This window comes from Anolis sagrei, chromosome 2, assembly GCF_037176765.1.
Source record: "Anolis sagrei isolate rAnoSag1 chromosome 2, rAnoSag1.mat, whole genome shotgun sequence".
Taxonomy (NCBI): domain Eukaryota; kingdom Metazoa; phylum Chordata; class Lepidosauria; order Squamata; family Dactyloidae; genus Anolis; species Anolis sagrei.
This window is the reverse complement of record NC_090022.1, coordinates 141,687,141-141,831,319: the sequence shown is the minus strand read 5'-3', so window position 1 is coordinate 141,831,319 and position 144,179 is coordinate 141,687,141. Positions and strand designations below refer to the sequence as shown.

The window sequence follows — 144,179 nt, the reverse complement described above, 5'->3', positions numbered from 1 at the left end:
AGGTAGATCACATTTCAGCCATCCAATTCCTGCAGCACCGTTTCACTCTGGAAATTACTGACATGGCGTGAAACCCTTTGGGCAGAGCACTCTCATTAAGTTTGTTCGGAAGTGTACCTTCAAGCTCTCACTGCTCAGTTATCTACTGAGCACCATTTTCTGGCACTTTATTGGAAGGTTTTTATCTTTTAAACTGTTTTTTAGAATGTCTCTTAAGATAGATCACCTTTATTAACCCTCCTCCCCCGCTGGAGTTTCATCACCATTGATTAACACCTGGTGTCACTATAGTAAGTCAGGAGATGTCAACAAATTGAATTAACTGGAACAACCTCAAACAGGGCCAAGAATTTATTAATTTTTCTCTCTTTTTCGTGTGGAGGTGTGGAAATATATTTTTAAAAGAGTCTAAGAACAATAACAGTGGCCTCTTATGGGAGGAAAAAGCTCAATGTTTTTAGGCCCCTTCCACACTGCCGTATAAAATCCAGATTATCTGCTTTGAACTGGATTATATAGCAATGTAGACTCATATAGTCCAGCTCAAAGCAGATAATGTGGAATATTTGCTTTGATAATCTGGATTATATGGCAGTCTTAGTGACAGACCAAACAGACAGGTATTCGAATGAGAGTTTATACTGGGATGAGTTCAGCAACGAGTTTCTCCCTATGGTGCATATTATATTCAGACAAAACTAAATTTAATTGTGCATTTTCCAACCAGCTCTGATGCATTTCAATGAATTGTTTACAGATTTGTTTCTGTGATGATACTGAGAGATGGAGGAAAGATTGAGTGACTGACAAATCCTCATCTTAATCATAGGGTATGTTTTACCAAAGGCTGTTCACTATGCTATTGTAGGAGTACTGTGATTCTGATAAATATAGGGTTGTTGTTTTTTTTCATTTTCACATCTACATCTGCCAAACTATACTGCAATAGGCAAGTGTTTTTTGTGAGAGTGGGATAACTTAGGTTTCAGTCCTTGTTAGTACTTATATGTTGTAGGTTTTAAATTGTATTGTTTTTAATGCTGAGTCTCATTTAAGGCAGCAAAATGGGAAACTAACAATGAGGAAGAGGAGGAGAAGGAGAAGAACATTAAGTTCTCTTTCTTTCTGATTCTTGAATCATTTACTTTCTTTTTCACAAAAATAATTAATCCTTTTCAGATATAAAGATGTTGCAGCTAATGTGCTTATTTTGCTGTTTTTAAAAAGGAACTCAGGCTGAGATCCTGTATAAAGCTGGTGGAGTATGAAATTCTGCCAGCATACTTATGTGGAGCCTGATTTATATGGGAAGAGAATTGGGTGACAGTATGATAGCTGGGGCCCAGTGCTGCTAGCATTACGCTGATAGCGCAACAACAGTTGTGATTGAGGGAAGGGAACATGTGTCCGACCACGTGGTAGAGGGAGGGGGCGGAGTGAGAGCTGACAGACTGAGAGACACAGGAGGACAAAGTCGGGAAGATAGTTCATTGTTGTAAGTGTTACTGTCTGTAGGTGACAAAAAGAAAAACAATACACGCGAGTTCTTAGGATGCACAAAATCCTAATGTATGTAATGTATGTAAAGAAAAAAAGAAAAAAAGAAAAAAGGGATGCACAAAATCCAATAGGCAGTAGATTAATCTATTCGGTGAAGAAAAAAGAGGTTATGATTCATAGCTAATTAAAGGTGTAAATAGTTATAACAATAAAACTCTAAACTTAAGAGGTAGCAAATAGGGCAGCATGAATGAGAAGAAATATGTAGCATTAATTAATTAAACTATGCTTTATAAACGATAGGTATGATTATAAAATACCACATATATTAATGAAGATTATATTTATTAGTAAAAATAAATTATACAGTTTAGTAAAATTATATTAATAGCAAGTCCCAGAATCTAAAAATCTACACAGACAATAATGTTTCCTACTGAGAGAATTCTGATTGCCCCATTTACATTGTTGCTGTTTAAAGGGGAAGGCGAGAAGCAATTGACTAAAATTTCCTACAATTAGGATGAGACTGTAAGATTTGTTTAAAATCAGTATGATATAGTGAATAACAGACAGAGTATTATCCTGAACTGCGAAAACTCTTATGTTGATAACCTGTTGTGATAATAAAATGTCATAACTACCATGTGGAGGGAGGGAAGAAGAGATTCAAATATGATAAATCCAAAATATATGAAACAACATTCTTGAAATACGGGTTACAATAACATAATCAGTGGTGAAAATCCTGTGTAGGAGATATATAATTATGTTGTTGCACAATGATTCCTGTCCTAATACACCCCAATCCCCACTTTCTGTGAAACAGCCACTACAATTGACACTGGCCTTTTCTCCTAATGCTCATTTTCCAACCCATTCACATGAACCATCTCTAGTGCAGTCAGGCCCGTAGCCAGGATTTAGATTTGGGGGGAGGGGGTGAGTCTGAGTGAAAGAGGGTCTACCATAGCAAACCTTTTGTATCGTTACCCCAATACCCCCATGCATATGGGATATATTGAGTATGGTGATCAGATCATGATATGAATAAACATAACAGTTTAAATAATGCACCAGTAAGGCCTTCTCACGGACCACCATGAGAATTTTGGGGGGGCTGAAGCCCCCTAAGCCCCCCACCCCCGGCTACATGCCTGAGTGCAGTGCTAAAATTGACAGAGGCCTTTTCTCCTAATGCTCATTTTCCACCCCATTCACATGAACAATCCCTAGTGCAGTGGTTCTCAGCCTGTGGGCCCCCAGATGTCTTGGCTTTCAACTCCCAGGAATCCTAACAGCTAGTAAACTGGCTGGGATTTCTGAGAGTTTAGGCCAAAACATTTGGGAACCCACATGTTGAGAACCACTTCTCTAGTGTGACAAGCAGAAGCCTTGTTGAAGTTCCCCCTCATGTCAGAGACCACTTATACAAGGGAAAATGGGAATGCCAACAGACCCTTATTGATCACAATGGCTACAACCTGGTAAATGAGTCAGGGAACTTTCATATTCTCTACATAGCCCCTAAACTACAAACAACATAAGGATCATGAATATGTAATAGTCACTAGTGTGTAACTTTAGATGACACATTTATAACTGCTATATAGAATACGTGTACAGAGCCTGGGGCTCTTACTACAATGTTCCAAATATCTAGTTTGGAAGACTTGTACAATGTCTGATAATCACTGCAAGAACTGTATATGCTCAGAGATGGAAGGAACCAGTTATCCCAACACAAGAAGAATCTGATCTGGGATTTGCCAGAGATAGACAAATTGACTATCCTAATTAAGGATAATACTTTGGCTAACTTTAAGAAAGTTTTTTACAACATGTGTATATGGTTTTTTTGTCTTTCCGTTTTTTATTTCTAATAGTTTGGGAGAACTTCCATCAGAAATGAATTGGAGAAGCAGATGGGGTGAAGCCAATAGTCAATATCTACAATTAGAGAACCTGAAACTTTCATATTGGAGGAAATGCTTGGTAATTTGCATGGATGAATATCTTCAGTATGCTTTAGTGATTTAATGGCACTCGGTGTCTTTGTAGCAACAGGAGATGTTATTCTACCAGTTCCTACTTTCATCTCAGGCCTATCAGCCAAAATATCACATACTGAAGAAAAACGAAAGGGCTCTCAGGGCCCTGAAACAAATTATTAATGGCAAATGTAGAAATATAAAAAAGAGGTCAGGAATCCACCCAGCTACTCTTTCAATTAGTGATCTATTTCATTGGTAAATATTTGTAAAACTGGTAAAAATTGGTAAAGTTAGTTCCATCTTGTCTCCTGCGACATCAAAGCCCTTCCCCAGCACCAACGGCCACTCTGGGGCCAGAGTAAAGAAGGGAGCAGAGAAGACAGTTCCATCTTGTCTCCTGCAACATCAGAGCCCCTTCCCCAGCAACAATATTATATAATACTAATATTATGAATGATGTATTAGTACTATGCTAATAATATAGTGTGTTTTATGTACATATGACTTGTAAACATCTCTGAGTCCCCTTTGGGGTGAGAAGGGCGGCATATAAATGTCATAAATAAATAAAAACTTCATCAGATGGACCTTTGTACAGTGGGGGGACAGCAGGGAAAGTGTGGGTGTTGTAGTAGAGCCTGTGAGTAATGTTACAAACAATAGTGTGGGTGCCAGAAGGGGAAAAAGGGTTACTTGGGAGCAAGAATCTGATGATGAGCAGCAGAGAAAGAGGATCCAGGACATACTTACAGCGCCTACAGATGAGGAGTCGTTTGAGGGATTCTCTGGGGATGATGAGTCAATGAGTATGGGTGCCAGAAGGGGGGAAAGGGTTACTTGGAAGCAGTAATCTGATGATGAGCAGCAGAGAAAGAGGATCCAGGACATTTTTATAGCGCCTACAGCTGAGGAGTCGTTTGAAGGATTCTCTGGGGACGATGGGTCAATGAGTGAAGAAGGAAACACCATAGATTGGACTAAGATAAGAGAAGTGCAAGCTATTTGTGAGGAGTTAACAACTAGTGATACCTTTATGGGGTGCTCTGGCAATCAGGGGATCCAACTGAGTCTTGGGGGGATCTAAGTCTTAACAGGAGATGGAGGACTTGGAGGGGAAGACAAGGTGGCTCATGTGAAGAGCTGGAAGCAGCTGGGGGGATAATGATGGGGTGGTGGTCAGTTCATCTTCTGATGATGAGTTGTAAATAAAAGTGGGTTCAGGGGTGAGGGGTCCTTGCAGAAGGCAAGGTGTTGGTATGCATTCGTGCTTTGGGTGCTGTGTGACTTGCTGCTGCCAGTTTCGTGTTTGGCGTTTGTTTGGGATCTGCAGTTTGAATCTCTTGATCGTTTGCATGTTATTGACCCAGACTGGCTTCTCGTGAGTGTGGACTTCTCCCTTCCTGGACCTGGATCGGCTTGACTAAAGATGCTACTTCTGCGGACTCTGGAGCTGTGCTGTTTTGGATTTCTCTTGCTTCGACCCTGGACTTCAGCTGACGATGCTTCTCTTCCTGTGGCTCCTCCTTTTGTTAACCAGTTGTGTACTGTGCCTTTTTGTTTGACCTCAGAACGCTTTGTTTGATTTGTTTCTTTTATCCAAATAATCCGGATTATATTCCTGTAAACCTTTTTGAACCAGGACTGGTTGTTTCTTGAGTTTTGACCAGTGGCACTGCATTTAAGTGCCTCTGCATCCTTTTTCCTTCGTTTTAATAAACTCTGTATTGAAGTCACTTTTGAGTCTGGCCCTTTAAGGTGTCTGTGATTCTAACAGTGGACCATCAGAGGGAACTGCCACATCTGTGGTATCCCTTCCCATGATGTTTCCTCACTGTCCCCTACTTCCTCTTCAGCTCCTCTGATTTTTTCTATGAAAAGTCCACTACCACAAGGCTGCTGGCACAGAGCCCCGTGGAGTGCCACCGAAGGTAGCCCTGTGTCATCTCATGGGCTCTAGGGACTCCGTGCTGACAGCAGAGAGAAGCGAGATGAAGATGCTTTTCTCCCTGCATATGATGACATCATAACATTCTTATCAGAGTTATCATTCTGCTTCCTTCTGTACTACTTTTGCACCAGTTGTTTCTCAAAAAAAAAAATCAGAACTTTCCATGTATTCATTAAACAATTGAACCAATATTCACAAATTCAGAGCCCCTCATTAAAACTGTATTTCTTTGCTTTCCTTTCTGATGCAAATCCATTGAAGTACAGGGTGAGGCAGCATAACTTCTTTTTTTCAAAACTTAATAAAACCCATTGTATAAATCAGAATTATATATATATATAATGTAGGCACATACCTAAAGTTTTGTTTTACGTAGTTTTGAAGATCAAATTAGGTAGGTGATGTCCCCCATTCTCTATTTTCCATACACTGAGTAAACCGATTTCTGGCGTTTGACATGACTCTTGCCAGCATAGCAGGTGTTATGTTGGCAATTTCTTCCTGGATGTTGCTCTTCAAATCTTGTAGGGTCCTTGGATGGTTCACATAAACACAGGATTTCAAAAAAAATCCATAGAAAAAAATCACAAGGGGCCAAATCTGGAGAACGGGCTGGCCACTCCAAATCTGCTCGAAAAGTAGGCCTCAACAGCAAAAGCACGCCCCTCACTGTTCCAACATATGATGGTGACTGAACTGTGTCAGGACAAAACTTTATACTCCCTCCTCTCGAACGAGACCACTAACGCTCCGCTACGTCTTCAACTGACTGAATGGCGCGCATTTAAAAAAAGGAAGTTATGCTGCCTCACCCTGTATTTTAGCCTCTCATACTCGTTTTATTTGCTGTTTTCTGCTTTGGTTTTCTGTTGGTTGGAAGTGACCCAGTCATTACACCCAAACACACCCAAACCTAATTATTCCAATGAAATTGATCTGTTTGTGGAAAAAAATGTTATGATATCATGTATGATAGATCTTGGATATTATGGAATTTCTTTCATAAACCCACATTTTATTAAAATTGCATACTCCTCTGTATCAGAACAGGAGGGCATCCAAAAAGCTATATCCACCCTGAATCTTAAATAAATTGAATGTGTCTTCCATTGTTCAGACTTAAAACAAATTGTAGTTCCTTCCATTCACCAAGTTTCTCCCTTCTGGATGAGAAATAAAAAAACCAGGTAGTAGTTGCTAGGAAACCACAGGAAATGCACACCCTCTGTTAGTTTAATTTGTTTTTAGGATAAACAATAATTTCTTCATTTAAGATATATGGCTGAACATGCATGAAGTCTAAACAGGAAGAACAACACGGCTATATGTAAAAAAGATAGAAAAAACTTTCAGAAAAAAATAATAGAATCATAGAAGTGGAAGTAGACCAAAAGTCATCTTGTCATATCTCAGTCATGGAGACAAATGTAGTGAACAAAATTGCCATTTAGTATTAGTTTGTGTGGCTGAGCCTATAGGTTCCTGAGCTTTTACTACTTGTGCAGAAGTTGATTTATCCATTTAAACCAACAGCTATACAGCTAACAGACTGCAATCTCAAAGTCACCTTCTGTCAGTCAATCAATCAATCAGTCAATTAATTAATCAATGTAATTATAAATGGAAAGCTAAAGTTTCCATTGTACCAAATGAAATAATATGATTAATAGAGTGACAAGATGTAAGGGAGGATAAAGCTTCTTTTCATTTAGCATCTGTGTAGGAAAAAAAATCCTCAGTAGTTATTCCGTGCATGACAAGCGACATTTGCAGAAATCCCCTTTTTTACATGACAGCATGAGTTTTCTAACATGAGAGATGGAAATAATATTTGTTGTTATTCATTTCCTGCTGAGAAATGGATTTCCTGACACCCATGAAACCTGTCAGGGGAGAAAAACACAGTGGCAAGAATTAAAAAAAATGTTTTGCATAGCATTTAGTCATAGCAGTTAAAGTGGAGTCAAACTGCATTAGTATTCTATATGTAGGCACACTCAGACTGGGAATTTTATATAGCTGTGTAGTGTCTAGTGCTAAAACGCCCACTGGGAACAGCACCATATACAGCTTATATACAGTCAGTACTCTCAGCCCGACAACATATATTATAAATCACATCAATAGCTGACTCATAAAATGCATGAAAGGGGTGTGAGTTGTTTTCTTGAAAATATCCAGTTATTAAATACTTCCCCTTTAATGCAATCAAATATTATTGGGAATTCAAAAGCAACTATCATTAATATCTTAAATTATATTTGTATTGCTTTCTCGGTCCTTTAAATCCGATAATTTATAGCATAGCATGTGACATGAAAGTAGTTCCACAACAAAAAAAAATATATCTAGCCTTACTATCTACACCACACTGTAAAGAATATATTTGTGTGTGTCCCTTCAAGTCTCTTGCTGACTTATGGTAACCTCCATGAATTTTACAGAGTCTTCTTAGGATGCTTCCAGGCAGCTTTGTGCTGAAATGATTTGTTTTTCCCTGAGATGTTGTCTGGACAACCCAAGGGGAAAACACGGGAGGGTGCACATTTTAGGGGCTGTTGGGATACTCCCTGCGAATCACCCTATGTGAGCCTATCTCAGTTCTGAAATATTCAAGGATGGGATTTCACTCAGTCACATGAAAACATTTAAGATGATCTTTCCAGTAAATGCCCCCAGGCTAATTCTTTCCTTCAGGAGTATAAACTGGTCCCTCTCCTTAGTGGATACTTTTTTTTAATTTAGAAAGGCATTGAGTGATCAATGCCTTTCTGTGCAGCACCTTCCTATTGTTATGTCTTTAATTTTTTCACACTGTTTCCATAATATTTTGAAAGAATGTCTTCTCATCCTAATACTTTTTTAGATATATTGTCGAAGGCTTTCATGGCCGGAATCACGGGGTTGTTGTGGGTTTTTTTGGGCTATATGGCCATGGTCTAGAGGCATTCTTTCCTGATGTTTCACCTGCATCTATGGGAAGCATCCTCAGAGGCAGATTTTTAGATATACTTTGTTTTAATCTCTGTTGTGAGGGCAGCTACCAAAATGGAAGCTGTAGAGGGCTCCTATGCTTTTAATAGTTGTGCAAGAGAGGTACAACAATTACAGACAGGTACAATACCTCTATCCAGGTTTTAGCCTGATAGCACTAGTTGTGAGCCATCTTGGTTCTTATGTTAATAGAAAGAAAAGATATAAAATAAATTAATTGCTCATCTATGATAACCCTAAGGTAAACCTATCACAGGGTTTTCTGGAATGATGAAGGTATGACTCACCCAAGTAATAAGGTAGAGGGACCTCAAAAGCTGGCTGGACTACCCATTAGATCTCACTGTGATGGTGATAGAGTATGGTTCCTCTCTAAACTGGAGGGCTATAGGAAAGATAGGACAGCACAAGATGAGGATGGAAGGTGCCTGTTCCTTTTTTCAGCTCCCTGTTGTACTGATGCCACTCTTTGCCACCTGAGACAGTCACCTCACTCTGTCTAATGGCATAGTTGGTCTGAAAAAAGAGGGTCTCTTTTAAATAGTTTGAGTTATTGGAATATCACAACCCCATGCACATCCATTTAGGGTGCATCTACACAGTACAATTAATGCAAATTTGACACCATTTTAACTACCATGACTAAATGCTTTGGAATCATGGGAATTTTAGTTTTACAAAATCTTTAGCCTTTTCTTCCAAAGAATGCTGGTAACTAACCAAGCTACAATTCTTATGATTACATGGCTTTGAACCCATGGCCATACTGAACCTCCTAAGGTTAAACTGCATTAATTCTACACTGTGGGTGCATCCCCAGACATCTCCATGAGTTCAATTGTTCTTTTTCTGATATAAGTGTATATTGCTTTGCAAATTTAAACATTTGATTAAGGCAGAAATCATTCCTGTGTCCTCTTTCCTGGAAGTCATCTCATTTAGTCTAGTAACTTAAAATCAATTCCTAGCCCCAACTAGTATAGACTGATTGAATTCAGCCTCATCTATCATAAGCAGACTTACATCATAGTTGACTTAGCACTTAGCAATTGATTCAGTGGGTTTACTGTAACTGAGAGTAGCAACTGGATTTAGGTCAGTGTGTCTGAATTATTTACAATGTAGGCAAATACAATCTGATTGCATAGCATGGAATTTCTTTCTCCTTAAACTCAATTATATTGTACCTTTTGGAACACTAGGTCCATAAAGGAGCTAACAACCATAAGGTAATATGCACAGAAACCATATAAAATAATAAGATCACTATAAAACCAGTTCTAAAATAAAACAGTGGACAAAAAAATCAATTTCGTTCTGAGCTAATTTATAAATACACTGAAAATTGTAAATGTGCTATATGATAGTTTTGGAATATGGAGCCAGTCCAAGACATTTTGTTGTCTGAAGTGAAGGGCATGATGACAGCTGTCCTAAGTGTAGGTAGTGACCAGATTAGCAGTTATATTTTACTTTAAGGCCCATTATGTGTTAACACCTTCACCATGCCTGAGAGCAAGGGATTAATTTAGGGGACCTATGTGAGCTTGTGGAGAACACACAATTCTGACCTCAGAGAGTTGAATTCATGTCACTGGCAGACAGGGGAAAATGTTACAAGCACTATCACTCACACATACAACTCTTGCCCAAGGTGGTTGATTTACCTTCTCTAATGGCAGGGCTTCCCCCTGCCCATACAATGGCACACATTAAAGGGGGAGTGGAGGGCAGGGAGAGATGATCCTGTCAATATGCCCAATCGGCAGCAGATTACCATTACAAAGGAGGTAGGTTCTCTAGGGCTGAAAGCTCTGGACGATCTGAACTAAAAAATTTTTTTACAGTTCCTCCAATTTTACCTCTAAAGAAGCACACAGAGAAGTCTCTTCAAGTTCATCCCATGGTTGGATAGGATTGTATGGAAGAAGATTTGTCTTGATTATAGGCACAAAACCTGCAGCAAGTTCGATCAAGTGTGAAGGGCAGCACACATGACAATAAGGAGATTGTCTTAAATGTCATCCCAAGTTAAAACAATGAGACTAGCACCATCTCTGATGTTTTCCAGGCCTCCCTGCAGAGATTTGAGATCATACTGAACCTCCTGTAGGAAGGAAACCATCCTGAATCCTACAAACCTTGTGACACACTGGATAATTTCCATCAAATGTCCAAAAGTGCATTACAAAAAGATCTATTTGGAGAAAGAGAGGGTTTTTGTTTTTTTTTATTCAAGAGAGGGTTGTTTTTTCTTGGTAGGCCATGAAAATCATTGTGCAGATATTGCATTCTGTAGACTTTGTTTTTCAGCAAATTCAGCAGTTGTACCCCAGAAAGCAGATAAAGATATAAGCATTATATTCAAGGAGGAAGAAGGCAAAGGGAGCTGCTACTGCAAAAACTTGTTTTGGTGAGAACAAGCATCTCCTGGTATAATGTAGAGTTGACCCACAACTGCTTTCATTTTTGACTGCACAGTCACACTTACACTATTTGCATAAAATTGTCATTTTAAGGCAAGAAGTATTTTGGCATTATTGCATTTTTAATCACAAAAATCTTTATATGTATTATGTATTTATCTCTTTTAATATTGTGACTTCCTAATATTGGCTTGTCTCATCCTTTAATTAATGAGGCTTGTAAACAATTTTTTATCCTAATTTACAAGCAGATCAGATGTTTTGCAAATGTTTATGAGCACAACCCCTCCCCCTGATACAAACATACACAAATACACACATACATACAAATAATGCCCTTATATAAAAGTGCTTTAATTGAATAATAAAGAAGATATATCAAAGAATATAAAGCTGAGCAGGAGGGAGAAGGGCTATAAATCAGACTTCCATATCTGATTTGCTGAAGAGGTTTTTGTGGAAGTTTTAGATTGCAGGATCACAGCAGGCACTCGCTGTTGGAAAAAGAGAAAGGTTTCCTGTATCCATTTCATATGTATATTTTAAAGGCTTTTGATACAAATAATGCATTACAACTCAGCAGCAGCAACCTTGAGGTTTCATAGTTATATTTTATTAAAAATTGAGACATGGTACCTTCTGTTTATACCACGGTTATCCAAATCTTGTGTTTCTCCTGTAAAGTCAGATGGAACCCAACCACCATCTGGGACAGCAGAGTTACTTTTTTGGTTTATCACTTCCCAACTTCTTCAGCCAGCATGGTCACTTGTGAGTTTTTTCTTCTGAGACTTATGAGTCCAAAACCTTTCCCATGCTCAGATTGTGGAATACAAGGGCTTAACATCTTTGGTCCAACCTCTACACATATATACGATATATCTCTTAGCATATGTTTCTCTGAGAAGTAGCATGCTACAGTGGTTTGGATGTTGGGTTAGGACTCTGGAGACAACGTTCACATTCCAAATCAGCAATAGGAACCCAGTGGTGACCTTGGGCATATCTCACTCTCCCAGTCTCAGTAAAGGCAACTCCCCTCTGAAAAATTCTTGCCATGACAACCCCATGATTTGAAGACACACAAGAGCAACAACAGCACAAAATGGGCTTATTGATTATCATCTGAAACATGTCTGAATATTAGGGGTGTGCAATTTTTCGTTAGTCCCCATAAATTGGATTACATTCATTAAAGTCATACTTACAATGTGGTATCCAACACATGGACATGGTCCATGCCAAAAATGGAAGAATTGAAACTTACCCAATACTTTTGCATTTTGTAAATCTTGGAAGCCCCCCAAAGTTAGTTTTATTTTCAGTACAAGTAAACAAAGCAAAAAAGGAGCCTCTGAAGTTTCTCCAATTATAGTAATTATGCACAATTAGTATAACAAAAAATAACAAAATTTCATTACTCTTGTTATAGTACCAAAATTTTCAACAATACTTTAAAAACACTTTAGAAATGAAACGCCAGCACCCCCTAATTTTGTAATGACTTTTGAAACATTTTTTTCAGCACGTGCCTAATGAGCATCCATCAGTTTGTCATAGAAAGACGCCTATATTGTCCTCATCGTTATAAATTTTCTTGTGTTGTGACAAAAATACATTTTTAAAAAAATTGTGGAGAAACATTGAAGAGTTATAAGTGGAAGACAATGTCAACCAAACTCCCCATAAGGTCGCATGAATGAGGCAGGGTGACTACTTAATGAAATCCTGAAATCATCCATAATTGCCTCAGTGATCCTATCCTGTTATGAATCACAGAATGAATAGGATGACATCACAGTTCTAGATAGGCAGCTAAATGTATACAAATCACTACAACTAACACTATGGGGAATGAATGTGCATGCATCTATTCTCAAAAAAATTGTGAAAAAGTGGAGGCCATGTGCCTGCACTTTTTTAAATGATCAAAAAATCTTAATTCTGGTCTGAATAAATCACAGACTGAGATTTAGTATATATCCACCCTCAACATATACTTTCCTTTCTTGTATCAAAATGTTCTATACCTGAGGTGAAGGCAGTGGTGGTGGGGGGATTCCAGTGTGCAAGCTTTGACCCAACATATCAGTTACTTTTATTTATAGTTCCAGCAGGACACTGAAGACTAGCATGGTAACTCCTTATTCAAATTTGCCTTTGAGTTTTTTGCATTCATTAATTTTTGGGATAACAGAAAATCTCACAATGTTATTGTTTATTTGCAATCTATATAGAATATCTAGAACCCACAGAAAGGTTTCTTTTCCCCAATGTATCTGTGGAGTATTAAGGGAATTTTTTTTCTTGGAGGTTTCAAAGTCCCAGTGATTTATTTGATTTTTCTTTTCTATTGTTTGCAAAACCAAGCGATAGAACTTATGGTCCCAGAAAAGAAAACAATAGATCAGACCACATCCATTTTTGAGATTGATGGCCAATAACTGGAAAGTCAAAGTTGGAAATGGTGCTTGCATTAAATCAGACCTGATGAATACTATAGGACATAGGTACCCCCATAAATAATGACAGATGCTCTCTTCTTAGTTTTGTATATACATTGCAGCCAAGTTTTAAAAAGGAGCTGACCTTGCTTTCCAACCAGAAAATGAAATGTTTACCTCTATCTATAGTGCTTCTGTTTCAAAGTACTTATTGGACCATCACGACAAAAATAGGTCAGTTAGAAATGGAAGGAAAGGAAAGAGGAAAAGAAAGAAAGAATGAATGAAAATGGATAAACCCAGAATAACAGGGACAGAGGATTTGCAGAACTACTGGACAATAATGGGCACACTCTCCTTGACTTGATTTAAATTCAGATCAGCCTTTATAATGTCAGAGAACTCTTTGAGAAGAACACCACTTATTCAGTTCTTTTCTGAGAGCTGTTTTGTGGTCCGGAATATCAGTATGTGCCAAGTGTGTTACTACTACTGTAACAAATTCCTCAATAATTGTACCATTTAGAAGAAAGAGAGCTTTTAAACCTAGGAGGAAAATGGTAAGAAAAGACCAAAAGAAATTATCTAATTGGAGAAGACACTCAGAATCAATGAAGCACGACTTGTCATTTTACAGCAATTCAGAACAGTCCCAATGAGGGTTCATCAAAAGTAAGAAGTTAATATTAAAGGATGCACTTCTGCAATTGTGCTCACATTACTGCTGGCTTGGCAATTCCCAGTTTAACAGCATTTAATAGAGTTTTCATTTGCTGACCAACCCATGAAATAATGAGACCACACACATAAGTTGGATAGAAATATGAACCAATGTATTTAAACTATTACCTATTTAAGTTATTTTTTTGAGCAAATGAGTGGAGGAACCTAGCACAGGAACAGCTGAGGCCGTTTTTTTTTTTTTTTTTTTTTTTTTTTTTTTTGCAGATCCTCTCCAGTTTCCTCTGAGTTTCTCACTGGATGGCTATCTCTAGAAAGTTAACCAGAGAGTCAGACCCCAAGTTGCATGAAACCCTCAGGCCAGCCCCAAAGGCACTGTCCTTCCCAACTTCCGTGTCATATGGCATGTAGGGACAGCTCCAGAGATTTGCCCTTCACCAAATGTGTGTTCACCTTACTCCTTCTTTTCTTCCCCACTGCAAATGAAGTGACTGTATAGTTAGAACATCATCTCAAACCAATTGACATTTCCCCAAAGCATAGGGTAGGGTAGGCGAAAAACCTGTGGAAAAATTATGGCCTGGCCCCAAAGTGACCAGACAATTTATGCTGCTTAAGAGGTAACAATGCGCAGCTTAGAAATGGAGATGATCACTACTCCCCAGAGTCAGACTCCACTAGACTTAACATCGAAGGGAAACCATTACCTTTAAGAGATGGAAGGGTGGCTTAAAATGTCAAAAGCCAAAAAATCCTAGTGAGGGCAGTGAATTCTTTAAAAACCTTTTATTCCCACCCATCCCTATGCCCTATACACATCAAGCACTCAGTGCTGTGGAATGACTATATGTGGCTTCTTTTAATTGAAGGCCAGCAAAAATTACTCATGCCAGCTAGGCACTCTGGAGCAAGTAAGCAACAATAGTAGATGGACCTGGTTACTTTTGTGCTTACATAGCTGTTAGTATTTTTGCACATCAGCAGTGCATTTGCAAAATATAATTTTATAATCTGGCCCTGATAAGAATTGCTTGATTTTGTCATTTAAGGGACATGATTTTAGTACACCATTATATATAATGGAGTGTAAGCATCCAGAGTTTCTGTTATTCATGGGGGGGGGGGGGGGTCCTGGAACCAAATCTCAGTGGAGACTAAAGGCCCACTGTAGTAAGAAAGCCAGGCTTGGGGGGTCCTGGAACCAAACCTCAGTGGAGACTAAAGGCCCACTGTAGTAAGAAAGCCAGGCTTGGGTGTTTGAGAACCATGTATGATGAAATGTCAGCTAAACACATCCCAGGTAAAAGATCAAACCTGTGTAAACCAATCAGACCTTAGAGAAATAATTGTTTGGACTGCAGTTCTCAGAAATTCCTACCTAGCATGGGACATATGAATATGTACATATTTAGCCAGACTTGCAAAATGATAGGTGTTAAGATCATCTGGGAAGGCCCTGCTCTCAGTCCCGCCTGCATCACAAGTACATTTGGTGGAGATGAGAGACAGAGCCTTCGCAGTGGTGGCCCCTCGGCTGTGGAACGCCCTTCCTACAGATATTAGATCAGCCCCCTCCCTGTTGACATTTTGGAGGAAAGTGAAGACCTGGTTGTTCGAGCAGGCATTTGAATAGGCAGTGTAACAAACATAGGAATATGGAACAATTGGATGATGAGACTGGATCTTGATTTTAACTATGAGATGCTAATGAGATGTTTTATTGATTTATTATGCTACTATTTTAATTGTTTTTAACTGTTTTATGATGTTTTGAGCATTGAATTTTGCTATTGTTAACCGCTCTGAGTTGCCCAAGGGCTGAGAAGAGCAGTATAGAAATATAGTAAATAAATAAATAATAAATAGGTGCAATCAGGCCCATAGCCAGGATTTTGATTCGGGGGGAGCTGAGTTTGATGGGGGGGATCTACCCTAACAAACCATTTGTATCATTATCCCAATACCTCCATGCATATGGGATATATTGAGCATGGTGATCACATGAATAAACATAACAGTTTAAATAATGTACTAGTAAGGCCTTCTCATGGACCACTCTGAGAATTTCAGGGGGGGCTGAAGCCCCTCAAGCACCCCCCCCCCCCGGCTACATACCTGGGTGCAATACAATGTATCTGATGAAGCCCAAATATGCCTTCTTGAGCTAACATACTGCAATGGCTTAAAATGGACTATAACTCTGGAGAGCAGGGTTCAAATCTGCACTCAGCCAAGGAAACTACCTTTGGGAAAGTCACACTCTCAGAGAAAGATAAAGGTAAACCACCTCTGAACAAACCTTCACAAGAAAACCTCATGATAGGTTCATTTTAGGGTCACCCTAAGAAAAGAATGACTTGAAGGCAAACAACAGCAGCACTTTGCCATCTGTGTATAACAGCTCTACATACATCTCTGCCTAGGGACAGTTTCATTCACTTCTTTGCAGAGGACCAGCTCACATGAAATGTTGCTGCCTAAGGCAAATGACAAGATAATGCTCTTCCCAAATTAAATATAGAACCTGCCTGAATCCTATTTCCTTGCTGCCCACACGGCTGCACCTTAAGCCTTCAGCTACTAGTCCTACCCAAGCTATATTCACACCTTTGTTTTCAACCTAAACCCTTAATTTCACACCACAGCCCAATGATGAATAAACCTCATCAGTCTCTGTGTCTTTTCAGGATTTAGATCTTCATCTATTTTGTTCACTTTTTGTACATTCTCATATGGCTTGCATTTTGGGATTATTCCTGTTGATTACATGAATGACCTTTTTGATCTAATATTGGTGAGGGTTTTGCACAAAAATAATATTTTTCCAATGACGTCTCAAATTGAGGCAAAATATTGTGTGTCCACTGATGTCTTTTCAATGATAACATCTCAAAATAGCTTTACATCCATAATGCAAATAAAATTCAGCTTTAATATGTATTAGAGCAGGCTGTAACCTCGAGAACAGAGTTATGTGAGTATGAGATTTTAGTCTGAAATATAAATCTGATGTATATGGCAAATCAATCATTAACAACTCTTTTCTACCTCTGTGGGAAAAAAATGAGGTTTACTCTTTTCTAAATTCAAGATACTTTGAATATTTATGTTTTATATTTTTATGTTTCATGGTAAAAATATGTGGCTCCCCAATGCAATCAACCTTTGTAGTCACTGTGCTTATTCCTTCAGAACTAAATCATACTAAGTTCCAAAGACCATACTTCCAGGAAAATCTACAACCACAGTCTTAATTTGATTGTCAATTCTTTCATTCAACCATGTCACATCATTTGAAAAAGCTCCAAGATAAACATTGCTTGCATGTAACCAACTGACAGCAAAACCCTGAATCTCCCCACATTTTCCCTCTCCCCTCCCCAATACCTTTGGTTGTTGCTGTATTTCAAAGTCATTCAGGCATTATTATCTCTTTTTTGGCTGTCATTTTGAGACACCAAAAAAACTGAATGACAAATCTTAACAAATCTCTGGTCTACCAGCCTTTGACAGGACTTTCATAATATTTCTCTTGAATTATGGTGACTAGCAAAAGGTGAATGTGATCTGACACCCCCTGCTCTGCTTGATCTCATGGCACTAGGTGACTTTGAACTTCTATATCAGGTGTTCTCCAGCTTAAGATAACCTCTGGACAGGCAATAAGGCACTGAGTCATTTTTAAACTTTCCATCTGTAGGGAATCTTTTCCACACTGATTCACCATCTGTCTCTGAGATGATGCAATGTGTATCCCCTGAGAGATTGCAAAGGATTCTGTGGAGTTTTCTAAGGTCCCAGACAAGCCTCTTTAGACTCACTGTAGCTAGACTTTGTGGAAAACATGAAAAATAACAGCGAATACTTTCCCATGAGTAAAAATCACCAACAAATGGCATTATTTTATTCAAGGGAGGTTTTGCGGAAACTTGAAAATTCCCAATGAAATATGACTTGAGCACAGTGTGAAAATTACCACCTAGAGAAAACCTTATTGTGGTCATCACACAACCAAATTGTGCTCATCGTCCAGCTGCTGCTATTACTGCTGTTGTTACTGCTGCTGCTGCTTCTTTGTTAATTTCTGTTAAATCAGTTTAGATGTATGGTGATTTTATGAGACATCTCCATGACACAAATTACTAACAGCCCTGCTAAGGACTCCCCTCTTTGAGCCTATCAATTTCTACAGGGATCTCCTTTTCCTATTGGATTCAACTTTACCAAGCATTTTAATACGAGGGTGGGTCAAAAATCTTTGCCTCCTGTGCCATAAAAATGTTGTGAATGAACATATAACAGCAAAAGTTGTTACAAATTATAGCCGAACTGTCCTCTACACAAAACTACTGTTTTAACATAATCACCATAAATTTGTACACATTTGCGCCATCATTTAACCCAGGCATCAAAACCATTTTGGAAAAATTCAGGGGTTTGCTTCTTGACCTATGATTTTAAAGCTGTTTTAAATCCTGATTTTTTTCAAAACTGATGCCTAGGTTAAATGATGGTACCATTGTGCACAAATTGATTGAGATTATGTTGAATGGTACTTTTATGTAGAGGATAATTCGGGCTAAGATCTGTAATATTTTCTGCTGTTATATGTTCATTCACAACGTTTTCATGACACAGGAGGCAAAGCTTTTTGACCCACCCTTGTACAGTATGTATTATGCAGCTTAATTCCACTTCAAATTGTATTGCCTACTGGGATGTGTCCTCACAAAGAGGTTCTGGGGAATCATAGACACAGGGTAGCTTTAGTACTGTAGATGAAATCCCCCCCTCTGACAGCATTTAAAGTAAGAATTATGCGCATATGCACATATCTAGCTTATTCTTAAGAACTAGATGTTCAAAGGAGCAGCTTGGTTGCTTAGAGGAAGCTGAAATTGAAGACACCTGCATTACTGAGACTGTGTTTAGCTCCTCCTCCCTGCAGGTATCATTAAAGTAGGCATCTTGCCAGAGTCACAAGCCCATTAGAATGTGCTGAAGAACACATAGTTCATTTGTCAGCCAAATATGTGTTCAGAATATAAAGGGTGCTGCAATTTCAGTCAGCCAAATATGTGCTCAGAATATTCTAAACACAAATTTGACTGGCTAAAATTTCAGCATCTATATACAATGTGTTCTGCAATTTTGATCACAATGGGAAGGATGAGATATCATGATATAACAAGCCAACAGGGGAGAAAGGAGAGGAGACACCTCATGGTTGTTTCTCCTTCTGGTTCACCATCCAAACAACAGATTTCTAGTTACTCCGTCAGATCACAAAGTACTGCTATTTAATGCCACATCACTGACTGCAGAGATTGGCTTGATCCTGGACAAGAAAGCTGGCCCTGCATGTATAACTGAAACTTGGGAGGGGGCATTAATTTGACCCAATTTTGCCCACCATATTTCCAGGTGCAAATGACAGTAAGATTTGATGAGCAGGGAGGAGGAGGCCTCAATGGACTTTCTTGAGCCATTTGCCTATTTAGGTATCCTGTCTGACACTCTTCAAGGTTTGAGTATATAAACCTAGTCATAGGGCAACAAAATAGGGTGGGGATTCTGTTGGTGTACTTCCTTCCTGCTCAACTGTCTCCCTTCCTGAATTGCAGGAAGTGGTCTCAGAGTTCATGTTAAATTGTTCCAAATTGATTGTCTTGGGCGATGTTAACATACATGCTTGTTTTGTTGTTGTTCATTTGTTCTGTCGCTTCTGACTCTTCATGTCTAGCATATAGCTTGCTGATAGTGTTAAGGAGGCTGATTGGTCGATAGTTCGCAGGATCATCCTTTTTCCCTTTCTTTTTGTAGATGGGAACAATGATTGCAAGCCCCCAATCCTTGGGGATTTGGCCATGGTTGTCAATACATGTAAAAAATGAGGCTAGGATGGGGGTCCAGAAATCCAGGTTGTTCTTGATGGCCTCTGCTGGGATAAGATCTTCTCCTGGGGCCTTGCCTGATCGTAGTTGGGCAACCAGGTTCTTAATTTCTGTAGCTGATACAGGTGGCCATGGTGGAAGGTTCTCTGTATCAAAGTTGGGACAGTCCCTTCCAGTAGAGGTGTCCATATAGAGATCCTGGAAATATGCCTCCCAAATCCCCGGAGGGATGTGGGAATCCACAATAGGTTGATCAGATCTTTGGGCATTTGATGTAATATGCCAGAAAGTGGCTGAGTCTTTCTCTTTGACAGCTTTGATAAGCTGAGCCCAGTTGTTTTTCATAGCTTCCTTTTTCTTATATGCGAGCATCTGCTTGTAATGCCTCTTTTGTTGAAGAAGGTCTTGCGCTGCTGATGGTGAGGTATTGGATATGAAGGCCTGATAAGTGGCAACAAGAGCATTTTTAGCATTGACGCAATCTTTATCAAACCAGGGCTTGGAGTATTGCTGTTGCTGTTTCCTTGATGTAAAATTGTTAAACCTTAGGTGCTTCTGTATTTCTTGAGTTATGTTTATATAGTTGTCAAGTAGTATGTTGGGGGATGTTGATGATGTCAAGGCAGTCTGTAGCCCCATTAGTCGATCAGAGGCCAGGAGCTCAGATATTCTTTGGTTCAGACAGGGAGTCCATTTGGCCCTGACATGGGTTCCTCCTGGAGGTGATAGGGAGGGTTGGAAACATTCCACTGTGTGGGTATTTTGGGTGAAAGAATTTAGGTGCAGCATATTGTGTTTTTAGTAGTTGTATTTATATTTTTAATGTACCAAACATGGCAGGTTTGTATGGAAACGTGACACTATTTCCTGTGCTGGTCAATGACCGAAATAAATGTTTTGAATTGAATTTGACTCTTCATGACCTCATGGCCCAACCCACGGCAGAGCTCCCTGTTGGCCGTCACCACCCCCAGCTCCTTCAAGATCAAGTCAGTCACTTCAATGATACCATCCATCCATCTTGCCCTTGGTCGGCCCCTCTTCCCCTTTTCTTCCATTTTCCCAAGCATAATTGTCTTGTTTACCATTCTTCATATAGAAGATACATTTCCTTCTTGAAAGTAGGTCAACTGTTTCTCTGTAAGCTTTATCCAGCCTAAAATCTGGATCACACAGCATCAACACACACTGGAGAAGGAGGAGGAATTCTCAGTGATGCCAGTGGCATCCACATCTAGAAAGAAGGATGAAGATTCAAAATGAAGAGAAAGCAGCACCCCTGCTCAAGAAGGAAGAAGGCAGCAACCACAGTCCTTGTAGCCCTGCCACTGACACATGCTTTCTATACTGTATACAATCAATTATTTTAATGCATGAGATATTTTCAGGTCTCCCACAGGGTCTTGCTCTGAAGGTCCCTGAGAACATGGCATCAAGAAACTTTCCAGGTCTGCCACCTTTGTGGAGCAGTAGCAGCTGTCTAGAGGGACCAAAAAAGCTTTCCTGGGATGAACTGGGATGGGGCGAATTTGTCATCCCTTCCCCACATTCATCTCACTAAAGTTCATGTCCTACAGTTCATTCTATCAAAAAATTCAGAAAGCTATCTCTAAAAATCATTTGTATTCTAGATCCTCAAAAACTATTCTCCCAGTCCAGGAGGAATGGCTGCATTGAGAAAACAGAGGAAATAGTGACAAAGTGGGGCCTAACCTGTTCTACACATCTGCTCACCTGCACCTTTTATTGAAACTATATCACACACATATTTCATTGATACAAACTTCAGACTGACAGCTATATTTAATTATGCCCCACCCCTCACAACAACCACCACCACACCAGCACCTAGCAATCTCTCATTATCAGGTGCCAGAATACTAAAAAAAAAGTGACAATAAGGAGTTCCTAATTCTTAGAATGAAAATGTAACTGTATTTCATGTTCCATTTAATGCCTTGAGCTACCATAAGCTCTGGTATATTTTGATTCACTCTGTTTGTCATTGTCGCAGTTCCTGTCTGATACATTTAAGCCATCATAGCAAGAGCTGGATTTCACTTAAATATTTGCATTTTTGTACATTTGGTATCATCTGATCATCATAACAATCTGAATATGTTTGAAACCATTTCGTGGCAAGCATAATCAGAAGGAGGCCATTCCCCATGAGCCCTATTGTTGTTGCTAGGAAGTCAGTCATTTTTACTTAGAAAGCTGGGAATTATCTTATTTCTTTTTGTGAGAAGGCAGCACATCAATGCATTAATAGGTCTTCTTATAAAAAGCAAGCAGGCTAACTGTTTTGGACTATTACTGCTTGGATAATCCCATTCCAAGCTATTTTACAATATCAACACCCTTTCCAGGACATACTGAACTTCTCAGCTATGTCAAGTTTAAGAGGCCCTATAGCATTATCAAAAGCAATGCTTTATTCCAGTATTTCTCAAACTGTGCTCTTCCGGGTGAATTGGACTTCAGTTCCCAGAAATCCCAGCCAGCTTTACAACTGTTAGGAATTGTGGGAGCTGATGTCCCAAACATCTTGAGAAGCACAGTGAGAAATTTTGCTTTATTCTAATGTGCATATGTATGGAAGGGGATTGGAAGCCCTCATAACCAGGGTTCTTAGCTATAAAGTACCTACCTTATATAAAGTATCTACCTACCTTGAGTAGAAGCCATTTATAAACTGAAAAAGCCCCCCCTCAGCTTATACTCGAGTGAGGGTCCTTTTTATGATTTTATTAAAATATATGGCATTAGAACACTGTAGTAAGTAACCCTTGTGTGAACTAGATAATATGTATGTATTTTACAAAAGAATGAATTAAATCATATATATATATATATATATATATATATATATATATATATTCCAATTCAACTTTAACAACTGGATGAAACCCGAAGGATGCTAAAGAAGATTCAATCAATTGTTTACCAAGCCTAAATCTAAGAGGTGGTGGAGGAGAAATACTCCTGAGACAATGGGATAATCCCCAGCCTTTCACCCTGCGGGGTTTCAACATAATTTACACAACCCTCTGAGTATGGCCTTATGTCTAGATTCATGGATATGATTTATTGAAGATAGTTATACAAGGGGAACCCACATATATATGCCATGGGGATTGAGGTGCTCTGGTAGAGGGCAGCTACAGATATGTTTCAAGGCATCCAAAATACATCTGGGAATCTGTTGAGTGGAAGTCCCCTCAGGGAAGGAAAGCAAACAGGAAAAGAGCCTTCTTTAATATGCTATGGACTAGGCTCCATGGGAGCATCCAGGTGTTTCAGAAATATCAGATATGAATTGCACCACAATAGGATCTGTATTGTTCTATATGCTTACCATTCAGCTGTCTATATTTACATAAGCCTTCCCATTGTATCAAAGACTGGCTCCTTTTGTGGACTCACATAATTCCATCTTGGCCTGTTTGCATATTGCCTCAGACCATTTGCCAAGTCTTGCCCTTTTCCTCCTGGATGGACTTGCCAAATGGCTCCAGTTTCAAATTGACAAATGAGAGTTTTTCATTTTTCCTGCCACGAAAGAGACTCCATTCACATCTGACATCACAGGGACTCCCCTGCCAATGAAAGTCTGGTTCCTGGCTTGGCCATTCCTGAGCCAATCAGGGGAGGGAGTGGCCATTTTGAATGGCTGTCAAAAGGAATTAAGTATTTTGCACTGTATTGCTCGGTTATTATTTTTGAGTGGAGACTCTGTATCAAATATCCTTTCAGACCTGAAAGTAAGTTAAATCTCTATTATTGTCTTCAAACCAAAACATTTCTTTTGGGTGTCAAGGTAGCATGGCATGCTGGCCAATGGATCCACACTGCTCCTTAGTGGCTAGATAATTTTAGCATCTCTCTCTCTCTCTCTCTCTCTCTCTCTCTCTCTCTCTCTCTTTGTGAACCCTTTGGACACTCTAGAGTTTTTATAGTCTCTCTCTCTCTCTCTCTCTCTCTCTTTTCTTTGAAAATTCTCTCTTGCTATTTTTAACTGATTTCTAACTTTTGGGCTTTTATCTGGAATAAAAGAGACACCTCTGACTGGAGTAAAATATAACCTTAATGTTATTCCATGTGCTTAAAGTGATAGTTGCACTGGTAATGACTCTTAGATAGTTTATTCTAGGGAAATGAAAACAATGGAGTAGGACAAAGCCAGTCAAGCATTGCTCTTTCAAATACAAACAGGATTGCCCAGCCTTGAGAAATTGCACAATATTTTACAATGGGGAATGTACAAGTCTTAACCAGTTTAGCAGCATCTACATTTAGTAGATGTAAACAAAACAGTTAAGTACTGTTGCTCTGTTGGATGCAACAATGAGACCATGTCATTGTCCCCAGAAGCAAAGGGCTTTTGATAGAAAATTTGTAAAAGGGCTTTTGATAGAAAGTTTGTACTTGACTTCTTCCAAGACGGCCAGAAATTCAGGATCCTGTTAGGAATCAGTCTGTGTTTGTGTTTCATGATCCTGTTGTGGGAAATAATGAGGGAAACGATGAGGGACAAGATGGAGATGGTTTGGTCAATGATTTTCAGGCAGACAATGACAGAGAGGCCCCTGTGCAAAGGGCAGTTTCTCATAAGAATATTCCTGCTGGGTCTTGCAATGATAATTCACTCCCTTCCTTTGTGAGCTCTCAAGATTTGGGTTTAGAAACCAATCTGACACCTGGGGATTTTACTGAGCAGCCAGATAGGGAGCTGAAGAATAGGCGACTGGAAATTAGCCAGAATCGACAGCAAACCCAGTGTTTACATCGCTCCGAAAGGTTTTGTCTGTAAGGGGGAAATGTGGGGAGAAGTGAAACCAATGTCTGAGTTTCGGGATATAAAGTTTGCCTCAAGGGGAAACCTGTTACATCAGGCATCATTTGGAAACCAAGTATATGTGCCATGGAAATCCTGTTCAAGGAGTCTTGGTCCTGTGGAGTTTTTTAGCCTTTTGGATTGTCTTTGCATACTGTTTGACTCCTGTCTGGATTAATGCTGTCTTGGTTTCCTTTATTACTTGTGTGAACATTGCTTTGTGTTACTGCTTTTTATGGACTCGTTACTTTTTGGAACCTTCTTATTTTCTTACAAGAATTTATTTCTTCTGACTATTTACTAAGCTTCGATAAAAGAAGATTTGTTTCTTCACTTTTCGTATGGTGTGTTTTAAAGTCAGAGGGCCTCTTCCTGACCTGGAGTGCAACAGATCCTATGCCCTTCAGTGGACTCAGATTCTAGCAAGAGGCAGCTCAGTGCTTAATGGATTAAAGTCTGCTTGCAGTTTCTATTCATTGTTATGAGCATAATTCATAACAATAGCATCTTTTCCAAAGGCACTGGCCCAAAATCTTCTTAGCCAACCCCAGACTCTCCTGAAGCTGGCTGTTCTCCAGGGGCATTCGACTTTGAAGACCTCTTAATTATCTTCAGAGAATTGTTTTAAGGAATTATTAGGAAAGTGTTTAAAAATAAAGTGGTAAGTACAGCTAAGTGGTAATGGTGCATATTAGACAGAGTTATAAAATTATTAACTGGTTGGAGAAAAGAAAGAGACTTCTCCATTATAACATTATAGAACTGGAGATCACCCAAACAGTTAAATGAGTAGGTTTGTCACCTTTGTTTCATCTAGATAGGATTTATAGCAATTGTAGTTTAAAATATCTGGCTTCCAGAACAATTATTTACACAACACTATGCACTGAGGGTTATCAAGTTATATTTTTAAAAGAACAAGCAAATTCATGGGGACTGGATGGACAAAGATGTTTCAGCCTTGGTAAGTAATTAGAACCGCTCTCATCAAAGGTAGGATATCGTTCAGTGCCAGGACAAATAATGCAGTTTCTTCCATGACTAGCTTATGAACCTCCTGGAGCCATTTGGATGGTCAGCACAGTTTAGCCATGCTATATCTAAGAGTCTTGTGAAGTACAACCTAGAGACACTCACAAAAGAAAACATCCAGTATGATTTGATAATAATGGTGATATTAAACTTCCCCAAGGTTGAAATAGTGCCATTTTTCTCAATTACACGTTCTCTTCTATCAATACAGCCATGTGTCACTATGTATTACTATCATATTCACTCACTATAGGAAGAGCTTTGTATTGTTCAGTTTTTATGGGTAACGAAAATAAAAACCTGGAAGAAAAGGTGACTAAGAAGATGAAATTCTGCTCGAATGACCCGAAAATTCAGAGTGTTTTGTTTTTTACATTGAAATTTTATAGTAGCCTTGGAGAACTTTTGATGAAGGGTATTTCAAATTAAAAATTTGCAATTTTGATGAAATATTTTATTTCCAAGTATTTTCAAGTATAAAATTTGGTGTTGATAGAACATTAACTAATTCAATGTTTATCAACGATCCTTTTGTAAAAGTATATTTATTTACTTATTACTCCCATTTGAGCAACATCTTCCAAATGCCAAAGCCACAAATAAAGTCCCTTGCCTGTAAGCTGGGTTTAATTAAAAGAGAGCTGATCACCAAATAAGGAGGGGGGGGCATACTGGAGCCAACCAGTACAACTCCTCACACAAGACCCCAGCTTCAACACGTTCAAGCAACTCAGTGAGGAATCTGATAGAAGAAGAAAGAGGAGGAAGAGAAAATGAAGATTATCACTTTTTATTTATTTATTATTTATTTATTTAAAACACTTATATTCCACCCTTCGCACTCCAAAGGGGACTCAGTGTTGAGCACAGCATACAAATGGCAAACATTCATTGCCGGGACATAAATAAATTTCTGCTGCCCTCCGTAGGAAAGTGAAAAAGATAGCAACCCAGGTTAGCAAGAACCCAAGATTTAGAAAGTTCCCCATAGTACTCAGAAACATCATTGTAAGCTTAGCAACAAGGAACCTCTCTGGTAATTCTAGTAACAGTTAACATAGTTGTAGAAGTTGTCTAAGGGTTTTAAGTGATCCATTATGTCCTTCAATCTACCAAGGACAAAGCCCCATCTAAAACAGAGGTGAGGAACATGTGGCCTTCTAAATGTTTGTTGACTGTATTTTTCATTGGCCTTAGCGCAGAGATTTGGAAAGCTGTAATACAAGAATGCCTGTAATTCTACACATTCTTCTATTTTTCATCCTATTGATTAGCTTCCAAAGTAGCCACGAAAATATTATCTGAAGAAATAGAATCAAGGGATGACATCTCTGCAAACTTCGTGATGACCTCTTTTTGATATTCATGGTTGTCAGTAGTTCACCAAGTAACTATACAAGAGTCTATTGATGGGGCTTGCCTGCTAAAGAAAATAACAACACTTTAACATAGATGAGAATCAAGAGCAACTTGAATGGAAGATTTGTTGCAAATTTTAAGCTTTTATAGAATCAACAGATCAATATGCAATGAAACTTGTTCAGATTTCATATCAGTGCTTACAAATGAGACATGTTAACTCTTAATATGACAAAAATGCCAAGATATGGACTGAATTCTGGCACGGACTCTATTCTGAGCTGAACTGGCTCTTTTCAGACTCATTCTGGAATTTTCTGAAACCAGGTTAGTTTCTTTCCAAAGTCAAAGTGGATTTTGGTGGACTACCAATGCATGATTTGGTATTCCTAAAGGCAGTGAAGAGGTGACATGGTGTATGAAAATGCTGACAATTCTAGAGAAGGGAGTGGGGAAGTGAAGCAACCACAGCACCACTTTTCTAAATGTATGTGTTTTATATTCATTTTTTCTAATGTGCATATTTTGGTATGCATTGATGCATAGACTGAAACAAGTTTGCACACATTTTTCAATCTGTTTTGAAAGTATGGGTTTGTCTACATTTCCCCCTTCAAGCTGCATTGTCAAACACATTAATGCATGCATTTCTGTAGCAAAATGTCACTTTCTCCATTAGCACTATAACATGAAAATGCTCAAATGGAAATGTGAATCAAGCTACTTTCTCTTCCATCCCTAGTTTTAGACTGGCACAAAATGTTGCCATGAAATCTTTCAAGAAGGCAGATTTAAGATAAGACTGTCCAACTCTGATTAAACCATTATTCTAAGCTTCTTCGATGTAAATGTGCTTAAGTATCCTTCCAATTATTTATTTTATTTATTTACAGCATTTGTATTCCACCCATATCAGCCTGACTCATAATAATAATAATAATAATAATAATAATAATAATAATAATAATGAGAGGAAAATCATAAATGTTATAAAATAATAATAATAGAGCAAAATAAGGGAAACATAATAATAACAGTAATAATAGAGTAAAATAATAAATTTAATAATAACTATAATAAAATAAAATAATAAATGTAATAATAAGAGTAAAATGATAAATGTAATAATAATAATAATAATAAATAGAGTAAAATAATAAATGTAAAATAATAATAACAACAACAACAACAGAGTAAAATAATAAATAACCTTGACTCGAGTATAAGCTGAGGTGGACTTTTTCAGCCTACAAAAAGGGATGAAAAACTAGGCTTATACTCAAGTATATACAGTATTTCAAAATGGAAGTGAAATCTTTGTTTAGGACTTTTCAGGACATGCTTGAAATGAAGAACTATAGTGAGGCTCCTGAACACTTTGTCTCTCATTTTCCCTGTTTCTGTTTTAAGTGTGTGACTTTATTTACCTGAGCCAGAGGTTGAAAGTGCAACATTCAGACATCATTGTGTTCCAAAAGCCATTTAAGGAAAGAACAAAGGAGCTACCTCTTTTCGCAATTAATTTCCACTATGTTGTTGACTGTTAACACTTCTTTTATGAGATCACTAAGGACCGAGTGCAGACCAGAACTGTAAATATAAAGGACTGAACTACAGAAAATATTCTATTTCCCTCTCTGTGTGTGTGCCGTCAAGAAATTGTCAATTTATGGATACCTCTCGAATTTTATGGATTTTCTCCTAGGCAAGGAAAACTCAGAGGAGTTTTTGCTTGTTGCTTCCTCTGAAATATAGCCTACAGGATCTGGTATGCATTGAGGGCCTCCTAACCAGGATTGACCCTGTTTAGCTTCCAATCTCATTTGGGTCCTAGTATTAAAGGAACATTAATCAGAAGAACAGAATTCCATTGAGGTTTAGTCATGGAACAGTAGCTTTTATACATGGGGAAACTAGTAGCAAGTACTGAATGAAAAGCTAATAATCACTAGCAGGAATCATAATGGGGACCTATATCTTCATAAATTGATTTATATCTATAGGAACAAGAATTGGTCAGTTTCATAATATCTATATCCACTGCAGTAAAGAGCGTTGTTAATGTTACTACACAGCAGCACCAGCAAAAGTGCCCAATGAATAATCATACCAATGTGCTTTGTTCACTGATGCACAATGGTCCTGATGTGCACCATGCATTCTTGCTGGTGTCCAGATATCTATTTATTATTTATTTGTGGTATTTGTATACCACCCTTCTCAACCCTGAAGGGGGCTCAGGGCGCTTCACAGTGAATCTATCTTTGCAATTCAGTAACAGGATTATGTACTGTCACTGCTACTAAGCTATGAATACATAAAATTTTATTAAGTAAAAAGTGAGAGGATTGTTGTACTTAAATTGAAAGGAAGGCTAACCAGAGCAGAGATTAAATCTTCCAGATGTTGCTGGCTATTTTTTGAATAATGGGAGCTAAAATTCATTAATATCCTGAATGTCATGATAGTAAGACCTATTCAACAGAATATGTTACCTTGAAGTTTAGTGGAGTGTCCTTTTCTGTACGAATCTTATCATAGGCTGGATGGATGTCAAGCAGGAAAGCTTTGATTTCTGCATGGCAGAAGGTTGGACTAGATGGCCATATTGTCTCTTCCAACTCTGTAATTCTATTGTTCTGTGAACATCTGGCAATCTGTAGTCACCTCCGGGCTGAGAGGGGCGGTATACAAGTATAGTAAATAAATAAATAAATAAATAAATAAATAAAATATTTGTTTTCTGCTGTAAACTCTGGCTTATCTCTAATTCTACACATGTACAATTGCTAAGCCTTACCTATATATTGTCTTCTTACCAGCTGGGATATGCTTTCTTCAGAGCCACTCCCACTCTGTGAGCTGGCATTCTCTGCCAATAAGGGCTTTACCGTTTTGATGTGCAAACACTTGCTATCAGCCATGGCTGGTTGATATCAGGACCGGAGCAACATTTACTTTGCTCATATTTTAATATGAGTATTATAAGTTTTACATTATGCTTTTCCAGCCATATGACCTTAATTTTCACATATTTTTGAATTTTGAAACGCCAATCCTCACAATGTACATTAGTTTAGCAGTTTGAGAAAACTGCATACAAAAAGGCATCTACTGAGGGAAAATTCTGGGGAAAAAACTCATAAATTTGAAGCATTAAAATGGGTGAAAACTTTTTTGCACAGGAATATTCAAATATCTTTTTCTCTTGATAGTTTTTAACGTAAGAACATAACAAAACCCATTTTGAAAATATATGAATTTTGAAAAAGAAAAAAAATTGCTTCTCCATGCCTAACTGATTCTGGAGCCCAAAAGATGCAGTTTTTAAAGAATGAAATCTTATTTTTATTCCCAATTTGGAATTGTATTTTAATTACAAATAACTCAATGGAGTAATTTTATTGTATCTGGATTAAGGTTGTTGGCATTATAAAATGTAATAGATTGATGGGCTATTGTGATGTAATTGTGACTGGAACTGATGTACAGGAGCATCTTGTGTTTCAGCTTGGTGGTCAGATGGTCTTCTGAGATCTCTACGTGGATTGGAAAGCAGATCTACAGAAGCATTATACATAGTTAAGGGATGAAGACTTGATGGAATACATAACAAACTATTATGCTGCATCAAAATGTAACATAACAGAACAATACCTAAGTGGCAACAGGATTTGGATCTCACTTTTCTCCTCTTTGTCCCATCAGTCAAATCCATGAGGGACATAAAAAGAAGTAACATATAGGAAGATGCATTATGCATGCTCAGACTGGATCTACATTGCCCTGTAATCTAGTTTCTGATCCCAGATTATCTGCTTTGAACTGGATTATATGGCAGTGTAGGCTCATATACTCCAGTTCACTTAAGATAATCTGGGATCAGACACTGCATTATAGGGCAGTGTAGATCCAACCTCAGACAGCTTCTCTATTTAACCCAGTATTGACCTCACTTTGTGGCACTGACACTCCAGGGATTGCCAGTGATTGAACCTGGCAATCCCTTCTGCATGCAAGTTATATTCTACGTCCCACCTCGGAGTTTAAGATCATCTGGGGAGGCCCTGCTCTCGACCCCGCCTCTATCTCAAGTGAGGCTGGTGGGGACGAGGAGCAGGGCCTTCTCGGTGGTGGCCCCTCACCTATGGAACTCACTCCCCGGGGAGATCAGATCAGCGACCTCCCTTCTGTCGTTCAGAAAAAAACTGAAGACCTGGATTTGGGACCAAGCTTTTGGACATTCTGGCAGCTAAAATAAGGACCCATTGATGAGCAGGAATTGTTGGAATGAATGGACATTTCGGAACTACAAATTTCACTGTGCATGAAATTGTTTTTATTATATTATGTAGTGATGTGTTTTAATGCTGTTAAATGTTTATACTGTTTTATATATGCTGTATATTTTGAAAGGCATCGAATTTGTGCCTTGTTTGTAAGCCGCCCTGAGTCCCCCCTCGGGGGTGAGAAGGGCGGGGTATAAGTAACTGCAATAAATAAATAAATAAATATTCTCTACTATACTTTCACAATCCACAAATATGAGAGTTTTTCATGCTACACAATGGCCCCACTTTAATTGCTATGGGTCCATGCTATGATACTCTGCACTATGCACTTTTATAATTCCCAACCAAGGAGCTCTTCTGGTACCTCTGGCCAAATTCTCCCTATCCATAGAAGGCAGTCATGACAGTTAAAGGGGATTTGAAAAAACAGTGAAAGGGCTCCAGAAGAGCTGACATTCTAACCTAAATCACCCATTTCACTTAAGCCTTTTGACTTTAAATCTGCACATTTTATGTATAAAAATGAAAACACAAGTGCATTGCAATAAATGCATACAGAAAATGCATATAAATTTCCTTGATCAAAGAAAAAATGAAGTGTCAGGAACCAGTAAAGCAAGTAGCATTTCAGAGAAATAATTTCTGCCCACCAGTCACTGCTGATTTAGAACCACACACCCATAGCAGAAAACCAGAAAATGTCAGAAAACAGTTTAATTGACGAGTATATTTTCTCTATGTCTATATTCCTTTTGCAACATCAAAATTTACAAGTGCCTTTTCCATGTATCTGCAGACAATATTTTTAAAAATCCATGCTACAAATATTTATATGTTGTTAGCTTTTTTCTTAATTTGATCTTATTTCTGCTTTACTTTCTCAGCCTCTGCTACAAAACTGTCTCTCAGAAAAGAAATATTAGGTGCTCTCCATGAAAGCATGGATGTGTGCAATGCCATTTATTATTTTGCTTAGACTCTTCCACCTGGAATGGCAGACTGCACAGCAGATGCAGGGATGCAAGGAGATATCACAAGTACAAGCCCACGCGTCAGTTCTCTGACAGTGTCAACCCTTGCTTTTCTGCAAAGCGCTAGATTGAAATACGAGGAAGATGCAAAACATTGGCTGGGATTTGATTGTAAAAGAGAATTTGTGAACTCCTCTAACCTACCTTGTTTTGTCAGAGATGCTGAGATGGAGGATTTGCTTTCTTTGTGTTTGGCTTTGGAAAGGAGAGACAATGAATCACGGTGAAAAGAACCTCTCACCTAAAACTGCATTATGTTTCAACTGACAATGTTAGAATTTAGCAGTGAAGGGCTGGCTGGTCCATACAAGACAGAGGTACAAGACAGAAAGGAATTCAATAGAATAGGGTTAGTTACAGCTCTAAGGTTTCACTCATCATCCCAGCTCTTTGTATACACATAGATCCAGGAGTATAGCTATTTAGGATGGTGAGCATAGTTTCCCCAAGTCAGAATTTTTCTAAAATTTCCCTTCTGAATTTTCTTTCTTACTTACTTAAGCGATCCCTCATAGCTCGAGCATGATGGTCTTCCAGATGTGGTGTCTTGGCAGTGGTTCCATAGCTCGCTGTGGAACCATATTCTTGATCCGCATGTTCTCCCACAGTGAGGACATCGGTTTCCAGACAAAAGGCGGTCCTGGTCAAGCTTGGCTTGATGTGCCTTCCTCTTGGCACTTTTCTCCCTTTCGCCCCCCATTCGTCCTCTTCAAATTCTGCATCACTGTTGGTCACAGCTGACCTCCAGTTAGAGCACTCAAGGGCCAGGGCTTCCCAGTTCTCGGTGTCTATGCCACAGTTTTTGAGGTTGGCTTTTAGCCCATCTTTAAAATCTCTTTTCCTGTCCACCAACATTCTGCTTTCCATTCTTGAGTTCAGAGTAGAGTGACTGCTTTGGGAGATGGTGATCGGGCATCCGGACAAAGTGGCCAGTCCAGCAGAGTTGATGGCAGACGAGCATTGCTTCAATACTGGTGGTCTTTGCTTCTTCCAGCACGCTGACATTTGGCTGGCTACCTTCCCAAGAGATTTGCAGGATTTTTCACAGGCAGCATTGATGGAATCATTCCATGAGTTGCATGTAACATCTGTAGACAGTCCACATTTCGCAGGCGTACAGCAGGGTTGGGAGGACAACGGCTTTATAAACAAGCACCTTGGTATCCCTACGGACATCCTAGTCCTCAAACACTCTCTGCTTCATTTGGAAGATTGCTGCACTCACAGAGCTTCTCAATTTTCTAACATTGCAATGAATTTAGTTAAGAATTTACATCCAAGCAACCAAAAAGGCAGAGCACCATAACAAGGGAGTGTGAAGAGAGCAAACATAAGGTATTTAGAAGTGAAGTTTGGTGAGGCATCAGCACTCTTTGGCAGAGGTTAAAGACCTTGTAAAACTACAACTTCATTGATTCCATAGCATTGAGCAACAGCAGTTAAATGGTGTCAAACTGCAATAATTCTACAGTCTAGATGCACCCTAAGACTCACTTTGAATCCCTGTCCAATTTCAGAAAATCACTGTCTGAAACAGGCCATCTGTGGTGGATGTGAAAGAAGATGCTCACATGAGAATAGGGGGTGCAGATGAAAACATTTTTTTCTTCTGAAAGACAGATTTTAATATTTAACCTTCACTGGGTTTTTAAAAAAAAGGATTACAGCCCAAACATTAGAAGAAGTGCTTACCCAATCTTTCAAAGAACACAAAGCTTGGAGGATCATTCCTGTGTTGCCATTGTTTGTGGATTGCCTCAAAGAGTTTATTTGACATTCACACTGAAACTCAGTGCCCTCGCAACATAGGGGCGAGTAACTGAAGCTGCATAAAGGTTGCACTGTTTGCACTCACAATGCAATAATATTCTTGGACCTTCACAATGAATAAAATATATCCTTTAATAAAATCAATGCAGGAACAGTGATGCACTTCCAGAGTTTTCAATTCCCTTTACTCTCCTTTCAGATCACAAAGTACTTACCTCTAAGCAACCAGGCAATCCAGGTATTTCTGAACACCATCTCTGAAAGACAGTACCTGAAAATGAATTATATTGCCACAGTACCAGTGTCACTATCAGCTGACTAGACAGCTCAACTTTAATAGTGACTCATGAATGATTGGATCCTATACAAGGGCACTTTTTTTTGGAAGACTAATTCTTATAGAGCATAAAGGGATCCTTCAAAGTATTAAATTCTTGCAGTAATTACCTGAGGATGTTCATTTAAAACAATCTTTGACCTGTAATTCTAAACTACATGAGCAAAATGCCAAAAGATGGATTATTTTGTCATAGATGCAATCCTTCATTCCAATTGATATTTGCATACTTCATTTAGTCAATGCATTAAATTAAGGAGGACAAAAACAGACTGTTAATTGCCCCTCTCTGAGCTCTGTATGTTTTTGCCCTTCATTGTCTCAAAGTTCACATGCTCAGGAGCATCTAAATGGTATTTTGCGAGCAGCAACCTGGTGTGGGAAGATTTAGAACAAGTCTTTAGTAATAAATATATGAAGCCTTATACATTTTCAAGATTTGATTCATGCAGTCAGTCCCCTCACTGTGGTCTATTAATGTATGACATCAAAAAGATTGCTTTCTTAATTTGCATAATATAATATAATTTCTGATGAAACAGTACACATAATGTGAAGTTCAGAATAGATATCGTAGAATGAATTTCTGTTCAAAAGATCAAGAGTTACTGTTGATATATTTGAGATCAAGATATTGTTGTTGTTGCTGATTTCTTACCTGCTTTTGTGTTCAAGGTAGGAATAACAGATTAAAATACAGAATGCATAGGCACATAACATCAGTTAAAAGAACATGACACCAGTTAAAATATAATACATATTATAAACAATCAATTCATAATTTAAAAGTTCATAACTAAAAATCATCTTGATTGGTGTGCCAGAAAAGTTTTTGGTTTTTTAGTTCTGGTTTAAACTCAGACATTGAATTCAATCAATGAATCTTCTCTCGCAGATAATTCCACAATTTGGGACATCTGAAGAAAAGGTTTTCTGGTGAGCATTGCCAACCTAGTCCTGGATGGCTGAAATAAATGTCACCCACAGGAGTTGCGTATGCAGTGCAGATTATAAAAGAGAAGGCAATCCTATGCGTAACCTGGACTCACCACGTATGTTTTCAAAGGGAACAAAAAACTCTTGGTGTCATGCCCAGAAACGAATTGGCAGCCAGTGGCGCAATTCTAATACAGATGTAATAAGATCACTCCCAGATGTACCAATAACATGGCTATGACAGCCAGTTTTGTACTAACTGAAAACTCTGATAAAAAATATAGTAAAAGTTCAGTCTAGAAGTTACCAGTATGTGCACTATCATCTTTTAGGTCCACCAGCTCAAGAAAAGGCTGCAACTGGCACATCAGTCAAAGGTTTTTTTTAATGTCATAAAAAACAATTAACATGATATAATTGCACTATTATTGATTACTCACAGCTTTATGCTCCCCCACCCTGTTCCCATCATACATATAACTTTGTAGAAATACAACTCTGTCCATTCTCTTGCTTTTAGTTAGTTTAATTTTAGGTTTACTTTTCCTATTTAGCCAATTTTTTGTTGATACATTCTCTCATTTATTCCATGTTCTGACTATTTCAAGCCTTGCAGCACATAACAAGAGTAATATAAAAAATTTATTTACCAAGTCCTTATTCTCATTTTTGAATGTAGAGATCAGTAGTAAAGTTTTCTTAAGTGTATTGTTTCACCCACTATTTGTTTTATCTATGCTAGAACTTTGTCCCAAAATCTTTTTACGCACATAAGCTAAAACTGATAGTAAGCATGTCTGGCTATTATACCTATATGAGCTTTTGAGAAATAGATACAGAAGCACCCCAAAGCTATGAACACAGCCTTTCAAGGTGAGTATAACCCCATTCATGTCTGAGTGAAACACCCCCAATGCCAGGTTATGATCCTAGACAGTAAGCACCTCTGTCTTGTTTGGATACAGCTTTAGTTTGATTTTCCTCATGTAGCCCAATTCCTCCTCCAGGCATTCATTTAGAGGAGAGATATTATCCTTAGGTGAGGCTTTTATTTTTGAAGGCATGGAGAGATATATATTGCTAACTGCTAATATCTTACTCCATGCTTCCAAATGATCTCTCCCAGCAGTTTCATGTAGATGTTAAATAACACTGAGGATTGAATGGCATCTTGTATTATGCCATATAGCAGCTCCTTTTGTGAGAAGCAGCTATCCCCAAGCACCACCATACAAAACCTATCTGAGAGTTAAGACTAAATCAGTGAAGCATAGTGCTTATGATTTTGAAATCCCTCAAGTATTCCAGAAGGATATCATGGTCAATGGTATCAAGGGGTCCATAAGCACCAACTGAGGCACACTTCCACCATCATTGCTCAGATGAAGATCATCCACTATCTTTTCCATAGTGGTTCCAATTCCATATCCTTCTTTGAAGATGATTTGAAATTGGTCTATAAAATGTATATCATTCATCGAGCAGTAAGACAATGGTGGTCTCCGTCACTTTGTTCCACAGAAAAATATTTATTAGTAGTCTATAAATGACTATAGTTATTTAAATCCAGGTGGTGCAGGAATGACTTTTTTTTAAAAAAGGATCCATATCACTACATCTTTTAAACAAAATTGAAATCTTCGATTCTGGAGAGATGGACTGATAATACGTTGCAGTTGATATCTAACTGCATCTCCCTCCTGGATGACCACCCAAGCAGGGCAGATATCAAGAGGGTTTCTACAAAGGTTTTTCTTTCTATACTCTTCAAAAGAGGTAAAAGAGTGTGCATTACAATAATTTCTTTGCTCATGAAAGGAAGAACATGGACTACTCAAAAGGGAAAGAAGGAAGGGACTAGTTTCATCCATTCCTTGAAACTGCTGCCCCTCCTTTCCTGTCACTGGGTCTTCTTAGATGAAGGTAGTAAAGCTGCAGATGGTCTTCTTTCCTCAGCAAGAACCTAGGAAGGCAATAAGTAGCAAAGAAGGGAGGAGGGAGGACATTTTCCATTTCCTTTTATTCCTTGGGGACAATGGTAGCTAGCAGCTTCCCTGTATCCATCATTCTTCTAAAATGATCCATCCAGAGGGCTAGCACAGAGCTGCACAAAAGGGCCCTTCTTTTTGAATGTGGAAGAAGCCTTTGCTTGACAGAATTTCAGGGCAATGCGTGTCAGTCCATGGGACACAATGCAAATAGTGCATCTTTCTCCAGTCACAAACATTTACCTTGTCACTGCTGCCCTCATGACCTGCAAAGAGATGGGACTAGGCTTAACTCTCCATTAAAACAAATGACAAATGGAAGAGTTGCCTTCTGAGTAAGCAACAGTACATTGAAACACCTGGCATGACTCATAGCAATATGGAGGTAGTCAACCTGGATGCATCAGACGATTTCTCTGTAAATGTTCTCTCTGTAAATGCTGCATCAAGATCATAAAATCAAATGACCGCCATTATTACATACACATTGTTGTGATTTGTCAAGGCATTCAGTTTCTCAAGTTGCTCCTGACACACAAAAAAGTGGTAAGAGTCTATTTTCCCTATTTATGGGACCCATTGCTGAAAGGAAACCTAATTCATTATCATGATATTGGGAAAACAAATAAGGAAAAGGAAGGGAAAAAAGTATAATTAGCAGTTCTAGACTGAGATTTATAATTGGTTCTCCATAAGCAGAACCAACAAACAGTCCTGGAAATGTACAGAAGTGAAAATGAAAACCAAAAATACAATTGGTGGTCTTGCCCATCCAAAATAGCTAGGGTTCCTGTAAAGCTTATAATGCTGTAGCATTCATAAAGGGGGCACTGAAAAATGATATATTTTTCTATTTTTCTATTTTTCCTCTTGCTATTTGTAAGCTGTGATTCTGAATAATCACTGCCTTCTGCACTCTGGCTTGCTGGTGGAAAGGTGCTGGACATATTGTCCTTCAGTGCCCCATGCACCAGTGCTGCAGAACTCATTTGCCTTCTGCACTCTGTCTTGCTGGTGGGAAGGTGCTGGACGTGTCGTCCTTCAGTGCCCCATGCACCAGTGCTGCAGAACTCATTTGTCTGAGGTAGCTGCTTGGCTTTTAAGGTGGGTTTTGAGGGTGTTAGAATCATCATAGCTGCTTTTCCCATGAAGGACCTCAGCTGATGTTCTTGGATGAATTCTTCTCTTGATTGCAGTTGAATGCTACATCTGAAGGGAAAGAGCCTGCACTGACTTATATCTCTGCCAGGAGCTGGCCCCCTTCTTCTTCCTGTTCAAACCCAAGCTAAACAGAGAAGAGCCTAGTTAATTTTCGGGCCCGTGCTTGACCCCTTCCCTTTCCTGTTGGATGGGTAAGTCTGGTCCTTCATTCATAGAAATGTCTTCAATGGAGCCCATGACACATACAGTATAATGTAGACTAAGATCTTGACACCTTAGCTAGAATCTTCTTGGTTCTTCTAACTAGTGTAAACTCATCAAATCAATATAATTCACTTACAATTGTGGCACCCAGAGTTCCCAAAATCCTGTATACACACAGGTGGTTTTTCTAAATAAACTGTTTACTTCCCTATTTTCAGTACTCACAACAGACCATGAGTCAGCAACTTGAAACACGGCAAGAACCACCACTTTATCACTGTTATATTTCTCCATTGTTTAGGGTAGTGAAAGTAGTGAAATTTGATCGAATGTTATGACTTTACAGCAGTTACCAAACCTTAAGTGACTAGGATATGTTACAAGCTCTGACCAAAACCTGTAATTATGGCTGTCACTTTTAGCCTAGAGAGCAATGTGAAGTCATAAATATAAGGTGACTCCTCCAAAGGTCTAGAAATGCATTGCTCACCTCAAATTATTAAAAAAATGAAAGGAATTGCATTTGAAAGGAGAAATAACATGATGCTAATTAAATAAATTTTTCAAATTAAAAAAGAGTCAGGATGTGTCACTGATAATAGCTTTGGGCACAATCTTTTCTTGAATATATATATATTGTTCCTGTAGCAAATTAAAACATATGACAGTCATGTAGGAGGAGGTTCCTTTCATAATTTCTCTTTCAGTTATGTAGTTAGCTTCCTAATGTGCTTGTATGTATCTATGGTCTCAACACTTAATAAAATGTCTTGCCTTTTCAGTTTGTTCAGAATATAACATTTTGTTTTTTGAAAGCCTAATAGGCACATCCACAAAAATTAAACCATGTAAACACCAGTAAATGGCTTCTTAATGCTCATTCTAGTTTGCATCTTCTGTGGGTGGAGCAGCCTAGAAAAAGGAAGACTTTCTTCCCTTGATCCCATGGTCAAGTTGCTTTGCTTGGTGGTTGCTGGAGGAACTCTTAAGAACTTTGGCTTCCTTTCCTGGCCTGTCTGGCCACAATTCTGGGTCCCTAATGGACTGACTATCAAACTATTTACTAATTTCTATATAATGGACATCAAAAGCAATCAACAGATATTAATGCAGGTTGAGTATCCCTTATCGGAAATTCTAGAGACCCAGTGTTTTGGATTTTGGGGTGGGATTTTTTTCCAGTTTGGAATACCTATAGTTGCATATATACACATAACAATGAATCTTTCAAATGGCACCCAAGTTTGTGTACAAGGAATTATCAGAAGGCAAGGTGTTACTATTTGAGCCACCCATGTGGATAGTTTCAAATTGTGGAGAATTTTGAATAAGTGATGTTCAACCTGTACTACCATGGTACAAGTATGAGAGAAACAGGAGAAAGTATCCTCTTTAACAGTGGTTGCCCAATGCTGGTCCTCCAGGTATTTCAGACTTCAGCTCTCAACTTTCCTGACTGTTGAAAAAGCTGACTAGGACTTCTAGAAGTTGATGTACAAATCAACCGGAGAATCAAAATTTAGTGGGACCACTGCTTTATAATGTTGGTTTGTTCAAGGACTTTATTTTTGGAAGATTTATGTCTAACAGTAGTACTTGATGTTTGTATGGGAGACATGTCCCATCAATGGAGAAAAAGGTGTATGTAAGGAATTTGCTTCTTCTTGTTATTGTGAAGAGTTGACTTTCAGGCCCCTTCTACACTGCCATATAAAATCCAGATTATCTGCTTTGTACTGGATTATAAGGCAATGGAGACTCAGATAATCCAGTTCAAAACAGATGATCTGAATTATATGGCAGTGCAGAAGGAACCAACTCATTGGCCAAAAGCAGGTCCACTCTTCCTACTGAAATACTGGTAAATTTATGTTGGTTAAAATTGTTCTCCATTTTAAATTTTATACTGTTCTTTCATGTTTGTTTGTTTTTGCGCTCCAAATGAGATATGTGCAGTGTGCATAGAAGTTGTTTACGTTTTTTTAGTCTGAGGGACTGTCAAGCACTCCTTGTCTTAAAAAGTTTAAAGATCCCTGCTCTGATGGGATTGGATCTTATGGAAATAATCCAAGAAGGCAAAAGAAGCGACAACTGAGAAGGAATTGATTGAAGAAAATATGAACATTTGCAATACTAGCCATTTTTCAAAGAATCTTCCTCCATGATGAAATTAAATTTCACCCATAAAAATGTTTAATGCCTCACCCATAAAAACTCTGATTACAGGCCCTGATACTAACATGAAATAATGAAATGGCCAATAGATAATTCTGGCAGTTGTCTCAGCTGACCCACTTGTAACTGTTTGCCTCAACCTTTGGAGGTGAAACTCCAATATGAGTCTACACTAGGCTTCTGCATTTCGGCTGAATCTTGATCTATTTCTGCTGGTCAGATACGGGTAGACTCCATATCTGTTTTTGGAATGCACCTGAAAAATACAGCTAGATCTGGCCCATTGACGGGCTCCCCAGGCTCCCTTTCATGTCATTTTTAGGGCTATCAGGATGAAAATGACCACACTTGGAGGACACATTTATGAAGTTTCATAATGTTTGGGTCATCCCCTGATTTTTAAGAATTTTTCTTTTTAAAGCACAGAGAGAAATACAAACAGAGATTTTTTTTTGCAAAGGAAGGAATTTTTAGATAGGTAGGTAACTAGATAGTAGTTTTCTGAGAATGAGGGTTTTCTTTGTGTTTGCTGAAATATTTGTATTATTATTATTATTATTATTATTATTATTACCCTTAGCGCCACCCAAATATTTCTAAAGAAAAGCACACCACAAGCACCAAGAAAAGGAGATCCCCTTACTTTCTCCCTAGCCCCCAAATGTATGCGTGCATGCACCCCACCCACCAGGCCCGTAGTCAGGATTTCGATTCGGGGGGGGGGGCTGAGTTTTTTCAGGGGTTTTTTGGGGGGGCTGAGTTTCGGGGGAGGGACTGAGTCTGAGTGAAAGAGGGTCTACCCTAGCAAACCTTTTCTATCATTACCCCAATACCCCCATGCATATGGTATATATTGAGTATGGTGATCAGATCATGATATGTATAAACATAACAGTTTAAATAATGCACCAGTAAGGCCTTTTCACGAACCACCATGAGAATTTCGGGGGGGGGGGGCTGAAGCCCCTCAAGCCCCCCCCCAGCTACATGTCTGCCACCCACCCATCCTGCATGTTCCCAACTCCCAACCAGTTCCACTAAATAAAAAGAATCAAGAAAATAAAGGCAAATAAAAAAGATTCCAGAGAAAAGCCAAATCAAGCCAAAAGATCAAGCTGAGCAGTGGCAAGACAAGGCAATTGGACTGAAGCACAAGGTTGGAACTGAAAGCAATGGAGGAGATCGCCCCATTAAATAGACACAGCTTGCATAAGACACATCTTGATACCCTTCTACTCTAATTGTCCTAACAGGCAGGGCTCACAGGGAAACCCCATATGAGGAGGAGCACCCGATGGCAGCCTCTTTGCATGTGTGCTCCCAAAAAGGGGAGGAGGAACCGTGACCAGCTGCCACATGGTTTCGTTACAGACAGGAAACTGTGACGGCTAGGCCCTTGCTGTTACAGCCATCTGACCAAGTCAAATAAAATGTATTGGCCAAAAGAAAATGGATCCTCTACAAGTCTAGTCTACACTACACAGATAATTCCGTTCAAAGTAGATAATCTGGATTTTATATGGTAGTGTAGAAGGGGCCTCAGTCAGATTACTCCATTCACTTTGTGCAGTTAGAAATGTATAAGAGGTCATATATTTTATATCAACCCAGGGCTCATCTCATTGGTTTATAATGTTTGAGTACTTTCTTCTTCCAAAATTTGAAAATAAAGGGAGATTATGATCCCAGTGTCATATTTATCTAATAATTAAGGTAATATTCCCAAACACAAAGAACATAACAATGGCAGATATACCCATCACTTGAATGTGTCTCCTATGGGTTTGTTTTTTTCATTCCTGAATCTCAGCACATTATGAGCAAAAAGGAAAGAAATGTAATTGCCTTCTTTACAGAGACAGCGACTTGCTGTAGGCTATTCTCCTGGTAAGAGTTGGCTACATTGAAAAGAAAATATATTAATAATGCACAGAATTGTTGACATTGTTTGAATTTTAGATGGGGAAAATCAGAGGGCTTTTTATTACAAAATGTAAGAAGCACTTCATGTAAGTGTGTACATTTTCACAAGGAAGGCATGGAAATAATATATGCTGCATAAACATATGTCCCTCTCTTTGCAATAATAATACAGTAGACACTCAATTAACTGGCACTCATGGGGATTGGTAGATGTTGGAGAAATGTATTGACAGTATAAATATTGAAATACAGTAATTAAGAGCAAATTAAGACAAATAACTTAATGTAAAACAGTTATACTGCATTGTGAAATAAATTTTGTGTCATTTTTTAAAAACCAGTTGCTTGTGAGTTCCAGTTGTTTGGGTTCAAATTAACCAAGGCTCCTTCTACACTGCCATATAATCTAGGTTATCAATCAAATAATCCAGATTATTATCTGTTTTGAACTTGATTATCTGGGTCTCCATTGCCTTATAATCAAAAGCAGATAATCTGGATTTTATATGGCAGTGTAGAAGGAGGAGAAAAGTCAGCTCCTTATGTTTCCTCTTCATAATAGCAAAAAGAAGCAAATTCCTTACACACACCTTTTTCTACATTGATGGAACATGTCTCCCATACAAATACCAAGTACAGTAGGTTAGACATAAGTCTTCCAAAAAGAAAGCCCTTGAACAGACCAACATTATAAAGCAGTGGACCCACCAAATTTTGATTCTCCGGTTGATTTGGACATTAACTCCCAGAAGGCCTAGCCAGCTTTTTCAACAATCAGGAAAGCTGAGAGCTGAAGTCCAAAATAGCTGGAGGACCAGCATTTGGCAACCACCATTAGAGAGGATACTTTTCCCTATTTCTCCCATACTTCTCCCATCCTGATTTTAACCCCTTCATAGCTAAATCATGAAAGCATTCCCAGTTACAGAGCTGCCCAAATAGTACTCATGCACTCAGAATTCTTCATATCTCAGAAGTGAGAAATGTGTAGCCACCAGGGGACCACCCTATCTTACAATACAAAAACCATCCTATTAGAGAGTTGAAAACAAGAAATAAATTTTAGTGAGAAATTAATCAGGTCCTGGATCAACAACATTCAAAAAATTAAATGTATAGTGAGATAAGGTCTGAACTGCAAAGCCTATTAAATGATTGGATGGAAGAAGAAGAAGAAGAAGAAGAAGAAGAAGAAGAAGAAGAAGAAGAAGAAGAAGAAGAAGAAGAAGCTACACTAAAGATCATTGCTTGACCTGAAAATTTGTGTGCAATTATTTTCATGAAAGTGTTTGTGACCTGCCAAAAATCTGGTCAAATGCCAAATACAAAGAAGGCGACAATACCAGATGTGTGATGTACACTCACCTTGTTAAGGTTTTCAGGGGTACCAATAGTGCATTAAGAGCCAGCATAGTATAGTGGTTTGTGTCAGGATTGTGTGTCAGGTTAGGCTCTGGGTAAGCATGGTTTGAATTCTCCTTAAGCCATGGGAGTTGACTGGGTAAGCTTCAGCAAGTCACACTTTCTGAGCCCCAAAACATGACAATGGCCAACCTTCTCTGAATAACAATGTTTTTTTTTCTCAAGAAAACCCCATGTGGTTTGGAGGCATTTAACAATAACATGACTACATTCCATAGGGACAGAAGACTGAGAGTTTCCTGAACTGCTGCCCATTGGATATAAACAAGAAAATATATAATGTTTCGATGTTTTGCTGTTACAGTGCAATCCTCCTATTCATAGTCTCAATATCCACTGTTTTATTTATCCACACTCCATGTTTTATAGGCCGCTAAGGTCCTCCACTGCAATTTTGTGGTATGTTTTCAGTCAAAGTATAGTCAAAATACAATATTTGCAATTGTCTGTGGTTCCAGGTATTAATGGTTAATGGCAGCAGCAAGGGGGTGTGTTCTTAGTAGCCGTGGGAGTACTACTGTATTTTGTATTTTGTTTTCAAACAATTTTGACCAAGAGACTGCAGTATGTTACATTTTAATTTGCATAATAGAAGAGAGGAAAACACACACTGAAGGATGATATACATTTTTCACATCTCTCTGAAGTACTTTAGAGAATGAATTCCCAGGAAGCCAAATTGCTATTTACATAATTAAATTGACCACAGCTATCTACCTGTCCAGCATGGAACAATTCAACTTGTCTGAGACCCAGCATCTAAGCCCAGGGGAGTTTCCCAATTATATAAGTAAACAGCAAGAATAAGTCAAATTGCAATGCATAAAAACCAAGATTATGTATTAATTGGAAGTGTGTGAAACAAGCAGGCAGCTATGCCATAAGCTCTGTATATAGTTCTTTTAAAAGGCCAATTGTGGAACATTTGTCACTAAAAAGATATAGCTGTAAATGAACAGATTTTGAAAAACCTACTTTTGAATAAAGCTAGAAATAGCTAAACGTTTCTGGAGAACTGAACCTATTATTTGTTTGTTTCATACATCAAATAATGAACTTGAAGTGAAGTTTATTTTTCCTTCTTATTGAGCACTAACAACTTCAAACAGAGCTGTCTAAATAAACAAGAAACCAACAGTTAAATGATTAAAGATATAAATTGATACAACTTGTGAATTAATTGACATTGAAACATCATCGTCTGTTGGTTTTAGACCTGAAAAGGGGGTTTGATACAAAAAATAAATAAGAGGATAGCCATGGTCAAAGTGGTGAGTGTACCAAAACTCTTCCTCTTCCAAAATGTGTGCATAATATCTGTCACACACTGAGACAGAGGGCACATGTACAATGCAGTTTGGTATCACATGCCATGACTCAATACTATAGAATCATGAGAGTTTTAGTTTGGTGAAGCACCAATTTTGTTTGGCAGAGAAGGCTAAAGACCTGTGAAACTGCAATATCCAGGATTTCATAGTCAAGGCAGTTAAAGTGATATCAAGCTACATTAATTCTACAGTGTAGATGCACCTAGAGGGAGAGAAAGGGGAAAGAGAGAGAAACTTGGCAAGTCAGACCGAGAAGCTCACTTCATTTTTTATAACCACCAAAGAAGTAATTGTGACATTCTTTCAGCCCAGATTCCTCCATTTCAGATGATGTGAAGGTCTGTAATAGGTTGCAACTTGATAGAAGATGGTACTGAAGCATACATTTGCACTGTCCTTAAGTCTTCCCACTCCTCACTCATCCAGAACTTCTTGGCTGTTTTTGAAACTCAAGTACTTCCACGAGGGTGATTTCTCGTGCAATAAATCATATGATGGAAGGTATTAAGTTTAGGAGCTGCTAGTTTTTGTTTTGCTTTGTTTTTACCTTTTTGTCTCACTCTACCCAGATGAGTAGGAAAATGTACAAGTAGTTTGCATGTTTTTACATGGCTTAGGCAATAGTGACTCACTTTCATTGAGAAGCATATATCCCATTTTTGTGTAGAGAACATACAAAGGACCCCATAAGATGCAAGTTCTCTCTCGTTTCCACAAACACCTAAGACATTTCAGGTGCAAATTTTGACCAAGAGACTGCAGTATGTTACATTTTCATTTGCATAATAGAAGAGAGGAAAACACACACTGAAGGATGATATACATTTTTCACATCTCTCTGAAGTACTTTAGAGAATGAATTCCAGGTAGTAGGAAGAAACCAGAAGCTGGATGTCAATAGTTACCAAAGTTCCTGCCAGAGATGTGAATGTCACCTGTTGCCTTTTGTCCTTGAAATGTAGTAGAAATGTAGAGAAACAAGAGGGCAAAGGAGACAGGGAGAAATCATCTTCTGACCTCCTCAGCTTTATTCTAGCTTTATTCAAAACAGGAATATTTCTAGCTTTATTCAAAACAGGAGAAAGAAGGGGTAAACACATGGGGTGGGATCTGTCAGATTTTTCGGGTCATTTTGGTTCAGTGACATAGAGCAATGGGCAAGTGGTCTGCTAATGCTCTTTCAGATGGTATGAGTCCCACTGAAAGAAGTGTTTAAAAATGGGTGCTTTAGCTCTACTTCATTGGAAGGATCTTAAGGGAAAATGACCTCAAGGAAAGTGTCTCAAAAAGGATGACGGTTTTAAAAAATGAGCTGGTATCCTTGAAATGGGAAGAGACATTGCCTGTCCATATGATGGGAATTAAGCAAATGGTTTAGTTAGAAGCCAGAGGAGGTGATTTTGTGTAATTATGGTGGTGGTAAATTCTTCATCTTCTTTAAAGACAGAACTTTCCCCTGTTTCTCCCAGTTGCATCCAACAAAGTCCCAAAACTCCTTGGCTAGAAATGGCTTTGTATTTTCCATTATTCTGATGGGTTCTTACATGCAGGATAAGTTTCCCATTACATTCATTGCAACTCTGGACACAGGATCACCTGATGGAGCCTGAATTGAGTTTCTTGAACAAGGGGTGTCGGAAGAGTGTGAAAAATGCCTTGAGATATATCACTCTTTGAAACCTATGCTAGTTGCTGCATTTGGTGAAGCAAAGAGAAGGTGGTGAAAAATGAGGGGAAAAATTGAAACCACATTTCTCCTGGATTGCTATTACTACTGCATGGCACCCTGTCTATCATGGGAATGCAACAAGTTAAACCCTGGTTTTATTTTCATTGGTAGAAAAAAAAAGACAGAGGTTGAGATACAGCAATAACATAAGAGTTCATTTGGGACTGACACAAAAACGGTCAAAAAGAAATGAGAAGGCATAAGTCAGAGTGGCACAGGAAGCAAAAAGAAATTCTAATTGTGGCTGTCAGAGAGGAAAGCTGAAGGAAAGTGGTTCTGGAAATAATGAAATCATTTCAGAAAAATTGAGAAGTGCATTATTTTCTTGTTCAGCAAAGCCCACATTTAGCCTTAGTTCAACCTAGTGCTATAATGTACCACTCAATACTCCATGGTATCTATTTATGTACAGCACATTTCAGACAAACTTCAATGTTGACATCACACAGTTCAGTCAGTGTCTGTATTATACTCCCAAACTGCATGAGTTGTTTGCACTGTCATATTGATGTGGCATTGCTTGTGTTTTTCTCTGCAGTGGTATTTGCATGAGCTGATCTACTACCCTGAGTTGTCTGTTAACTTTCAAGCAGCTTCTGGTAGTAGGAAGAAACCAGAAGCTGGATGTCAATAGTTACCAAAGTTCCTGCCAGAGATGTGAATGCTCACTTCGATGGGAGATTGACATATGGGCTAAAATAGAAAGAGGTGTATGCTTTTCTTCCATGGGTAGGCAGAAGAGATTTCTGGGGCTAAGGAAGCATTTGAATGGACACTTGGGCACTGTCCATCCAAATGCTTCCTCGATCCAATAGACTTCAACCAAAAGGCATAGTTTGCAAGTCTGAATCTGAATGTACTCTTTGAAACACTACAGTCAGCCAGATTCTTGCTTGCAACTTAACACTGAAAATAACTGAGAGAAGTGTGCCTTGTTTTAGCATATCTCAGTGAACACAAGAAACCTGCTTCTGATCCAGTCGTGTAGGTTGAGAATGGGAACTTACAGCTCATAATTATGAATGCTTCCTTAGAACTGTGCTGTCCCTCAACAAGTTCCTGACACCCTGTCCTCCCTCCCCCATTACTCCCAATCCTTTTTTGTTCCCAGTTTCTTTCAGTTGATAAAAATACTTCCTTGAAAGAAAATGGTTCCTTAACTTGTCTTCCGCAGAACTATGTTCACTCACAGGTGAACTAAACATGCTTTTCAAAACCCCTCAGCCCTCCCTTCCAGAGGCTCCCAATATATAAGCACTCTGTATTGTTGAAGGCTTTCATGGCCAGAATCACTGGGTTGTTGTAGGTTTTTTTTGGGCTATATGGCCATGGTCTAGAGGCATTCTCTCCTGACATTTCGCCTGCATCTATGGCAAGCATCCTCAGAGGTAGGAGAGAATGCCTCTAGACCATGGTCATATAGCCCCAAAAAACCTACAACAACCCTATAAGCATTCTTATCCATTAGAGGCTCTCTAAAAATGTAGCACTTCTCCCCGGAGGCTATTTTTGATTCCCCCCTCACAGAGGTTTTTCCTTCTGACTTCTAAACTCTTTTTTTCTCCTCCCCAGAATTCTCCCCCAGTCCCCCAGACTACCATTCTCTCTGGTGCCCTCTACCTTCTGTAGCAAGACAACCCTCTCTAACTCCCCCACCAATCAGGCACCACCACTTTATAAGGAGCATATCTTCCTACTCTATGGTTCTATGCATTTATGAATATTTATATATTTATTTTCATCTACATTCAGGGTGTGAGATATTAGGAGGGAAAGTAAATGCAAAAAAAAATGAAAGTTGGCATCCGTGGTAGAAACCTCATTCATAACACACACACACACACACACCAAATTCCATCATGGGTGAAAGATGAACTGTCTCTCAGTCAGTCTATCTAATGAATGGTTATGCCCATGGAAAGACAATAACAGCTGCACCAGGGACATCCTATTTCACATCTCAGGCTCTTTTTTGGCCACTAGATTCCAATGGCTTTTATAAAATTTTCTCTCTCTTCCTCAGTGAGTGAGTCAATGACGAGGGAGGGAAAGTCTAAAAGCATAGCAAGAGAATAATAAGACATTAATTATCCTATTGTCTTAAGCAAATGCTTAGTTCAACTGTCAAGATCAAGTTTCACATCACTCCTTCTGAGATGCCAGGGGAAAAAATACTGCAACATAGTATTGATTTTCCTTATCTCATATGTACATGACCAGTCCTGGGTGCACATATATGTCCATGGTGCCACTTCCAGCCACCGCTGCCTCTGGCTTGCTTAGTGATGTGTCAGAAACCAGACAAAAGATATCCTATTTGACCATAATTAAAGGTGACCACATGTTGCCTGAATATCTGTTCAACACTATCCATTTATCAAAGACAATTTTCTCTGAATAATAAAGTGCAATGAACTACCTGAAGAAACACTGAGCCATCTGGCTGCCTCCTTCATCATTAACATTCACCTTCAATCTATGCCTGTCTTGTTTTGTAACTACTTGACTGACGGGAGAATTAGTTCATTCCCATGGCTCCCCCCACTCCCTGTATAAGGAATCATTCCTCCCTGCCTATCATGTATTCATGTTTTTGGTTAACAGAAGGTGATGAGGTTGGGGGGAGAATTATGAGTCTAAACTAATCTGAGACACTACAGTTCAGCTACTCTTTGCAGATGAAATGGTGTCTGTGCCATACATATTCATAAGAATAATAATACTATTTTTCCCTCCAGAGAAATAAACACACACTCGAAAGGCTGCATACAAGTCAGAGGAGTAGTTGTAAAATTCACAGAGTATTAGGGGAAAACCCTAACAGTCCCACAACTTCAGTTACATTAAATGTAGGAAATTTGCAGCACTAAATTCTTTATCAGACACCCTCCAGCACTACATTTATTTGCAATCACCTAACTCTGCAGTGTAGACTTCAGGATGGGAGGACAATGTCTTTTAAGAACTAGAAGAGATAACATTTAAAACACAATTAAGGACCTGTTTCTTCTGGCAGGTCTACCCAGTCAATTTTAAACTATGCATTTTAAATTTACATTCCATTAGTAGAGTGCTTTAATCTTGGTACTATGTATTTTAATGGTATTATGTTTTTATCTGAATGTTTTACCCCACCTAGATCCATGAAGAAAGATAGGTAACAAATTGTTGTTGTTATATTATTATTTTTTTCAAATTATAGATTTGTAGAAGGCATCAGCATCTGATGGATAGCGTTATAGGACACTTTTAGGGAGAATTCTAGATGCACCTCTTTTGGGTGCATCTACATAACACTGTTGTAGCAGTTAGATACCACTGTAACTATCATAGCTACATCCAGTGCAATTTTGGGATTTAGAGTATTAGAAAATATTATAAAACACAATTTCAGGGTGTGCCCATTTGTAATGATTCACACTATGAAAACACACATCCATCAAACTCCATAACTGAAAAATGCAAATACAATACTAAGGTTTATAGAGTTCAAATTTAACATGGTACAATAAATGAAATGTAGTTCCCTTTGAAATTCAGAATGAAGTTTTGAAATAGTTTTTCTTTCTTCTAGATTATTTCTACCTACACCTTCCTGCCATGGTGTGGACCATAATTCACTTAAGCAGTTATGAATGCGCAACATAAAGTTTCACATTTATTACTCATTCTTATTCACATGGAGATTGTGAAAGTTCCCTAATTCTCCTTTACAAGACAGCAACCACTGCAATAAACAGGGGCCTGCCCATGCATTAGTTAGCAGGCAGCTGAACAATGACCCCCGCCCCCCAACCCCATTTAAGAAATCTCCCTTGTGAGGGGGATTTGGAACAGGGCCCTGCTTCTTGCTATCATACTGAAGATCAGTCATGGGGGGAGTTGGAATGTCATTCAGCTGCTTCCTTAGTGACAGGGGAACAGATCTCTGTTGATTGTAGTAGTTGCTGGCTAGAAAATGAGAATTGGGAAGTGGAGTCTGGAAGGGAGACAATACTTATACAGAATCATGTCTATGAATTTCAGCCATTCACATGATTAAAAGATTCAGATAAAAACTCATATATTAAAACATTAGAACACACATTAAGTAGTTTGTAATATTATTCAAACTCAACTGAATCAACTATAGTTCAAAATCACATCAGTAAACGAGTACACTTTTTTTCATGTCAGGAGCAACTTGAGAAACTGGTGTGAGAGAATTGGCTGTCTGCAAGGATGTTGCCCAGAGGACACCCGGATGTTTGATGTCTCACCATCCTTGTGGGAGGGTTCTCTCATGCCCCCGCCTGAGGAGCTGGAGCCCCTACCACAGCACCCAGTCAATAACTAAAAAGTCGCATAAAAAACTTTTTTCTTTGCTTTCCAGCAGTGGGACAATAGGAAGCCAGTCATACCTAGTTCCACCTTGAACCAACCTTTGAAAATGTCTTACATAATGATACATTTGAGATTATACCCTAAAACAATTACTTCAAAATAATTTTAGGAATCCAGGATTGCATATGCCTTCCTAAAATTATGTTGCTATCTAACAAGGGACTGTTATTCTAGTCTGCATATAGAATCTGCATATATGGATGGCACTGTACTATCATCTTTTTCATGTCTGTAGCTTCTTCAACTTCTTGTGTTAAAATTGAGAGGCCATAGTCTTGTCAATGGAAATGAAAGAAAGGCTCTGCGAGATAAGAAGACAACATATATAAATTGAATATCAATCAATATAAGTTGAACTGGACCTAAATGTTGCAGCATTTTTCTGTCCTGAGAAACATGTTTTCATGGACAACTGAAGTCATCCTGACTCTTCCTGAAATAATTTAATGTATTGCAGAGACAGGTCAGGCAATTATGGAAAGAAAAGATTTTAAATACATGCATATATAATATGCAAATTCTTCAGTTAATCACTCAAGAGTTCTTTCCAACTCTACACAAAAATGCCAAGTTTATCTCCATTTTTTTAAAGAAAAAAAGAGAAAAGAAGAAAACGCGACAGTTTGGCAGCATTAGCACAATGGCCTGGTATAATGCCACACTGTCTCCAGGTCTCATTAAAATGTACACAAGCACATAACAGAGGGATTAATCTTTACTTAGCTTTACCCCAGTTAATTCATTGAGACTCTGGAAGGAGACTGGCTTTGTATAATATCTCTTCTAGTGCATTTGAACTGTAATTTTTTCTCTTCAACAATGAGGTGACTAAAGAGCAACATATAATTAGTTGTAAGAGTTACAGTTCAACTAATTTAATGCCACTGCTGGTGACTGCATTTTCCTCAAATTTGCACAGCAGGCTGGCATGTAGCATTTTACAAAATGAGGAATACACTTCCTAGAATGTAATTTTGGAACATTATTTTCCGATGTAATTATTCTTTACATTCTACCAGTAATTCCAGTACAGGAATGAAAAAGGATTTGCACGGTTCCCAAGGGATGATCCACTAGAGACTGGAATGGAAGATGGGTGAGTCTTGGACACATCTTATAGAAAATACATGCTTCAGATATATTTCATCCCTGTGACAATTCGTACTAAATAAAGGGATTTCTTCACATTGATCCATCAAAAAGATTTGTAAATTCATCAAAGAAGTTTGGTCAGATTGGGGAACAAACTGGAAGTATATTGGTTGAACTAAGGCAGAGATAGTCTTGACCATAATAAGCCAATTGTTCTGCCTCAAACTCCCACCCCCTTTGATAGTTTACAGGAGAACAGAAAGTGAAAATTAGTTGACACCACACACTGAGTACTTTTCCACTACTCCAGGACGCTCTAGTAGAGAGGAAATGTTCAGAAACTCCTATGGGCTCATGTATGTATACTAGGGCTGGGCGGTTTCGTTTCGTTAATTCGTAATTCGTTAATAATTCGTTATTTTTTTCAATTACAAAACGATAACGAACCATTCTAGAGCAATTATTAAAAAAATGAATTTTCAAAAACGTTTTGTAAATGCTTCGTATTTCGATATTGTATTCGTTTCGTTATTGTTTTGAGGTCGTTTCGTTATTATTTCCGCATGTCTGGGCCAGTTTTATGGTTTAATTAGTGAAAAAAATTATAATATCACACCAACAGTCAACAACAGAGGGAGAGGGAAGCTTCAGAAGGTTTTGGAGGTTTTTTAGCGTATTTCGCGGTCGCGTCCGCCATTAACGAATCGATTCGTTATTGTTTCGGAAATCGATTCGTTAATTTTTTACCATTTACGAAATTTCGTAAATATCGAACTTTTTAAAAGGAAAATTTTGTAATTATTTTAAATATCGAAACAAAAAAAAACCCCAAATACAAATCGATTTTAGAAACAAATTTTTCCGTTGTTACCCAGGCCTAATGTATACTATGTATTCATTCATTCATTCATGACATTTATATGCCATCCTTCTCACCCCGAAGGGGACTCAGAGTGGCTTGCAAGATATATATACATATACAATATATTATATTATTAGCAAGGTACAATATCAGTATTATATATTACTATATTATACTATACCATTATATTGTAATATTATTAGTAATATTACATGTAATATAAAATATAATTATAATATTGTATTATTAGTATCATATTTTATTACATTATAATACAGGAGACAAGGTGGAACTGTCCCCTGACCCCCCCCCCCTTCATTCTGGCCCAGAGCAGCAGTTGGTGCTGGGGGGAGGAGTCCCCAGCTGATGACATATGCAGGGGACAAGATGGCCCCCTCTCTCTTCATTTTAGAAGAGAACCAGTTCAATCCAGAAATTCTTCAGTCCAGTGTCGGAGCCTTCAGAAATGTTCAGATACTCAATCTCTGACCCACAGCAGCGGGTCTACACATCTAGTTGAGTTGAAACCAATTTGATTTGGCTGGACTGTTACCCTTACCTTTCCTGTCAATCCTGTCACCGGGATCTCAGCCATCGCGGGGTGCCTTTCCTGATATCTGCAAAGTTGCCCAGTCAACAAGGGAAAAGTTTCCCTGGCTCACTTAATTTCATTATAGCTGCTAGATTCTCATTGGAGATCTTGTTTTGATGAATTAAACATAGTTGTAACCTTCATGCATCCAATCATGTGTCTCACTCCCTTTTTCCAGGTGCAATGACAACATCTAAGAGTAGTTATGGAAATATCGTATTCAGACAAATTAAAAGTAATAACATTTTATTGCTCATTGGGGTTGTAGGCCTTAATTGGTTTAACTTGTAGATTAATCAACAAAATGTATCTATCATTAAATGAGTTTCAAACTATTTAATAAGGGATGGACAATTCTGAACTAATGAAACTGTCATTAAAGTACACAGTGGAATGTTATCCCTTGTTCATGCAGGTAAGCTTAATTAAATTGTCACATAGTTCACTTTATAGAAATGACAGTGCCTTTTGACACATCTACTCTTTTGACCAGTTCATCCCTAAAGCCAGACACCTCACACAACGTGACTCTTAAGGAACATTTGCTGAATGCCACATAGTCAACCTAAATTCACTGGGTTGTCATGAGTTTTCCAGTCTAAATTCAGCTACTTCTGAATTTCACATCCTAAGATCTGGACTTCTTTATGACATATTTGGACTGTGCCAGAATGTTATTACACACATGAACAAAGCATTCAGGCATGTACTTGAAGGCCAGCTTCATTAGGGAACAAGGAAAGAATGTCCTTTCAAATGTTGCTGGACTCCACTTCTTATACCCAATTATCAGAACCAATTGTGATGTCTAATGGTAGTTGCAGCCCAACAAGATAGTCAGAATACAAAGACTAAAGGTCAAATACATTGCTTTACTGTGGCAATATAAGAGAGATCCTGGATCCACAGAGAAGCATGTGGACTTCTACAGAAGCATGGCTTGGGTAAAACAAATGAAATATTTATCTGCAGAGACAATTCCTTGGGAATAGCAAGGTTCATTGGGAAAAGGGTTTTTCTTTGAAGAGATCTTATGTTAATGTCCCTAAATCCAAGCCCTAAGTGGCACTCAAGACACCTTAGGTACAGGCTGGAAGAACTGCTTGGATCTTGGCTGGATCTACATTAACACATAATTCAGGGCTGATCCAGCATCTCCACACCTAGGTATGGTCCACACAGGAACTTCTCCAGTCACTTTGGAGGCAAGAGGGAGTCCCCATCACCCGGTCACCCCTTGCTCTCCATTTCATGGCAATCTTTGGCTGTGATATTAGTTCTATTGATTCGCCATTGCAAACTGCCCCCTTCTGTTTTTCATGTTATGGCCAGAGACCACCACAACATTAAGAATGGGGGGAGAGGGACTACGATCCTGTGCCCAAACCTAAGACACATGGGATGGCAGTGGGATCAGTTGTATTTTGACCCAATTGTTGCCATAGGACCTAAATCTGGCAACCATCCAAATTCTGTGCCAGAATTCAGACTTTCCCTCAAGGTTGGCTAACAGGGGGTAATGTTGCATTAAGGTGGCCTTTCCCCAAATTATCCCAGATCAGTTCCATATGGCATTTGGTCACCATGGGCTTGATACATCTCTACACTGATCTAAGATGTCAGTGTAGATTGGGCCTTTGGCGGTTATTTTCTGCTTTTCTTGCTTCTTGTGAATAATTTGCAGGTGACTTTGACCTGGTCACCTTGTCACTTAAGCCAGAGCTTCTTAAACTTTTTCACTCATGACCTCTTTCCAGCCAATAAATGTCTACATGACCTTGTGTATATAGCTATTTAAAATAGGAATAAATCAAACATTTACTACAAATAAATCAGTATTTTCAAGCCTTGCTAAACAGGCGACTTTTCCTTTTTGTGGAGTACAGCTGCAGTGCTTTCTTCAGAGTCCACCGTAAACACTGCACATTGTTCCTAACAGAATCATTTAAAGGGATGGCATTCAGAAACCTTTTACTATTACCAAAGTTTTTTTTGATCTCCAACACTGAGCTAAGGTGTCTGGACCCACAGTTTAAGAAGCAGTGACTTAGGCTGCAGGTGTCAGGTTGTTGATTTTACCACCGTTTTGCTTGCTAACTCTACTTCTAGATACTTGTGTGAAACACTGATTATATTAACATTGCATGGTTGAAACCTCATGACTAGGACCTCTGAACACCAAAATGAGTCACAATCTCTTGCTTAAAGCATGCCCTACAAAATTTGTTTAGCTTTGTGGTGTGAGAAAATTTTGTAGTACATAAAGTAATATTTCATACCCTTTCCTTATTTTTAGGTGTAAACAAAATGATAGATTCATGTGAGTGTAGATATTGGGGAGATGAGGACATTGTGTTCTCAAATACAAATTTTGTCTCCAAATGAAATCTACTTTTAGTTCCCAAATTTCTAGCATTTTTGACTTTTAACATCTAAGCTGGGCATTTGGAATTTAGGCACTCAAAGAAAGAGTGCAGACAAAGTTATCATAGGGATTTAAATAAAGCAAATATGATTCTCTGCAATACAAGAAATTTGGGAACTGTATAAAAATTTCATCAGGAGACAGAATTCCTATTTCAGAGAACACTTCCCTTATTTTCCACCCTCCCCCAGATAATAGCTGCTACACTCTTGCATGTTCCATTCCTGGGTGGCAGATCCTGATCATGGGATCTTTTATATTCTCTAGTTAGCAATCAAAAGATACATATTTTTGTTCAAAATGGTTTCTACAAAATTTTAATTGAATAAAAATGTGCAAAACCTTTAGTTTCTTACCTAGAACATTGAAAACATATGAAATATGTCAAACATACACTATGTGTCTATTACATAATCAGAAGATAAAGTTTTTTCATTTTTGCATAACAGAATTATATTAATGATGTGTTGCATCCCTACCCAAGAAGACCGTGGATTTGAATTTCATGAACCTAACCTAGCCATGCTGCATAGCAACTGTATCTGAAACTCAGGATACTTTCAATCCTGATCTAAGAAATGTTCCTGTGGCTAGAGACTGTGTCTTTGTCAATATCTCAGTCAGAATTTAATGTCATTTGCATTTTCTAATGCCTGAGTATTGTTTGTCTTGGAGGTATATGATGGACATTGAGTGTACATTTTTGCATATTCCAGATCTACTTACAACATACTTTCTGCTATTTTATAATGAACAACCTTGACATTTACAGCATGTTTTATTAATCCTCTGCTCACAATCCTCCCCACAATCCAGCTCTCTTTCTCTTTCTTAGATGTAACCTCCTTGGCTGACACACTCCATATTGCTATACATCTGCATGCGCATGGCATGCATGAATATGTTTTCAGGGAAGCCCAATACCCTTGACGCTGATGTGCTTGATCTTCAACAACTCCCTGTAGAATTTAGAGTATATAAGAAGTCAAAAATAATTAATAAGGTCAGTAGCATTAGATGTCAGGATCATTGGAGCATTTCATGCTTGATGCAAAGAAATTGCAAAAACTAAACCAAACAACACTGACACATTGAGAAGGGAGACAACAACAACTGGAGGTAAATTGAACATTTCCCCCTGAAGAAACTAGACTTTTTCATAGCATCTTAATAACCAATTTGCAAGTCGACCCTTTACATATCCTTTCTCCCACAACCACATTCTACCAAGACTAAGAAAAATACATAACATTAAATGTGGTTGGCAATTCTGGAAACAATTTGAGGGAAAATTAGAAAAGCATGGTATTTGGTGCTGTTAAAAAAATATTTTCTATCATAATTATGTTGTCCCCTAAAGATTATCTTAGAGACCATCGGTATCTACATGTCTTTCTCTTGGCCCTGAAGGTGATCTGCACTCTAGAGATTCCATTTGAGGCTTTGAAAATCTTCACCATCCTTTTTCTCTCTGCAATCGCTCTGAGTCACCTGATGGCTGAGAAGAGCGGTATACAAGTAAAGTAAATAAATAACCCATGCTCCCACAATAGTAATTGTCAGAGTTCAGAAGTCATTCGTTGCAAATAGCTAGTTTCTTGGAATTCCTTAGTCCTTTCAATAATGAAGTCATAATTATTTTACAATTATTAATAATGAAAAGATAGCTTCATACATTTTTGTTGTAAAATAACTTGTAGTAGTTACTGTTCTAGCAAGCCTTTTTGTGCCACAGCTTCCAGCATCCCCTTCCACCCCTGAAAAATAACCCCAAATAACCCAAGAAATGAGAATGGAAAGTTACTTTTGTCAAAATGTGCAACAATAATAGTAAGCAACTGTTTCAGTTATTGGGAACAACTCTAAGTTACTTACTTTAAAGTAACTTTTTAAGCCCTTTGACAATGACTGAATCATGAGATTCTGACATTAAAAATGGTACAAATGCTCTATTCATACTTTATATAATTTATGTTGTTATCATCAACATGCCTTAACCATTGATTTAATAGTTCATCTTTTTGTAACAAAGAAACACAAGGTGACTCATAAAAATGTCAGTGCAGAAAACAAGAATAAAAAGTAACCATAAAACATTTAGTGAAATGTAGTACAGGCATTTAAACCCATCTATCTTATAACAACTCTTTTGGCTGAGTTTGATTCCCAAGAAAGAATGAATAGGGCTACATCCCATGAGCTAGAGATTCCCAGATCTGAACCTCACCTCTACAATTAACTTACTAGGTGATTTTGCAATAGCCATTCTTTTTCAATCTTAGGACATCATCACATGAGGCTTGTAACACACGCTGCAGTCTTTCCAACTATGTATAGAATCACTTACCATCACACAACATTGCCCTATATTCATTCCAAAACAGTCTGCAACTTATCTGTAACTTCAAAAAATGGGGAACGTTTGTTTTCAAACATCAGAAAGCACTTTGAATCAGAGTTCAAAGAGCTTTCAGCTATGTGGTAAATGGAAAAGCATTTCAGCTGGGAATCTGGGGTCTGTGGCGTCTTGTCATGGGCATGTTGGGGGCATTGCTTAATTGCTTCACTTCCCTATGGCCATAGTGATAGTCATTTTGCTTCCAGCCATCAAAACGGAAAGAAATCTGGCCGGAAAGCCATAACTGTCCTCTTTCACCCCATTTGACTCCTTTTTAAAAAAACAAAAAGTATCAAAATTCCAAAGCTTCTTCCAGGTACTTATAGGTGTTTCTCCTCTTGATTAGGCATTCTGTACTGTTTGAAACTTTCCTTTGGTATTTTGCAAATGTGAAATGTGTTGGAATGGAACACCCTTATGGTTTGTCATTGAGAAGTAGCCCTCCCCCTTGCAGAATACACAAACCAGGAAAAAGTTTCAAATTACAAAATGCATATTTCCTTTTATATTAATTAAACCCCTTTTTCAGTACAGCCAGGTTCTGCAAATCACCAATTTATGTAGGCTTTTCAATGAGAAGCAACTTGCTCCCTTGCACAATACACAAATTAGGGGAAAGGCACTAAATGCAAAATGTATATTTCCATTTGTATTATTACTTTGTTTAAAGTGACAGTGCTTACACATTTGCAAAAGCATGGATACATAGGCATTGCATGGATTGAAGGGACACAAGTCTTAGCAGATGCAGTAATCTTAAAGTAATTGCAGAAATTTAAACTTTTCTTAAAGTGATTGCAGAAATGATTAGTGCAATAAGGAGATTTGCTATCCTGGCATGCTCCAGCTGAAACCCAAGATGGCTTTGCAACACCAGGCACTTTTAAATATTCTCATGTGATAATGTCTTTAGTTATCCCATCTTCAAGCAGTAACTGTCTTGTTATCCTGCCTTCCATAGCTGTTGAAAGGTTGCTACTAGAGTGCTCTGAATAGCTCAGATGCATTCTATAAATGCCTAGTAGTAGTAATTAAATATAAACAAATTTAAAATCTCAAATGTTTAATATGACCAAGCTGAATATAATAAGGAACTTGTATGATCAGACTTTCCGTTTGAGTGTCTCTCTGTGAGATTAGAGAAATAAAAATGTGAAAATAAAAATAAAACAGATCTGGAAAGCCTGTTTTGATGTTGAAGCCAGGAAAGGTTCTAGAATGGATCTGTTGTCATGTGAGCACTTAGAAATCTGCTAATAAAGTGTATCTTGCTTTCAGCAGGGCTTTTAACAAGGACCCCTGGCATATTTTTGTGGACAAGCTGAGGAAATGTGGATGCAAGGATGCTACTATTAATTGGCTTTTTAGTTGGCTGATGGACTAAACTCAAAGAGCACTTGCCAATTATTCTTCATCATCCTGGAGAGAAGTGGGAGTGCTGCAGTGTTTTTGTCTATGGCCTAATATCATTCAACAGCTTTATATGTGAATTGGATGAAGGTATAAAGGGATGCTTTACAAATTTGCAGTGGGCATCAAACTAGAAGAGGGTAATTAATATCTCAAAAGACAAAATCATGAATAAAGATGACAACAACAGATCATGGAACTTAGCCAAAACAAACAGAATGAATTCAACATGGATAAACGTAATATTTTGCATTCAGTCAGGATGGGGAAAATCAAAAATGCAAATGGATGATACCTGCCTTGATGACAATATTAGATCTGGAGTTTCCTGGTATGTCTACACTGACCATTTAAAGCGGCTCCCGAGCACAGTGTTTATATGACCCTTGCTGTGGGCATGAAACTGGCTTTAAACACGCATAATCAAAGTCAGATAATACAGTAAAATAGAGCATTTAATGCACATCAGTGTGGTTAAGTGTCAACCACATTGCATGGTGAAATCGGTTAAGGAACCTGAGCTCTGCCAATCTGCACATGCTCATTGTAGTGAGGTGAGGTGGAAAGAAACCTGATTCCTCTATGACCATGAAGCTATGGATCCTGTGGATCTTGGAAAAAAATTCAAGACCAGCCTCTGCAGTGCACCATCTAGGCCTATACCAGTTACAGAGCTTGCCATCTAACCATCTGCACACCAAAACCATTTCCTCTACCACTTTCACACCAATCTAAGTGGTAAGTGTAGATGTGCCCTGAGTTAAACAGGGTTCAAGAGTGTGATGTGCTAAAAAAACAGAAACATGTAATTCTAGGATATCCCATCTAGGTCAAGTTAAAAAATCTGTTAAGATCAGGCCTTAACTGAACAATTTTGTGTCATCACACAACAAGTTGGAATGTGTCTAGAAGAGAGTAAGCAAGTTGTTAAAATATGCAAATCAAGCCCTATGAAGAATGATTGATGAAGAGGGCCTATGAAGAGGACCTTCTCAGTAGTGGCCCCTCAACTCTGGAACTCACTCCCCAGGGATATTAGACAAACCCCAACTCTGGCAGTCTTTAGGAGGAGCCTGAAAACGTGGCTGTTTCAGTGTGCCTTCCCAGAATAAGGAAACTCCCAGCAATATCATCATCATCATCATTTAATAACTTATTAATCACCCTCCATCTGAGAATGCTCTAGGCGATTTACAGCTAAATTATAAAAGATAAAATACATACATACATACAAAATTTAAAAATTAACAGAGATCAAATGCTCTAGTAAAAAGCCAGGTCTTAAGTGCAAGAGTAAAAGGCCCTAAGTCACGCATGGCTCTCATGTAGGGCGGCAAGGAATTCTGCAAGGCAGGGGCAGAAATAGAAAAAGCCCTGCGTCTGGTCCTTTCCAAGTGCACTTCTCTAGGACCCGGTATATGGAGTAAGTCAAGTTGGGCTGGTCGTTGCGACCTCCGATGATGGGTGAAGGAGAGGCGGTCCCTAAGGTACGATGGACCCTGGCCGTAAAGAGTTTTAAAGGTCAGAACTAGCATCTTATACAGGCCACGGTACTCAGTTGGAAGCCAATGTAAATGTTGCAGCACTGGTGTTATATGGCATTTCATGGGCGTTCTTGTGAGTAACCTGGATGCCGCATTCTGAACAATATGAAGCTTTCAGGTCGTAGACATCGGAAGGCCCACATACAGGGCGTTGCAATAGTCCAGCCTAGACGTGACCGTGGCATGGATGACAGTTGCCAGAGCCTCGTCAGATAGGTAGGGTGCCAGTTGCCTCACTTGTTGTAGATGGAAAAAGTCCTGTTTGCTGGCAGCAGCGACCTGAGCTTCCATTGTCAGCTATGAATCCAGGATGACACCTAAGCTCTTAACAGTGGTCGATGGAGATAGGGCGGCACCATCGAAGGTGGGTAATGGAGGAGTCGGACCTGCCGGGTGGCCTTGCCAGAGAATCTCAGTCTTCGCCGGGTTCACCTTCAGTCTGCTAGCATGTAGCTAGTTTGACAGAGCTTCCAGACATAGGGTGAAATTGTCTGGAATTTACGTTGCTCCAGGCGCAGAAGGAGTTGGGTATTGTCTGCATATTGGTAGCAGTCCAGGCCGAAACTCCGAGCCAAACTAGCAAGGGGTCTAACGTAGATGTTGAAGAGAAGAGGAGAGAGAATTGCACCTTGGGGGACCCCACATAGGAGGGGGCATCTATCGAAGACTTGATCCATGTACTCCACACGTTGACTCCGGTTCCGGAGAAATGAGTTGAACCAATTGAGGGCCTGACCACGAACTCCGGACATGGCAAGATGGTGAATCATTCGATCTTAGTCGACGGTGTCAAACGCTGCAGTAAGGTCAAGAAGTACCAGTAGCGCGGATCCACCATTGTCAGACTGGCAACAGAGCTCATCCGTAATGGCAACCAGGACTGTCTCCGTCCCATGACCCGGGTGAAAACCTCACTGGAAAGGGTCCAGGCCAGCTGTGTCATCCAGGAATTGCTGCAATTGTCCCAGTACAGCCCGCTCTACCATCTTGCCTAAGAATGGCAGATTAGAATATGTCCTCAAATGCACTTTAATAATGATTTTGGATTGTCTGCACATTTCTTCCCTCTCCAAAACCTTTATTCCAATTACATGTTACCTGTTCTTGCCCAGCATTATTTTTTTTTTAAAAAAATAATTATTACATTTGGCCCAGCCATTGGTTTTTTAAATGCGTCATGTTATTGTTATTGTTTTTGCTAATTTTGCTATGAGTTTGTATTCTTTTTGTATTATTGCTGTTACTGTTATTGTTGTATTGTCGGCTCGGCCTCAAGTAAGCCGCACCGAGTCCCTCGGGAGATGGTAGCGGGGTACAAATAAAGTATTATTATTATTATTATTATTATTATTATTATTATGTCTCATCTTTACTGTCATATAATCCAGTTTGAACTGCACTATAATGTTCGGTGTAGAGACTCATATAATGCAGACTGAATTGCATTGAAGTGGATTATATGAGTCTACACTGTCATACAATCCTGTTCAATGCAGTTAAATATGTGAGGTGAAGTCATAGGAAGACGGGAGCAGGCTTCTTTTCTGCTGCCTTGGAGACTAGGATGCAAAACAATGGCTTTAAACTACAAAAAAGGAGATTCCAACTGAATATTAGGAAGAACTTCCTAACTGTGAGAACTGTTCAGCAGTGGAACTCTCTGCCCGGAGTGTGGTGGAAGCTCCTTCTTTGGTGGCTTTTAAGCAGAGGCTGGATGGCCATCTGTCAGGGATGCTTTGCATGCAATTTTCCTATTTCTTGGCAGGGAGGTGTACTGAATGGCCCACAAGGTCTCTTCCAACTCTATGATTCTATGATTAATCTGCATTCGGAAACTGGATTATATGGCAGTGTAGGTGGGGCCTCAGAGGATTAAAATGGTCAGCCTGAAGAAAACTGACAGGTGATATGATAGTCATCTCCATATACTTGATGACCTATACACAGAAGAGACAATAAACCTTTTTTATTGTTAGTCCAGAGGAGAAGTGTATATACATAGTGGCATCCAGTGATTTTTCATCATGAACCAGTTTACTGGTAGCAGCTCATTGGATTTCATTAGTTGCTCTGCTCGCCAGCTGCTTAACAGTTTCCTACTGTTGGTATCCCTATTAGGCATGAAAAACAGGAGTGTTACAATTTCTAAAATCTCCATATGGATACGATCAATTGACATCTACGTTGTGGGTGTCCATGAGCTAGAGAGCCACAGTGGTGGGATCATCCAATTGAAGGATATTTCCAACCAGTGATTTGTCCTCCTTGGCAAGATCTGAAAAGTCTCACAAAAAACTTGAAGTTGACTGTAATGAAATGGGAAGGGGGGCTGTGAGACAAAATCCATCAGCTCAATCGACTGCATACTAGATTTCATGGACACCAGGTCAGCAATCTGTGTTTTCTATTTCCAACTATTGTGTAATAGCATTGCAATGTATGGCGTAAGAAGTAATATTTGATCCAGTGGTTATCATCAATACGTGGATATGTGTTCTTCCTTTATATTTATTATTGATATTCTGAGGATTACTTTTAAGAAGTTTTATGAGTTTTGAAAAACATTAAATTCTTTGGGAGATAAAGGGTTTTGTAACATAGAATTTTGAGGTTGGATTATTTATAGTTTTCACAAATTTTATTAGTAGAAATTGATTAAAAGGCAAAGACTCCTTTGTTTTTAAAACGCAAAATTGTTTTGGTTGTACATGATTTAATCTGGATGATTAACATGTGTAACATATAGAAAAGAAGTTGACAGTTTCCTTTCTCTATGACAGAGATACTGATCATGCCTCCAGTTTAATAACCACTGAAGAGAAGATTGAACATCACTTTTATGTTTCATGGATTCTTTCCCTCCCCTTCTTTCGATATGTATATTTGTTTCATTTTTGCATTTTTTTCCTGTTTTCTGTTTCTCTAGATAGCATCATTACTCTACTTTTATATATCTCTAAAGTTATATTTATAGCTGTAAAAGAGTGTTACTAAATCAATTAACATCTGTCAGATATGCCTTGCATGGTGAGCTGTTTGACTAGGTGGGACACAAATTTGGCAGGCCTTTTCTATACAAAATCTGACCCAGGATTCAAAATCTTTACCCATTTACCAAAACTGTTTTTTTTTTCTTTCTTTCAACAATTGTCAGTTCTAGTTCAGAGTCATCCTAGCAGGGAAAGCACAGACAGACTTCCCCATTCCTCCACCTCCTCTGCCCTGCTCTTCAGTGGTGCTTTCTTTGTAATGCGGTTTTGTGTCTTTAAAAGTTCTCTTCCTGGGTATCTTTGAATATTTGCACAACCCTGAAAATAAAACCATTTTTCCTTGGGCCCAAGGAGAAAATAATCTTATCAACAAAACAAAACAGCAACAGAAAGTCCTGGGGGTTGTTTCAGTGTTGCCAGTAGAAAAACAGTGATTTTAAGAAGCAAAGTGACGCCTTGGATGCCTTGCTGAAACCTGGACTCGGCAATACTGTGTTTCGGGCAGAGAGGAAGGATCTTACTTCCTAATTACCCCCTGGAGCCAGTGATGGAAAATAGAAATCATTAAGCGCTAGATTTCCCTGTATAGCTGGAGGCCTCTCCTGTGGCTATGTTAAGTGAGAATGTCTTACCAAGTCCGTAGCTTTGAGAACTATATGGAGGAATTAAGAAGGAAAGATCCAGAGTAAACCACTGAAAAAGATATGTATCCAGAAACCTACCAACCACCATCACTACCCAGCTAAACTAATGCACTGTAATCTAAAAGCTAACCATGTATGTTTAGGCTAATGGAATGAGCCGCAGTAATCTGTAAAATGAAAATTGAACCATTACAGAGAACACAGTTGCAGCATTTGAAATTCAATTAACTGTTATGTCTCCCAAATGATTCTGAATTTCTTTCTCTTTCATATTTTCGTTCCCTCCCCCTCCCTTGATTAAGTTTTACATTTGTGTGTGTGATGTGCACATTAAAACCAGCCTTCTAGTAATCAAAACTATGCATTTCGTATCTAATTCACTACATTAAATTTCTGTACAATTGCACTAGCTAAAAATATTGAGCACAATTCAACCAAAATTAAACACAGTTTGGTTCCATTTCAATTCAGCAGAGAAGTAGAATCACTAGAATCAATGCACCAGAACACAGATTATCTTTGGCTGGATCTTGTTCATGGTGGGATAATGCAAGGGCCAGGAGCCTCTGAATATGCTTCAAACTTGGTTGTTAAGAGTCAGAATCCCACCTGATAGACCCTCTTAGCTACCATATCTCTGAGCAGTCATTGTAGTCTGGAACATCAGTATGCAAAGGAAAAGGAAAGAGGATCACAAGGAGGTTCTGGATAAATTCTTCTGCAATAACCCCCAAAAGTATGTATGCTGACAAAATGGTAGTTTACATTAGCAGACGTCACAATAGCATTCTAGATATGTTGTAGGAGGCAGAGCTAGGAGTAATCACGCCTTTATGTGTAGTCTCAGCATGCGTGAGAATGAACTACTACAATGGGGATCACTGCTTAACTAAGTGGAAGTCAGATGTTTTAAGAATAGGTACTAACTTTCAGACATATTAAATATTTGCAGCATTCTACTGGGTTTTTACATGCATAGATTGTAGGACTGTAGATAGATCTATAAAAATAATTTCATCATAATGCTCTAAAGCAACTGAATTACTTGCTATATTTCAGATGAAGAAAATGACAGAGTACCTCTGAGTATTTCTTTCCTAAGAAAACACCATGAAATCCATAGCATCCCATAAGCCAACAGACAGCTAAAGGCACGCACATGCACAAGCCATTTCTTAAGGTTAGATATGTGGCAGTGCTTTTGGTTTAGATGAATCCCAAATAAAATTACACTAACTTGAACAGATTTGGGAGATGTCTAAATCTAAGCAGCACTCCTCCAAAGTTGACTGAATCTGAACTTGAATATTCCTATTTCTGAGGTGTCAGGCAAGTTAACAAGATTTATAGGAAAAGATTTATGCTACGTTTTATAGTAGCTAACATCCTATTAGAAAGAGACAATGGCATAAGTTCAACTTACACTATCATAATCTAGTTTTGATTGTTCTTTATTGACTGCACAAAAGCTTTCCCAAAACCACCTTGTGACCAATGGAGTCCCCCTCCCAAATTGTCTTTCCATGTCACTGAGAAGTGGAGGACTCTGCAGTGATGCATCCAGCTATTTTCCTGTAGCAAAACATGCTGCAAGAAATTTGTTTATAAGAACCTCTGAGGACTGTAGCAGCATGTACATCTACAAGTAAATGGCTGGATCCCATTCTCCAACACAACAGAAATTGCATTGCTAGGAACAGACCTACATCGCTTCAAAAATGGATTTTGAGGAGGCAGCAGTAGGAGGTATAGCTACAGAGATGTAGCTGTGTGCCAGTTGTATGATTCCTCATTTTGGTTGTGTCAGGAGTGACTTGAGAAACCGCAAGTTGCTTCTGGTGTGAGAGAATTGGCCGTCTCCAAGGACATTGTCCAGGGGACGCCCGGATGATTTTGATGTTTTTATCATCCTTGTGGGAGGCTTCTCTTATGTCCCCCGCATGAGGAGCTGGAGCTGATAGAGGGAGCTCATCCGCCTCTCCCCGGATTCGAACCTGTGACCTGTTGGTCTTCAGTCCTGCCGGCACAGGAGTTTAACCCACTGCGCCACTGGGGGCTCCATATGACTCCTCATGCAAGGATTCAGTCAAAACGTCTGCAAAAGTTAATGCATTTCTCACATAAGTGTCCAGATAAGGAGAGTTACACCTGCTAATCACAGTGAATGGATTTATGAGAGCTCTCCAGTCTCAGTGCTTTAGGCAGAACGATTAAAGTACTCGAAAGCAGTGTGATCCAGTGTGTTCAATGCTTCTTGCTAGTTCTGTCTCCAGAAGTGGGATTACTCAAAACTATTCTATGTCACCTGTGGGTCTTACAGTGTATCATGGGGTTTTTGCTTGACCTTTCTGGTCTTTCTGCCTCTTCTACTGTATACTCTGGATCCATTATCCTACCCTGTAATATTGCCCTGTGCCATCTTAGAAGAAATTCATTATTCCTGAAATGTTACAAATGGCTTTCTTATTCTAACACACTTATTGATTTCTATGTGCACCTATACACTGTAAATGCTTTACAAGAATGTTCACATAAAACAAACTGCCTTATTTTTGAGCAGCTACAAATTTACATTTGATGAAGATATAAACAGAAATGAGGTTGTTACCTTAACACTCATTTTCTGCTTTTAAGAGTTTTCTTCTTTTTACACATTTATGATTGTAATTGGCTTTCTATATGACCAATTTCATTTTAATTGTCTGAATTGCATTACATTTTATGTACAAATATTGGTTATCACATGCTTGTAAAAAAGCAAACCACTAAACAGACCTAGCAGCATATTGGAGTTTTAATTACAACAGTCTTGTGTTTAATCTGGCATCTTTTGTATGGCTAGACCAATAAAAATGAAAAAGAGTGGTTCCTCTTGAATGCATATATACTGCAATGATTCTGTTTGTAGCACCAGTCATTTCTATTGTGACAACAGCAAATAAGTTTTTGGTCAAATTAGCAACATTGTGGTGATCCTGACTTTGTAAGACCTGAGTAGTGTATGGCAGTGTAGATCCAGCCTTAGTGAAGGCATAGGAGAGAGGAGCCTTCAATGGTGACAGCTCCCACCCTGTGGAATGCCTTTCCATAGCCAGTGATGGTAGTGGGATTGAAAGAATGCATTTTCCTGCAGATCTTAAGGTTCTGGTAGATTCATATGAGGAGACAGCTTCTTTCAAATATTAGACTTGTTTCTGGATACATTTGACATGCTGATTCAAAAAATGGCACCTGTTTACCCCTATCATCGCTAGTTTTTGAGATATAGAAAATATGCCATATATCATTTTGACGTAAAGGCTTATGCCATGCCTTTATTTGCTTGCCCACAGAAAACCATAATGATCATTAGGGCTGTGTGATCAATAAAATGTTTTAAAACTCATAACAAAATTAAGAGGTGCCTGCGTGTCATTTCTGAAGTGTTTCTAAGGTATTGTTCATGAAATTTTCATTACTATAACAAGAGTAAGAAAATGTCATTACTTTTTTGATATAGTAATTGAGTAATTAGGGAAACTTCGGGGGCTCCTGTCTCCTTCATTTTTACAGCAATTAGGGTGAAACTTATTACAATGGTAGAACACATTGTTAGCCCATCAAGTTTCAGAACATTTCAGTTATCCATGGATTTTTGAGGAATTTTCAAAGTTTTTATAAACAAAATTTTTAAAAGAAAACCTACAAGAGCTATCACCTTGAATTTTCTATACAATGACACTAGACAACAGGGGATCATCCCCCCCCCCCCAACTTTCAGAAATATTCACACATCTACTAATTTTAGAATTTTTAAAGAAGTTTTGAAAAAATGTTTGTTTGTTTTTTTGGTTTTTTTAAAGCCACAATAGCTATCTCATTGAATGTCTCCCATATTAATCAATATAACTTCCATCTAGGGATTTCTTCCCGGCCCAGCACAGAGACTTACTTAATTAGAAGCAGTCAGTCTTTCTCTTTGCAGATTCAACAATTGATTGGAACTCTGGCTGGCTGCTGCTACAGAGGGACAAATCTCTCTCCTATCCTGACTGGGGCTTTCTGATGCTGAGCAGCATTCTGGGAAATGTAGTTTAGGGCAGGGCCTTTTGAATTCTCTGGCATAGGGCTCCTTGCCTTCCCAAACTACATTTCCCAGAATGCTGTGCTTTCTTTCCCAGCAAACTCTGCTTTCTCCCTGTTGCTATGCCTCTGTTCAGAAGATCTGACTTACGAGGACAAACAATAATTTTGCACAGTCCTAATAAACATATCTGAGAAACTAGAGCTGATGTGATCTATCCAATGCAATTTTCTGAATCAACACCTCAAATCCAGGAACAGGCCTATAAACCAAGATACCAAGGAATATTTTTGGTTGAGATGTGTTATTTATCCATAATCACTGCAGTTGTATTTGACCATTTCATACTATGTAACATCATAACAAGGGCCCCCTGGTGGCGCAACGAGTTAAACCACTGAGCAGCTGAACTTGCTGACCAAAAGGTTGGCGGTTTGAATCCGGGTAGTGGGGTTAGCTCCCACTGTTAGTCCTAGTTTCTGCCAACCTAGCAGTTTGAAAACATGCAAATGTGAGTAGATCAATAGGTAAAATTTCTGCAAGAAGGTAACAGTGCTCCATGCATTCATGCTGGCCACATGATCTAGGAGGAGTCTATGGACAAGTCTGGCTCTTCGGCTTAGAAATGGAGATGAACTAAACTAAACTTAATGTCAAGAGGAAACCTTTAACACCATAACAATATTGGTACATAACAGTGTCTGGCATTTCCTTCCCCTTGTTCCTGTTACCAGTAAGCAACTGCTGGGATTGGCAGAGATCTGTTTCTTTATCAATCAAGAAGCCATTGCCTGATGTGCTCACCCACTCGTATGAGATATCTATAATGCAACAGGCAGAAAAAGAACCTTATCACAAATCCCTCTCATTCTAGAGATCACTGTGCAAGGAGATATGGGAATGTCAGGCAGCTGTTTCCCAATCAATGCAGTATGGGGTTTTGGGAATATTTCATGGTCCCTTTGTTTCCCATAAATTTGGGACTGTGTGGTGATTATGAAAACAGCAGTTGAGATTGCATATTCATACCTGCCCATCAGGATTTCTGCCATTATTTACAGTATATCCTGTGGTATGTCAGCATGGATCTCAGTATGGCATACAATAAAATCAATTCAGAACATTTTGAAAGAATAAGAGTAATTTTTAAAGACTAAAACCATTTAACACTTATGTCATTATGCTAGGCCCACTGAAAGAACAAAAAGAACACTGTATTAACCAGAGGTGAATTGTCTGCTAAGTTGTTGTAAACCTGGCAGTAAATTAGGACCTAAATTCAAAAGAACACAATGAAAAAGAACATATGGGTGCAGAAGTCAAGCTGGACAATGATGGCTGCAGTGAGAAAAGTACAGCATTGAGTCAATTTATATCTCAAGATCTAAGCTACTGCTTGACTAACAAGCATATTTCCGCTAATCTAAAGCCCCATCTGTACAGTTTCTGATCCCAGATTATCTGCTTTGAACTGGATTATATGGCAATATAGACTCATGTAATCCAGTTCAAAGCAAATAACCTGGGGGGGGGGGGGGTCAGATACTGGATTATATGGCAGTATAGATACAGCCTAAGAGACCTGGGGAAACCAGCCCTCTGATGTTTTAAAGGTATGGGTATGTTTAACTCTTCTGTAACTTGCTGAGATATGCTTACTTCAGCTTTTTCTATATCTCACACAAACTGCAGTAGTTTGCTTCATCTTCAGCAGTGCCAGAGGTAGGCGTAACAAGAGTGCTGAGAGCTGCAGCTTCCGCTTCCTCTAGCCACTCCTCAGCCTCTCTATCTGAACTGGCCATTACATTAGTCTTCACCCAGAAGGTTTGTTAATTGGTCAAATGGAAAATATAAAGTTCTGAGGACTTCCAGGATTTAATACAAGTGGCTACATACTTAGAGTGATCATATTAAGGGAAAAATAAGAATCAGTAAACCAAGAGGTTTTTTTTTTTACTGAATATAAGTCCTGAGAAGTCAGTGTGCTCTAATGTTAAGTATATTATTTGGTCCAGGATGGAAAGAGAGTGGATTTCTCTGGCTCCAGTTTGAGATATTTTTTTGAAGTACACGGTGACTTGCAAGAATAATTTGATCTGGAAACTGTAAATTGTAAACTCTAAATGTATAATTTTATCTGCAAACTGCCCAACAACATACTCCACTTGGATCTTTTCTGAGGCCTCTTCTATACCACCATATATTCCAGCATTTGTTCCCAGATTATCTGCTTTGAAGGGAATTATATGGTACTGTGGACTCATATAATCCAGTTCAAAGCAGATAATCTGGAATCAGATACTGGATTATATGACAGTGTTGATCCAGACTGAGGTAGGATAATGGTGATGGAATCCCAGTTTTACTACTGTTCATTCCTCAAACATAACTGGGATTCTATCACTTACTCTCTGTTCAGATGTCCAATAGGAATTCATGTAGGATAGCCTGAATGGAAGAGGAGGGTAGACGAGTACTTTAATGATAAGGAGCATCATCCTAGTGATAACACCTGGTTAAGGGAGATCAGGATCCTAGAACCATTAAAATAATATTCCTGGGAGATCACAAGGACAATACTTAAGTGTTTCAAATGGACTTTGTCACACGGGCCACTGGAATCGCCACAAACTACCAAGGATTACAGTGATTCTGGTGGTATCTACCGAGAGAGTATGGAGACCTGTTGCTGTGCACCCCACATTGTCCCAGCTTCCCCCCTATCTCATGAAATGGGGAAGCCCTTTAAGCCAGCTCAACCCATCTTTCCTTATCGATAGATAGGGAGACTCCTGTCATGTGCCACTGGCAATTTTTGGGTGGAGGCAGGGATTTTGCAACAGGTCTGCCATTGAGCCACCACGGAAGTACTTTTACTGAGTGTGATGGGAGCTGGCAAGTTCCATGGTAAAAGGGCAAAAAGCCTGTCAACACAGCTGAATTTTGGACCGTGTGAAGAGGTCTGTCTCTCTTGCTGGTATAAAAAGAAGACAAATGTGTATCTGAGGAGAAAGGGAAGAGAAACCCTCCCATTTCCATGCTTTTCTTTTGGTGAGGCAGTGATTTACCTTGCTGCACTCCCACACGAAAAATGTCAAGTGACATCACGGAAATATGAGAGCACGCTTGCCAGCCAATTTAGAACTCTTGAAAAAGAGAGATCATGTTTGTAGTTTTCTTTGTTTATTGATGTTTTGAAGCATCCAGTGATGGTGATGGCAATGTATGACCTAATTCTAATTTGAGCTGAGGGTGGTTTACATATATCATTGTGTCACTAGGAGGTGGGGGGGGGGGAGAGGAGGAAAGAGAGAAGCAATTCCTTATTCAGTGCAACTTGGTTTGTGTGAATGAGCTCTTAATCAGAATCAACACATTTTCTGGACAATTAATCGGCTGCTCTTTATTAAATGCTGATGGATGTGCCTATTTAAATTATTGTTCAATGCCAAAATTGCAAATTGACATTGGTCTTTATAAAGCAACATCTCCTATATCTTACTAGAGTTCCTATTAGTAATAAAGGAACCAATTTGAGGAATGCATGGCAAAGACTTGAATAGATCCCTAATTACTAGAATTGCAGCAAGTAAAACATTCCCATAATTATCTTAAACCAACAGATAACTGTTAATTAGGATGTTACCCCATATTCTTGATACCGCTTAACATGTTCCTTGCATAATGAACATACTTCCTAAGCAAATAGGTGAGATAAGGCTTTATTTGGGCTTTATGTCAACATATAGTTAGTTTAGTGTTTATAGGGGGACAAAAACCATCCACTTTCTCAACATCCAAGATGGTAGCTAACCAAAGCCTGCAAAAGTTAACTTGTTTGGACTACACATTCCAGAAGTACTGCCCATGATGGACAAGGGACTCCAGGAGATGTAGCACCAAAAACGTGATCTTTTAAAGTTCTAAAATAAAATTCCAAGATCAGGGACAGGATTGTTCTGAATTCTAGTAAATAGTCATGGAGGGCTATTGTTTTCATACACTTACTTTATGACTTTTCTCCCAAAAGATTTAGAGAGAAGATACTATAGTAGATGGACCTTTTGGCTAATTTGTAAGGTCTACAAGATATTAGATACAAATTTTTGATAAATATATAAATGTCAGAAACTGTAGACTTTTAGGAAAAGAAGCAGCTCATAAATCATATTAATGGATTCTGCAGTCACAGATTCAAGCATCCACAGCTTGAAAATATCCCCCCCAGCCTTCCCCCCCCCCCACAAAAACCCCTTATTTTTGCATTTTATATCGGAGGCCTCGTTTTAATATGCCATTATATATCATGGAAGTTGAGCATCCATGCTGGGATTTTGGTATCTACAGGGGATCCTGAAACCAAATCCCAGCAGATAACCAATGTTGCACTATATGTCTGCATCTACCTACCTGTCCCTCTCTCTCATTCTCTCACTCTTTTCGTTCACAGTAATTTTCAAATGGAAGGAAGGAAATCTATAAATCATGATTCATTCAGGAAGAATATCTGTTGTAAAGAGCTGGCATTCCAGTACTGTATACAAAAACATGATTCAAATGGAAGCATGATACAGAGGGAAAAGGAGGACCAACCATGTAAGAGAATTCTGGAAATGAATTCTGAGTAAGATCACAACCTCAAAAATTAAATAATAGATGCAGCCTGCCTGCTGTCTTATCAAAATTTAATTAGATTCTTTACAGCTGCATGTCTTTGATCTGAGCTAAATAAATCATAGCCACATTTGGGTGGTGAGTTTTGGGATAGGTTACATGTCATACTAAGCTCATACAGGAAAAACAGAGAATATGTTGCAGCCAACATTATCATAATCTCGGCATAGCCCAAGGTCCCAGACTACCTTACTATTCACATTTATCTCATGAAAAATTAATAGTCACACTCCTCAAAGCATAATATTCACATGTGTTACTGCCAAACTTTATACAACATTGCAGAGGATACTGTATCTTATCATAGTATGGGAATCCTAGATTGATTATGGTGAATTGAAAGCTATTACAACATTGTCATGGGTCACTTTTTGCTTCTTGGAGGCTCTTCCCAGTAATGGGAGCAGAATAATATGATGACCATTCCCAACACATTATGCTAGATTTTTTATTTATTTAAATATGTATGTCTCACTTTCTAACTAAAAATCTTAGGGCAGCATAGACTAAAATCAGCATAATATAAAAAAATTGTAAACAGTAAAAAAAAGGTTATCAGCATATTAAACAAAATTCAAATACCTAGCTGTATGCATTGACATTAAAAATATTTATTTATTTATTTACAACATTTATATGCCACCCTTCTCACCCCAAAGGGAACTCAGAGTGGCTTTCAAGTTATATGTACATACAATATATTATATTATTAGCATAGAACAATATTAATATTATATATTACTATAGTGTACTATACCACTATAAGGTAATATTATTAGTAATTTACATGTAATATAAAGCATACAATTATTATATTGTTTTATTATTTGTATTATATTATATTACATTATAATATTATCAATATTATATGTGTATACAATATATTATATTATTAGTATAGCACAATATGAGTACTATACATTTGCTATATTGCCTGAGAGAAGACATGATAGCCAAATGAATATCTGAGGACCCAGATAAATTATCTGGATCCTGGAACCAAAAAGAAAAAAAAACCTACTATGAATTTCTCTCTTTGCTAAGATTATTTTTGTTATTGTTCTAGGCACATTTAAACATTTCATTAAAATTTAGCTAAAATATATGATAACGTGGCAGTTTATACAGGTACCATGTTGTCACATATTTTAGTTAAATTTAGTTAAAAACAGTACCTTTTTACATTGTTCTACTAGAAAATAATTAGTGAGATTCAGTGACTCAGCATGACAGAACCATACTTTATTACTAGCTTGGGTACCCAGTGTTGCTTGGGTTATTTGAAGAAGTGTTTATTTTATTTTGTTTTATTAATGGTCTCATTAAGAAAATGTATACGGTTGTGGGTGAACAACAAATCACACCATGACAGGTGGACTCCCTCAAACTCCATCAGTACTTACAGTTAGTCATGTTGGGCATGTGTTTGCTCCAGGTGTGTCATTGGTGGGCTTCAGTGTGGTATCTGGCTGCAGGATGAACAACTCCCACCATGGTGCATCAGTTCCCTCAGACCCCTCCAGTATGTTCAGTTGGTCATGAAGGTTTTGTGTGTCAAGTTTTGGCTAGGTCCATTGTTGGTGGGGGGTCACAGTTTCTCTGGATGTAGGTAAACAGCAACTCCCCAAAATCAAGGTCAATCGCTCCCAAATCCCTCCAGCATTCAAATTTGGGCATTATTAGGTATGTGAACCAAGTTTGGTCTAGTCATCGTTGTTTGGGTTCACAGTACTCTATGGATGTAGGTGAACTACAACTCCCCCAAATCAAAGTGAATTCCCCCCAAAGTCCCCCAGTATGTTTTGGCCATGGGGGTTCTGTATGCCAAGTTAGGTCCTGGTTCATCATTGGTGAGACTCAGTGTGTTCTTTGATTGGAGGTGAACTATGAATCACAGTACCTATAGCTCCCAAATGTCAAGGCCAATTCCCCCTCAAATCCACCAGTTTTCAAATTTCGGCATATCAGATATGAGTGCCAAGTGTGATCCAGATCCATCGTTGTTTGGGTTCACAAAACTCTCTAGATGTAGGTGAACTACAACTCATATAAATCAAGGTAATCTCCCCCAAATCTCTCCAGTATTTTTCATTTGTCATGGACCTTCTGTGTGCCAAATTTGGTCCAGACAGATTTTTGGTGAAGGTCACAGTCCTCTGTATTGATGCAGGATGAACAACCACTTACATCATGTTGAGTCAGTCCCCCAAACCCCTCCAGTATATTCAGTTAGTGATCAGTTCTTCTCTGTTCATTATGTGACATAGAAATGAGTAGGAAAGGGTTAAGGGAGAGGCAGTGGGTGGGATCATGTAAATTACACACCAAAGACAAGAGTAGGAAACACTGAGATGTCCATGATGCAGGAAACACATACAATCTAGGATGAAATTGTCCCCATATGGAAGCATTGGATGGTGGGCAATATTGTGTTTGTGGAGGACATTGGTTGGGCCTTGTACATGTGTTTATGGTGCTCCCTATGACTTTAATGTTACTAGATGGAATGCCCTTGGTGGCTCCTCAGCACTGGGAGTTAGAGCTGTTTGTGGAAGTGGGAGCCTGTTTGTGTAAATGGGTACTCCAATCATACACATACACACATATTGTCACTTTTATTGTGGATATAGATGGCTAGCCATATAAGTGGTAAGATCTACCTGATGATTCCAGTGTTCCCTTTAAAGAATTTGGTAATCTGGGCTGGCTTCAGAAACTTCCCTCTTATGGCCATATTCTTTCCCCCTTCGGACATCCTATACCTTCAGAATTGCTTTCCTGAGCCTCTTATAGGACACAGAGAACTGCTTCTGTAGCCCTATGCCTTTGTTTCTGCCCTGCCTGGTCTTGTCCCTCTTAATTTTCCCTGAACAAGACCACTTGGTTCTGACTCTGGCAGGCTGCTGGTGATATAATACCAATTTACCCCAACTCATTTGCTATCTACAAATTTCATTCTAAAAAATGAAAAAAAAAATAGTGGAAGAAACTCACTATATTGCTTCAATGACCTAACATAATCCCTTACAAGAACCATTGTGATTGGAGAGTGTCGGTGAGATTCATAGCTCAGATTGTACTACAGAGCTCTCAATAAGCTCAGCACAGTTTCTCCTTACCGTCTTGTATCACACCAATTTGGCATCTTCCTCATATGGTCATCATGGAGGCTCATTATCTAGCCCTTTCTTACTCAATTTTGATATCCAACTCTCTGGATTGCCCTGCTGTGCTGTGGACTGTGTCACTGTACTCCAAAACCAAACCAAATCAATTCAATGCTACCTGATATAAATTATCCCAGTTTTCCTCATTATTCAGGATTCAGCAAAAGGGGTTGCACTGTGCTATTTGTTACATCTATATTCAGACACTACAGCCTGCATGACCAATGGTCACACATTCTGGATATTGACATATGTAGGGTCAAGTGTTGAGTTTAATTGATATAGACAACCCTTTGCATATATAATTTGAAGATTGTCTTCCCTAGTCAATGTAATGGACTCATTCTCTCTGAAAGATGGGGAATTTAAAAAGCTAAAAGACTTTTGCAAAATCTACAGGAAAAAAAAGTTATGGTTCACATCCCAGCTTCCAATATAGAGTAAAGCTGAAGCACAAACACATAAATAGGACAAAGTACAAACCTGACAGCTCTTCCTATTACTGAGTGAAGGCAATTCTTAAAGTCAGAAAGACTCCATTAATACTTTCCTTGCCAAGTCTTCTTGTCTTATCATGTTATACGTTCTACCTTAAAAGAGTGAATCGCTGAGTCACACACAACAAAAGTAGGACATGAGGGATGTTATAGATTAAATCCTGCTAAGGAAATTCTTTTGAATATCTTAAAATAGATACCTGAACATAAAAACTCATCTAGACTGAGGAAAGAAGGGAGGGAGGGAGGGAGCAAGGAAGGGCGCAGTGCCACTAGAAACACAAATATGGTAGAAAAATTAAAAGGTTTGTGAACAATGCTTTTTCATAAAATGGGCATTGAAATGTGCATGCTACACAGTTGTGCTGCTAGTCTCACACTGTGAAGGAAAAACCCAAAAAGAACAGCTAAGAGAACTGCAAAGGAAAATAGAGAGATAAGTCTCTCTCTCTCAGAGAGCCAACATGGTATAATAGTGGTTAGAGTGTTGGACTGTGAGTCTAGGGACCAGTTTTCAAATCTCTTTTCAGCCATGGAAAGTCCCTGGATAACCATGAGCAAGTCATAGAGGCTTGCAGGAATGAAATGGCACCCTCCCACCCTTAACAAATCTTGCCAAGAAAACTATAACAAGTTTCCAATAGGGCTGCCATAAGTTGGAAATTACCTGAAGACAGATAAAAACAACAAAGTTTCACACTCTCTCTCTTATCCAGAAGTAAATAGTACTGAGTTCCATGTAACAACTCAGGTTTGTAGGAGTGGCTTGTAGCAAAGCCCTTTAATGACCGTACCCACTCAACATTGGATGAAGCTGATGATGCAACAAGAAATGTTTGCTCAAGAAGGCTAGAAGCCAATATTAGCTGGCAGAGGGAAGAAGTAGTCCTTGAAAGACTATGGCAAAATGCCACTTGAGCATGATTGCATTCCAAGGGTAGGGTCTTGGTGGTGGATCTGTAGGTGAGTGTAGAAACCTATTCTTGATCTGCATGTTCTTTCACAGAGAGGACATTGGTTTCCAGATGGCAGGCTGGGTTGGCTTGACAAAGGTTGGCTTGATGTGATTTCCTTTTAACATGATTTCATCTTGACACGTTTCTCCCTTTCACCACCATTCGTGCCTCTTTGAATTCCACAACACTGTTGATCACAGCTGACCTCCAGTTCAACACTGGAGGGCCAAGGTTTCCCACTACCCACTGTCCATGACACAGTTTTTAAGTTTACTTTTAAGCCCATTTTAAAATCTCTTTTTGTTGTACATCAACCTTCTGTTTTCCGTTCTTGAGTATAGTAACTGCTTTGGGAGGTGATGATCTGGCATTCAGATAATGTGGCCTTCTGTCCTCTAGCCCAGCCATTCAAGAGCTTTGCACTTATGGTAAAATGGTGTCATAAATAACAGAAAGTGAAATAAAGGCCTTACTATTGATTGCTGCATTTATATCTTTGTTTCTCTGTTTATTTAAATATATTTAGATTCTACTCAGTCTCTACTCAGGATGGTTGTAATAAAAGCAATTGCAGGTGCAAGGTGATCACCCAACCTGACAAAACCAACCACACATAGATACTTTGAGATAACAAAGGCCATGACATGATTTATTGATTACAGTTGAAACAGAATTGGCAGCCAAACGTGGGTTCTCGATCACAGTGGAGGACTGCCTGGCTGCTAGTTTGATGACACCTAGATGGAAGCCTGCAAATGAATTTGCATGACTCCAGCAATCTGAAGTGGAGCCCCTGGTGGCGCAATGGGTTAAACCTTTGTGCCAGGAGGACTGAAGACCAACAGGTTGGAGGTTCAAATCCGGGGAGAACACGGAAGAGCTCCCTCTGTCAACTCCAGCTCCCCATACGGGGACATAAGGGAAGCTTCCCACAAGGATGGTAAAACATCAGAATATCTGGGCATCCCCCGAGCAACGTCCTTGCAGATGGCCAATTCTCTCACACCAGAAGCAACTTGCAGTTTCTCAAGTTACTCCTGACACACACAAAAAAAGCAATCTGTAATGTCAGGAGATGGCTGTGGAGAGGATGGGGAATGACGCAGGCTCCCATCCAGCCCCACACTGAGTACCCTGCACGGCCACCTCCCCCACTGGACACGTGGATGTTCTTTCCCGACTGGGAAGGACAAGGCAGAATTAGATGCCAACCATCCCCAAGTTGTGACAAAGGCATGAATACTGAACAAAACAATAACAAACAGGGGGAGGGGCAGGGCGAGCTCGAAGGCAACTAAGCTGGGGAAGCAGCAGCACCAGGATTTATACTTCCCTCAGGTCCTCCCTCTGTAGCCAATCAGAGAGAGATGTGCAGCTCACCTTGATTGGCTGGGCCCCTGTAAGCATGCATGGTGAGAGCACATGAAGGGGCGGGGAATGTGGGAAGGTGAAGCCCCACAAAATGTTGGGCAGAGGGAGCACTTGCACTGCAACTGGCCTACTAAACTATACGATTAACTAAGAACATAATAAATGCTTTAAAATGTCCATATACAAACTGGATAAGTTCATTAGACACTGAAGACTAAGAAATAGCTATGCTTTATTTTCTCACTGAAATGAACTCAACATTCACACTAATTGGACTTCTAAGGGGGTAGTTAGTTAGCCCAGTGATAAAACATGAAGGATTTCTTTTTATTTTATTCATTCATTCATTGCTGTTTATTTTAGTAAACAAAGGTCAGTTAACTTTATATCATCTGACGCCCAGTATATGGCATTATTTTAGACTACTAGCAGGCAACCAGAAAATATATTTGAACACATTCAAAAGCCTTAAACTAGAGAAAGTAAAAGTGTCCTAACCTAGGAAATGAATCCAAATTCATCAGCTGTTTCATGATCACAAAAGCCCACAATTAATTTCTAGGCTGTCTGTGAAATAAAACAGTATTATTTGTAAATGGAAGAGGGTTTATAGCATCTTGTAGCCACATAATAACTTCATGGAAGAAAACGGTGTTTTCAGCAACATACAATCTGGGCTAATTTGACACAGCTCGGCAGAATTCTGCTCAACCATATGGAAGGTCCATAAGAACCAAACCGGTTTATGGCTGGAAATAAATATGATTAATGAGTCTTTTGTGCTGCAAAAAGGTGAAGCCATAGAGGCAGACAACTCTTGTGTAGTTACCATAAAATATTTATAACTATGCTCACAATAACTTCAACAATTTATTGTTTCATCTTTTAGAAAATGCTCGGTAGGAAAAAATACATCATTTCCCCCCGAGCTTGGCAATATGGTGTCCATAAATGGAGAAACTGGGCTTCAAAGGTTCCCCAACCTTCTGCAGCTGTAGCAGGACAATTTTGTTTTCTGAAATTGCTGCATAGCTAACTGCTTGTGACCAATGAATGAGGTAGGGCCAGAACAGATGAAACGATTTCTGGAGCTGAGTACATTACAGTTGGGATTTCTGTTTCTCGTGTGCTATTGGCTACTTGAAAACTTGGTAGTGGTGAGGGATGGATGTCAAGTTCCGAAGAAATTGGAAACTACTGCTGTTATAAGAGATGCTGAAACTGCCACTACTGTTAACTTAAAGCCCTTCCTCTAAGGTTAATTTATTGTGGATTTTTCTTGGCAAAATTTATTCACAGATGATTTGTCACTGCCTCCCTCTGAGGCTGAAAGAGTGTGAGTCGTTCCACAGAGGGCCCATTCAGATAGTACTTTTATTGTGGAAACTTCCGCAATAAATAGGGGGCTGTCCAGACAATGTTCTGGAGAATCCTGAATTAATTCGCCACAAGGCAGGAAAACCCTGGTTTGTGATGAATTAATTTGATTGTGGATGTATTCTGCGCCATCTTGGAAGGCGCGGGATAAACCCACTACTTCCAGTGTCTGGACTGCAGTCTAAACACCATTCTCACAGTTTTCTGGACTAAATTAGTCCAGAAAACTGTAGGAATCCCCCCCCCCCCACAGCCCCCAAACACTTTTAAAAAGTAAAATAAACTTACCTGGCTTCCATTATAGTATTTTCCTCCCCCCCCCCCCAATATTGACTATAATGGAGGCCAGGTATGTTTATTTTACTTTTAAAGGGGGTTTGGGGGCTATGGAGGAGGGGAAGGGTCCTGAGATGTTCTGCCAGGCCAGTTCTGGTAGAACATCTGGAACCTACACCAGAAAGCATGTTCTTTCTGGGGTGGGTGTAGACAGGCCCCCAGGAACATCTGCATTTTTTAAACATGGATGCTCCTGGGATAACGGGCTGTCTGAAACCACCCAGAGTTTTCAGTGTTGGCCCACTCTAGACTCTGTTTATTTTAAAATTGTGACTGCCTCCCCTCCCAATGCAGGCAAAGTTCCTGAATTGGCAGATGTCACTTTGAACATGGCTTACAACATGTTCAAGTACTGGAGGAAACATGTCTTGCAACATGTTCAAGTACTGGAAGTACTGGAGGCATCCAGCGACATGGAAATGGCTCCACAGGAAAGTTGCAGGGCTGGGAATGAAGGAGAACTTTAAAAGTGAGTGATTATGATGTAACACTGAATTTGTTGGTGGTCTTGTATGCATTCAAGTTGTTTTGGATTTCTGGTAACACTAAGCAGAACTTTTCACAGGGTTTTTGGGGGCTGGGTGTGTTTGTGATGTGCTCATGGTCACCCAGTGACTTTCTATGGTGGAGTACAAATTCTACCACAGATTCTTGTTAATTCTCTTACTGACATTTTACTCACTCACACACATGGGAATCCCCCTTCCTCCAGAATCAAAAGATGTTATAGTTGATTGGCTAAAGGAAATGCAGCATTATTGAAGATAATGATCTGCAAGAAATCAAACTGCTAATCAATTTAAACTGCAAGTACATAACAGCTACAATCGGGAAATGATAAGAAAAGGTTCCTTCTGGCAACAGATACCATGACTTATTTCCTGCCCCACCCTCTACACCAACCATTACTTGTGCAGAAATAATATAAGATATTAGGATCTCTCACGCCCAGGGAAAAAAGGGAGACCTAAAGACAAATCTTACTCAATTTCAAAAGTGATTTAGTTGTTTCAGTGTTGCACTTTATTGGTTACTGCAAAAGTTGCTCTCACTTTCATTGAATTTTTCTATCTGCACATTCTTCCCATCTTTGTATAAAGTTGAAAACCTTTTTATCTTGCCCTGAAATCCTTGAAAAAATATTCCTAATGTGCGCATTTGTTCAATTATTTAACTTAATACAGTGGACACTGTGAGTTGGTTCCAGGACTCAGTGTGGATAGCAAAATCCATGGTTGTTCAAGCTCTGGATGGTTAAATCGGTGAATTCAAAATTGTGAATACAGAGGACCCACCATATACATATTTTCCCCACTGATTAAAGCCTATGCATATTATTGTCAACTGTATGAATCTGAAGCTGCTCACATTTTAAAATAAATACACTTTTTGCCAATTTTATTTCTATGAGATGACTAGTATGCTTCACAAATGTGTGCATTTATAAATTATGCCCCTTCTCTCAAGTCTTGAGTGATATAAAATAGCTATATAAGTAGACACTTTCACATCCAACTGTTCCTGCCTAGAAGGAGGCAGAACCCTTTCAGCAAGGCAGGGCTGCTCCTCTGATTGGCCCCCTGATGATACCAGCATGACCAGGCAGCATGTCTCTATTTCAGCCTAAATGAAAGAGAAGGAAATGGGAAGGATACCTCTGCTTTAACTTGGGAAAGTAAAATTCCGTTGTCGCAGGTGAGGAAATTGTGGTCTACAATCCACATATGGGTCCCTGAAGATAACTTCTGCATCCCCCGAAACCCCAGGTAGCCCTTATGCTGGAAAAAAAATCAACAAAATTTAGTTCCCATTCCTGTACTATTTAAAGTTGAATCTTTTACATGACACGTCATATGACACGACACCCCAAATGATAGGTTTTCTTGTTGTTATATGACTCCAAAGTGACTTCAACTTAGGGTGACCTTTTTGTATAGGACTGAATTATAAGTTCATCTGTATCCTCCCAGGTGGGCCTGGTAGTAGGGGCAGATCTATATTGATGCACTAACCCGGGGTCAATCCTGTTTAGCACACACTGCATTGCCTCCAGCATTATTCTTACACACACACACATACACAGGCATTGTGGATGCATGAGAAAGTCCCAGCTACCTAGTGGCACTGAACTGTTCAGAGCCACCTGATGGCCACTCTTACAATCCCTTTTCATTCTCTTTGTCTTATAAATCACTGGGCATGGAATGGGTCCTACCAGTTTGCTGTCACCCACAGTGACATTTGCTTGGGTGATGGATCATGAAGTGGGGGATGGGGTGGAGGGAAGGAATTGCAGTCCTCTCCCATCTCCGTTCCCCGATCATCTCATCTCCCTGGCTGGCATCAAGTCACTTGACAGCCGGAGAAAACCACAACATGGAGCATGAAAGGGGACAGTATATGCCATCCTGGATCTCCAGTGTCCAAGTGAAGGAATCTTGGGACACTGTGAAGGAATCCTGGGGAAATGGTTGTGGCTATCTCAGAACTGGCCCAACTGTTTACATGGACCAATATCAGGGGATGTTTTGAATTTTGGACCAAAGTATCTTTCAATTTTGGTTAATGTGGATCAAGGGCACATTAAGGCGACCTTGTCCCACATTACTAAGTGAAGTGCTCTGTGAGGGGTTTGGCTACTACGGAGCTGATCCAAGGCTCTTACACATTTAGTGGTAAATTTTATTTATTTATTTATTTGCCATACTTGTACCCCACCCTTTTCTACCCTGACAGGGGAACTCAAGGTGGCTGGTCAATGTAAATATGCCCTAGGGTGAGCCCTGAAGCTGAGCAGGAAGGCAAACAAACAGCAACCCATAATTTTGACAAAAGGACCTACCAAGCTCCAGTATTATACCACATTGGATTCTGCATGAAAAAAGAACATATACCTTTTTGTTGTTGCTTCTGCTTTTGTTAATTTAGCTCAGAGACTGCCTGTGATCAAGAAAGAAGGCTTAGCTCCCTGCAACCAAAGGGTGGTGCTCTAGAGCCAAAATATATCTTTTGGAGCAGTGTCATCTTTATGGAGACAGGCTTCCAAAACCATTTCACAGGGTGATTGTCATGAATGGACAACGCCTCAAGACCACACACACACACACACACATATAGTGGAACCTCTTCTTAAGAGTATCTCAACTTAAGAGCATTTTGAGTTAAGAGCTGTCACTCAGCCCAGGTTTTGGTTTGACATAAGGGCAGCATTTAGAGTTAAGAGCTAGTGCCAGAGGGAGTGCTAATGCCAGAGTGAGTGCTACCGTGAGCGTACAAGGCTTTAGGGCTTCAAGGGAGTAGCCTCCATGCCTCGTGCTCTTTTCTGATTTGGGAGATTGCTGTATGCTTTCCTCTTGTCTACTTTGAGGAAATTTTGGTTAGTTGATATTGTGTGGTTTTTATTCTTGGTATGTTTGACTTCATGAAGGGAGAGAAGGAAAGAGAGCAAGAAAGGGAGGGGGGCTGGAATGAGTACAGTATGAAGAAAATGATGCTTCTGCCTCTTCACTTTGTGCTTCCTTATTACAACTTTGTGCTTCTACTATTTTAAAGTTTATCCTTTTTTAATTTTTTTTCATTTGGATGTGCAGCTTTTGCCTTGCTGTTACACTGACCAACACATTTTTTCTTGTTTCAAATGTGCTTCCTTGTACTTCTACCATTTTTAAGTTGTTTTTCCTTTTTAATTGTTCCATGTGAATGTGCATTTATACATTATTTTTTATTTATAAATAACATTTTCTTATTTTAAAACACGTAACAAAAAGATATGAGGGAGGGATTGGGGGGTGGAACGAATTAATAGCATTTCAATGCATTTCAATGGGAAAATCCACTTTGAGATAAGAGCATTTTGAATTAAGGGCTCAGTCACAGAACAAATTAAACTATTAAGTCAAGGTATTACTGTGTTTGTGGGGGGGGTATATATTTAGAGAGGGAGGGAGGGACTTTTCAAGACTTGGTAAAACCCACCATCTTTGAATGCCAAGATTCTGATTGTGTGATCCCCTCCATATTCTCCCATGTGAGATCTCTAGTTGAGTAGATTACATTTTATTCTGAAATATGGGTGTTCAGAATTGCCTGTTAAAAATTAACTGTCCATCCCCTTGGTTCAATACCAATTTTTCTTTGTAGTAGCACTATAGATCTTAAACCTTTGCCCAGATGCTCATTCGAGACCCAGGGGTGTTGATATTTTAAGAAAAATATTATGCAAAGAGCTTGGGGTTTCAGGTAGGAAGCAAGTTAGTGAGCGTCCATTTCTTTATTGATGTTTCAGACTCAAAGGCAGCACATGTAATGAATCAAAGAGAAGAGTGATTACATTGTATATGAATTGGTGCTTAAGGTGATCTCTCTCTTTTTGTTATTTTTGCCTTTTCAGTATGCTTATTTCTTTATGCCTCCTGTTAATACTTCATTTCTAATTAACTTGCACTTTTGCAGCTCATAAAGCTCAAGTTGAACTCATTTCAAACTATAATTTTAATCTGTTTAAGATGCTTCTAAAGGTACTGCACTCTATGTCATGGGACAAATTAGCAAAGGATGAGTGATCTTGGAACAAGGCAACCTGCATCTCCCTTTAAAGTCTCTTTGATCTCTTATCCTCACACAGAAAATTACAAACCGAAATAGCCGCTGAAAATTTTCAGGCACTTTCCCCAAAGGAATTTCCTTCCCTTAGAATCTCTTTTGTGTTGATATTTTGAAGATTGTTCGGTAGAAGTATGTCTCCTGATGTTGTTCTTATGATTATTGTTGTTGCGATTATTAAGAAATGTTAATCACAGTTAATAGCGTTTTCCTTTTATCAAAGAGGCAAGAGGCAGGCAATCTTGGGGAAAGAAAAAGAAAAGAGAAAGCAGGTTTATTTGGATTTTCTTTCTCTAGTGAATATAGTTAATTTCTGAGAAACATGGAAGTAAATCCATCAACTTGACCAGATGGCTCAGGAGATTGGAAGGGGGATATTGAGATTTTCACCTCTAGATTGCTGTTTCAAATGTGACTTTAGCCAAGAGTTATTGTTAACACACTCACATTCCGTTGAAGGCCATCCATTAATAGGCTGCTTTCCTGTGCTGCCATTTCCAATTTTCCCAAGAGGTGTTGTCTGTTTTTCAGAGAAATTTCCCAGATGGAATATTAGTTGTGGCGGATCATCTGAAGAGGGCTGCCAAGTTTTACAATATCCTGTGCTTCCTTATATGGTTGCAGAACTCACTCACTCAAACATATACAGCACCATTCAAATTGTAGAGAACTGCTATATCCTGTGTATTCTGCTTCTAAAAATGACCTCCTGCAACTGGAGCTCTTCTGATGTATTGGTATAGAACTTCCACCTTTGGTCCTGTGGTCTAAGAATGACAATGGTTGTAGCCTAATGTAGCTGTTGAGTGCTCAGTTGGAAAAGACATGCTGGGTGCTTGGAATAAAAAAAAGTGCAAATACAAAAAGAGTGTGGAATTTGTAGGCTCTGGAGAGAAAGGAATGGATACAACTACACAGCTTCCCCAAGAAATATATTATGAACATCAAAAGAGCTGCAAGACTGAGAACAAGCCATGAGAGTAAAGAGAAAGATCCACCCAGAGGAAAAGTGTTCTTGCCATACATCAAGGGAACCACTAACCACATAGGGAAGCTGATGAGGAAACACAACATAAAAACTATCTACAGACCCACCAAGAAAATCCAACAAATGCTATGTTCGGCAAAGGACAATAGGAATCCTCTCACTTCTGCAGGAGTCTACTATGCAGTTGTGGACAAGTCTACATAGGGACCACCAAATGCAGCATTGCTCAGACATGAATCAAGGAAAATGAAAGGCACTGCAGACTACCAAATAACTACCAGGCCATCAAATGCTAATCAATGTGGCCAGTTGAAACATTCACGCCTAGCTCCAACAGACAAGAGTTCTTTGTCCCACCCTGGACATTCCACAGATATGTAAACCCAATTTTCCTAGTTCCAACTGACCTCACAACCTTTGAGGATGCTTGCCATAGATGCAGGTGAAACATCAGGAGAGATGCCTCTAGAACATGGCCATATAGCCCAAGAAAACCTACAACAACCCAATATATTATGAAATCACCCAGTCACACATAACTGGCATAAACAAGTCTATCTTAGCAGATCTGACAAGATCATGGTTGAATGGGTGCCTGGCTGAACCAATTCATTTTTCAAATAATATGAGTTTTTCTCAGCAGACACTTTAAATTTCAGCAACAAGAGTGAAGTTTTATTCCAGATTCTGCATGCTGCACAATATAGTCTCATAAGACTGATCCTTATTAATTCACAACTGACTGTCAAACAAATGAGTATTTCCCAGCTTTTGACACTGAAGACCCAAGTTCTCCTATGCCTGATCTAAGTAGAAGCTTAATGATCTGGACACTTCTGTTGTTATTATTGTTATTATTACAAGAGCCACTAGCTCATACCTAAAAATATAGTTCTCGGTATGGGTAGTTCCCATTTGGTAAACCATCTTCAGCTTTTTTTCAAGAAAATACTGGCGCTTGAAACTAATGTTATCTATCTCAACCAGTAATATGAGTAGGTGCTTTTTTGTTGCTCTGCAGAGGTGCTGCTCAGCCTAATTAATAAACTATAGGGGCCACAATAACTTGAAACAAGCACAGGTATTGATTATACATCCACCAGCATCCCCCTGCTTGTTACAGTTACACAGTAATTGACATATACTTAAAAGCATGATGTCAGCTATCATCATCAGTTTTACTGGAAAGTACTGTTAGAAAGCAGGCAGAAAACAAGTAGCCCCCTAAGCAGCCTTTGGGTAAAATATTCCTTGTCAACTACAAGACAGTTTGGAGCAGCCTAATTATCTCTGCTAGTGAATACCCTTCAGGTGCATCAGTTGCAAATCATCATTTCTGAAAATATTCCTCCAGATGGACAAATGGCTATCATCAACTCTGTTGTTTCTGCTCTTGGATAAATGCACTATCAATTTTCTGATCACACAGAGTATGGGACAACAATTTCAATTGAATGATTCTGCATGAAACCAGACATGAAGATTGGGGATATTTAGGGACTTTAGAAAGGCTATGGTTAGCAGTACTGTGTGTAGGGTAGAACTGAAGTATCATAAAATCATAGAACAATAGAATAATAAAGTTGGAAGAGACCACATAGGCCATCCAGTTCAACCCCCTGCCATGCAGGAAAAGCATAATCAAAACACCCTCAACAACATCCAGCCTTGTCCAAGGAAGGAGCATCAACCACACTGAGGCAGAGAGTTCTGCTGATGAACAGCTCTTGAGGTCAGGAAACTCTTCCTAATGTTCAGGTGGAATCTCCTTCCCTGTAATTTGAACCCATTGCTCTGAGTACTAGTATAAGGGGCAGCAGAAAACAAGCATGTTCCCTCTTTCTTATGACAGTTTTTCAAATGCAGTATTTAATCATGTCTCTTCTCAACCTTCTCTTCTGCAGGCCAAACATAGCCAGCTCTTGAAGCCACTCCTCACAGGGCATCATGTCCAGAACTTTGATCAGCCTTATAATATCATAAAATCAACACCCACGTCCTTCAAGAGTCCTCCAAATGAGCCCTTCTGCAAACAACACTCAAGTATCATCAGAACCACCTTCCATATGGAAATTGATGTCCTCCCTGTGAAAGAGCATGTGGCTCAAGAATAGGTCTTTACATTCACCTATGGACTCACTACCAAGATCCTACACTTGGAAGGCAATTATACTCAGCTGCTAGTGATAGCCTATGGTGATGAGTATCCTCAAGCAAACACTGAGCAGGAAGGCAAACTGACAATGAACAATGTCTTTGACCAAAGGTACTACCTAGTCCAGCAGTGCTTTCAGTCCAACCTATTCATAGTACTAGTTGAGAGAGATAATATTTATTTCAATCACAATTATTTTATAGAACCTCAAAGTTACAAAGAAAAAAGGCAAGGTGTACAGTACGTGAGCATACAGTACAGTACATATCTAATGCATACATGGTAATCCTTATCAAAGGTATATGCACAGAATGCATTCAGAGATTGCTTGCTGTTTATGAGGTTATTCTCAGGATCTGGCACTGTAGTGACAACATCAGATGGGATCATTCTGAGTACATCATCTTGTAGTTGCAGAATTTCTACAATAGCATATATGACAGAGCTCAGCAAAACAATACAGGCTATGAGGGATATGTCAGCTATGGAAAAATTGAGAAAATTGGATCAATTCAACAGACCAGTGGAATCAGCCATTCTTATTTTACACCAACATGTGGACACATACTATTCTCATATTATTAAGTCTGGCAGCAATAAATTCTTGATTCCTACTATGCAAATAGAAATGCCATACTGCTTGTCGGGGGAGGCTCTTCTTTCACTCCTACCGTTATCTCAGGCCCGCCTTGTGGGAACAAGGGAGAGAGCTTTTTCCTCAGTGGCTCCCCGACTATGGAATACATTGCCCGGTGAGATTAGGCGAGCCCCTACTTTAGAAAGGTTTAAGAAGAATCTCAAAACCTGGCTCTTTTGGAGATTAATCATATAATCTCATTTTGCTATTATCCCGCAACATCTGTCTTTAGTGCATACTCCCTTCTGTACAAAGGCCCTTTTCGACCCCATTCCAGAAGAGTTCCTTCCCCACAAATAATCTGCTCCATTGTTGTCTCACCCCATGTTTTTAGTCATGTTTTTAGCATTAGTATTTTATTCTGTACATGCGGCCCACTCACTGTTCTATGTTATGAATGATTTTATTGTAATTTTATTTTGTTTGCTGTGTTCTTATGTTTTATATTTTATGTAATTTATCATGTTGTTGTTTGTGTTTTGATTTCATTTATTGTATTGCTTTGTTGGGCTTGGCCTCATGTAAGCTGCCCCAAGTCCCCACTGGGGAGATGGTGGCGGGGTACAAATAAAGTTTATTATTTATTATTATTATTGTCCAATTCTTTGAAGTATATTTAGTAGATGTGGTTTGGGTTGGGTGTTACTACAGCATGGCCCATTCTTGCACAAGGAGACTCCATAAAAAGTCCAATTTATGTACAATTATGCAGTCAATGGAAGAGAATAGGAAAATTTGCAAAATATTCAAAAAACAACTAAGATGATGAATACCCTGGAATAATAATAGTTGTTAATGTTGTTGTTGTTGTTGTTATACCCCACTTTATCTCTCCTGAAGGAGACTCAAATTATCCTGGTTGGGACTTTTTAACTCTTTGTCTTCCATTCGCCAGAAGGAAGCAAAGTGCTTCCCCACCCCCATGCTGAGTGTGGGAAAGGTGTTATTGGAGGCATTTTTTAGCAGAATTTGGGTAGCTACCTGACAGAGATACTTTAGTTGTGCTTGCAGTGAGTTTGATTTTATGATCATTTTGGTCTTTTCCAATTCTACAATTCTAAGATTCTGTTAACTTATCAAGATTATCCTTAAATATAATTGTTTCTTCAGCACTCCCCACAAACTTATTAAGCATAGTTTTCTTACTGAGATTCATATTTCTTTTTTGAGATGTTTGTTTCTTAAAATGAACCTGTACAAGTTCTTGTCATTGGATGAATCACTGCATCACATTTTAGCTAATATGTGCATTTCTGATATCGAATTTCATTTTTCCCCACAATTCACAGCTTTGACCTATATTCTGCTTTCCTGTATATAAAGCCAATTCTACCTGGTAAACCTCTGGCCATTATACCTGTAGCATGCATTTGATTCCTTTTTAAAAAAAAATGCTAAGGAAGTCAAAAATAATGAGAAATGGCAAATGCCTTTCACATCTCTAGGGGTTTTAGGTTCCATCATTTAAGAGAAGTAAGATAAGAATATAATAACAGATACACGAAATAATAAAAATATGTTAGAGACAAAAGTCTTTTGCAGTATCTTTTTTCTTCTGAAAAGACTACTACTACGGGAAAGGAGAGTCCACCTGAACATTAGGAAGCACTTCCTAACTGTGAGAGCTGTTCAGCAGTGGAACTCTCTGCCCCGGCGTATGGTGGAGGCTCCTTCTTTGGAGGTTTTTAAACAGAGGCTGGATGGTCATCTGCTTTCAATGCAATTTTCCTGCTTCTTGGCGCGCGGGGGGGGGGGGGGAGTGGACTGGATGGCCTACAAGGTCTTTTCCAACTCTATGATTATATGATTCTAGGACTTGTAACTCTTGCAAAGCATTGTTGCCTTGTCACAGTGCTGGAGCTTGAGCACCTCAATGATGCCACAAGCAAAACTGTGAAGACACCCAAGATGAGAAGGTCATGGTAGAGAGGTCAGACTAAATACAGTCACTGGGGAAGGTAATGGCAACCCACCCCAATATTTTTGCCATGAAAATTAAATGGATCAGTACAACCAGAGATTTGTCAGTATACAGATCCCAGGTCAGAAGATGATCAAAATGCTACTGGGGAGGAACAGAGGATAAGTTCAACTAGCCTCAGTTGTGATGATGCAGTCAAAAGGAGAACTAACAGCTGATGGTGCTGAAGGTGAACAATGAATCCAAAGTTCTAAGGTCAACACACTATAGGAACCTGGAATATAAGATCTATGAGCCAGGGCAAACTGGATGTTGTTATTGGTGAAATGTCAAAATCAAAGACAGATATTCTGGGAGGGGGCGGGTATTGAGGGCACAACTGTAATGTATTTTTTTTAAATTACAACTGTATCCTCTGGGGGTTCAGTGAACCAAGATGAAAGAAGAAAGTTGCAGTTAAACATTAAAAAACCAAGATTATGGTAACTAGATTGACTGACAACTGGCAAATAGAGGGAGAAAACATGGAGACAGTGACAGACTTTGTATTTCCAGGCATGAAGATTACTGCAGATGCAGACTGCAACCAGGAAATCAGAAGATGTTTACTTCTTGGGAGGAGAGCAATGACCAATCTCGATAAAATAGTGAAGAGTAGAGAATCACACTGACAATGAAGATACACATAGTTAAAGCAATTGTATTCACCGTAGTAACCTATGGATGCGAGAGCTGGACCATAAGGAAGGCTGAGAGAAGGAAAATCGATGATTTTGAACTGTGGTGTTGAAGGAAAATTCTGAGAGTGCCTTGGACCACAAGAAGATCAAACCAATCCATATTTCAGGAAACAAAGACTGGCTGCTCACTGGAGAGAAGGATATTAGAGGCAAAGATGAAGTACTTTGGCCACATAATGAGAACACAGGAAAGCTTACAGAAGATAATGATGCTGGGGAAAATGGAAGGAAAAATGAAGAGGGTACGACCAAAGGCAAGATGGATGGATGTTAGTTATCCTCCAGCTCCCTCAAGGTCAACAGACTGGCTTGACCTTGTGGGAGCTGGGGGTGGCAATGGCTGACAGGGAGCTCTGGCATGGGCTGGTCCATGAGGTCATGAAGAGTCAGAAGCTACTGAATGAATAAACAACAAAAAGACTTGTAACTAGGAATGGTGGAATTTGTAGGCTATTCCATTCAGAAGGAATCAGGTTCGCAAAAGTTAGACTATTGCATTTTCTAAAATTCCAGGCAACTGATGCCTGTACTTTTCAAGGGTCCAAAATGATTTGGCAGGTTCCCTTTCTGGCATTAATGTTTTTGGTCTGCTGCTGTAGACAATAACTCCAAATGTACCTTCTGTGTAGTTCTGTGTATTCATATGCCAGCTAAAGAACTGCGATGTGACTATGATATCTCTTCTTCTTCTTCTTCTCCCCCTCCCCTTCTTCTCTTCTCCTTTGGTCTTGTCAACAATTAACAGGTGAATTCCAGCTAGAATATTTTTGCCCAGCAAGCACAGAACCCAGCTCTCTGATGTGTTAGAAAGAACAGAAAAAAAACAGGATATGTTACATTCTTTTGTCCTCTACAGTTGCCCTTGTGCTCCAAAAGCTATATTAAAAAACAAATATTTACTTCTTTCTGCAGTCACAAGAGGCTTACAAGAGTGAAATGTTCTTCATAAGAGCTGAGATGGCAGTACAATTTTCCTCAAAGTATCAAAAGAGAAGGTGTGACATGAATAATCCATGGGCACCACAGATTCAACTCTTAATCAAAACATGTTCACGGCTCTTAAATAATTAAAGATAGGTTCTCTTAGGGAGGTAACATACCAGCCCATGAGAGCACTCATCAAAGTACTTGACACAGCACCAAATTATTCAATTAAGAATCTGAAACAAACAGATATGGCAACAATTGGTTTGAAATACACACAAATAGATTCCCTACTTCACTAGCATGTCATCTCCTTCCTTCAGGCATGCCTGAATTATAAGATCAAAATCATATCTGATCCAGAAAATGTGGTCCATGAGGAGGGATGAAAAATAAATTTGTGTTACCCAAAGAGGAGGTTAATGGACAGGAGAAAGGACTGTTTTTCCTGTTTGCTGCTACTTGAGAGTATTAGTGAAAGTGTTCACATCTTTCAGATGCACTGCAAAATTCCTTTTTGCACTTCCCCTTCACAGACTACATGCAAAAACATGTGTGCAGTACAAATACATATCATTTTAAAATGGACACAAACTCGCACATGGTTCAATGGGACAATGTGTGTAAAAATGCACTCATTCAGGAAAAAGCTTCTAAAATTGGTACAATGGAAAATGCACATATCAAAGTGTATAAACATTTCCATGTGAAAACCCCAGCACTACCACCACCTGTAGAAAGAAATTAAAGATGGAATTCAGGAAGTGGCAATAAAACTAAAAGAGAGAAATTTTCTCTTCGCTATGCAGAGCATCGAAATACAAACTATTGACAAGTTGAAGAATCCTTTGTATTGTGAGTTTTGTAATCATTTTTAAATTCTTCCTGTCAAACTTAATGAAGAAAGGCATTGCATTTTTTAAAATAAATCAGAAATAAACTTAACAAAATTCTCAACCATTTGCTCTACACAAATTCAACTGGTGTACGTGTGTGTGTGTGTGCATGCTATGAAGCATGGAACAAGGAACAGTTGTAGCCACAAGCAAATGAATGCAAAAGCTGCCTTTTGGGGAGTTGGAAGAATTAATAGAACTTCTATTTTACTTGGGTGAATATGCAAGGATTTAAACCAGGGGTCCTCAAACTTTTTAAACAGAGGGCCAGGTCACAGTCACTCAAACTGTTGAAGGGCTGGATTATAATTTGGAAAAAAAAAAAGAATGAATTCCTATGCACACTGCACATATCTTATTTGTAGTGCAAAAACCACTTAAAACAATACAATAATTAAAATGAAGAACAATTGTAACAAATATATAAACGTATTAATATTTCAATGGGAAGTGTGGGTCTGCTTTGTCTGGACATACTTTTGGCTGATGAGATAGGATTGTTGTTATTGTATGTTTTAAAGTCATTTCAGGCTTAGGTTGACCCTGAGCGAGGGCCAGGTAAATGACCTTTGAGGGCCGTATCTGGCCCTCAGGCTTTAGTTTGAGAATCCCTGATTTAAACCATAGGCCCTTAAGAACTAAACTCTGAATTCATGAAGAAATGTGAGCATCTTGGAAAATTCTTATTTAGAAATGACAAATCCATGCCTAATGACAATAAGTCATGTATGCGCCAGCAATTAGAGATCCTTCTCTCCACCTGAATGAACATCAAGTTGTGGAATGCATATGAAGCAAAATCATCTTTAAAAAGTGAAATTAAATAGATTAGAGATAGAAAACATATTCCAGAATCCAAAGGCCATCATGGACACTAGGTCTGATAAATAATCTTATCCTCTTTTCTGCTTTAGACTTATCTTGTATGAATGTGTGAGAGAGTGGTCCCTCAAAAAAAATTGGGAAAAGTATCCACAATCTTATGCTGCTGAGAGGAGTTGAACAAATTTCATTCTTGGTGATGTGACAAAGTCATTCTATTTCCAGTTAAATTTATTCAGCCATCTCATCCCTTATACTTGTTGACAGTGAAAAAGAAGGCATTTTTAGTTGAAGCACAAAGACTACAGCACTTCATTTGATAGTAGATTTATCTGCACACCCTTAACAGCATTCCCAGCTATTTATTTTCTGATAGTCTGCTTTCTTTCCTGTTTATATCAGCGTTAGCAACCCTTACATCCTATGGTTACATGCTATGCTTGTTTGAATGTCTGCAGACTTCCTGTGTGTGTGTATGAGTTTGCTTCACCACAACCTCATAATTCCTCCATCACTCTTGTTTTTATTTTGTTTTTTCATGTCAGGAGCGACTTGGGAAATTGCAAGTTGCTTCTGGTGTGAGAGAATTGGCCATCTGCAAGGACGTTGCCCAGGGGATGTGTGGATGTTGTTTTACCATCCTGTGGGAGGCTTCTCTCATGTCCCCGCAGGAGAAACTAGAGCTGACGGATGGGAGCTCACCCCGCTTCCTGGATTTGAACTGCCAGTCTTTTGGTCAGTGGCCCTGCTGGCACAAGGGTTTAATATATTGCTCCACCGAGGGCTCCTCAATCACTCTAACTGCTGTCCTTTTATCTTCTCCTGACTTTCTCCTCCACTAGGCTGTGTTTTTAGTTATAGGTAACTTTTCTAAGTATGTTTTACAAACTTCTTTCTCTGCTAGACAGTGTGTGGACAGATGGACATGGGACTGGTGGATGTTCTGACTTGCCAGTTTGATTACTTTGCTTGAGAGATTCCTTACTGTCTTTCACATGTCCCAACACCTCCACCAACTCATTGTCTTCTTCCTCTTATTTTTCTTCTCCTTCTTCCAAGCTGTGTTGGTCACTAATCCTGTCTATCTTTTAGGAACACTGAAAATGTCTTCTGTGCAGACCAATGGTCCACCCAGTTCACTATCTTTTTTACTGAGCGTCTCCAGAACTTCAGACAGGAAATGTCCCTAGCCTTACTTATAACTGCTAAATATTTAATATGGGAACCTTTATATGCCAATAATTGGTCTATAGATTTGTACTTTGCAAAATCGACCATTAATTTTCTAAACTGAGGAGTCCCAGTTGCCTTTTCCCTTCCCCGCAGACAAACCAAAACATAAAAAACTAAGAAGAAAAGGTAAATGTATAGGTAGAAAAAATATTTTTGCTTGAAAATCCAAAAAGTTAATGCAAACGTTCTCTTAACTTTTTTTTTTTAAAAAAACCTTTTCATATGTAATTTTGTTGTTACAATGGCATCCATCAATTAAAGTGTGACATGTTACAGGTAGCATCAGAAAGATTGATGTGTGTGTCATTTGGCTGTCTGCATTGTTTAAGTGTATGTATTCCTTTATTTAAACCATATAAACAATTGGCCATAACCTGGTGTTGATATGAATTAACATCTAAGACTCACATGGCATTTTCAGATTCAATGAAACTCAGACATTACCCACATGTTTACTGTGGCAGGGCCATGCCAGGCAAATTCTGCCTTCATGTGCAGCTTACTAGAGCCTGGCTGCTTCCTGATGTGAATTTCTGCCAAATTAACAACAAAATACCTTGATGCTGAACAGCTGCTGCCATACAGCTTAGTGGGTGAAAATGACATTGCTGTTACTTTGGAGAATAGCAAAAGGGACAGAGAAGCTGCATTGAGCCTATGGCTTTAGCAAGATTTTTCTTTAAAAATTCCATACTAAGAGGAAAAGATTGATGTTAATGAGACTGCAGGAACCTGAGTGATTCAAGAAATGGCTTGTCTTGTTGAACAGAGTTCTTTTCATCAATGTACCTTTTTCCTACTTTGGCTATCCAAGAGTGGGGGATCTCATTACTCCAAGAAAATATTGTAGTTGCGTCCAAGTACTGTCTCCCTCCAGCTTGAAGATCTCCCATGGTCCACCTGTCAGAGTAATCATTTTCCAGAGCACACATTTTAAAGGAATTGAGGTTATCTCAATTCCTCTAAAACAAAAGCATTAAGTTGGCTATTACAATGCTGTGATGGGGCACTATCTTCCCAAAGCCCCAACCCAAAACAATGGGAGAGAATCTTGAAAGACCAATTACCACAAACACAGTAAAGTGCTTCCTTTCTTTTCTATTCCACTTTTCCTGATACATATTCATCAACACTTCTTTGTTTCAACTGCTTTATAGTCTATAGCAGGGGTTCTCAAACTAAGGCCTGCTGGCCGATTGCAGCCCTACAAGGTTATTGACTTGGCCCCTGGTCTAAACTTTAGACTTAGGTTCACCCTAACTCTGAAACAACTTCAAGTCACACAACAACAACAATAACAACAACAACATGAATTAACTTGACTATCTGATCAGCCAAAAGCAGGCCCACTATTCCCATTGAAATACTGGTAAGTTTATGTTGGTTAAAATTGTTCAGCATGTTAAATACTGTATCGTTCTTTCATGTTTTTGCAGTACAAATAATATATCTGCAGCGTGCATAGAAATTTGTCCATGTTTCTCAAAATATAGTCCAGTCCCCCAGCAGTCTGAGGGATAGTGAACCGGCCCTCCGTTTTAAAAGTTTGAGGACCCCTGGTCTATAGCATATGCAGTGTTCATACATACTCAAAACATCCTATAGATGAGACTTCCTGTAGGATGGCTTCTGAGCATGTTTCCTATTGACATATCCTCAGATCAGCCTGGGCATTTTGGCAGCAATCCAGGGCAGCAAATTAGACCATCCTTGTGGGTTTTTATTTGCAGGTTAGAGAACAAGTTCTAACCCAGGGGTCCTCAAACTTTTTAAACAGAGGGCCAGATTACAGTCCCTCAAACTGTTGGAGGGCCAGATTATAATTTGGAAAAAAATGAATGAATTCCTATGCACATTGCACATATTTGTAGTGCAAAAAAACCTCTTAAAAATAATGCAATAATTAAAATGAAGAACAATTTTAATGAATATAAACATATTAGCATTTCAATGGGAAGTGGGGGCTTACTTTTGGCTGATGAGACAGGATTGTTGTTGTTGTTATGTGCTTTCAAGTCATTTCAAGCAAGGGCCGGGTAAATTACCTCGGAGGACTGTATCCGGCCCTCGGGCCTTAGTTTGAGGACCCCTGTTCTAACAAATATAGTGGGTGGTTTTGGCCTGGAAGGTGGGTGGGTCCCAGCCCTCCAATCCCTTGGTTGTTTAGATGATGTTGGTGATATGACATCACATCATGAAGGAATAATTATCTACACCAACATAGTAGTTTGATAAGGATGGTGTATAGCAGAGCTGTTGTCAGTCAGCATGGATAATATTGGCCTATGTCAATGATTCTGAAATTTGAATATCCGTATGTAATTGAACGTCAATTTTCAGGCCGTCGGATAGCTTACTATGTTGGCTAAGCTTTCCATGCCTTAATTCCCACACAATCTGAAGAGCAGGGTTGCAACAGTGGTGGCGGCACGCAATTCCCTGAGATTTCAGAGTCAAAATCTGAGACCAGGAGGGAAGTCCTTGCGATGTCATATGGCAGCCAAGGGTTGGTAATCTCTTGGCCTCTATGGCCAGAGGTTGGAATTGCTTCTGGGTCAGCTGGTTGTACAAATAGACATGAGGCACTCTGTATCAATGAGCCCAGAAACAGGGTAAAGCCAAGATAAACTGAGGTCATCAGAAAAACCAACAACACAGAATCTGAAGAAAAGCTGTTTTCCTGATCCAACAACGCCTTCCTTATTTTTGTTGAAAGAAGAAAAAAGAATGCTGCTTGCTCCAGAAACATGAGAACATTTTCTATGGTTGCAGGAGTGAACTGTTTTCAAAGCCCAATGTGACCTGTTTGCTTTGCCTGAATCTATTGATTCTGCCCCTTCCTCTTCTTGTCCCTGCTCAGCTAATTGAGAGCAAAGTTCTCAGCCTGCAACAACTAAAGTAAGTCGAAGCAAAGGAGAAATTTGGGAGAAACAGAGAAAAACTAGAATACTTTTAAAATATCAGAAAAGTGGGATGACAGAGGATTATTCCAGACTGTCCTTGCCAAGCAAAGTCAGTTAGAGAACATGTAACTCCAACTCATAGTCTGATCCTATGCTCTAGCATCATACCCAAATCTTTGGTCCAGACATAGAGTGTTTTTGAAAGACAACTTCTGGAATTTGACTATAGTGGCTAAGGATTTCGTAGAATTAGTCTTGATCCAGACTACTGGTAGTTTGTAGAGAATATCAGGACCAGCCCTTATTATCAGGATGATCCAATGCAGTCTCATGTAGAGGCCTGTATAAGCTACCCAGCATGAAGAGCTACATCCTATTAGTGACATATGCAGTCATCTTTTTTCAGCCATTGCAGAGATTGGAATTTGCTAACTCTCATTTGCAACCCTTCAAGACTTACCTCCTTCCTGTCAACACAGCTGTGTATTACCTAGGCAAACTTCTAGAGGAATCCCATGAAGCATCCAGCTATATCCTTATTACTGCACAGTGATGATATTCTTCCTCAGGAATCCAAGGATGTCCTGGGGAAAGATTCTGATGTTTGTTCAGATTTTTAAACACCTTTTGATCCCTGGGGGGTCCCCTAAGCTACAAAATTTGTTTTGGGAGCCACATATCTTACAGTCTACATTCCTGAGTTAGAGGAACATAGTCAAATGCTAGAGGAACATAGTCAAGTGTCCCTGGCATCCATAGTCAAGTGTGACCCTGACAGGACTTTACCCTCCATCCCTCTATGAAGCATGTTGAATAAAGAATATGAAGATTATCATGCCACAACCAAAATGTTAATACAAAAAGCATATCCTAAATTAAGCTATGTATACAGGTAGTCCCTGAGTTACAAACATCTGACTTATACTCATAGTTAAGAACACGGGTGAGACAACAGGAAGTGAGAGAAATCTAGCCCTTGGAAGGGAAATCCACTCCTGGAAAATCCACTCCACTCTTTCTTTAGAAAGCTTTTCACTATGTATCAGTTTCATTAAAACTTGGTCTTTGGAATGGGTTATCAGAAATGAAATGCTTAATGTATTCCCTGAAATATAGCACAGAGTGCTTCATGCACTGTGACCTTTTCAGCATTCTGCATTTGTATTTTTATTAGCAATGTTCTCTTTGCAAATTTCCTCCTTGCCCTATCAGCACCAGTTGCTGCCATTCTGAGTTATGAAACAAAAGCAACAAATATAATTTGGAGAACTCTTTATGTGTTTACATTTTTCATAAGCAAAAGGGGAGGGGGATGCCAACCTTCACTTATTAGGCACGTTTTAATTATTTTGTACATTGGATCATACTACTACCAATTTAGAAACAGTTCTCAGTGCAGAAATTGCCGATTCATGATATGCTTCCTTTGACAACTAAATTTTAAAAAGTGGAATATTTCAATGCTTAAGAAAGTTTGCTATAATAGTTTGGCTTGGAATTTCTCAATATTTTTTTTACCTTCATTACTGGTATTTTCTAAAATTATTTTCAACATATAAATCATCTGGCATATTGTGTTCAATATTGAATAAGTAGGTTTAAACCTCACTTTCCAGTGCATATACTAGATGCAGTGCAATTTTACATATCTTTAATCAGATATAAGACCGACTTAATAAGACTCATACACAATGAATTATGTTTAGGACTACATCTTTACATAGCAATCCTAGACATTTTTACAGAGAGGTAAACCTTTTGTGTGTGTCCAGTGGGAACTTCTGTTTTAATGTCTCCACAATTTATCCAGCTTTAGGTGACTGGTGGCATCCATGCCAAACGTGCTTTGTAATTACACTGGATTTCATAAGAACCATTCAAAGTGCTGAAGCACTTTTGGCACACAACTCAGCAATAACAATATCTCAGTTAAATTCAGATTGTACTCTGAAATACATTCACATTACCACTAAAATGGCAATCACCTGCTGCACCAAAACTTGCCACCTTCTTTTTTTGCAAGATCAGAGAGGGATTCAACCAATTATTCATCTATGTAACATCTGTGATATAAAAGATACAATCTCCATTCTGCTTCCTGGACTGAGTCACAGCTGAGCTGGATTTGATCATTCTAGTCTTGGCTCTCTTTCAACTCCTAGCAGCCAAAGAGAGTGGTCAAAGGCATTTGACCTTGAAGGTGAATGGCTAAAGTAAAAAAAAAACACAATTATAATAAAACTCCATATTTGCTGAGTATCTGTCCCAAGGTGCATAAGCACACACACATACATACATACATACACACACACACAAATACCTAAAACTCTGGATAATAACCACCTCTATTTTTAAATTGACTATACTTGGGCCAGAGGCAATACCATAGAATCACACTTGAGGACCCAGAGAAGACGACAAAAAATTCCAGGAGGGAATTTCTTTTAGAGTGTCAGTAAGTGAAACTGAGGGCATCGAGTCTGTAGATAAGAGTCATACTGTACAGATTCTTTACAAGGACATCATGTTGGTGGCATACCCTGGTTTAAGTCAATCTCTGAAGGACTTCTGCAGATAGTGGAATTATTTATTTGATGTTCCCACTTTTCTTCTAGCTATTGAATGTCCACAGGGGGTTGCAGTGGCTCTACAGAAAGTATGTGGGGTGTTTGTTGAGTGGTTTGCTGAAGCACAGTTCTATCTGTGGAACTGCTACACTGTGATGAACCGTGCAAGATCTTGGACTATTTCTGAAATTAGCAACACAGCTTTCAGTGGGATGTTATAGCCATGTCATGGTGGGTTCAAACTCCTTTCAGAGTATGCTTTGTTTATTACCTTTTCACAGAAGTCACAATATTGTTTACTTTGACATTAAGCTACAGCAATGGCATGCAGTGAAACCTACACACACACACTTCCAGGGTATGAGGGCATGTGTTCATCAAATAGCTGTACTGTTTTGCATGTGTTTTCCACAAGACCCATAGGAAGAATGGTAACAGCAGGAAACCAAAGAGTATGGACAAGCAATGTCAGCATTACACCCAAACCCCTCTAGGAACATATCTACTTTCTCGCCAACATTGTTCATGCTGGATGAGATATTCTGGATGTTATAATTTTTAAAAACAAACATTTTTTTAGACTCTAAGTTGGAGACATACCCAGTTATCACCAGTGTGAGGAAAAAGCTAATCTCTACTAACATCCCATGCCCTTCGGAAGCAGACTTTCCTTGATTTTTTTAGTAACAACTTATACTATTGGCTTTAGGGCTGCAGGAATAGCACAGAACTAGGAAGATAATGTCACGGCATAATCCCTTGGCCAAAAGATAAGTAGATTATTTTGCCCTGTGTTGTTATCACCTGTTGTAAGAGAATTGGAGATCCTTTGACCACATACAGGAAAAGGTTAATTAAAATAAACAATTTATGGTGATGGTTTTAAGAAGCTTATTAATTAAAGAATAATCACAGTTCCCTTTGGGCATGTATCTGAAAGGGGTTTAAATACAGTAAGGTCCCTCCACCAGCAAAAGGGGAATTCATGTAGTAAGGGTGCTAATGGTTGTGTTCCAATCTGTGATAGGCTCTAAAATGGGGTGCTTTGACCAGGGTAGGAAGGAGCCCCTTTGGATCCACAGGATAATAAACCCTTCTGCTTCCTCAAGATAATCCCAGATTTGCCCCCTCAACTAATCCAGCTGTTGTTCTTAAACCATAATTACATTTATTTATTTGTTTGTTTGTTTATTATTTTTATATATAGTAAGCATATACATATAGAATGTGAGGAGATTCTAGAAAAGTATTCCAAAATCTTTTTCATAAGCAAGTGTCTTATTATGGACAATACGAGTTGGAAGTGTTCAGTAATCAATGACTTACTGCTTTCCCCCCAAAACAAAGCATGTTAGTGCAGACGTTGGACTCATAGACATTTGGAATGACAACTTCAAATGAGCCTCTACCTTCAAAAGGAGTCTATTCCATTATCTATTGCCTCTAGGTTTTTGCTAACATTCTTTCTTTTAATCTAAAGCTATCATAGCTAATGCGAGCAATGCTAGGTGCTACAGGCCTACAACATCTGTGCATATATGTATTTCCTTCCCAGTCGTCTGTTGAGTTATGGTAACCCCATGAATTTTATAGGGTTTTCTTAGACAAAGAATATTCACAGGTAGTTTTGCCTGTTTCTTGCTCTAAAATACAACATAGAGCACTTGGCATTCATTGGCAGTCTCTAATCCAAGTAGTAACCAAGGCTTACCCTGCTTAGCTTTCAAAATCAGATGGGATCTGGTGTCTATGGAATTAGGGGCACATTCTAATACTTTGGTATGGCACACACAGTGTTAATTCTTATTGCTTTGTGATACTTTACTGTTATTGTTTTTCCTCCACATGTTCTGGCTTCTTATTGAGTTTAACAACATGAACAACACACATTCTCACATGTGTAATTATGCTGCATGCATGCGCATTTCCAAAGTAGAACATTGATTTAAACACAAGGGATGTAAACAACGTTATATTAATACCGGAAGGAATTATAAGACTGAAATGAAACTTCTGTTCTCTGCCAACAGAAGGCTACATTACAAAGTTGCAATTTTATTATTTTAGTTTTATTGTTTTAAATTAAAGGGAGCAAAGTAGTTATTCCATCTTGCTGATTTAATAGGTTAATAAAGTCTGTTGGCAAACATATTGTTGATATATAGCATAATGGAGCTCTGTTTCTTCATGTTGCGTAAAGTAGGTTTAAAAAAAGTTCCCCAGGGGATGTTTTCCTCCTGTCCTGTATCTCATGGTGACAATGTTTACAGAATAAAGCTGTGCCTGTCATTGCCAGGGGACAAGCCCAGTCTCTCCTGTTCGTTTTGCTTCAACTTCACAATTATCTACCAAATGTTGCATTATTTTAAAGGGGAATGTCTCTATCTAATTCTATATTTAATCATAAATGAAACAGAGGTTTATGCATCCTGTGAAGCAAGAGGACTACATGGAAACGGTTCCTGCACAGTTTGCAATCTATGCTTACTGGATCTCAGTGAGACATATGTCTTAATAGAAATGAATAAGTTTACATTGATTGTTCCGGGAATCAAATTATTGTATTGATCAGCTATATTATAGAATTTTGGGGGATATGAATATTGGTTTATTAAGAAATTAAGTAAAGTATGGTTATGTATGCAATATCTATGTCACATGGTAAAATTCTTTTGGTAGTGGGAGAATACAGAATATTGAGAGTGACTGGTGAGTGGCTGAATATCTGAAGGAATTTTTAAAACATGTATGACATTGAGAGAGAGATAGCTGAGTCTGTCAAAGGAATAAGTTATGGAACTTGTCAGGGAAAAGGGTGGAAATTTCGATAGGAAAGGACATTTAAATTCATTTAGGATTATAAGGAGCTAAAGGACAAGTTACTAAAGTAAATTAGGATTAAAATGTACTAAATAAGAATTCTTCAGTTTCTGCTTAATCAATTTTTTCCCAAGGATGAGGAATGGTACATTAGTACTGAGAAATGTGTAGCCACTGTGTCATTGCTACACCTTTAATTCCTGTGGTTGTCCTGAGTAATGAAAAATACACCATATCACTCAGAGGCTCACCAGGCTCCTCAAGCCCCATCACCGTCCTCCCCTCATGTTGATTCATGTAGGAACCAATGATACTGCTAGGCATACTGTTCAAAAGATCACAAATGATTTTCGAGCTCTAGGAACAAAGCTAAAGCAATGTAATGTACAGGTGGTCTTTTCATCCCTCCTCCCAGTCATAAAACACGGTCCTACAAGGGCCAGAAAAATAGTACAGGTCAATGACTGGCTTAGAAAATGGTGTCAGGAGGAATGCTTTGGCTTCCTTGACCATGGCCTGCTTTTCCAGGAGGATGGCCTACTGGCAAGGGATGAGGTGCATCTCACACGAGTAGGAAAACACCTTTTTGCTCACAGACTCACAAACCTCATTAGGCGCACTTTAAACTAGGCCCACTGGGGGAGGGGGACAACATCCTTACGAACACTACTTTACCCACAATGTCAGGGAACCACCAGAAGGCTAAACGGAGGGCTGCACAAACACAAAAAGGACCAAGTACCAAAAGCACAATAATCCCAATTAAACAGCTCAGGGGAAGATCTCAGGGGCTCACATGTCTTTACACTAATGCACAGAGCATGGGAAATAAACATGATGAACTCCAACTTTTAGCACAACACCACAAATATGATATCATAGCCATCACTGAAACCTGGTGGGGTGACTCCTATTGCTGGAATGTAGACATCGAGGGCTATAAACTCTTTCACAGAAACCGAACAAAGGGGAGAGGAGGCGGAGTAGCCTTATATGTCAAAAACTCTTATGCTGTAGAAGAAATGCATGATAGCAATCCGGGAAACCAGCTTGAAAGCATCTGGATAAGAATCAAGGGAACTGGGACTCAAAAAGATCTTGTTGTAGGAGTCTACTACAGACCTCCAAGCCAGGAGGAAGAACTTGATGGAGTCTTCTGCCAACACTTGACAAAACAGGCACAGAGAAGAGATGTAGTAGTCATGGGCAATTTCAACTATCCCGATATTTGCTGGAAAACAAACTCGGCCAAGAGTACAAAGTCCAACAAATTCCTTGCTTGCCTTGCAGACAATTTCATGGTCCAGAAGGTAGAAGAGGCAACAAGGGGATTGGTTACTCTTGATCTCATCCTAACAAATGCGGAGGACCTGATCGATGCGGTTGAAGTGGTAGGATCCTTAGGGGCAAGTGACCATGTGCTCCTGCAATTTGAGGTACAAAAGAAGGCCGAAACGAAGACAAGTCAAACCCGCATTTTGGACTTTAGGAGAGCTGATTTCCAAAAAATGAAGGAAACACTGAGCAGCATTCCGTGGATACAGATACTAAAAGACAAGGGAGTTACGGATGGATGGGAGTTTCTCAAGAGTGAAATACTTAAGGTGCAGTTGCAAACCGTGCCAACAAAAAGAAAAAATAGGACAAGTGCAAAGAAGCCAGAATGGATGTCCAAAGAACTTCTAACTGTGCTGAGACACAAAAGAGGCATGCACAAGAACTGGAAAAAGGGAGAAATCACCAAAGAAGAATTCAAACAAATAGCCAACACCTGCAGGGAAAAGGTCCGCAAGGCTAAAGCACAAAACGAGCTCAGGCTTGCCAGGGACATTAAAAACAATAAAAAGGGATTCTTTTCTTACGTCAGTAGAAAAAGGAAAAACAAGGAAGCAATAGGGACTCTTCGAGGAGAAGATGGGGCAATGCTGACAGGGGATAGGGAAAAGGCAGAACTACTAAACACCTTCTTTGCCTCGGTCTTCTCACAAAAAGAAAGTCATCTTCAACCTCAGCAAGACGGAGTAGATGAGGGATTTGAGGACATCCAACTCCAAATTGGGAAACAAGTCGTACAGGAATACCTGGCCGCTCTAAATGAGTTCAAGTCCCCAGGGCCAGATCAACTACACCCCAGAGTATTGAAGGAACTAACGGAAGTCATTTTGGAACCATTGGCAACCATCTTTGAGAGTTCTTGGAGAACAGGAGAAGTTCCAGTAGATTGGAGGAGGGCCAATGTGGTCCCAATCTTCAAGAAGGGAAAAAAGGACGACCCAAACAACTACCGTCTGGTCAGCCTCACGCCGATACCAGGCAAGATTCTGGAAAAGATTGTTAAGGAAGTGGTCTGCAAACACTTAGAAACAAATGCAGTCATTGCTAATAGTCAACATGGATTTATCAAAAACAAGTCATGCCAGACTGATCTGATCTCTTTTTTCAATAGAGTTACAAGCTGGGTAGATGCGGGGAATGCCGTGGATGTAGCGTACCTGGATTTCAGTAAGGCCTTCGACAAGGTTCCTTCTGGCAAGGAAACTAGTCCAATGTGGGCTAGGCAAAACTACGGTGAGGTGGATCTGTAATTGGTTAAATGGACGAACCCAGAGGGTGCTCACCAATGCTTCCTCTTCATCCTGGAAAGAAGTGATGAGCGGAGTGCCGCAGGGTTCTGTCCTGGGCCCGGTCCTGTTCAACATCTTTATTAATGACTTAGATGAAGGTTTAGAAGGCAGGATCATCAAGTTTGCAAACGACACCAAATTGGGAGGGATAGCCAATAGGCCTGTCGATTTTAGTTCGTTAATTCGTTTTTCGGAATTTATTCGTTATTTTTAGCATATCCGACGCGATTTCAAAACATTTTTTCAAACCCGGAAGGGTTTAAAAATATCGAAACAGCAGCCCCATTTTTTTTACGAGCTTCAGCTCGTCTCGTTAATGGGATGGAGGCTGCTGAGTGCTGCTGGTGCCTGCCCTTTCCCTTTCCCTGCTTCACCTACGGAAAGCCTGAAGGGACATACTTTCTTCCTCAAAACAAAATACGTATTGAATACTTGCTTGGTCTGTGAAGCTTGGTTGGCAGGTTGAGGGCGGCGTGTGTGGGGAGGGAAACTGATGGTCAAGGCGAAGGCAGGGGAGAAGGGCGCGCGCGCGAAAGGGAGGGAGATGTGATTGGCCGGCGGGGCAGATGATTGACAGAAACAGGAGAAGGTCGTTGCAGCCAAGCGAAGAGAGAGAGAGGAGGGCGCCCTCCTCCTCCTCCTCCTCCTCCAGCTGGGAAGAGAGCAAGCGAAGAGAGAGAGAGAGGAGGGCGCAGGAGCGCGCGCCATCCGATCGGCTCGGGCTGCTGCGCCCTCCTCTCTCTCTCTCTTCGCTTGCTCTCTTCCCAGCTGGAGGGGGAGGAGGAGGAGGAGGGCGCCCTCCTCCTCCTCCTCCTCCTCCAGCTGGGAAGAGAGCAAGCGAAGAGAGAGAGAGAGGAGGGCGCCCTCCTCCTCCTCCTCCTCCTCCAGCTGGGAAGAGAGCAAGCGAAGAGAGAGAGAGAGGAGGGCGCCCTCCTCCTCCTCCTCCTCCTCCAGCTGGGAAGAGAGCAAGCGAAGAGAGAGAGAGAGGAGGGCGCCCTCCTCCTCCTCCTCCTCCTCCAGCTGGGAAGAGAGCAAGCGAAGAGAGAGAGAGAGGAGGGCGCCCTCCTCCTCCTCCTCCTCCTCCAGCTGGGAAGAGAGCAAGCGAAGAGAGAGAGAGAGGAGGGCGCCCTCCTCCTCCTCCTCCTCCTCCTCCAGCTGGGAAGAGAGCAAGCGAAGAGAGAGAGAGAGGAGGGCGCAGGAGCGCGCGCCATCCGATCGGCTCGGGCTGCTGCGCCCTCCTCTCTCTCTCTCTTCGCTTGCTCTCTTCCCAGCTGGAGGGGGAGGAGGAGGAGGAGGGCGCCCTCCTCTCTCTCTCTTCGCTTGGCTGCAACGACCTTCTCCTGTTTCTGTCAATCATCTGCCCCGCCGGACAATCACATCTCCCTCCCTTTCGCGCGCGCCCTTCTCCCCTGCTTTCGCCTTGACCATCAGTTTCCCTCCCCACACACGCCTCAACCTGCCAACCAAGCTTCACAGACCAAGCAAGTATTCAAATACGTATTTTTTTTTGAGGAAGAAAGTATGTCCCTTCAGGCTTTCCGTAGGTGAAGCAGGGAAAGGGATTGCTCACGCCGTAGAGCAGTAAAGATGGCGGCGCCCAGGAGAGCAAAGTGATAGCGTTCTGGAGGGGGATCTTTTGGCCAAGCAGGTAGGTGGCTCCTCATAGTTACTCACTCAGGCTATTTATTATAATAATAAATAATAAAGGTGGGAAAGAGAGAGAGAAATATGTTTACTAGGCCTGTTTGATCAAGAAAAAAATTGTTTCTAAAATGTTTTGTAAATAATTACGAAATTTCGTAAATAACAAAACATTTTTTTGGAAAGTTTTGTAAATATTTTAAATATCGAAACAAAAAAACACCCCAATTACGAATTGATTTTAGAAACAAATTTTTTCTTGATCAAACAGGCCTAATAGCCAATAGTCCAGAGGACAGGAGCAGGATTCAAAACGATCTTGACAGATTAGAGAGATGGGCCAAAATTAACAAAATGAAGTTCAACAGTGACAAATGCAAGATACTTCACTTTGGCAGGAAAAACGAAATGCAAAGATACAGAATGGGTGACGCCTGGCTCGAGAGCAGTACGTGTGAAAAAGACCTTGGAGTCCTCGTGGACAACAAGTTAAACATGAGCCAACAATGTGATGTGGCGGCAAAAAAAGCCAATGGGATTTTGGCCTGCATCAATAGGAGCATAGTGTCTAGATCTAGGGAAGTCATGCTACCCCTCTATTCTGCTTTGGTTAGACCACACCTGGAATATTGTGTCCAATTCTGGGCACCACAATTCAAGAGAGATATTGACAAGCTGGAATGTGTCCAGAGGAGAGTGACTAAAATGATAAAAGGTCTGGAGAACAAGCCCTATGAGGAGCGGCTAAAGGAGCTGGGCATGTTTAGCCTGAAGAAGAGAAGGCTGAGAGGGGATATGATAGCCATGTATAAATATGTGAGAGGAAGCCACAGGGAGGAGGGAGCAAGCTTGTTTTCTGCTTCCCTGGAGACTAGGACGTGGAACAATGGCTTCAAACTACAAGAAAGGAGATTCCAACTTCCTGACTGTGAGAGCCATTCAGCAGTGGAACTCTCTGCCCCAGAGAGTGGTGGAGGCTCCTTCTTTGGAAGCTTTTAAACAGAGGCTGGATGGTCATCTTTCAGGGGTGATTTGAATGCAATATTCCTGCTTCTTGGCAGGGGGTTGGACTGGATGGCCCATGAGGTCTCTTCCAACTCTTTGATTCTATAATTCTATGATTCTATGAACCTTGTGTTGGGAGTCAGCCTTCTGGAGCAATTGAAATTATGCTGCTGCCAAGTAAAGTCCCACAGAATGACGCAAACAGCCTCCATGGGGATGCTGTGGTGAAGAGTTGCAAGAAGTCTACACTAGGGACCCTTTCTTCTGCACCTCACACCACCACTTGGTTGTAAGATGGAGTTGTGCACATCATTCTGCAGTGCCCTGGTTGCCAGCAGCCCAGGCCTTCCTTTCACTAGATGATTGACTGGTTGTGGCAATAGTATCATGATCACAGATTAAAATGCTAAGCAGTTATCATGTTCTCAGTCTATCTTGCAATGTTATAACTGATTGACAGATGTCAATCAGAGTATGTATGGTAGCAGCAGCAGTGGTCCAAGAGTAGTGGTCTCCAGTTCAGGGCTATGCCAGAGCAGTTAGACTGATATTCCACTGTCTATGGACAACTGAAGAAAAAGTTCTTTAGATGACTGTAGTTCTGCTCGGCTGGAGTAAATTTTCCCAAGATAACCTAAGGGTACGAGGAGATTATATGGGAGGATGTGTATCTAATGTCATTTGAGCAGCCATGGATTTGGGAATCCATTGGGGCGGGGGGGAGGTGTCAGGTCACCAAATCCCATTAGATAGTAAGGGCATACCGTAAAATAAACTTCCTGAGTAAATTTAATGCTGCGGATCCTGTCCCCTCCTGTCCAGCTGAACACTTTGTATGTGTTCATTATAACTGAAATAACCACTGCCTCCCTGTCTTCTATACAATCCCCTTTGCAACCAGCCACAGATTGTACACGAGGGCTGCACAACCTGTGGTGTTCCAAATGTTTGGGCTTGCAACTCCCAGAAGTCCAATGGTCAGAAATTCTGGGAGCTCAAGTCCAAAACACTTGGAGGGCCACATGTTGTGTAGGCTTTTGTATACCCCATTCTTCCTGGTTATTCCCACACTTGGATGGATTAGGACCTTAAGAGGATGTAAGCATTTAAAAGATTTTGGTAACTCCATATATTTCTAATTCAAAATATAAAGAATAATAAACTGCAAAAGAAAATTTTATTTTTCAAAATAAAACAAAACTAACAGTAAAATGTAAAACAATGTTTATTTTTGTGTACTTCCACTTTATTTGTATTTGAAAAGTTTTCTCTTTAGTTTTTCTAATTGCTAAATATTGTGTTGTGCAAGCCCCTTTCTATGGAACCTTGTCCAACTGTACCATTCACAGTTTTGCTTATTATTATTATTATTATTATTATTTAAAATTACTACTACTCCTACTACTAGTAGTAACAGCAACAGCCTCTCACTTTTGTCTCTTGATTGAGATGTAAAGTGGCTCACAACATTAAAAAGTGCAATTTAAAACAATTAATCAATTAAACAATTAAAACAGGTCACCCCCCCCCCCCCCCAATACTTTAAAACTCTTAAAAAATTAAATACTTTACAACACACACATATCCTCCTGGCTTGGTTTTTAAAACTTTCATCGAAGTCCCACTTCACTTGACTCAGACCAAGATGGTCTTTGGTGCAGACAGAATGCTAGGTTCCTCCAGCTTAATTATTTTAAACTGAATTATGCAGAGGTCCAGAAATATTATATTTATGCTGAGCTAGAGCAATGGCTATAGGAAAAAAATGATGTCTACAGTATATGTCCAATAATGGAGTGTTAAGTGTACCTGGCAGCATTTGACTGCCATGGTGCAATTAAGTGAAGGGCTGTGTAAGGAGGTACTGGAAACCTCCCTGCATAACATTAAAAATGTACCCTTTTAAAAAAAATGGTTATGCCAACGTAAATCAACAAGAAGATTCCAGACAGACATTTTAGTCATGTGGGATTGCATTGTGTCATTTATAGTTACTTCCATTTTGCATTTCAATTATTTCTGACATCACTCATTAGCCTATCTCTTCACGGAAAGATAAAATTGTTTTGCTTGATCTATTTTATAGGAAGGAAAGGGAGGGGTTGCTACAAAATAATGGATGAAAAAGAAAGCTACTACCAACCCACTAGGCATGAGGGGAAGTACTTCTGTCAAACCCTACATCTGAAAGCCATTTTACACACTGTCTCATCCTTGTGCCTCCATTTACCTGTCGACCCATGATTAATGAGCTGTTCTTCAAAGTGGTAGAGAGATGCACAGCTCCATTAATAAGGATTGTTTGTAAACTGCTGCCACATCATTGGATGAAAGATGCCATGTAAACAACTGTGATTAACAAAGAAAGTTCTGATAGAGAGAGCAAAGGCACACTTGGAGAATACTGATTACTACATAGAGGACCAGGGCCCCTTTGAAGAACATAAAAAGAGAAAAATCCATTATGTTCTTAAAAATAGAGTTTCTCCTCTGGTTACTTTTTAAATAAATTTGAGAATGTTGGTTTCCTAAAGATATTCATTCTTGGAAATGTTTTGATGTATTTTGTGCTCTGGAAGAGGTTGATGCTGCAATTCTAGCCCCCAAAATGAAGAGGTCACGCAAGGTGCAAACAACACACTTAATTCTGTTTGCAGTTATGACTACCAACCTGTTCTGTAGGGGCAAAGGAACCAAAATATTTCCACCAAAAAAGCAAGAGCCCCCCTTCTAATAGGGAGGGCAAGGATGGACACCATGAAAGTTGAATCTTTTAAACTGCAAAAAACTATTTATTTTGTGGCAATAGCAATAACAACAAACAAGCATACAGGAATGCAGTCAAAGAGTTTGTCACAACCCCCCAATGGGGCAGAAGAGATTTTATCACTTTGGTAGTAAATGAAATATACATTTTCATTGGTTTCCAAAGATAAATCCTTTCATTCGTCTAAGCCAGCTATACAGTTGTTCATTAGTTGTTTATGATTTTGATTGACATAATTTCTCAAACAATCAGCATTTTCTGTAAACATAGGCTACTGCAGAAATAAGCCAATATGGTAGTAAATCAGGACATATAGGCATTGGGAAAATATATGAAAATCCCCTTTTTAAAACCACGTCCCCTCTAGTTCTTCTTTCTTTCCATTTCTTCATCAGGATTCAGCCTGAGAACCTTTCCAGATGAATGCAATACAGCACAGTTGATAGATGTGTCCTCAGTTTTACTCCTATGTTCTGCAAGAGCCAGATGCCTTTCACTGAAGCAACATTGCTATTGTGGTAATAAGCACATTTGCAGCTGAGCACAGTGGTCCTCTTCAGAAGACAATAATCATTGAACAGTTACAGCACTGCTTTTAAAATATATCACTGAATAGAGTTGGGTCGTATTTGCCTGCAGAGGCTTGTTGCTGCTTATTCTTATAATTTATACAGACCTATTACAATACATGGTGCTTTACAAGTAAAAGAACAACAAAACATTCCCTGCCCTTGGTCATACAATCTAATTAAAGCACGACAGGAAATTAGATGACAGGGAAAGGGATTTCGTCCAGTGAATACTCCCTTTCTTCTTCTCTCCCTCTGAGGCAAGGGCAATGGCAGTTGGGATGGAGAAAGGGCCCTTCGTCTGCTTCCGGACCTAGCCATGATTCTATGGCATGCCAGTGTACTTCCCAAGACATGGTAATTGCCTGTCTCTGAATTCAGCCATCCAGTCCCAAGAAATTGAGTAATTTTTAAAATTCTGCCTTACAATCCTTTCATGTTCAAACAGGCTTGTGCTCTGAAACTAAGAGTTACTCGCCAGTGGAACCTAGTGACTGCCGTATCAGTTGGGACTTCTGGTTTTGACCTTATTTTAAATTAGTTCTCCAAGAGGCAAAACCCCCTTTACTAATTATGACCAGCACTTTGGATTAAACTATGAAATGAATCCATGGAAACCACCAACTGCCTGCTTGCTTGCATGCTGGTCACTTCTGTGGCGAGAGAATCAGCCGTCTACGAAGATGTTGCCCAGGGGACGCCTGGATGTCTTGCAATCCTGCGAGGAGGCTTCTCTCATGTCCCCCTGAGCCCTGCCACATGCACAATGGAGGACCTTCTTGCAGCAACACCAGAAGCACTCCAAGTGGCCAGATACTGGTCAAAGGACATTTAATCAACGACCAAACTCACACATTTTGTATTTTGTCTGTTTGTTTGCTTTGTTCTGTTAGAAATGTAATATAATTTGATTGGTTGTCCTGACACGACAAATAAATAACCAACTGCCTCTGTTGCCATTTCTCGCTTTTTCCCCTAGATATTCCTTATCTTTAACACTTGTATAGAAGGCAGGTAAAACATGGTCCCTGTCATGCAAGGAATATATATACAGTAGACTTCTGCATTTGGGACTTACCTTGATATGTTTTGTGTTTGGCTTTCAGTGGGGGCCACGATCCATTTTCGTCTGTCCCTCTCAAAATTGGGAGGTTGAATATTTGTTTTCAGTTTTTGTTTTATTTACATTTGTGGGAGAACACTTCATCTATAGGCTGAAAGAGCCTGGGCCTATGGGTACAGGCTTCAGGCCTACGTATCCGGGCCTGATAGGTCCTACAGGCATGCGCCACGTAAGAAGCGCTCCTTACTTGGTGCTCGGCTGCAGGCCCTGCCAGGCCCAGGTATGTATGCCCAAAGCCTGCACCTATAGGCCCAGGCGTACAGGTGTAGGCTTCCGGGCCTATACTCCTAGGCCTCACAGGGCCTGCAGCAGAGCTCCGAGTAAAGAGCGCTCCTTACTCGGTGCTCAGCTGCAGGCCCTGCCAGGCCCCACACAATCCATTTGAAAGGCAGGCCCACCTGCCTTTCGTATCGATTGCATTTTTGTTTCAGGAGGGACCTTTCTGTTTTGTGCCAACCAAATGGACAGAACAAAACAGAAACACAAATTAAATGAATGGGACAAATTTTGGGCACATGACTAATATACAGCCAGTGTAAATAAGGGATACTATTGGTTTTTGTCCAAATTCTTATTTTAATTCATGTTCAGGATGAAAAAGATAGACTTTTAAAGGAAAGGCTAAGTTTGTTAGAAAATGAAAAAAAAATCTTATCCAAAATTATAGTATTTTAAGATATGCAGACATACATTTTAGCACTAATTTGATTTGTGGGGTCTTATTGATAATACAACCTGACTGGAATTACCACTTGAATTGCACCAAAACATAATTTCTATTTGGAGGATTCCTTCTTTGCTGAAATGTCCATGTAGTGTTCAGAAAAGACAAATAGGCTTCTGTGAAGCTAGAGATAGATACAGAGGAGATCATCCAAATCTAGAGAGGAAAGAAGATAACAAGGCAAGAACAGAAATCAAACAGGCAAGATAATCTTGGTAAGAAAGGAGAAAATTAAAACCTGGAATACAAATGAAATTCAATTAGTGAGAAGGTTAATCAGAAAAGTGGTAGGAATCAAGGTACAGGTTTTGATTTCCTTAACTTGAATATTTAAAACCTGTATGTTACGTTGAAATGACAGCAAGCCAAGAAGAATTATGAACATTACAATAAACATAGATTCTATTTACTTCAATGTCATGGCAGTGCACTCAGTAGTTCTGTGAAATATTTATTAATCTTAAGACCTGCTACTCTAGGTGATGAAGAAACAGAAGTAGGACAATAGAAATACCATAGTTGTAGAAATCAGCAAAATTTGGGACCATCATGGGCTCATTGATACACATTGTATGAAGATTTAATCCTTGCAAAACAAGATTGTGAGAAATGTGGCCCTCCGAATGCAGACACAGAATCTCAGAGTTGGAAAAGGTCACAACACATCTGGTTCAACCCACTTTTGCAGGAACACAAACTAAGCACTAGAGAAAGATGCTCATCTGACTTCTGTTTAATGACCTCCAGAGGGGGGTCCACTAAGTCAGTCTATTTCACTGTAGAACAGTTGTTATAGAAAAAAATGTTCATTCTAATATTTAGCTAGAATCTCTTGTCATTTGAATCCAATGGTTCATTTTCTAGTCTCCAGAACACCAGAAAACAAGCTTGCTCCATTCTCTATATGACATCCCTTTAGATCAGTGGTTCTCCACCTGCAGGTCCCCAGGTGTTTTGGCCTACAGTTCCCAGAAATCCCAGCCAGTTTACCAGCTACTAGGCTTTCTGGGAGCTGAAGGCCAAAACATCTGGGGACCCACTGCTTTAGATCTTTAAACCTGACTCTCATATCACCTCTCAGTTTTCTCTTCCTACCCACCTCTCTAAGTTGTTTCATAAAGAACTGGGTTTCAAGATATTATATCATCTTGGTCCTATTTCTATGGACAGATTCCAGCTTGCAAATATCCTTCTTGAACCGAGGTACCCACAAGTGAACACTGCATTTCTGTTGAGGTCTGGCCAAAGGTAGAATATAGTGGTGCTACTGCTTCCCCTGATCTGGACATAATATTCTCATTGATGTAGCCTAAAATTGGCTTTTTTAAGCTGCTGTATCATTGTGTCAACTCTTGTTTAACTTGTAGCCAACTGAATTTCTTAGAACCTTTTAAGATGGCTTGCTCCTCCATTTCCTCTCAGACCACACAATGAGCTGAACGTACCATATCTAAAAACATTGTTGGCAGCTTTAGGAATACAGAAAACTTAGATCAGTGGTTCTCAACCTTTCTAATGTCGTGACCCCTAAATTAAGTTCCTCATGTTGTGGTGACTCCCAACCATATTTTTGTTGCAACTTCATAACTGTAATTTTGCAACTGTTATGAATTGTAATGTAAATATCTTGATATGCAGGGTGTATTTTCATTGTTACAAATTGAAAATAATTAAAGCATGGTGATTAATCATAAAACACAATACATTCAGAGGAGTATGGACAATGGATTATGGGATCTGCAGTATCTTCAACTGATATAGCTCTGAATTCCATAGACCACTGAGACCCTCACAAATTATAGACCTGGACCAAACTTGGCACAAACAGAACCCCAATGACCAATAGAAAATACCGGAGGGGATTGGGAACAATTGACAGTGATTTACAGCAGATGTAGTTCACCTACATCTGGAGAGCAGATAGCCAAGGCCATGTGGGAAGCCTTGCGCTTGCCCCTCGCCCTTTTCAAGCCCAGCAGGGCTGAGAGGCAAGCGGTGAAGGCTTCCTGGATGGCCTTGGCCATTCGGGGAGCCTTGCGCTCACCCCTTCTGAGCCCAGCGGAGGTGAGAGGTGAGCAGCGGGGAGCCTTCTACTTAACCCTCACCCCTTCTGAGCTCAGCAGGGGGCAAGGGTTGAGCAGTGTGCTTTCTCCCACACATGCCTTTGCCTCCAAGCTCCCCCTCCTGACCCCCTGCAGCCCTGTGGGAAGAGGAGGAGGAGCCAGCCAGAAGTGCCTGGCTGTTTGGCTTGCACAGGGGCAAGCACAGGGGCCATGACCTTTCTGAGCCTGATGGGGGCGAGAGGTGAGTGGCGAAGGCTCCCCAGATGGCCTGACCATGTGAGGAGCCTTGCGCTCCCCCCTCACCCCTTCTGAGCCCGGCGGGGGTGAGAGGTGAGCGGCGGGCAGCCTTCTGCTTAACCCTCACCCCTTCTGAGCTCAGCAGGGGGCAAGGGTTGAGCAGTGTGCTTTCTCCCACACATGCCTTTGCCTCCAAGCTCCCCCTCCTGACCCCCTGCAGCCCTGTGGAAAGAGGAGGAGGAGCCAGCCAGAAGTGCCTGGCTGTTTGGCTTGCACGGGGGCCAGAAGCCATTTTGGAGAGCCAGCTGGGGCAGGGCCAACCAAGGCAACTTTGTGACCCCCAGAAAATGGCCCAGCAACTCCCTTGGGGGTCATGACCCCAAGGTTGAGAACCACTGACTTAGGTGAAGTAAAATTATTTGCCAGTATAGATACAATTCTCTGGGATGTTCAGGTAGAACAGCTTTTCCCCCATTGCCTGTTTTCTGATCTCCCCCCCCCCCCCGCTCCCCCATATTTTAGCTGGAACTTCTGTGTGACAATAATGTACTTTACTACTGCCCTGTTGTTAGGCAGAGTGAGGCAGCTGCCTTGGACTGCAGAATGCAGATGTTATGAAAATACAGCCGTCTATGGTCATTCTTCCCTGTCCTGATGTCTCTAGTACACCTCTACCCAACCTGGTGGTGCCTCTTAAAGAACAGGAAAGGTCACACTGGGGGCTTCAGAAGGGATTGAGGTTGAAGGTTTTATGAATGGACCTCAACCCAGGATATGTGACAGTGATAAGGGGCCTGGACCCAGCGCAAAGAACAGTAAGACTCCTCTGCTTTATTACTGACAAGAGCAAAAGTGGATTGCTAAAGAAGTGAGGGAGAAATTTGTGTGTAAATGCAGATTCTTTACACTATCAGCGCTGACATTAAATAAAGGCCAGCAAACAAAATACATCAGGTATTCAGCCAAGCAATTAACTATGAACATAGTCAATTTCACCACTCCATTGACTTGTTTGGAGTGAGAGGAAGTGGCTTTAATTAGGGACCAAGGAAATGGAACAAACAGGCTCTCCACCTCGACCCACCCACCTGCTTATCTTCCTTTCATACAGTTATCAGGCTATCAGTCCCGGATCATTGCTTCTAAAGGGAGCTTGATTCCATTTGCTTTACAGAAGCCAACAGTTTTAAACCTACAGAACCTTTCCTATTTTTGTTTTTACAAGTTTGTATGATGACAATCTGTAGCCTTTATCTGGTGTTTCAGAATTATTCAAGTGCATAGCACACATTATTTCACCAACTTTCACAACAATTCACTCTTCCAGGATGGTACTATTATGTTCATCGTAAAGTTGGGGCAAGGGCTGGAATGAGAAGTAGTGCCATATAGTGCAATCATGGACTCATAGAGTAGTAAGATAATACAAGGGCCATCCAGTCTGATCCCATTCTATCATGCAGAATGGTGCTCATCTTACATTCTGAAACATTATCTGGCCCTGATAGTAGTGAACTTGGTAATGGCCTGTGTCCCACTCCTCTTTGTGGCACATTATCTTGGCTGCAGGGATATGGCTGAAATATTAGAATGGTACTACAATTATTTCAATATTCTCAGAGCGCATAGTAATCTTTCCTAGCCATACTCAGTACAGCTCCATGGTTTTTAGGTATACCTGGGCAATAGCTAGTTTTGTTGAAGGCTTTCATGGCTGGAATTATTGGGTTGCTATGAGTCACTGCAAAGTTATTCAATTCTAATCAAATCTGCTAATTCCAACATTCTCACCTGCTTCAAACAGACAAGGGGTTCTTTCTCCCACCCAGGACATTCCACAGATAGATAGATAGATATATATATATATATATATATATATATACACACACACACACACACACACACACACACACACACACACTCCACTTGCCTCATTTCCAACAGACCTCTGAAGAAACCTCTGAGGATGTTTACCATAGATGGAGGTGAAACATCAGGAGAGAATGCTACTGGAATATGGCCATACCGCCCAAAAACTCACAGAAACCCAATAGCTAGTTTGTTCTTATCTGTACATCTTCCCACCTGCTTTGTAAACATTTGCTTTTTCTGGGTCTCTTGCCTTCTCCTCAGTCTCTTTGTTGAACTACCTATCCAGGCCTGCCTGTTTGACAGTCATTTCACATGAGCATAATTGTCTTGAGATTTCTATTTCTAGCATTATATAATTATAACCACAACTACTTCTAGAACTAATGTTACAGGAGACAGACAAGAAGAAACAGTAAATATCACAGAAGATATTTTAGAATAATTTCATAAATCTCTTTGTGTATGTGTGTCTAGTATCCTCATGAATTCCACAGTGTTTGCTTAGTCAATTAAGATTGGCAAGTAGTTTGCCATAGCTTCAATCTGAAATATAGTCTACAGCATTTGTCATTTTTCAGAGGTCTTCTATTCAAGTGGCCACATCCCACTTAGCTTCCAAGATAAGACTGGGACACCTTCCACATAGTTGAATAAAATCCCACATTATTGGCTTTGAACTGGAATATATGGAAATTTGGACTCAGATAACCCAGTTAAAAGCAAATATTGTGGGATTTTCTGCCTTGATATTCTGGGTTATATGGTGTATAGAAGGGCCCAAGGTCTGCTACATTCAGGATATTTAGACTGAAGGCACCAGATCTTCTCTGATCTTGGACGCTAACTGGGGTAGGCCATTGCATGGAGGAATGACAAATGCTGTATGCATCTGTAGATTTATTTATTTTATTTGATACACTTGTATACCGCTAATATCTCAGCCTGTGCGGCGACTCATTGCGGTTTACAACTTGTTAAAATACAATAGTCACTTAAAAATATAAAATAAGATATCAAAATACAAGACATAAAACATACATAGTATGAACATACTTAGTATCGGGCCACCAATACAAGTCGAAAACATCTCATAGTTAAAATCGTAATTCAGTTCGTTATCCTTGGTTGCAAGTCCATGGTCAAAATAACCTTACATCGGAAATTAGTTAAAAACTTGCTCGAACATCCAAGTTTTTAGATTTTTCCGAAATGCCATTAGCGAGGTGGCTGATCTTAGTTCAATAGGGAGGGCATTCCAAAGCCGGGGGGCCACCACAGAAAAGGCCCTATCTCTCGTTCCCGCGAGCCGCACCTGTGAAGCAGGCGGGATGGAGAGAAGGGCTCCTCCTGAAGATCTTAGGGTCCTGGTGGGCTGATAGGCCGAGATACGTTCGGATAGGTATGTAGGGCCAGAACCGTTTAGGGCTTTAAAGGTCAAAACCAGCACTTTGAATTGGGCTCGGTAGCTGATCGGTAGCCAATGGAGCTGGTACAGCAGAGGAGTTGTGTGCTCCCTGCGCCCTGCTCCTGTTAATACCATGGCTGCCGCCCGTTGGACTAGTTGAAGCTTCCGGGCCGTCTTCAAAGGCAACCCCACGTAGAGAGCGTTGCAGTAATCAAGGCGGGATGTAACCAGAGCGTGGATTACCGTGGCCAAGTCAGACTTCCCAAGGTACGGTCGCAGTTGGCGCACGAGTCTGATGTGGTTTTATTATTCAGACATGATTTTAATAGAGTTATTCTTAAGTGCTACAATAATCCAGTGCTTGTGAACATGTAATCTATTTCTACAAGGAATCCATAAGCATTTTATTTTGGTAAGAGAGCCTCATTATGGGAATCCCCATGCCTTTGTGCAAACACAAACAAGTACACTGCAGACATCTTCTAGGGGTCACACTTGTTCCTTCTGATTTACTACAACCTTTCTTAATCATCCAAGCTAATGTCTTATTAAATAAGGATTGCTCCTTTCTTCACATGTACAGTTTTACTTTCATGGCCAAAGTACACATGGTAGCCGATGAGACTTGCTCACTGAAAATGATCTACCCCATTATATTCTCTACCCATGATAAGTAATTTTGTTTACCTGTTACATTATTATATCACGAGTATCACTTTCTGCATTTGACCTCATAGGCCACCATTGGTAGAAAATGAAAAAGCACAACATGATCCTGTCATAATATGGATAAGTGAAACTGTACATTTTTGGGTAGGGAGCAGGCAGTTCATTTTTCGCATATCTCCATATCTTCCAATAGTGTATTGTACTGAAGAACAAATAATTATTCTTCAGGGACATTAAAATATGCTGCCATACAATAAGATTAGCATTATCATCTACTGATAAAGGTGAAAATGAAAATACCTTGTTTCCTGACTTTCTGACTTATACCAGAAAAAAATACATCAACATGGTTAAATGCTGGCAAGTAACATTGCAAATGTGGGCCGTGTTGGGTGTGGGATTCTGGAAATTACAGTCCAAAGAAGTAACTTTTCAAGCTCTGTTTCCTGAAGAACAGGAGACAGTTTCACCACATTGTACACTACGTTTGCACATACAAAATTAAGCATTATCAATTTGAGCACATTTGTCACAAGACTTTCTTCCAAATTGTCTCTTTCCATCACAGTTCATTCACATTGTCCCATACTTAATTCTCATATGGGCTTGTTTTCTCCAGTGGGAAACTGGCTTGTCATAAGGTGTATTATTGCATGCATATCAGCTGGAGACAGGTTTCTGCTGTGAGCATCTGCCTATATGTCAGATGTGTAGTAATAATGAATCTCACTCCCTCCTCTCTCCATTCCCTGCCCTGTCAACCCCAGAAAAAAATGGTCTCAGTATTATCTTTCCCAGGTAGGTGACAGTAGAGGGAAATCTTTCTGCAAGACCAAAAGACCTTCAATATAAGTACAGAACCTCAGGAAGATGAAAGTGAGAAGATTTGAGCTTATTAAGTACATGTCAATAAGGGCGAAATGCACCTGATGCAGCTGACAGGAAGGAAAAAAGATGACTTTAATATTGCTCGCTTCCTGAAAGCAATCCAGTTAGTCAGGGAACAGAAATATCAGAGTGAACAATCACATTATTCTCTACATTGGTTTTTCTTCTTCTCCAACTAACTTTTAATTTTGCCTTGTAAGATAGGAAATTTTCTCCCCCCCCCCTTTTTTTTTAAACTAAAGCAAAAATATGCAGAAGGAGAATTTGTATGCAATTAATTGAATGCACTTTTCGAACCCAAATGACACACAGACTCAGCAAAATCATAGTATGTAGGAAGTTAGCCAATACTTTTCTATACTGAGCTTGATTTAAAAGATGTCCTTAAAGGCCTTCTGTTGTGCACTGGCTAGTTATGAAAGGCTGGATTCAACAAAATTGATTGAACATGGGATGGCAGTCTACAGATAAAATCTGAAGTACACAATAGGTCTTAGATCCTGTAGAGACGGTGAAGCATCCTTGCTTCCCAGAGTAGTGTCCCATAGACACAGGGGTATCTCCTCTTTGGTTAGTGTACAGGATAGCACTTGGCAGGAAAACACTTCTGTTCCACTCATTTCTCATGCAGTGGACATTTCTTCCTTGAATGTTTTAACAAATGAGCCTAACCTGATTGTGATAGACTCCAGAATCAGGAAATGTTCCACTATGATCATTCTCAGTGGTGAATTCCAGGAGTTATAACAAAAGATATTTTCTCAATATCTGTCCATACCTTTCTGTCTAATACTTTCACATTATCCAACAAGCCTATCCCAACAATCCCAAGATTTGTTCAGAGGTGGTGTTGCCTTTGCTGAGATGTATGACTTGCTCAAGGCCACCCAGTAGGTTTCAATGGCTGAGCAAGGATTCAGACCCTGTTTTCTGGAGTTGTAGTCTAATGCTCAAAACAGTAACCATACTGGCTCTCTTGCAATAGATATTAGATACCAATGCAAACATCCACTAAATAGATAATATGAGGAGGAAGCTCTGCCAACCACTGATTTGCAAAAGAAAACCTCCAAAAACACAGTAAATAAGCAAATTGAATTTCTAAAGTCTAGACAATTGTCTAATAAGGCGGTGTACCAGATTTTACATTAACTACACTTTGATTTGAACAGCAAGAGCACATCCCTGGGGATTCCTCTCCTCCTTGGATTAGTTCCCTTCATTTGCATTTCATGAGTGACAGACATGAAACCTGCTCCCCTATTTCATGCATAGCTTCTTTTCCGGCAGACATGCACATAACTCATTAATTCCTTCACTCTGTGTTCTGTTCCAATAGTTTTCTCATTCTCTTTTGACCTGACATATCTCTTCAGTGTACCATATGTTTTACAAAATGTTGTGCTTTCATTATTTTCTGTCAGAGTATTCATTTCATTACTTTATTTCAGCTATAGGCCATGGCGATAAGAAAGTATCATTAGGAAGAAAAAGCTGCACCACCAAAATCTACTTTAAAACACAATTTTAAATCAAAACAATAAGAGAAATTAAAGCAGGGATGTGTGTGTGTGTGTTTGGGGAGAGGGCTTCCCACTCAAATTGGAGGCAAACTATAGGAAAACCCTGTTTAAAAAGCATTTCCTACTTGTTCCTGCTTTTATCAATTTGCCATCCAATTTGGACAGTGTAACAGAAGAATGGAAGATAACTTAGAATATGTCCTGGGAGTGCAAAATTGGCCTCCAGTCTTGCTGAAATTGACCGCTGTTGATTTTAAAAGACATTTCTGCCAGATGTGATACGATGCTGTTCAGAACCATGGAAAGCTCACTATGTGGGTAGATCTAAAGTCAGGTCAGATACAAATGTTATTGGGAAGCTGAGAATTTGGAATGTAGCTCCAGTAGTGGTTGGAACCAACACATTTTTTAAATCAGAGATAGGAATAATACAACCTTCCAGCTCTTGGTGGGCTGCAGCTTTCAGCAGTGATGGCCAATAAAGCCAAGAGTGATGAGTGCTAGGAGCTGGGATGATGTCTGAAAAGTTGTATAGATCAATTACTGCTGAAATAACTACACCAAGACAAGAATTTAAAATTTGATTTTTATTACGTAGTACAAAAGCTCCACTGTGTATGGGATGAAGGAGGAGGCTTGCCCTGGGAGGCAAATCATTGTGAAAAAAGAGACTAAAAATAGTAATAATATTCATCATTAATTATGTCCTGAAAATGGGTCCTCCACACTGGGAAGACAGAGTTGGGATCAATGAGGAAGGGGCACACCCTTAACTAATTCAGAAAATTATTCTACAAAGAAATCTATGGTGGGAGAGAGTTTGTGAACGTGTGCAAAAACTTTGGGAAGTTTTGTAAAGGAAATGCTCAGGAACATGAAAGAATTGTCCTTCATTGAATGCAATCACTTTTCAATTTTCATAGAGTAGAGGTCTTGAGAAAGGAGGACATTTATCTAAGGATGAAAGAACTCATTCTTTAGGAGGTATCCATATCTTCATAAATTAAAAGATCAGGAATGAGGAGGATGTGGGTGAATGTAAGGAGGAGGGGGATATATATATATATCCCCATGATTCGGACTCAAGGCAGCTTCTAAAAATAACCCCCCATTTGTATAATCTTCTACAGTCAGAGACATGAGCGAATTGGAATGTAACTAACAAAAACAGCAACTGCAAACTCCCACACATAGTTGTTGGACTTTTAAGAACAACTCTTGCAGTTAAAAGACTATATGCCCAATAATCTGTAAAAGTTTTGTTTTTCTTCAAAGCTTAAACAAAGGAAATTTCCCAACATGAAGATATACAGGAAGTAAACATTTGAAGTTTTTGAGTATAATGCCTCCTCTCTTTAGGAAAAGCTACCCTGTTTCCCTGAAAATAAGACCTACCCTGAAAATAAGACCTAGCATGATTTTCAGGATTTTTAAATCCTACTTCAATTTTGCTATTTTTATTGGTGTCTCTCCCTTTTTTCTGGGGTGTGTTTTGGGGACTTGACACTATATTTCCCAACCTTGCTGGACCTCAGCTGCACAAATGGTGACTTCCAACAGTATGAATGTGTCTGAAAATAGGGGGGAGTGATCCCCTATAACCTTTTGCCATTTCCTTAAAAAATCAAGGAGGTAGCTCTTTTATTTTTATTTTAAAACATTATTTCTAAAAATGTTTTAAAAATTCTTAAAAATCGGTGGATCATCTAAACATGTTGAAATTTGGTATGCTAATAGAGGAGGATTTCAAAATCTGGGAATATCCAGCAAGTGTCTCTTGTCTGGATTTTCAAATTTTTAACATATTATTCAATACTTTTTACATGTTGGGGCTTTCTGGTAAAATCATTTGTGAAAAAAATATTATTTGTTCATAGATATTTACATCTTTCATTTGGGCACACTGGTGATTTCCCCCACCTGGCTTAGAGTGGTGGGACGATGGTTTTGCTGGTCTCCAAATGATGGAACCAGCATGCTTGCTATCTTGGGACTACAGGATTGAATTGCACACTTTGTGAAGGATGTAAATTTGGTAATGCCCCATAGTATTATATGATCAAGAGGTTAGGGATAATTTTGCTATCCTTGGGACAAGTATCTGGGTCTTTACCCTCACTAGGGATCACATGACTTAAAGGCTTAAATCCTCTGGTCAACCTTCCAATTTAGAAGATGCTTTGCTATAAAGAACAGCTAACTGTGGCTCTTCAGCCTCATTAAAAATATAACTAGAAAACTTTCCAGTGTCCCAAAAGTCATGTGTCAATTGACTGAAGGATGCTCTGAACAGGAGTTTTTGATCATACAACTGTTTGTCTCTCCCAGAATGATTACCATTCTTCTTGCAATTAATTAGATCATTAACTATTGGATTAGTTTTTTTCTGTTATTATCCCCTTTGCTGCCTCTTTGACATTTTCTCTTGGTTTTGTCCCACTCCTGATGAAACCAACCTCTATTTCTCTTATTTGATTTGGGTGCTACTACAAGAAAAGCTGAAAATATCAAATTTATATGAGTGAAAAAGTAATGAAAATATTTAATGAAGTATAATTAAAAGTTCAAAAAGAAGTTGTATAACTGCATCCAAGATGCAGCAAAAAAAAGTCTTCCATGCCACTGACTGCATTTCCATCCCATTGATGATGTCTGATACTTCCAGCTGTGGTTAAAATTTATATGGAGGAAATGCCTTCTCTTTCTCTTTTAAAATGGGGATTACAAAGGCAAGGATGCCTGCAGAATGCAGGAAAGGGCTATTTATTATCTCTTTCATTTTGCCTCTTCCTCCTTTACTGACTAAAGAAAAAACTGTGTGAAATAATTGCTACCTCATGCTGTCCACAGGTTTTTCATGATTTATAAAAGCACAAACAATGTAGTGTCATTTTTAAAAAGAAGAAATAAAACAAAACAGTGAAGAAAATAAAAAGAAAATATGATAAAAGGAAAACATTTCTTGATTTTAAAAACATGGCAAGTTTGTCAGGGGAGGTGGCAGGGTTTCTGTTTGGTTCCTAATTTATTTTTAGACAGAGGTTATGCAACTCTCCTCCTGAAACTTGAAGGAACAGTTACAGTCCAGGGGAAAAAATAATTTATTAATTCTACTGAATGGATAAACTTGAACCCTAGCATTCCCTCCTCTGTCAACCACGACGTGTGAGTTGAACGCTCTTAATTAAGATCTTGCCCAAACTTAGTCACATTTTCTGTCTTCATTTTCCTCACGCTCTTCCTTTAAATTAAGACAAATCTGTCAAAAATGCCACTGCCGAGGGGAAGCCACCACAAGTGTCAGTAGGCTCTACAATATTTTCTGCACCACTGCTGACTGTCACAAGTGATTTAGGACAAAGTGGAAGAAATTGTAGGAATATCAATGAAATCGGTAAAGGTTCTGTGATGTCGCAGTCTCTCTTTGCTTAATGAGAATTTGGACAGTCAGAAGGTTGCTGTCACAATTGGAATACTATAGTTTTTCTGAGGATTTCCAGCAGTATGGAGCAATTTACTTTTAATGCAAATTATCATGATAACATATATGTGATACTAAAATACACAATAAATGTCTTCACAGGAATAGGTCTCAAAGAATCATAAAGTTGGAAGAGATCTTAAGGTCGATCCATTCCATCACTATTCTGCCATTCAGAAATATACAAAAGGAGACTCCACCATACTCTGAGGCACCATATTCTACTGTTAAACAGGTATTTACTATCAGGAAATCCTTCCTAATGTTTATGTGGAATCTCTTTTCCTGTAATTTGAATCCATTTCACCATGTGTTGGTCTCTGGGAGACCACATGTTGCTGAGGACCACATACTGCTTTCAGGCCACAGGCTTCCCATCCCTTCTTTAAAATGAAACAGTCCCCTGCCCTCATTTTACTTGAGCTACAAAGGGGTTCTCTTGGTAAGAATAACAGATGGGTTTGTGTCCTAAGAGATCATTCAAGTGTTCCACATCCAAGGCCACAAGAGAATGCTATTTCATAGTCAGCACCAAATTCAGTTCCTGTTACTCTTAAAACTTAGTATTGTAGACTGGATCATGGCTCAATCATCCATACACAACATTCAGTGCTAATGAACAAGCTGGTTAAGTAGCACTGGAGTACAAAAAGATCAACTTTGTAACAGAGCAGGATATAGCATCCTGGAAAGGTGTTGATTAATGTGACAGATGGCTTAACTGCCCACTGAACAGAGTGGGAAAATATCCAGTCTGTTAGATTAATAGGTGCAATAACTTATGAAATAGTATATCTTAATCACATGTTCATGTAGAGCAAATGGGGAAAAGCTGGCTACAGTGTCTGCAGTTGTCTTCTTTCCAATTAATCATGAAGAATTTATGGAATAATTTTAATAAGTCTGTGGAGATTTGGAGCACTGGCTTCTTAGTAATCAATATACAAGTATTAGTATTCTTCCTTGGAGTCTGTGGTAGTACTTGGACTTCCTAGAATTCTTTATACTGAATTCCATCTAATTTCCTCTTTTCCAGCTTTTTCATGTTTTGTTTTGCCATTAAACCCTACCTAAATTTTGATTTTTTTTAAAAAAAGGAAGTGACTTTAGAATCGAACCACCAGTGTCCCCTACATCCGAAACAAGTTTTGCACCATTTTTTTAATCAACGAAGCCTACTGTCTTCAACCTACCAATAGTATTTGCTTGTACCAATCTGAGGCCCCTTCTACACTACCATATAATCCAGATTATCAAATCAGATAATTAACATTATCTGCTTTGAACTGGATTATATGAGTCTAGACTGTCATATAATCCAGTTAAAACAGATAATCTGGATTTTTATGGCAGTGTAAAAGGGACCATAGTATCTTGCTGGATAAATATCTCTGTGTTGGATGTAGGATCTGTCCAAGGTGCTGAATTCATTTGGAGTGTATGGTAAAGCAATTGTATAGTTCCTTTAAATGGAAGATCAGCAGATTCCTCACTCTGCTAATATGGAAGTTCCTACTTGCCCTCCTATTTCTAATTTCAGGAAATGGTACTGGAGGGTTTCTACTTGTCTACGTGGCATTTATATCCAGCCTGCCATATCTTCATATGGCAGGCAGATAACCAATTTAAAGTTTTTCTTGGGCAATGCAGCCTATCACGTTTGTCCTATGTTGAGATGCTTGGGATTAGACTAAATGTCAATATAGTTTAGAATCCAGTTTTACACATAAAATATTTAGAAATTTCTGTGAAGCTGAACAGAAGGCTAATTTCCAGGAAGGTAAAAAGTCCTGCGAATGCTAACATTTATCATGAAGTAAAACTGTCCCACATACATCTGTAAATTGCTATCTAATAAGAATTTTTAAAAATGTTGATGCCCAGTGAAACATATGAAGAATATGGGGGAGGATCAAAAGTTACTATCAAACTGAAGTGATTCCTCAAAAGGAATGGCCTGTATATCCCTCAGTCTCACACACCCACAACTGCTATTTGTTAAACATGTCAGCTTCAAAATATAGGGAACTTGTTTGGTAAACTACATAAAATGTATTCCTTGTGTATCAGGAATAGAAGAAGTCAGTCCTTCATGTTAGCATCAACAGCTCATTTGTCTATGTTGATGATGATTAGGTAGCAATTTCCACAGGGCAAATTAATACACAAGAGTAGTGATTCCTTTTTAAGACTCACACAAAAGCAAGCTTTAGATATAGCTATTGAGAGATTGCTGAAAAGAGATTTGAATTGTCATACATGCAAAAAGGAAATGTTTTATTTCCCTAGCAAAAATGGCTTCTGCTGCTGGCCTAACAAGCATGCATCTTTTGTATAAAAGTCGTAAAAACGGTTTTGGCAGAAATAAAAATGTTTATTTCTCATAATACTCCACGGCTTCAGACAGAATGAGGTGATCTGATTACATTTCTCAGAACAGCTTGATAGAAGTCTTATGTCAACTGACTGGAGCATAATGCTCTCCCTGTGCAATTCCACATCCCTTCTGCATGTGTCCTTTTACAGAGACTACATTGCAGGGGAAGAATTCAGTACTTCCAGGCACAATGTCCTGTAGCCATCTCCTACATACCATGGTGCACTGTGATGGCTGATTTGGGAATAATGGATGCTTGGAAGAGTGGGAGGTGATTCCATAGTAAAAAGGAGGACATATATAACATTATCCTTCTAGAATCCTAGTAAGTGACTAGAGATGCAAGAAGAAGATATCAGTTGCCTCACTTCTGTATAACATCCTTTCCTGACCAGTAAATGGCTACTGGAGCTCACCCCAGTATGTGGTAGCCACCTAGGAGGGAAGCATTCAGCAAGGAGGTACTTGAATATGCAAAAGTGACATGTGTGAGTAATCTGGCGTTATATGTACTTGTTTTTGACTTTGGTATTATCATGTATTGCCTTCCTTTTCCAAATTACTGGGGCACAAGGCAGTTTACAAGACACAAACACCAATTAAACATTTGTATATGAAAACATCAATAGTGTGTGTATGTGTGTGTGTGTTATTTTAAAACATAGTAAAACAATTCATGGATTTAAAAACAATTAAAGTATCATTACAAGATACAAAATAATTATCAACAACACCATTAGTGAAAACCCGAGTGTTTGTCTATCCCAGGAAAGACATAACAGAGAGTGACAGACTAGCTACGTGGTTGTTCTGTACAGAAAACAACATTTTAACCACAATTTCTGCAATTTCAATACATCTGTATGTCCTGCACTAAATAACCATAAAATATTGCTTTCTATGTGCAGAATAAGTCACAAACTACAAAATTCTTCCAAAACTATTGTTTGAGACTTTCTCACAATAAGAAAAGAAGGGTTGAAATCACTTGTTTTATTCAAGAAGAACATTAGCAACGGATTACAACCCTTGTACTTGCTCTCCCTTGCTCACACATACATAACCCAGAACACATTGTTGACCTTTGATATTAAAAAAATGAGGAGTGGGGAGGCATCCCTATTCCCCTTTTTCTTGATTAGTATCTCTCACTTTCAGTGACAACTAATAATCTTAACATTTTCTGGGCAGATGTCATGTTTTGCTAGAGTAATTCACACAAACATTGCCTGTCGAACTATTTCATTGGTCTATTAGCTTGCAGCCTGTGCCACCACGTCGCAAGGAGTGCACAATTCACCCAGAAGAATCAATACTATTGATTGCTGACTTATGAGCCACATCAACAATCAGTCCCTAGGAGCTTGGATTCTCCTCAGTTTCAGCTCCAAAAACCCAAGCTTGTTAGGATCAGAGTAAATATTAGCAGCAGCACAGTCACATGCCGGGAAGGTTTCAGATGAGCCAGAGAGGAAAGGGAGGGGAGAGAGAGGGTGAGAGTGTGTATGTGAGAGAGGAGTGCAATTGCTTTGTAAAAGCAACAAAATTAAGGGATAAACTTAGTAACATTCAATAGATACTGAATTGATATGTCATTGCCACCACTGAACACTTGTTATGCAGCTAGCTTTCTGGGGTGGGGGTGGGGGTCACTTCCATAAGGAACACTAGACCTGCAATGAAATGTTTCATGGTCTAGACTTCCATCTTAGAAATGTTTGGATAAGTCTATTTTAGTGCTCATTTTGATCTGGGGCCAGTTTTACATATGTTCCATTTTAAGTATATTGAAAAAATCCACATGAAAGGCCCTATTACACTGCAGACATTATGTTTGCAAGTAGGCATATTTGTCTGCATTTATCCTGACATGCTGATACACATTTTCCTACTAAATATATTTGGACACATTTTAGATCTGAGAATTGTATTTCAAAATTTGAGGAACGGCACAGGCCAATGAACAATTCACACATAAGGAAATGCAGTGAATGATGTTACAGGTGGGAGTAACTTTGATTGCCTCCTTAAATCTAGTCCAGGGTAAAAGATGGCTGGTGCTGGATGTCAGGACATGACATGTGCAGGAAGCAGAGCTGCAGGATAGTTATGGCCACTTTCGTCCATCACAACCCTTCCCTCAGTTTCAGCTTGCCACCCACCTTCCTATCGTCAGTGCATAGTCAGCCTTGCTGGTTACTTTGGGGCCAGATAGGAATTTTATCTCCTTTATCTATGTTTTTTGCCTACTGTATCTATGGAACTTCGAGGATTGACTAAGAGTAGTATGTATACATAGGTCATCCCTTTCAGGTATTGGTTGTGGTCCTATTTTTTTTACAAAACCCTGTGACTCAAGAGAGAGTATGTCCTAGGTTTGCCTCCTGGTAAGCAAGTGAGCAATCAATAGCATTGGGGTGAGTAATCCATAGCACTGAGTGAATGAATTTTATTATATAGTCACAGACCAGAAGTTTAAAACATTAAAACATGCATAGCATTGGATTGCTGTCAGGGTCAGATGTTTCACCCAAGGGATGCTGAGGAGATGGTCACATCAGGTTGCTTTGCTTTCCTCAGATATAACTCTATTAAATAGGTTTTCAGCCAAATATTGTGGCCACTTTATCCCCCTCATGCAGTAACGAGTCCATGCTCATACCCTCATAGGCTGGATTGGATGGGTGGAAGGCTTTGGGGTCCCGTGGCAAAGTTTACTTTAATTTTTGCCATTTGCACCTTCTGCTGTAGGATAAACAGAACAGGCAACACACTACTGCAACCCTTCAAAACAATGGATTAAAATATTGTACATTTCAGCTATAGTTTTCAGCCAAGCCCATAGTGCTAAAGTGGCTATGAGAATTAGGACTTGGTGCCAAAGGCTGAAATTCAGTGGACCTCATCTCAGTTAGTCTCTCTGAGGTACAAATATATAGGAGAATACAAATAAAATGCAAAGTCATTAGTTAGAATAGCAAGGATACTTACACTTTATGGTTCCCTGTTACAAAATGGTTATCTCCATATATTTTTTCAGGAGGAATATGAGTATGATATATAATTGCACCCCAGGAACCTCATCTTAATTGCGATGGAAGATGGAAACCATCTCTTTCCAGACAGTGCAGCTTTACAAATGTTCATCCATAAATCTACCGAATCCCTTTGCAGTAGTAATCTGAAATATGCAGTTAAAATATGCATTTCTTGATGCATTTTGTCTCAACATGCATTCACAAGCATTTTTGCTCTGAAATGATGCAAAAAGAGAGCACACACTGTAACTATGCATCAATATTTGAAAAGTGGAAGAAAAAGAGGAGAAAGAAAAGGAGATGAGGAGAAGTAGAAGGAGTGTATGTCCCACACAATTATGTATATTAATTCCTGTTGTGGAGATCAGGTCACACCAAATTGTTTAAGCATCTATTAAGCAATGCCTACTAGGAACTCTGTTTTTGTTACATCTAACTGTCACAGGCAAAACAAAAATGTATGATTTCGGAGCCCATGACTTGATGCCATTCCTGTGAAGAGTTCAAAAGAAAATGAACAAGTCAGATGAAAAAAACTCAGGGTGAACCCTTTGCTCGATGGGGCATGAAGGTCTACTTGCAAAAAGCAAGCTCAACACTCTCCTTCCCAATAGAAGCCCAAGGAATGTTGTTCTTCCTCTACCTAACGAGACAGTTTCATGGGATCAGGCCAACTTGTCAACTCACTATAGTAGCAGCTGTACACACATTGTCAGACTTCATTAATTCAGCACTCACCATGTCCCAAAATCTGTCCTGTGCTTTCCAAACATTTCTTTATCTGGTGAAAGAGGGTGCTTTTTTTCTTCCTCAGTCTCAGTGTTCTTCTGAATTTCTATTGGTGGCCTAGTTCAGCACCATTTATTGTGAAGATGAGGCAGAATCACCAGGAGCTAGGTCAAGAGCCTCTGCCTGTGTGTGATTTGATATCCTTTTTTGCAAAAGGCAAACACATTTTGTTCTGCCTGCTACTTGAAAGGGGTGTTAGGGGTTGTGTGGGCAGTGCCCAGTAGTTTAAACAGCAAGACTACCCCTATTGACTGCCCACAGTTTGGGACTTCAAAATTTTCCAAAGGAGAAATAATCTTGTAATGACTTTACCTAAGCTTAAATTGAAATACAGAAAGCTGAAGAGATTAGAGACTGGAGAGATTATTGTATTAATACACATTTCAGTTGCTTTGTTACTTAGGTGAGAATAAGAATAAGAATAAAATAGAATAGAATAGCTTTATTGTCATTGTATATTTCATAATAGGAAGAAGAAGAGGAGGAGGAGGAGGAGGAGGAGAAACATCAACATCATCATCAACAACAAGAACAACAACAATAACAACTTTATTTTTGTACCCCACCTCCATCTCCCCTAAGGGATTCGGTGCGACATACGTATGACACAAAGTGTTTAAAACAACACATAAAATAAACACACAATACAATACAAAAATGTAAAATCAATAGCATATAAAACAACAATTTAAAACTCAGACCAATGCCCAATAACCTATAGTGACAATTGGCATAAAACATGGGCAAACTGTAAACAAGACAAGGGAACGGGATAGTGCAAATTGTAGCTAAGGAACAAGGGCATGGGATGAAGTGCAGTGCCGTGTCATTAATTGCAGTCCATTGGCACTAGACATTATCAAAGTCTTATTTGAACATCCAAGTCTTCAAATCCCTATGTAAGGAAGACAGTGTGGGGGCCTGCCTAATCTCCTGGTGGAGGGTGTTCCAAAGCCGGGGGGACACCACTGGGAAGACCCTCTCCCTCATCCCCACCAACTGAGTTTGTGATGATGGCGGGACCATGAGGAGGACCTTCCCAGCAGATCTTAACACTCAGGCAGGTACATGGGGGAGATGCGATCATGAAGATAGGCAGTCCATTTAGGACTTTATAGGTAATAACCTACACTTTGAATTGAGACCGGAAACATGAAATGAAATTGCATGCTTTTCCCATCACACATCACAAAAAACGACACCCATCCCTCCACACTTCAACCACTGCACAGCCCTCAATGCCACATCAATGTGAAAACATGAAGTTCAATATAGTTCACATGGCACTGTTTTCTTCTCGTTTTCTAAAATTTTTATCAAATGGATTTTGAATTGTAAAAAAAGATCAGAAATGAAATGCACAGACAATATTACCTGTGATTCCCATCAAGCTTTCTTATTCATAAACTAGGTGTACTCTGACCTCATCAGACAGGTCAGGTTTTTTTTTGGCTGGGGGGGGGGGGGTGCCTTTGCCTTCTGAGAGACTATTATTTTCCCAAGGCCATCCAGTGGGGTTTTTGTAGACAAGTGGAAACTTAAAGCCGTCCATACTATTTTGAAGTGGAATCAATCAATCAATGATTTATTACGGACTTTGACCAGCACAGTATAAAATGGGGCACAGGTGCCCAAGGAAGGGAATCGCAGTTCCCAAGTAGGTCAGATAAAAAGCAGATTAAAAACATGTTATAAAAGAGACAGATTAAAAAGCAGACTAAACTTACAGTTTAAAGTGCATGTATGAATCTAAAACAGGGGGATGGCTAATAACAAATATCAGACAACTGGGAGGCTCTAAAAAGGGATGAGAGGGGAGCATTTCAGTCATTACAATTCCACGACAAGTGGAATCAGGAAATACATTTTTGGCATGACCAACTATAACATAGCTATATTTTGTACAAATAGTCTCATCAAGTTACATCTTTAGATTTTACTAGAAAAAAAGAGGCACAACATTAGTGTAACATATTAGCAACTAGCCTGATGGTCAGTGGCAGGAAAGAATGGGCATCTGACAAGCAGTCAAAATGGCAGGTTTAAATGCATTTTCTTTTCTCCCTTTCCTAATAGATGTGCCTCTGGCTAGAGAAGTCTCTACCCACCCCTTTTTTCCTGGACTAGTAACTTTTGAACACTTACATCAAGGGTGATATTAACTGCTTAATGTAGAACTCCTTACATTTTTTCCCAATAGTAATTATATACTACTTATCAGTGTCTTCTTGATACCACTCAGGTTTGAATGTTGTTGGTTTTAACTTTCATTTTAATGGAAGCATCAACCACTTAATGGAACCTGTTATGCACACTGTGAAATTTTGGTTCACTTTGTTATCCAATCTGTTTTTTCAGAATTTCCATTCACACACCATCCATTAAAAGCATGCAAATTACCAGACTGATGATTATTATAGATTCAATCTCCATACTAAAAAAATACAATTAATGGTATAATTGATTGCCATTAATTAGTGCATTAGTGGGTGCAGTACTATTTGTTGGGTTCCATCAAATTATCAATTCTGCCCTTTGTTAATTAATTTTCTTAACAATGGCAGAATAATGCTTTAGAGGAGTATTGGTGTGTAGAAGATTCTTTTTCAGTCCAGGAAACATTTTTTTAAGATGATGATATGCTAATGTATCATTAAGAATGAAAACAAAACTACATTTTGTATTCGCCTTGTCAGAAATCAGAGAAAATACTGAATTTGATGAATTGAAATGAATTTCTTATTTAGGGTTATGTACATATTGAAGGTCCTAACAAGGAGCAACGACATTTGACTGTATGACTATTTCCGCTACCAAGATTATAGTCAAAACAAATTAAAGGTTCTGCCCTATTGACTTCAGAAACATGGCAGAAAGTCAGGTTTTCATTAGGTTAGAAAATCTGGAGATGTCATGGTAGCTGCCAGTTATAAAGACTGGTATTAGAAGCATAGAAGGGGGGGTTATAGGCCATTAAATCCAATCCTCTACTCAGTGCTTGAAGCACAGCCAATAGCTATCTGGGGTCTTTTTGATGATGTCCAGAAATAGAGCTCGAGATCCTACTACCTAAGTAATTAGCTCCAGTGCTGAAGCACTATCAAAAAGTTCCTTCTAATATTCAATCACAATTTACTCTTCTGTAAATTAAAATCATTATGCCTGTTTCCTACCTTCTGGGGCAGCAGAAAACAACCTGCACCCTTCTCTCTGTGATGGCTATTTAGGCATTTAAAGAGTGCAAACACGGCATCTCTTTTTCTTCACCAAGCTGAACATTCTCAACTTCCTCAACACTTCTGTGCATCTATTGGTTTCTATTTTGCTTATCATCTTTGGGTGCATTTACATTATAGAATCAATGCAATTTGACTGCCATAGCTCAAAGCTATGTAATCATGGGAGTTGTAGTTTTATAAGGTATTAATAATCTTTGCCAAAAAGTGCTAGAGCCTCAGCAAACTAAAAATCTCAGGATTCTATAGCCCTGAGCCATGGCAGCTAACGTCCACCTGCATTAATTATACTGTGTAGATTCATTCTATGTTGACAAACTGTGAACCCATTCTAACTTCTCTATATCCTTCTTAAAATGGGGCCCCCAGTCTAGTGCAGAATACATGGTAGAATGAGAACAAACTATGGAAGGTTGGTGGTATTGTAACAATATTTCATTGTTACAATACCACTATTGAATGGGCAACAAAAAAGTATCAGGGGTAGAGCAGACCTTCATGAAGTCCATAGGCTTCAATAGATTGAAAAATTGCATTTTTATATAAAAAAAATACAAACTCTATATACTTCTATGAAGACATATCACAATAGTAGACCTAGTAGGTAATAAAACCGTTGTTGTTCTTGTTGTTCCTAACCTAACAAACTAATCTAATTTCATGAAAGTATCCAGGTTATTAGTGAAGTACATGCCTCTAAACATGCTGGAGGTCACTTGTCAAGTTTTAATATCATACACTGTAAATAAGCTATTGTTAGCCCTTTACTTCAGAACATGAATGGACCATCCTTGGCTACATGACCAAGTGCCAGATCATTCTCTTAAGTCATTTGCTGAGTAAAAGTCATCAAATTAACTGCTTCTTCTGATTTCCGTTTACAATGGTGAAATGCAGTTCATCAGACCCTGCACACGAAGAGACACAGCAGAGCCAGAAAATGGTAACCATATGAAATGGCTGACAATTGCCATAATCGAATATTATAATTAAGTCTATGTAAACCAGTTGAAATCACTGAAATAGTACAAGTTTAATATGGCTTGGGGAACTTGGCATATTAACTTGGAGAAGAGAAGGTTAATGGAGGCCATGTTAGCCATGTTCAAATACCTGAAGGGATCTCATCTTGAAAAGGGAGCCAGCTTATTTTCTGCAACTGTCTTCCAATTCTATGATTTTATATCAAGATGATGCAAGAACCACCAAGAGGATAACAGTTAGAGATAGAGATGTGTTTGTTTTTATTTCCCTGTAGAAATAACCACCTTGTGTCTCCAGAAATTAGCAGCAGAACAGAGCACATCCTGCCCCAGAAATCCAAAAAATTCCAAGGTTTTCAATATGTGTTGTGAACTATGTGTATAAGTAATATGAAGATGTGTGCACTGTAGAAAGTCACACAATCTCCAGTTTGGGAATGTGATGTCTTAAGATCTATCTGTCTCTCTCATATTCACACATGTATATGCAAAGACCACACACAAACACACACCTCTGAAAAAGACACGGGTTTAGATGTATCTGGAGAGGGCAATGTGGCTATTTAGGCAATCATTGCTTCTCCTTCAGCTTATTTTTCTTTCTTTGCCCAGCCCGGCCTATCTATTGACTAGTTGAGACTTTGGCTAGTTTCTACAGGGCTAAGAAGGAATTGTTTTGCTCCTCATAAAGACAATGTAGTACAGGAATGTTTAAATGGCCGTGATGCATTAAACTCTTGATCATGTTAGCTGCAAATTACAGGGAGAAGGTTGTCTCCAGAAGCCATGTGGAGCAACCAAAGGCACCTTCAGAATTAAGGTGGATTATCTTATCTCCTCTTCTGGTTATACAGCAGATGATGTGAGATGATTAACTTTTGGGGCCAACCTGGGTACACTCCTGTTTAATGACATTATCCCACCTTAATTTTCCCCTGTTTTCTTACTGTCTTCATAAGCTGGCAAATGTAGTCCCATGGAGGCCATCCCACAACACATAGCTACTTCTGGTGGCTGCCTGTGGGAATCCTTCTTGCCAGCATGTGAAGATGGTAACAAGACTCCATTTTCAAGAGTCAGGTGTTCCCTGATTCCTGATTTAAGAAAGCAATGGGAAGTGGCGGAAAGCGGAGGAAAGCAGGAAGAAGATGTGAAAACATTACGAGATTGCTGGCCAACATGAAGACAGACCTTGCTGGGGTAAGATGGGTTCCCACTCTTCAAGATGCTTTCCCCCACTTTCCATCTCTCCCCCCCCCCATGGGATGCCCATAGTCACAGGGCTAATTAAAGTGTCCTTTCTTTGGTATGGTCAGTGGTGGGAAAGTGTTCCATATGGCTTGGTGTCAGAGTTCTTTTGCCCAAGATAAAGCAGGGAAGAAGTCCTCTAGGTCTTGGCTTCCTGTTCTTCCATGCCTTCATTAAATACTATTACATACATCCTATATAAATAGTTGCAGCCATAATTTTTCCAGGCTTGTGACTTGTCTTCCAATTGTGTTTGGACACTGCAAAAAGTTGTGCTCAGTGGGAGAAAAAGGTTACACATGTGTATATAAGTAAAGTGTGCATACTATTTTATGAAATGCATACATTTTGCTGAATTTGTATAAAAAGAGACACAAATTTCTGTACAGGAAGAAAAAGAAAATCACAGAACTCAATAAAGAAATAGGGCAGAACAAGAACACCAGTGGGCTTCTGAGAAATGCAGCAAGAATGGGACTGACAGATTTTCACATTCCTAATGACAAATGGGCAGCTGGCATCTTTAAATCCAAAAGTTGTGGGCTGAACAAACTTTCCTCTAGTCTCGCAGGTAAAACGAGAAAACATACCTAGAGGCAAAGTTCCGAGAACAAGAAAAATGATTCAGCCACTGACTAACTCAATAAAAGAGGTACCACTTTGATGGGAAATACAGCAAGTGTTATACAACAGACAATATTGTGTGTGGTGTGCTCATTGATCAACTTGAAACCTTCTGCCAATTAATTAAATAAGGTATCTGAAAAACCACCCGTGCAAAGAATGCTGCATTCATGACATTTTCTCTGTAGTACTTATGATGTTTAAACATGATATTCTAGGTTTGACAAGTTGATATGTCATTCTTCCCAACTAGGACAGAGGAAGGGTGAAGAGAAATCAGGTATCTGACCAGCTAATGCACATTTTACATTTCTAATTGTGCCAAACTCTTGGAAAGAAAAATGACTCAGTTTTATTTTGGAAGGGATTTCATAAGTGTTGCTAGTTCCTAAGACAAAATCAAGAAGACTGCTAGAACATGGACTGTAGAATCTATTTCAATGATTGAGATTTTTAGATTAGGCCAACTGCATGCCATCTTAATCCCTACCATTTTGGGATAGTAAGATCTAACAGAGATGGGTCTGCTGTTCCAATCCAGGGAGAAGCAAATGCCTTAATATATTTATTTGCAAATTGCTTTGAATGAGCCAACGGCATGCCCTTTTTAAAAAAAGAAGCTCTCTCTTGATCCAGAGCGAGCTGTTAGAGTAACACTGCCCATATTTTCACAGCAAATATTAACAACTCATGTTTTAAAAGAAGTCAGTTTCCAAATTGTAAAAATATCATTACATGGTTTATGAACAATGATTTGGAAGAGAGCAGGTACTTTAGAAGTGCTTTCCCTCCTCCCCTCTGAGCTCAGAGATCCTTTAAAGGGAGCATATATAGATAAGGCACTAATGCTTTGTGTGTTAGATTGAGATGCACAGTCTAAATCACATACCTACATGGAAGTAACCTGCACATGTTTTCTCAAAGCACATGTTTTCTCCCAAAGAAGTTACCATACTCCCAACTCAAAAATAGGAAATGTAATGTTGGTGGACTGGAAAAGAAATTTAAAGATGGGCTTAAAGCTAACCTTAAAGACTGTGGCATCAGCACTGAGAATTGGAAAGCCCTGGCCTTTGAGTGCTCTAACTGGAGGTCAGCTGTGACCAGCAGTGCTGGGGAATTCAAAGAGCACAAATGGAGGGTGAAAGGGAGAAATGTGCCAAGTGGAAGGCGCATCAAGCCAACCCTAACTGAGATCCCCTTATACCTGGAAACCGATGCCCTCACTGTGGAAGAACATGCAGATCAAGAATAGGCCTCCTAGTCACCTATGAACCCACCGCCAAGACACTACACTTGAAAGGCCATCATACTCAGACAACGAGGGATCGCCTAAGTGAAGTGAAGAAATAATATATTTGCATTTTGTGGTTTCGTTCATTGTTTTTGTAATATTGGGAATTAATCCAATAAAAAAATGATATACATACAAGGAATGAGACAGAACACCAATGTCCAATCTATTGCCATGTGTACAACTCAGAATCCTTCTTGAGTCTGTAGAAACAGACAAAAGCAAATAAACCCACTGTTTCAAAGCAATTAATAGATTGCTTATCGGGAGATTACTTTCCTGGGTCCACTATCAGTTGGGATATGTGTCACATGAAGCAAGATTTGGGGTGCCACTACAGGGCAGTCTGAAACCTATTATCTCATTTCATGATTTGAACACCATTTGGCAAGATTTTCTCTGTAGTCATAAAACATTGGCTTGGCATTGCCTAAAGTAGTACTCGGAGATCCAGACTAGCAAAGCTTTGCTAACTTTTGACTCAGAGCCTCCTGATGATTTCTATTCATGCAGCTAATACTAACAAATGACTAGAGGTTCTTGTGTTTGTTAAGGTCTCTTCAGTGCTAGAGGAAGAATCGGCTAGTTTCTTATCCCTATGTCATCAATCACAAGTGCTGCCTTCATTATTTCACTGCAACCCCGGGAGATGTATAATCTTTTGCCCTTTAAAACACTTTGCCACCTGTACACATTGTGTCGGTACTACACTGTGATACGATATAAACTATTTTCAGGAAATGCAGACCTTTTCAAGACCTCAGACTTGCTGCAGTTGATTATGTTGTTAATTCCAGCAAAATGCAATTCACCTCCACAGATCTCAAAAGGACAAATGTGATAAGACTAATTTAACCAAAAGCATGGGCTAGAGGAATGAAAAGGAGAGAAGAGATGTATAAATATTATTCACAAGAGCTGTTTCCTGCTTTTTGCACAGCAATGAAATTAAACTATTTTAATGGTGTTACTTTGCATTTATGCTTGTATATATAAAAGAGATTCAGAGCACCTAATATAATGTGCTGAATAAATATTTGTCATTTCTCACTGACAGCTCATGTCATTATAAGTGCTATTGGATTTCTTTGTATGTTTTTAAATTTATAATTCTAATAACACACTTGATCAAATATCAACAACTTAATAGTATACAAAAGGGCAGTTCAGACCCCATGAAGCTCTATATGGGATCCTTACACTTAAACATAGCTGAAGATATGCTTTGTGGAATCCTTGAGCCATTTAGTTGGATTGAAAGCATCCAGCTGATGATGGACAGTGAAAGTGGGTGTTCCAAAGGGTATGGATTTATCACTTGTTCAGATTCAGAGTGTGCTAAAATGGTTTGGAACAACTAAAGCCCCTTCCACACAGCTGAATAAAACTCCACATTAACTGCTTTAAACTGGGATATATGGCAGTGTGAACTCAGATAACCCAGTTCAAAGCAGATATTGTGGGATTTTCTGCCTTGGTATTCTGGGTTTTATGGCTGTGTGGAAGGGCCCTAAATGTGTTTGGAACAACTAAATAGAGTGTGATGAAAGCTCCTTCCATGGACGCTTTTAAAGAGAAGCTGGATGGCCATTTGTCAGGGGTACATTGATTGTGCATTTCCTGCATGGTTTGCATAGCTGGCCCATGTGGTCTCTTCCAACTCTATGCTTCCATGATTCTATGAATTGTCTGGAAGACCAATGAAAGTAGGTCATGTAACAGAACACACAGCTGTGTCCAGTGCTAGCTCATTTTTGGACAGTGATGAACTAGAAAGGACTGTAATTGACTTGGGAACAACTGACTGCCTTCATTTGATAGTGTGTACTGGTCTTTAGATTCCTCCAGCTGCACAATAAGCTCTGCAGATGAGTGGCTCATTAGCGTTTAGTGCTGTAACAGATTTGCAAACAACACTTTATCAGCAAAGTGAAGACTTGGCTGCAGCTGCTTCAGTACAACCCCTTGCAACACAATGTTTCCAGCTTTCCAACACATTTAACCCTCAAACTCAAGAGGAAGCAGGCTAGAATACAGAAATCAAGGACAACGTGATCGAGGAATGCAACAAACATGGAGGAGTTGTCCACCTTTATGTAGACAAAAAATCACCTTAGGGCAACGTCTATGTAAAATCCCCTTCAATAGCAGCAGCAATTGCAGCTGCAAAAGCATTACATGGAAGGTGGTTTGCAGGTAAAATAATAACAGCAACATGAGGACCTCTGTCAACATGCCACCTTTTTCCAGATTCTATGACTGCAACTCAGCTGGTTCCTGCTCAGCGATGAAGATAGAGTCAGTCGATTTTAGATATCGCTATTATTTGAAAAAGGGCTTGAGTTAAACAGAAGGGAAAGGTGTAAAGACCTTTGTGTACACTTGCTGTTACCTTTAAAGACAAAAAATATAGCAAGCAGAAATGCTGTGTATTCATTCTCTTGGTTAGCATTCCCACTGTATACAAAGCTGATTGATTGTTCTGCCTTGTAATTCTTGTAGATTTGGAATATTTGACTAAAGTGAGCTATAGGAACAGGTGCCGCTTATAGGGAAAAAATACCTGCAAGAGTTAGGGTTCTTCATACTTCAACTGCTGGGC

General features: G+C 39.3%; 1 pseudogene; it reads left to right on the top strand.

Moving 5' to 3' along the window:
* The first annotated feature begins 54,683 nt into the window (after positions 1-54,683).
* On the top strand, positions 54,684-143,868 carry LOC132765526 (RNA-binding protein 39-like; annotated as a pseudogene).
* Positions 143,869-144,179: the final 311 nt, after the last annotated feature.